Here is a 101,749-nt window from a genome sequence, read left to right on the forward strand (position 1 = left end):
TTGGGCACCTGCATCATGTTTGCACTGCAAGCCTGAAAAAGCAGTGAAAAGCTAGAAAGCCTGCTCTGATTTGCTGACAGTTTGCCTGAAATCCAAAGCCTGTTAGTCTCTGTTAACCACTCTCAGGGCTGAGCTGTCAAACACAGGGTAGCCTTACCTGCTACATCTTGTACCTAATTTTAAAAAAATTGAAAGGATTCCTGTGGCAAAGATGCTGACCCTCAGAAACATTTACTCAAGTAATGTTCTACACAGCAATTCCCTGTGCAAACTTCTGGGATATACTTCATTAAATCTGTAATTCCCCATAATACTCTGGTAAACACTAGTAAAAAATGGTGGTAAACACTAGTTAAAAATATTCAACAAAGATAAGCTGTAGCAAAAGCTTTCCTGCTACACAAGGTTACACTGTTTTGTGACTTCATATTTTCATTTTATAAGCACAGAAGAGACTGTTTTTCCCCAAAATGCACTGTATATAGCTCTTCAAGGAGAAACTCACGAGTCCTAGAGCAGAGATTTTCAAGGACACGTTTCCATCTCTGCCAGCTCCTGCTGCAGCAGCAGTACCTTGGCTGAACAAAGAGGCTTCCACTTGCCTGCTGCACACAGCCTCTTGTGTCAGAGGTTGGAGAGCTGAACACAAACAGCTCCAGGCTGGATCAAGGCTTCTCAGCAGCTGCAGCACAGCTTGAACACTTAGCACAGCCAAAATGGGGGGATGGGAAGGGAAAAGGACAGTAGCATTGCCCTCAACTCAGGGCCAGGAAAACTGATTTGGAGGCAACACGGCAATTCAGGATGATGGGGGAGAACATTTGACACTTCATTTGACCTGCTGCACTCACTGCATCCAGAGATAACACCACCCCAATGTGTGGAAGATCAGACAGCTACAGAAGCTGAGCTGGGTAGCAGCGCCAACCTCTTGGCCCTGGTACAATGGAAGCCATGGGAGAGATAAACTCAAGGCAAGAACAAAAGTGAAGAAATCATGTCTGGTCACTCTGACCACTCTGATGAGAGAAGATGGAACAAGGACATTGCTGGCGCAAAAGAATGTAACAGGGACATGATAACCAAAAAGATTGTGCTACTAAGGGAACAGAGCAAAGGGGTCCCAGTGGAAAATTTTGTGTGGAAGCTAGAGAACTATAAATACTGGTGACTAGTAAAATAAACTGGCTTTGATGCACAGCATAGTCTGTGTCTCTCAATCCCCACACCAATGTACCCTTCTTCCCTCCCAAAAAAACCAAGGAAAACTCTTCCCTGTCACTGTTGTCATCTTATTGCCAAAGTTCCATACGTTCTCTGTGATTTCTCATGTGCAGCTCCTCACAGCACTGACTCCTTCTTCACAAAGCAGCCAATGAAATCCAACTCTATTCACAGCACAGCCAACAAACTCCAACTCTCTTCTCCATCAGCTAACCCACTCTTTTGTAGCACTCATCTTATTAGACACAGCTGTGGCCCATGAAGGGCAGGCCTGTTCCTAATCTTTGGTGATTAGTGCAGCTGCAACTCCTCAGGTGTGAGATTGCCTTCTGCACTGTTCTCTTACATTCTATCCCTCCACACGTCACCTCAATGCCATAGGAGTGGGGCACTCAGCAAAAAGATGGTAGCTGAAAGCTAGTCTCTCCAACTGCTTAAACACTTCCTCACTAAAAGGAGCAAGAACAGCTTTGGTACCTCGATTGGACTGTGCAGAAGCATCAGAAACGCCAACAGGCAGAGGTAACAGGGCTGCACTGCTACTAGAATCCCACTAGGGTGGATGTGGCTGCACTGAACAGGGTAAGAGCACCTGTCCTACTACAGCCTGCAAAGGGACAACTGTCCATAGGAAATAAATTTAGGTCTTCTTTAACTTTCATTGACAAAACAGGCTGCTTTCATACAGGTCACTGTTTCTGTCAGCAGTTATATTTAGAAGTCCAAGCAAATTGTCAACTTAAGTACATAATGAAATTATTATTTTAGATCTAGAACAGCATTCTGATGACAGAATGCTCAGGAACTATTATTTTGTGTAAAACTTTCTAAATTAAAAAAATTTACAACTAAAATCTTACTTCCATAATTTTCTGTAACAGATGAGGAAGCATTGTGATAGCAGAGACATTAAGATCGCCTAAAAATACAGAGGGAGGACTCAAAACAATATTTCAAGCATAATTCAGTAAGAGTAACATTATTGTGATGTAAGATCACACATCATAGAAAATCTCACAGTAAGCTACCCGATAGCTGTGAGACAGACACTTCAGGTGACTGAGGACAAAGCTACTAGTTTATTTGTGGGCAGACTTTCAGTTTAGATCCTGCTAAAGATCTGCTTAAACACATGTAATAACTGAATTAAAGCCTGCTTAAATGAGCTTTTTTGCCCTAATATTGAATGAAAAATTGATAAATATCAACAAAAATTGACTTTATTATTTCAGTATGTCTACTCAGAAAAAAGACTCATCAAACCTGTACATAGATGTGAGATTCTCAGCAACTGCAAAGATATTGGAAGAAAAAATGGAGAAACATCTCCATTTATAAGATTCTCACACAGCCTGAGGAAGCCACAACCTTGAACAGAGGAAAGGATCAGAAGACTTACAATTAATTTTGAAAGCGTGTGCCTGCTGCTAGGTTTTCACTCAGTAAACCATGATCTCACACACTAAGAACAGGAGTGAATGCAGCACCAACTGGAGCTGACACACTTCAGATTCATAAATTCTTCTTTAAGGGATCTAGCCTACAGTCTGGAAACTAACAAAGTCTATTAAACATAAACAACACCAATCCTCCATTATTACAGGAACTTTGCAACATCAGGTGTCTTTAGTATCAAAAGGAATTATTACCTCTCAAACAGAACATTCAAATCAATAAAGACTTCAGAAAGCATACACACAAATTAAATCAGAAACCAAGATTTTCTAATCCAAAACTAAATAGTATGATTTTTCCCCCTTCAGTCAGTTCACATTTGTCTTTTTAAAGATGACTAGCTTGAAGGTGATATGGACTCTGCAGGTGCTTTCTATCCAATTCTGGCAAAAAACAAATCATACCCCAAACTGAGTTAATTTCTCCAGTGTTTTGAATTTTAAGCAGACAGAAGTAACAGTTTTTTAGTTTGCTATTTTAAGCATGTGACATGCTGTATTTTCATTACTTTTTCCAAATGAATACCACAGTAGCTGCTTATTTTTCTAGACAAGTATGAGATAACTGAGATTCAGATTTGAATATCTGAGCTCAAGAAATGAAGCATATTATGGGTGATGATTAAAGGTTTTTTGGTTCTAGCCCAGCCATCATCTATCAACTGTGCAATTCCAGAAAAAAATTCCCCCTCATCATGACAGTTGCTATTAGCAAGGACACCAGGGAGAGCTGGAAACAGAAAGCAATAGAGCAGAGCTAAAATTCCCTAATGCTGTGAGACTGACAGAGAGCCAGGCTACACAGCACAGCTGTATACCACCCCCACATAACTCACATTTCATATCCCTTTCAGGAAGATTTTAACAAGGCCAAAAAAAGCAGCTTGATGGGCAAGTTAAAATCAAGCTGCACAAGGGATCAAACCATTTAACACTTCCAGTGCCCACTAGCAGAGAGACACCAGATGTAACATGGCAACTCTTTCCAAAACAGACATTAGAGGCCAAGCAAGTGCTTTCCACAGCAATATCACTGAGATGAATTACAGACACAAACCAGAATTCCCACATACTGGCAGAGCAGAAACACACAAGTCCACAGGTGAGCCTGTTCTGCCACACAGCCCGGTTTCCACTGCACAAGGCACAGTAGGAAAGCCCAGACAGAAACAGCAAGCCTGCCTATACACTTTCCATAACACTTCCCACTTTTCAAGAAGAGTAAGTCAGAAAGGTATGTGCTAGCAGCATATCTCTAGGTGCCCTTCTTCCCCCTCCTGAGAAGCAGTAAGGAAATGGTGCTACCCAAAGCCACTTTCCCAGCTTCCCAGGTCCAGGTGCAGCAGAACCATAGCCCCAGGAGCCTGCAGGGATGGTGTACTTCCATAGTCACCATCCAGATAGTACTGCTTCCCCAGAGTACAGCAATACCAGCAGAGACTACAGAAAACCCCACAGCCACAAAGGCTTTTGTACACCCAGCCTGCACTAATTTAAAGCCCCTCCTTCATGTAACAAGGCTCACCTGGGTGAAGGCCACCTGGAGGAGAGCCACCTGCTCCTAGGCTCCAGAGGGAAAGAACAGCACTCCTGTTAGTGCTGGGAGGACCCTCCAGGAGGGGCTTTCTGGCAAGACGGGAACAGTTGCTGCTCTTGACCTCTTGTTGTGGGTCAGAGACACATCCTGCCCTGAGTGAGGCAGAGAGTGTTTGCAGGGGAGGAAATGCAGAGAGCTCTGTGGTCTCACATCTGACCCACGGGGCTGTCAGTCAGATCAGCACTGGCTGACTGATATTTTGATTCAGATGTGTATTAAATTGTAGTAATTTGTTTAGAGTGGGGTTTTTGTTGCTAGCAAGAATGAATAAGAGAAAGAGGGTACAAAAGAATAAATCTCAGCTAGTAAGACCCCTGATGTTTCAAGATATGGATTTCCTGGGTCTTCTTCTATCATCCATTTGCTATCTTTCCATCAAGAGAAAAGCTCTGGAACAAGTATAGTATATTATTTTGTTCCAAAATTAATGTTTTTCTTGTCTGTAAATAAAATTAAGCCTGAAGTAGAGTTTTACATTTCACTTATATTTGATAGTTGCTTTTATGTTATGATTTCTGTGTTCTGCTTCAAGAACATTATATGTCCCTAACTTGCTTTTGTATTTCTCAAAAGAATTTAATGCTCAATTTATGAAGCAAGGCATGAAAAGCAAAAGCTTGCCAAACTCAGTGTATGAGTACTAATCAATAAAAACTTATTTGTATTAGAAAAAAAGAGCAGTTGTTCTGCAAGAAGTGCAGGATTTATTATCATGAGTTACTTTTAAAGCAGCTTCCAAAGAAGTTGCAAGGCCTCACACACAGCTGGCTGAATAAGCCTGACCACCAGCTGTCCAAGGACTTTAAAAGGGATAAAAATCAAGCCAGGGTTGCAGCCATTCCACAGCGGTACTCAACCAGAGAGCGCAGAGCAATGGTGACCAGAAGCAAACCGGTCTTAGATTGTGCAAACGAGACACAATTCTCCTTGGAAAGAGAATTCTGCAAGAGCAGTCATGCTGCTAGTTTTCAAAACAAAGTTCCCTTGGCCTCATTAGAGCCTTTCAAACAGACATACCAGGCTCTTGGCTGCCGTTACCCACTAGACCTGCAATTTGCTTTTCAAACTTCAGCAGACTTGTATCAGACTGAGGTAGCAGCAGAAAGAGCAGCAACAGATTGCACAGTCTCTCAAGCTGATTGCACATTCTCTGAAGTCAGTTCAAATCTGGAACAGGGTGGTAAAAGTCCCTCACTTTTTTATCTATACTCAATAAGCAATAAAACAAAATGGAAGGGATAATTCCTCCCTCATTTCCCAACTTCACTTAACATATCCATACTCACTTTCATTCTCTCAGAGGTCTAGTATTTCCCCACTCTCTAGCTCTGTTATGCCTATCTGGGTCTTCCGGGTTCAATTAACTCCTACATGGAATAATTGCCTTCAGCTGATTTTTGGAGGCTGAAGTTGGGAATTAACCCTGCATGTTCATCTGTTCAGCTAACCTGGACCATCCCATGAGTGCCACTGGTAAGGACTTTTAGGGCCTTTATAATGCTGACAAAAGTCCTGTGCACCTTCTTGCTGGAGCTCCATATTCAACCAACTCTTCTCCACAGAGAATATCCCCTTGCCTTCTCCAACAGCAGACTGAGCTGATCTCTTTGGGATACAGCTTTTGACTGGAGTGAGCTCCAATGTTCTGCCTCTATGCGTTATCATTATACTGCAAGAGTTCTATTGCCATTACATTGCAAGGGTCCCATGCTACTAGAGTTTCATACCTCCTTGATGTTTCTTGTAAGCAGCCCCTCTAGGCGCTGACTCTTCCTTGTCCTCGCAGTAGCCAACTGACTCCGGCTCCCACCAACTCACTCTTTTATAACACTCTTATTGGCTACAGCTGTGGCCTGTTAAAATCAGGCCTGCTCCTAATCCTTAATAATTAGCTCAGCTGCAACTCCTTAAGGGGTAAGATTACTTTGTATACAACATTTATTTACTTATATTATATCCCCCTACATCTATGGGCTGTGCACAGTGAGCCGGCACCTCAAAGGACACCACACCAACCGGCTACCACCCTTGCGCTTGCCAGGGGGCTGCCAGGGGTGGGCTGTCTGATACCTCATGTGGCAAGTGCACAGTGCCCAGGCCATGCAGCTCATTGCTGTGGAAATTCTCAATAAATGCATTGAATTTCTTTCCATCCTCTCAACTAGAAAGCATTTTAAAGTCTTTTTTTTTGAAGGCAGTTATCAAGGTCAGTGAAGAGGAACTGGATTCTAAATTATTTGCAAAGCAGAATGACATCTATTGTAAGATTAAAACAAGTAAACAGACAAGCCAACAAGCACACAGGAAGACAGAAAAATAGTGTTCACCCATAACAAAATAATTATAAAATAATGAACATCCAGATTAATTGGCATGTACTTCTTATTATATCTACAGAGCTTACCCCCAGTACTTTTCTACCCCATACTGTATTCTTTTATAATAGAATGTTTTCTAGGAAGCAAACAGACAGAAGTGCATTGCAGAACTTGCATTTCCTTTTCAGCGCTGAAGATTCACTGCCACCTTTTTGCCCTGAAGACATTTTAAACCATGCTTCCCACCCCCCACACCACGTGTCCTTAATTGGTATTTTCTGGATGGAGAATCACCTAAGTCCTGCTGAAAAGCTACCTAGCCTTTCATAAAACATCTGAAATTTCACCAAGATGAAGAGAAGAGGCAATCAATGACAGTGTGTATTGTCTCAGATGTTCAGCAGATGGATAGGAGTCCCAAGACCCAGTCCTGTCAGCAGAGTGCTGATTTGTGCAAAGGGAAAGAGCAATAAAAACAGTAGATGCAATCCAAACCAGACTGTTCTGTCAGGTGAGGGACTTTCATGAGTGGTGGGAAATGTGTCCTCTTGGGCAAAAAATGGAGCTAAATAAAGGATCCCTACATTCCAAGTGAGTGTTTAACCTCTTAACTAAAACCAAGTGTTGCCTCACTGGGGATTTTTTTTAGTATTTGTGTTGCTTTTTTTGCACAATTTCCCTATATCTAAATTTCTAAAGGTATTTGTACTTTTTGAAGCCATTGGGATCCTACGGCTTTCACTCAACATTAGCTGGAGTATTTTGCGGCATCTCTGCATCAAAAGTGTTACTCTGTCTCACATTTTCAGACTTCTTACCAAAGTAATCACAATTTAAATGTCAGTTTACCATCCCTAAGTAAGCTCAGAGAAGATTAGCATACAGTTTTACATAACAGTGAAAGCTGGTTTAGATCCCATCTATCTTGGCTTTGAAAATGAGCTTTAAGTCCAAGTAAGACCATTAGGATCAGAGTACATTACAATTAGAAGGTTGTAAAATGAGGTTAACCACTAGGAGTAAGCAGGAATTTCTGTCCAGTAAAGAAGGACTCTTCAACCCATCGTTCAATCCCAACTGCTATGTAAATCATTGTAATCCAGTCTGAAATCAGTGTCCAGTTAGGATTGGGACTGGTTTTACACATGCTCAAACTTTCCCAGACCTTTCCTAGTATCATAAAGATACAACAAAAGGAAATTATGTTTAGGGATCCTCAAAAGTTTTTAAATTTAATTATTGCCTGAGGATTCTACAAATAGGACTTGAAAGTGCAGGTCAGAAGTACCTTTATCACATGATCTACATTTTCAGTGTCAGACAGAAATACAGCAAGGAAAATGCACTATGTTTTCATGATTTGCTTGATTTCATACAGACCCTAACACACTGCAATCAGAAATATTTTTTTCCTATGTAGACAAGTCTACATCTTGTGCAGATTTCCTCAAATGCTGCAATATATTAGCATAAATCAGATTTGTTAAAGCAATCTTTTTACACTTCAAAAGTTTTCAAACTAGGAATAGAGACTCATGTATGTGCTGGAGGGACTGTTCTGATGTATGAATCACTGCTTCTAGAAATCCATTTAGGTACAGATTCACAATGTCTCAATGATCTTTCTTGAAAAAGAAGATCTACTAATGCAATGAGAAGCTCATGTTCCGCTCCCTTCCTATTGTACCTGATATCCTGTGCCAACCATTTTAAAAACAAAGGAAACCTTTGTTCTTAGTGAGATGCTTCAAGGATTATACTTCTGCCAAGATAATCATTAGCCCTTGTGGTAACCTCCTGCATATAATAGACTCATGAAATGACCTCAGGAGTCACCTGTACAACCTGATCTGGTTTCATTCCTCACATTTAGAAGTGGAAAAATAGAAGTCAAAGCTCACTAGTAAACCAGTCCTGTATGTAAAGATTTGTAGATTTGCGGCTGAACAGGACTGGTCAAACAACCTTCAAATGTTTCAGCAGTTTGTGCCCTTCTATGAAACCAAATCTGGAATTACACTGATAAAAACTTGATGCTAGCAACCAATATGTGCTACATATACCATTTCTAGCCCATAAACCTGCAGGAGAAGACAGTTTCACAGGGACCAGAACTGCTTTGCAGATGGCATAGACCCAATTATAAAATTCCTGGACACATTTTGTTCTGCCTAGTTTAGTTAATTGCTTTGATACACTGAAGCATGAAATCCAGCCCTTTTCCAAATCAGGGCATAACCAGTTTTTCAGAAATTGAGTTTGTGTCATTGCTCCAGAGCTGATTAAAAAGTATTCCACTTAATGCTTTTGTTGAGGGTTTTTGCTTGAGTTTTTTAATAACAGTTAGCTATATGTGCATGTCATTTTGCAATGGTTTCCACAACAATTCTGCAGTGCTTAGTATCAGGATCCATGTTCTTAGGCACCTTGTTCAATTAAGTAGATACACATGGAGTTATTAAGTATCTCTAATTTATTCTTTGATTTTAATATCATAATGATTGCTGATCTGTGTGTTGTGTAATGTGGAAAAATTACATTTGCTGTAGCTATGTTAATAGTTAATTTGCATTATCTCAGCTTTTAAATTGTTCCAAAAAACTAGTATTATCTTAGAATTTTGCTGTTTTCAAAACCCCCAAGTTCTACCTCATATTTAAAACCTGTTGTTTTAAATACTGCTCCTATTGGAAATAATCATAAATATGTTTCTACTGCTTGAGTTTTTGATGGCTTAAATGTTCTAGGAATAATTATGCGTTTATCATTTCTATAGGTCACTAATAATATCCCGTACACAGCTCTGAATCATCATTCAGTTCAGTTAACTGGGGTTTGAGAAATGCTATTTTCTCATGTCAGGATATTCTGACCTGAGTAATTACTGGTACAATTTCCACACTAATATCACAAATCCCATTATGAGCAATAACACAGTTCCTCAATATACTGCTGAAAGAAAAAAATACTATCCATGTTGAGTAGTATATGAGACAGTATTTTCAAACAGTGTCTCAATCGTATTTTCAAACAGTGTCTCAATCACCTGTCTGTTACCACCAGAGAGGCAAAGGCTTACTTGAATAATTATGATTTCCCAGTATCATTAAAACCAGAAAAATGTTGCTTATGACATCCTAAGTAATTTGCAAAACATTATTTAAAGCTTTGCTGGAATTTACCTTGAGACACTACTGTGACATGGTTGACTAGAAGTTTCCTACACAGAGCAATTTAAAGCATTTCTGTGAATGTATTATCTTGCCATATAACATGACCAAGTAGCTAAGTCACATGGCTAAAAACAATCCCAGGCAAACAGCTGCCCCCACTTAGATGTACATCTAATTACTAGACCTCTCAAACAGCACTCTCCAAACAGTTTTAACAGAGACAATTTTCCTCTTTTGTCTCCTGTTCTGCTTGGTTCTGTTTCTGATCAATAGATACAAATTCCACCACAGATCACCAGTGGAGTCAATTAACTGCTTTACATTTGGCCCAGCCTATTCATTGCAGTCATGCCTGCTTCACAAAGTAAGCAAATAGCAATTAAAATTTTCTACTGTTCTTCTTTCTGCTTCTTTCTCTCCAGATGTAATTGACTGGATAAATCCCTGTGAGTCTGCCACCTAAACTCTAACACTCTAACACTGTCTCTAACACTCAGAGACCTAGAATCAGGAGTAAAACATCCACCAAGAAGACCAGTCCCTCCTAGTCTCAAAGCACTGCCTCACAGCAGCTCTCAAATTGCAGAATTTATTTCAAAGAAAATCTCACACCTCTAACAAAGCTTTAGGGGAAAAGGCCCATGTGTCTGCTTTGCAGACAGAGGCTGCAGGGAGCATCTCGGTCTTTGGGAGAACTTGATAAAAGAAGTTGTTTTGCTTGCTAAATAGGAAAACTTGTGAAGCAGGAAAGCTTTCTAGGGGGCCAGTGTTCTCAGGTGGTAGGTACTTCACAGAAAGAAGCCCTTTGGGACCACAGGCAGCACAGCTTCCCACCAACTCCAGCGTACAAGGTTTTCAAGGACAGCAATGATTCATCTCCACATGGGCAATGCAAGTTGTCTGGGGGAATTGGAAGTCTTATAAGAACTGTTTGAAAATGCATAATGACCTGCCTTGTTGTTATAAATTAATACATTTTGAAAGCAGATATGTGGCACATTATTTTCAGACTCTGTTTCTCCTGCAGTCATTTTATTTGTGAAACAGCACCTGTAGGAACAAAACATTGCTATTTATAATTCTGCTCTCTGTCACATAAACAAATCCTCTGCCAAATCCCTAACAATACTGTGTAACAAAACAGAGCAAATAATGCTGCAAATCTAATTTACACTAATACAGGCAGCACTAAATGAGGTTCTGGTCATAGCTGATTTTACTTCTTTGTAATCTGCAGCAAGTCACTTGGTCCTTTGGATTCTTTCCCTCTTCTGTAAAATACAGAATAGGAAGGCTAATGTAAACAAGGCAGAAATTCAGATTAGAAGTACAAGTGGTCTCAGAATTTCGGAACTGAATTGTCTGAAATGCTAATGTTTTGATCCAGCTACAACAGAACAATGCACAGCTCTGTACTGTGATATTCTTGGAACTGCAAGTATCTTGGCTGCATTAGGGATATTTTCTGGTGGTTGCTGAAGTCTAGAAAAGGCTCACTGGGAAATAAAATTTAGCCCTGTAGAAAGTGGTTGGCTTAAAAATTGTTCTCCCAGGACAGAAATGCAGCCAATGACCACAGCATGGATACCTGAGATTCCGAAATGTTCTGGATGGATCCTGGAATAAATCAGCTATTTGGCCAACCTGGACACATCCAGTATGTTAGCTGGATTGAGAGTCTTCTCTTCTAACCAAATCCCACTTTTCACTTGACAAACTAGAAAAGATTTCTCAAAAGTAAAATGTGTCCCAAAAAGTCTAGCAACAACTAGCAGAATCTGGAATTGCTTATTGTCTCATACAAATAACACCAACTGTACAATTTTTTCTGTTTTATAAACTACCCTGAAATGCTTCTGAGAGCAGGCCACATGGTAGCTAATTCCAGAAAATATATAAAGTCTGGAAAAAAATTTGGTCATAAACTGTCTGGTGCAGTCAGGCTGCATCATAGCATGTCCTCTCTCTCAGAGTCTTTGCATCTAATTCTCTGTGTGGAATAAAGAAAATGAAGACAAAAGTTCATATGGAAAGTAACTACTTTTCTAAGGGAAAACACTTCATTTTAGATTGTTTTCTCTGCAAACATTTCTGTTCTGTTACTTGAATGCAAATTCCAGTTGTCTTGTATTACCAATGTTCTTTAACAAAACTGAAGTTGACTGTGACATTTCAAGAAATGTTCATGTAAATTACATCTTCACAAAGAACACAACTTCTCAGCCTAAACTTGAATGATGCCAAATAACCTAGATGAGAAACATGCTGCTGCTGAAAGCAGGGAGATGAAAGCAGTTTATTGTCTGTCATTCATAATGAGGCCAAGGTTAGGAATTAACAGAGCCTTTCTGTGATTTATTCAACTGATAATAAAAAATTGCCTTAATGCAATAGGACCCCAAGTGCTATAAGTGGAACCAATAGCATTGGGCTTCTGTGTTGTAAAAAAATTTAGGGGGAAAAATACATTATGAAGTTTCTGAAAAGCAGCCTCAGCCTGTTTTTTTTTCTGCAAATTTAGCCATGATGCTACTTAATATTTCATCTGAAATCCTTGGCTAAATGGAAATACTTTTATTCTGATTCCTCTGCTACAAAGTATTACCCCAGTTGGTAATTGGCTTTTGGCAGCTTTATTACAGCTTAGCCAATCTTGTAAAAAAGATAAATATAGTACAAAGCTTACAAAGATGGGTGCTATTAAAATCATTAAAAATTGCAATCATAAATAATTGAATATCTGTGTTATGTATTTAACTAAGTGGTCTTTGAATTACTTATGTTACTGGGCTCTAAAGTACTAGAAAATTCCCAACATTTTCTAAGTTAAGCACACATGATGAACTACACATATAAATTCTCACTATTTCTTTTTCTGAGTTGTTGTTTTCTTTGTTTATTTGGTTATTTGGTTTTGTTCTGTCCATTGTACTGGAAATCACTGGTTTCTGAGTCAGTTCCTATTGCATTATCTAAAACAAAGTTTTGCCTCCTTCTAGCCATCACAATTGCAAAATCTTAAAATAAATTGCTAAGAAATTGCCAGTGTGATCTACTTGTCACACTCACTTTCTAATTTCACAATGATCTATAATGACATGGTGCAGTCAGATTACCAAAAAACATTAGGATTGGAACAGGAGATCATTAGAAGCTCTTTATAAAGAAGGCAGCACTTTTACAGAATAACAAAGCAGCAGCTTTTTCTTTCAAAATAGCTAATAAAATTTTCTTCTGAGAAACTGTGATAAATATCTGCAATTTAAGTTTGTGTAATTCTCCCTGATTGACTCTAATGAGTCTCAATTTGTCTTGTAAACTGAATACTTAATTGCTGTGTTCAAAATGACATCAGGTTATTACAGTGTTCAGTACGTCTAAGCCAAAAAGTTATTAACTGGCTGATTTGCAAGCCTAAAGGGACTTCAGCATCTCTATTAGATAATACATTATTTATAATTTAGGGTTATGGAATTATCTCTGTCTGGCTCCCTGTGGCTTATAAAATAAGCTGCCAGTAATTAAAATTTCCACCACTGACCACTAGAGACTTCCAGCAGAATTCAGCTGGAGAAGTAGAAATGTACAGAACACTGCTAAGGAAATTTTAAGAGATGGATGAGAAAAAGCATGTGTTCTTCTTGTGAAATTTGGGGAAATTTAGGCATGAAAAGCAAAAAATCTCATTTTATGAGACTCTGCTTCACCTGGCACCTTGTTCTGCAAGGTCCTCCCTCTCATCATTTTCTTCTAACGTTCTCCAGACACTTGGATATGTGTTGCTGAAGCTCATCCATTTGGGTGAGGAGGAGGAGTTTCAGCACGCAGTGAACTCCTTCCTGTCCAGGTAGGTTATTCCTTCACCTATCAGTTTTTGCGGCAGCTTTCTAAGAGTCCATGTCACTTATCCCAACAGGATAAAATTCATTGCAAAGACAACACCCATTGTGTTTAACATACAGCTCAAAGTGCTGGAGCTGTTTGCAGGAGTCAGCAAGTGAACCAATGGTCCCAGCCACAGGAGAGGAGGTCCCCTGCACTCTCCCCATGGCAGGAACAAACAGGGACAGGGACTTCTTCCTCCCCTCTGGGCATCCAAACCACCAGACTGAGGGCTTTTTTCTACACAGATCTCCTACATGTCTCTCCTTGTGAAGCTGTGAAGAAAACTGGCTAGATTGCCTGAAGTGGGGAGAAGCCCTTGGTTCTCATCTCTGCTACAAAACCTGCTTCAGCAATTTCTCCAGAGGCCTTCTGTAGCAGCAGAAACCTCTTTGGGGTGACTGGAAAAGTGTGACTGTGCCACATGACTAAGCAGTGCTCATTTACACTACCCAGTGCTGTCTGCACTCCTGCCAGGAATGCCATACCTGTTTTATCTCAAAAGGCTTAGGAAGGGCTTCAGCAGAGCAGTAGGACATTCCTCCTTGCCACCCTGGGAAGAAGCTGGATTTAAGACTCAATCCAGCTATTGCATGAGGCATCTCTCTGCAATGCTGCTTATTTCACAGCATGTAAGCAAAAGGAGCTCAGCTGCTTAAACAGGGTTTTGACCACTGTAGGGATCACATGTTCCATTACCTCTAAGAGCCATGATATTTTTAAGCATTTAGACTTCAGTTATTTATCCAGAGCTAGGGAGGATGAAATGGTCCTCTGCAGACAGCAAGTACATGGAAGTCTTATTTAATTTGTGAGACTTAAAATTGTCATCAGATTTCAAGCTGATTTTCACTTGTAGGGGGGATGGTGGCAGAGCTAAGTAAGAAAACATACCCCAATTTCCCTGTTCTCCCATCTGCCCAGACAAATCAGGCTAGTCATGCTATATTTCTGTTTAAGTGATTGTGGCGGCCCCAGACTGTTAACTACTTTAATAAATATCCATTTCCCCCCACCTTTTTAATTCAGTTTTTGAGATATTGTTCTTGGTTAGCTGTGTGACAGCAAGTCTGTTTATCAGCCAGGCTGGCCAAAAACCAGGTGCCAAACACATAACAAATAAAGGATTAAAAGCTATCCATCAATACACCTACCTTCTTTCAGACCTGCAGGGCTCCTTGCAGTCAGAATCCTTTAAAATCATAGAGGAGGAAAAATGGGGAGAGAAAATAGGTGTTTATTTGAGAATATTTTGTCCATGAGATTAAAGAGATTTTTCTCTCATAATATTTGTGCCTTCAGTTACTCTGCAAGATCAAAAGCATGGTCCATTCATCCCTCAAGTCACTGAGGATAATGAAGGAAATCAAAGAGAAAACAAGACAAGGCATTGGAAATAAGAGGCAGTTTCTGTCCCAGAGCTATTTTATTACAGTGGTTATCTTGCAGTAGGCTTCAGAAATGACAAGCTGCTTACTAAACCCCACAGAAATTGCGAGACTAAAATCTCTGAAGGTATCCAGGGGCTGAAGGATAAAAAATAAGTCAGGGCCAGCTGTTACGTATAAAACAACCCCCTCAGTAGGATATGAGTATTCTAAGCCTCAAACATCCTGGACTCTGGGAGAAAACGAAGTGGTTCCCACTTCACACATCAGTCAGCCAGCCTCCTGGCTAATAAATCCTTGACAAATGCATATCCCCGGCATTTAGCAAATATCTGCAAATTAGGGTTTATGAGGAGGGGCAGTCCCTTCACAATGTTCTTTGGAACACAAGCCCACAACAGCTGGCACTGGGAATTGTTAGCACAAGTCAGCTGGGTATGTGCAGCCTTCATAACCTAACCTATGAAATCTTGGGAAGGGAGATGGATCTGTGGAAGGCTGATGGGCTAAAATTCAAGCAGTCAGGTGACATGACAGCTCTTCCAACCTCTGCTAGAAGTACACACAGCTTCTCTATCCTCAGCTGAGCACTTTGGACAGAGAGAAGTCCCTCCAAGGCTGACAGCAGAAAGTTTTATTCAATACTAAGCAGAAGTAAGCGATGTAAGGCAGGTACCTGCTGGGATGCATCATGCTTGTTTACAGAGATTGTAATTGTTACAAGGTAATTGCTGTGCTTTTAATTCTTGCTAATTTTGTTTTGGCTCCTCTCTCCTGATTTGCATGCAGAACACAGGTCTCTAACAGGAACAATTGTGTGAGTTATGGAAAAAACCCTAAGCAAAGAGCCTCTTTTCTGGTAAATCAGCTGTACTCAGAAAAGTAATTCTTGCAAAACACCACTATGGTATTCTCCAGCTTGCTTAAGAATTATATAACATCTTAAAATTCTTATCAAATACAGCCATTTTTACTTCTTTTGTTTTATAAAAGATTACTGACATATCAGTCCTTTAGAGTAAACATTGCAAATGAATGTCAGCACTCTGATTTTCATGCTGAATGAATTGATGTATTGATTTACACCACCAATCTGCGGGCATGGTTGGGTTTGGCTGACCCTGAGGTCTGTTTAATCCTCCTCCAACAGTCTTTGATGTTCCAGTGTACTTTGGGGTAAGGAATAATGAAAATCGCAGCACAAACACAAAATAATCTGCTGATCTCCTACATCACTTTGTATAGAGGATCACTTAGCCTGTATACAAAACCTCTTATTCTTCAAAGCATGAGAAATTTAAATCCTTTCTAAAATTAATTATTTGTATCAACTCTGGGTGATCTATGGCAACTTCGTGGAACAGGAAATATTTACAGGAACAGGAGGCATGCAGTGACCCTTGTGAAGGAAGCTGCCGTATCAGCATGAGTCTGAATTTACAATAAGTACAACATTCCTCATCATTGATTGCTTCATTCCTGGGAAAGCAACTTGCAAAGTCCTGACAATTTCTCTTTGCATCATCAGGCATCAATAACACTGTTAGCAGCACCATTAACCTTCTGTGGCCTTGGCTTAACAGTGCTCAGTGCCAGATCCAGAGCACAGCTGACTGAAGCAGAACCACACCAGAACTGAGATGCCCAAATTTGATTGTGGTCAATATCCCTCCTCCCAGCCTCCCAGCTGTAAATACCTAGCCTGTCCCCCTTGGTGGGACTTGGTTTGCAGTATATTGACAAGCTGCATGGACACTGCAGTCCTGCTCCCACTCCTCCCTCCAGTCAGCAGCAGCTGGGGCAGTAGCACAGCCCAGCCCTCTCCAGCCATCAAGGGTGCAGAGTAGGGACTCAGCCAGAGGCCTGTGCCCCCTCCATTCCAGCCTGCAGAGCAACTGCATCCCTTGGGCAACTGCAACCAGCTGCTGTCCCCACTAAGAACAAGTGTGATGGGGACAGGTCCCCCCTGCTTCTCCCATCTCCTGTTCAGGATGGCAGTGGCAGATCAGCTGTCTGCTGGTAGGGAGAGACAGACGTGCCCTTAAGCACAAGATGTATCTACCTCACAAAACTGAGCACAAGCTGCATTTCCCAATCTCCTATTCCACACCACCATAAACTTGGCTCAAACTGGGCTCCTGTGCAGCTGAGAAAGGCTCAGTGCAGGCCATGAAGAGAGAGAGAAAAAAAACAAGAGAGAAAAGAACCTGCCCATGGCCCAGGAAGAGCGGCTGTCCTTGGAAAAGGGACACACACCCACACACTACCCTACATGCCAAGGGACGCCTAAGCATTTTGCATGAGAGAGCACACAGACTAAGGGTATAAACAAGCTAAGTCCCTTTGTGGAGTTGAATAGTGCTTTAAACCACTGAGACTGCACACAACATCTCTGCTGGAATTTAGTTAATTTATTCAATGATGCAGAAAAGAATACAGAACCCATCATCCCCAGGCTGTGCTGAATTTTCAAGGTTGACAGAATTTATATTGCATGAGGAAGTGAGCGATGCTTTTCAGAACTGAAGTGAATTTTATGGCTCCCAATATATCTTTGTTTACTGCTTTTATTTAAACTGCCTTAATCCAACTCTTGAAATGATACACATTCTGATGGAAAGCAACTGACGAGGCTCACAACTTGCTGTGAGCCCTTGCTAGAAAGAACACAAAGGGCTGGACATGGTCTTTGGTCTGAAGTGGTGATAACATTCATTCATCTGCTCTCCTGGCTGCCCAGATACAGACCTTAAAGCATCCCTTAAATATATCACTTAAAACTTCATGTCTTCGCCCATCTTTCTATAAAAATCAGTAGGCAGCTTTAAAAAGACATTTGTATCTTTCCAGATGGGTTTGCCAAAACACAAGCATGAGTAATTATATACAGTGTTTTAGTGCTACTACTCAGAAGTTCACCGTAAAAAATTTAATTATTTAATCTGTAATAAAAAGTACGTGGGTGCAGGATTTTTAAGGTAAACACTGTACTTCAGGTATGTCCCTTTAAATGGGACTTCAGAGTATGTGAGGTTGTTTAGCCAAGCTTTTACTTTTTCGCAGTCAATTTTTACTCCCTCACTCATTTTGGATTATGTTATTTTCTCCTCAAAGTTTTAAGACTTATCAGCTCCTTCACATTTCTTGCATTTGAAAATGAGGCTGAAAAATGCATGGAATCCATACTAGCTACTCTGCTGCAGAGTTGGTCATTTGTTACTCATGTGCGTATCTGCTGACTCCTTTTGGCAAGAGTCAGCTTTACCTTTGCCTGAGAAACAGGACAGAGGAATTCAAGCAACTGGAGAAAAACAGGCAAACCCAACAATCACTTGTTTGACAGACCATAATAATTTCTTGGCTGTTAAAATAAATATATTAGGTTCAAGACAGCATTCTGGAATGGAAAGGTAACAGAGCATTAAATGAAAGGTGGTAGAGAAATAGGGACAGTCAAAAATGAGAGTAAATGGTTTCTAACCCTCCCCAAATAACAAATTTGTTTCTAATACTGCATTTCATGTTTTCACAGTAACATTATTCTAACAAACAGATGGTTCCTTGAGCCATACTTGTCTTTATTTGAGACACACAGATCAACACAGCACTTTGGGGAAGACATCATCAAAATTTGGTTCCCTTTAGAAACATCCATCTTCGTGGCATGTTACTCATCATCATGGGGTAGAGATGCACTGTTGCCAATATCTGTACTTTTTACTGAAAATCTGGTAGCATTTATTGTTTCATCTATAAAAAGATGTTTCTTGGAACAAAGTGATGACGTGAAAATCTTGTTTTTATATACAAGTGCAGGCACTCACAAGCAGTAATGCTGAATGCTCAAACACAACTAAAAATTAGTAACAACATATTTCTAGGGCCTAACATTCTCCTGTACTAACATCTAAGTTGTAGAATTGGTTGTTCCCCAAGACTGTATAGAGTTACTGTCATGAAAATTATCAAAGAACAGTTAAGGCTACAAATACAATTTCCCTGAGATCTTTTAAGGTAGAAAAGCCCAAACGTGGAGAACATTATTACTTCACTAAGAAGTTAGGTAAAATTTGTCTTTGGTCCACTGTGATCCCTCAGTGAAAAAAAGTTCAACACCTCAGAGGATATGATCTCTGTTCTGCACTTCTGGAGAGCAATCATGCAAGGCAGTGGCTATTACATCTGGGAATAGACCTCCAGACAGGTTTCAAGAGTTCTGTTTACAGTATTTCCCTCCAAGAAACTGTCACCTCATCTCAGAGAGACAATCATCCTTTCAATACAAAGAATTAAGTTCCCTGACTCACTGGTAAAAAACAAAAAGCAGATAAAGTGGCAGACAACTGCATGACAAACTGAGAAGTCACAGTTCTCTTCTGAACATTGATTCAAACCATAAGCAAGCCAAAAAATCCAGACCATGCTGTAGATCAGATGCTGATCTCATAATGTGGACTACTCTTCTTTAATAACAAAATAACTCTCTTTTCTAGCAGAAATCTTCACTATAGGTCCATGATGTGGACAGGGGCTTGTAATATTACATGAGTGTGGGTTCTGTTGCTGTTGAAAAAGTTTTTCAAACTCCTATGGCTTCATTTGTGATCTTGGACCTCTGAAGGATAATAGGTTGGGAGAGTATCATTGCAGACCGACAGCTCCGAAGTTCCAAGCTTCAAGTGAGCCTGCATTGGGTTGGATCCACCCTCCAGTGCTGTGCAGTTCACCAGCTGCAGTTCTTTGGTGAAGCAGAATTCAATCTGGCCAATTGTTTGTGCTTTTTCACCCTAGAAACATGAAGGGTAAAATAAGCCTCATGGAAGGAGAAAATAAATCAATTCTTCATCTACATTGCCCTATCTATACAATACAGTACTGATTTTTTGTGCATTTACCAGATGAAAAATGCAAAGAAAAGTACAAGAGGCATCCACTCTGAACAGCTTATAGTACATACTGTTACTCAGTACCAATCTGGGACTTGTCTAACTAGTAAGCCTTATTGTGAAATGCTGTGACACATTATCCTGGCCTTTACTCATCTGCACAATGATGAGTTCTGGCTGAACTCTGTGAATATTGAAGGGCACGTGTGACCAGAAAGACACTTTTCACCAACTCTTCATAGCAGGACAGGAACTGAGGCAGACAAAATTCTCCATACATGAGAAGAGAAACTAAATTTTATAATAGCTTTTGCACAAAAGTATACAGAAGCAAGCTGACAGAAGGAGCAGAAGCATCATTTTTGGACTACAGAACAGGCCAGGAAGAAAAATGCTGACTATGAATAAAGCAGGCAGGCATGGAGGCCTTTCATGTGGCAAAAAGATTACAGGAAAATCCCCCCCAATGCTCAGGTCTAACAAAATGCGGAAAAAAATGGGTTTGAAACAACTAAGCAGGACAAAAAGATATGTACAAGATAAAAGTAACTGAGGTGAGAGGGTTTTTTGTTTGTTTTGAATTTGTGTTGTTGGGGGGTTGTTTATTTGGGGTTTTTTTTTAAGAAACGTAAGAATGGAGAGTGTGTCTAATCCATTTCAAACATCAAAGTATCTCCATCATGCATTTCAGGCATGGACAAGTCTAGAGCTCTGAAAAAGGCCTATCTTCAAATACCTGATATGTACTTTTTCATTTCTATTACCCAATACCTTCAGCTGTTAAGTACAGGAGACCCAAGCTGTACATTACTTTCATGCAATTGGAACAGTATTCCAAGTGTACTAAAAGCAATGGCAGAACTACAGTGAGCAGAGCTAGAAACTGGCTTTGTGCTAGCTCTGTATTTTCTTTCATGTCAAAAGGTGGGGGAGTATACAACCCACATTCAACTAAAATTCCTTTGTTCCTTAAAGTAACTTATAAACGCGTTAAAAATATTGTAAGCTATAGATTTTTTTCATGTTAAAAAACATGAGTAGAAAAACCTCACAGCATTACTAAAGCAAGAGTTGACAACACACTCCAACAGCAACAGTATCTTAGCAGGCTTCCATAAATTGTTGCCTATGGGCAGTAACTCTGCCAAGAGTTCTGCAGTAAATCACCTTGAACAAGCTGAGATAAGAAGGAACCACTTACAAGAGTGAAAGCTAACCTTGTGGGTTTTGTTTCTTGCTCTATTTTTCTATAAGAGCAGAGTAACCCAGCTGAAAAAAAAGGAAAGAAGGAGCTCTACAACCTACACATGTAATTGTTCAGAACACTATTTTGTTCCTTCAAAGGCACTTTTGGTTCAGATATGGTGACCTACACTTTACAGAACACTGTGTACCACCTTCTCTGCTGCATCATGATGCACAGCACAATTACTGGCAAGGAAAAATAAAAATACATGGAAATTTGAGACATGATTGGTTCAAAAGGAAGGACTACAGTGACCTCTTCAGGTATGGGCTCTCTGGAACAATCTCAGAGACAAGCTTCTGAGCTGCTTTATTTCAGAAGGATTCTGAGACCAGCACCCTCACCAAGGCTGACATTCACTGCCTCCATTCAGCTCACTCTTGTTGGTTTTAGGAATCCGCCATGCAGCAACTAAACTTTAGCAGGCATGGTGGAAAATGCCCAGCTACAGCAATACCTCTGGCAGGGTGGCTACAGCATTCATGCAAGAGATGCAGGTTTAAATCTTTTAAGACAAAGAGACCTTCAAAACCCAAGGCCAAGAATCAAACAATAGCTATATGCAAACAGCAGTATACACAAAGAATACCTAGACCTAAGTTTCACCATACCAGAGATTTTCCACTCTATTTTTGCTATATTTTTGATAGAAAGTGCTCCTTAATAAAAAGTTAGGGTTTTTTTGTTTCGTTTTCTTTTCCATTTTGGGAAGTTAGGGAAGTTTTTACCTCTTCTGGAGGAAGGCATTGGATCTTTGGTGTTACACCATAAAATCTTGTAAGAGCTTCCTTTATAGCAGGCATCTGAAAAATTAAAAAGCTTATAGAGATTAATAGGTCACAAGCACCTCTTCCAACAGCTCCCGCACTGGTTAAGCTCTCAAAAACTTTTATAAAAAGCATAACCTTAAGGAACTATAAAATTTCAAAAGATCATTTGTTCTACAGAAATTATTTGACTCCTACTGAAAAAAAAGTCTATGCACATGATTTAGTTTTATTAAAGACTGCCTCTTACCTTGTAATATGAACTGCTCGGCTTTATCCCAGCTTTCAAGAGACAACTGAAACAAAGATAAAACATTTTTCCATGTTTCCTGTATGCAAACACACCTTCATAACCATTAGGTAAAACAGATCTTAAGAACCTGTCCAGCATTACGGCGATGGGAGCAAGGGCAACTTGTCTTTCATTCTTTGCCAGCCTAGGAAAGGCTGTTTTCTGAAAGGACACTTCCCATCCAACTTGGCAGGGTCAGAAAGAACCCTTCCCCACACCTTAACCTGAGGAACTAGGATAGTTCAGTCTTTAGACACAACTAGGATAAAGGGAGTTTCAGAGTGCTCTGTTCAGTGCCAGGTAGGGCATGCAGTTTAATTGCTTCTTTTCTCCTGCCTTGAGTCATTCCCCTGTGCTCCTGCCACTCCTCACCACTTGTGAGGGTGTTCCAGGCACCCTCATATTCAAACACAGGATGGGATTCCTTTGATGGGAGACACACAGCACACTGGGAGAGGGATACAGCCTGTCAATCAGAATCAATGTTACTGTCAGGACAGAAACTGTTCCTAATAGATACGTTTTTGAAGAGGAAAAGCTGGTTACGTGAGAAATGAAGTAGTGCTCATTTCTCTGTATACCCCTTCCTTTAGGCTCAGTCCTGAGAGGAGTTCACATTTCCTGACAAGCTGACAAGACCTAACCCATGACGAGTCTTTGAGTCCCTACAGCTTCTTCTGTAAGAAGCGGGAACGGTCAGTATGTTGCAGGATTTAATCCATAAATGCTGATAATGCTCAACCCTTCCCTTCCAAGGTCAGTTTTGGCACAAGGAAGATTTTATCCAGCTGACTAAAGGACAAGGAGTTTTTCACTGTCATTTTACACTGGATATAAGGAGACTAATAAAATAGATGATGTTCTGTTAATTCTTACAGAAGGCTGCATGATGTCCTCTTTTTAATAATTTGATTTGTGGAAAGAACTTTTTTAACACTGGCATTTTTTGTCTTTCAAGTAGAAATGATATACAATGAGACCATTTTCAGTCTTTTTTCTCTTCAGTAAAGATAAAATTAATTATACTTATTTTCACAATAGATAATAAGCTTTGAGCAATTAATTTCAACATGCTTCAGTCTCTATTCTTTTGCAGTGTTGCACAAGCTGATACAGAGTCACATCATCGGTCACTGTGCCATCTGTAAATGTTTTAGTCACACCATCACAGCTACTTAGGCAATCGACTTAGACATCATTAATTTTAACATTACATATGACATGCTCAAACCCTGAAAACCCTCTCAGAAAAATCTGCTACAGTTTTAAAAGACATCTTCAAAACCGAGATGGGAGGGAAGAAAGGCTTATTTTCTTTGTGCATAGGCAAAATAAATGAGACTTTGTCAGGGAGATTGCTTGGACAGGATACTGGCAGAGCATAAATAGGATGAGCTGGTTTGGGGTTTCTTTGGGGTGGTTTTCTTGAGTTTTTTAAAGGTATATTTCTTTGTATGAAACTATTTCCTCTCTCAGATACTGTCCCCTCATGGTCAACAAATCTAAGTCAAACATCCTCTCACCCATACCAAGCACTGATCAGGAAAGGACTCTAACTTTCTGGCATTCAACTGCAGCCAGAACACATGCCTACAGCACTTGGACAAGCCACAACAGTCTCCTCAAGACATTGAATCTGGAATGGCCAGTGCGTTGGAACAGTAAGGAGAAATCAGCCCCTAGGACAAAGCAAGGGTGTCACATCAGGGCTGTCACAAAGAACAGCAGAGGACTGCCTGCAGCAACTGAACCCTTCACAACCTCCTCTCTTGCAGTTGTCTCTCAGCCTTTTCCCAGGATGTCCTGCACGATATTGCCCGCAGCTTGTCCTTTTCCCCTGAGCAGAGCACTGTCTTAAAAACAAGTGTTTGGGGCTCAGCATGACCCAGAAGTTTGGGGGGTTTGTCACTTGATTTAGAACTTTACAGGTACCATAGCTTTTGGTATCAAGACACAGCCTGTAAAGCTGCTCAAAAATTTACTGGCTCATGCTGTCTAGAAGGATGTTGCTAAGAATGATACTGGCTTACCTGACTGGAGTGACCAGAGACTGCTTCTCAGGGTAACAACTCTTCTTCTGAACTTCAGTACTAAAAATAATTTATGCTAATTCTCATTTCCTCTCTGCCATCAGATTTTTAGATGTTCATTTGAGGCTAGATCTGAAACCTTTAGGAACTGTTTGAAATAAAAGCTGAGTTCATTTACGTACCCATTGAGATCAACATGCTGGTAGAGTTCTATGGCTTTACCAAAGTATTTTTTCTGAGAATTAAGGACCTCAAGTGTGGCTGCACAAGTGCCATGTTTGTCCCACTCATGTTTCCTATAGGAGAAAAGCAAAATGCAAATTTTAGAACACATTGTTTGTAGATATATGTCCTGTACAAGCTAGCCATTGTACTTAAATCAAGTATCTGAAACGCTACACATGTGGAGTAGGATACTGCATTCAAATTTATCACACATATAAAAAGTAAACCCAAGCAAGTAAACCCAAGCAACTCCCACCACTTCAATTACAGCAACATCTATATACTCATGAAGTAAATACATATAATGCTCTTATGATACAATGCCCTATCAGTGGATTTACACGAAGATGTTTGGCGGTCAGAATGCACAGAATTTGCCTAGAAAATTACTATTTCTAAACTTTTTTTTAAGTTTTAGTGGAACCTTTTGTGTTAAATGCACTTTCAAAGCACTAATTTTTTATCTGAACTCAAAAGATTAAGCCTTATTTTGGGTAAAACAGTGAAATTGCACAAGCTGCTAAGATTTTAGCGGCAACTTTTATGCTGGCCTGTGGCAGAATTTTCATAGGTTTTTCCTGTGAAGTCTCAAGTCTTGCTTCTAATCCACTATCCATCCTCCTAAGAGCAAGGAACAGAGAGCAAAAGAAATTCTTGCAGTGTACAGCAGACAAACTCAAACAGGACAAAAACTGGGAAAAAGACAAACATGTTTTTATCAATTCTAAAGTCCATTGAAAGACTAGGCAGTACAATCTTTAGTGACGCTACCTGTGGATGTCATTTTTTTAAAATTCTTTTCAAGTTTTCACAATCCACTTGTACTATATAGGTATCAGTTCAGCAGATGTACACAAAGATTACCTAATCACAAACTCCTGCCATCAACACAGCATCCTGTGACTTGATGATGCCTTAAGTACATCATCAAAAAGCAGAGAAGGACAACTATTATTCACTTGAAAGCCTACCTTGGAATTGTCCATTCATACTAAAAACTTCAGATTTTTCTTAAGGAATGAAAACACCTTAAAAGAAATTATGTTTGGATCTAGAGAAATAGTGTACTACTTCTGAACAGAAAATTACTACAGCAACTGTGGTGCCAGGAGATTTGAGGCAGGGGAGAAGATGCTTTATTGAAAGATTTTCACCGAACTTCCCAAATTTAGCCTTGTAGAGAGTTCTCATCTTGGCTGTAACATTCAACACAACTGCATGTCAACTGAATTGTTTATTGCCTGGAAGAATCCAGTTTCCATGGGCAGATTTCTCCATAAGGGATTTTAAATTACTAATGAGAAAAGACATCACAGTTTTAAAGTAAACAGAAGCTCTTTTAGAGGTAAATGTAGCAAGAAATATAGTTAGGTTGGATCAGAAGCAGATAATAGTCAGATCCAAAGGGCTACTAAAACAGCAGCAAGCTAGAGGCAAGGCTTTGCATGGATGACAAGGATGACAAATTCAGTTCAGAGAGCATATACATGCATGTCTGTAAAACTAATGGTGATGTACCTGTCTTTTGAAGGCATTCAGTAGTACTTATATTGAAGTGTCCTGCTCTTTCTATAAAGAAGGCAAAAACAGAGGGCCAAAGACCTGTTGGCATTCAAGATGCCTTTTACTGCTACCATGGAACTGCTATTGGAGTGGTTGGGGAAGTCTGCACTGACAGTGCCTGTGAACCATCCTCTGCAGCAAGCCAAGAATGCACCAGGCCCAAGTGTTTTAATCAGTCCTGTGAGCATCCAGAATAGACAGAGAATTTCGTTTCCACAAAATATTTACCAAGACTTGAAGAGTATACTCTTCACAATGTCACACTATTTTGCAGTACAGCCATTTCAAAGGAAAAAAAAAAGACACTGACCACAGCTACAGGTGTTCATCAAGGCCTCCATCCTTCTGCACCTCTTGCACCCATGAGCTTGGTGGTAGCACAGAGCTGCTGTCAGTAACTTCACTGAACAGAGAAGTGGCTACCATGACACAGTGCATTCTATTTCTCTATTTTCTCTTCTATGAGGAAGCCCGAAAGGAAAGCTCTCTCAAGACCAGCAACACAGTGAAACTAGCTAGGGAAAAAGATCTGGAAGCTGCTCTTGCAGCTACCTGTGATATCCCAGGAGTGCTACTGCTACTCAGATTTAATGTGTCAACAGCAGCTGCTTCTTCTCCCTGGGGACAAAGGGAGGAAACATTTTCTCACTAAGTTTCATTTCTCTAAAACTTCTGCTATAGCCGATCTTCAACAGCTGTATTTTATAAGAGAACAGATCTATACTATAAATGAGACTGGCAAGACACACTGCTTCAGTGGCTGCCTGGACACTTCCTCTCATGCATCTGAAGAACTACTCAGATGGATTTTTATAAAATAATATCCAAAATGCTTTTTAGGGCTTTTTTGTACTCACCAGAACTGGGTGCGATTCAGAGATGAATGAAGCACATCAGGCCAGTAATGTCTCATGTCTGACAAAAGATCCTAAAAATACCACAATTAATAAATGCACCTACAGCATTGAAAAGCTATTTCTTATACAATCTACATATATTGATAAATTTTTTACAACTGAAGCCTCATCTTTCAGTGTCCATGACTGAAACATTTATTTGAAGAAAAATAAAAGATCTTTTTCCCCCATATTCTGAAAATGCTGTTGTTGGAAGTAACAGGTACACCTACCTAAATATCTGAACATACTACTACTGACACACTGCCTCAAAGCAAGACTTTCCTTCAACTGTCCCTGCAGAAGTTGTTCAATCATGCAGTGTTCCATATTTGTCAGGCTCAAGTCTCTTATCCCTGTCTATAAAACATAAATGAATTTTGTTGAATTAAATACACTGGGGTTTTTTTTTAAGTAGAAAAAGAACAAAAAAGGACTAATGGCCTAGGAGAAAACACACAGAAAACAGTACTCTGAGCTGTTACTTTCTTTATTTTGATTTTGCAGTAGAAAATGTGAAGGGAGAACACCAACTGACTGAATCTTTTTCTTTTCACAGGTGCTTTTTGCCACTGCAGATCCATCACCTATGTGGTGGTGGACCTCTAGATTTCATTAAGGAGGATGTGGCTGAATGAGCCAAACTCCATGTTCACAAAATCAAGCAGGTACAGATGCTAATTATCACAAGGACAGCAACTTCAAATAGTACCAGAAGCACTAAATGAATTTCTGGAGTCCTTAAAAAACCATACTCCTCAGTAAACATTAGGAGTGATATTATGAACTGCAGATTTTGCATATTGGATGTGCAAAAGTAACTGCACTTAGCTCTGCCTGGTATGTCTGTTTTTGTTTTAAATACCTTTATCTCAGTGACATTGAAATGCCATGTTCTGTTACAGTCTTCAGCTCTGTCAGGCCTAGGGAAGCAAAACAAAATTGAAAAAAGATGTCTCTTAACTCACTACTGGTAAGTAACGTATCATTATCCTGAATTTTAAGTACGCAGGATTATAGCTGGAGATCTTACTTAAAAATGCAAGTAAACCAGAAGAACCTACAGGGGTTTAGACGTAAAATCTACAGTGGTTTAGAAGTAAAACCTTCAAGACATTAATTATGGCCAAAAGATTTCTCATGAAGATTCAAAAGATGGCCAGAAGATTTTGTTGTGATTTCTTTGTTTGGCCCTCTGGTCCCTTTCATTCCATGTAAAAGTCATTTGGGTGTGCCAATGACTTGGAAAGGTCTTGCACATGATGTCACTGGTGTCACTACTGACATGATCTCTCAAATTGCTGCCATATCTGATGTTTCTGCAAGTGTCACCAAGACACTCTCAGGGAATCAATACATAATGATCACTTTTCCAGGAGGCATAGCATAAACTCCTGCACCGATTTCAACCTGTATTTGTCTGGAAAATTTTTGAATTGCTGCCATTGGTATCAATTCCAGTGAGTTGATTCTTCTGAAGCAAATTAGTTTTGCTTTTGCAATATTTGTGGGGAGATAAGATACTTAAAGCCACAAGCAGTCATGAGATATTAACAAATTCTTTTTACTCAGAGAGACAAAAAAGAAGGGAAGCAATAGTTCCCTTTGTGCTTGAGACTATTTCTGATCTTATGAGGAATAAATAAATAAGTAAATAAAATGCTTATGTGGCCAGAGGATTTCAACAAGTCATGAGATACAGAAGTGTATTTCAGTTTCATGTCAAACCATAAGGTTTTCATTTTGTTTCAATCATAACAGACAGATCAAGATCTCCAAAAATAACTCCATAAAAACCAACCAAAAAAAAAAAAGCCACAAAAAAGCCCCACCAAAACACATACTAAAAAAACCCCAAACAAACCCCCACCCAACAAAACCAAATCACTAAACATCCTGGTACAAAATTTGATTTTTTCTTTTTCAGGCAGAAATAAAACCACTCTTTGATCATACCACAATCCATGGATTGTCCAGTACTTTGGTGGGTCATGACAATCATTAGCATTCATCTGTAGGAAACAAAAACACAGAGTATTTGCTGCATGTATCCAGGCAAAAGTAAAACCTCATTCAGTGATGGCCCGACGTTATACTGTGGCATGCCAACTTTTCCTTGCCAAACCAGGAACTGGTGAACTCCAGTTACTTGAAGCTGTCATGGATTATGCCACTTAGGGACCCACTGGCATTAAAATTTTGAAGCAGATCAGTAAAATCTGAACAGACAGGGTAAAAAGAAGATAAAAGGACAGGTTCTGAGGTAACAAAGAGTAGCCTGATCCATGCTAAATGAACAGATCTTTATCTGCATTTACAGTTCTCCAGGTGGCAGCTCTGTATTTTTCTCATAACCACATCTTTTCAAGGAGTGAAGAGCCATTAAAGTGAAAACATTAAAAATAAACTATATTATTGGACAAGCACAAAACCCTCTTTAAGCATTCAGGACTCGTTTTATCATTGTATTGAAAGTGAAAAATACAAAGAAGAGATTAAATATATTGCTTAGTCTAAGTAAAACAGACTTACGCTTTAATGATTTTGACTTGAGGTTCAAGGGAATGGAGAGAAAATGAAAGACTAAATACCTTCCTACAAAAACAGAAAAATAGAGCCTCCAATAAAAACTGTTGATAATACAGGAGAAATAGCCTACACTTTAATTACTGTTTAGAGCAGAGACATATGCCTGAAAAGAACAAACTAAAAAAAATCCATGTCACACATCACAGAATACCATTACTGTATTTTCCCTGATTATTATTCTTAGGAATTACAGCTCTTTCAAGTAAACACTTTTTGCCATTAACGAACAACCTCCCCAGACGTTCTTTTCCCATAATAATAGCTTTCTTTTTTGGTTCTGCATTCTGTTGTAATTATGCCACAATGCCTTTTATGTGATGCCAGAGCAAGAGCAGAGTGTAGAGAGGAGCAGAGACAGGCCTGTAATCTCACTAATTGCCTTCCACATGCCATAGGCCAGTGACAGCAAATCTGCAACTTCTGCAAGACTTTCTTGTTCTGTGTCCATGTCCTTCCTCTCCTCTCTTGCCACCAACAATACAAGCAATTACACCCAGCAAAAGCTTTTTTCCCTGAAAGGAATATTTTGAACAAACACACACTGAAAATGCCTAAACAATATTGCTCTGTTGGGACACAAGCTCTGTGGACCTGGAGAGGTTTGGCTATCTAGCCCAAAGTACAGCAAATTAATAGCCAACAGCTTGCTCAACTGAGGTGGCAACAAAACCAGTGCAATTGTGCTCCTTATTCAGCCTTTAACTGCAGTTCCCAGACATGCTAATGGAACACCTGGAGCATTTCAGATTTGAAATCATGGCACCAACCTTCCTAGCAGTTTCTTCTATCTGTCTCATCGGACTCTTGGTGTTACCCTGTGCCCTGGCAGAATTGGGAGGTCAATGCAACCTACAATACCTTAGTTCACACTCTGCATGCTTTGGCCAGCTTCATTCAATCTCCTTTTTCATTCTAACCTTAGTATCTTTCCAACATTAATTTTAAATCAATATAATAAAAAATGCAAATGCTGGTCTGCAAAGCTGGGTACCCCTGCTTGCTGGTGCAAAACCACTTGTCAGCCTTCCTGTTTATCACAGGCTGCTGGAAGATTAAATTCAATCTCTAGAGATTGACTGACTAGAAACAGAGGTACAAATATTTATTTTCAAGTGAGCACTGGACCCCAGAAAGCCCCGTATACCTAGATTCAATTGAAAAAGAAGCACTGTTTTCTCCTGTTTTAAAGCAATCTGATAATCAAACCAATCCAAATGGACCATACACGACCTACAAAACTGAGCAAAGGGCTGGTGAGGCTGTAGAGCACCCACCATGCTGAGAGGGAACACTTCAGCAGATGGATTAGCCTATTTGTAATAGCAAGTCACTGCCCAAACAGCACGTGCCAGAAGCATGGAAGCTTTTATCATCTCTGAAATGCCAAAAAACGAAATACCATTGGTGTGTCCCAGAAGTGTCACCTGTTGAGCTGCCCAAATTACAAATCCCTTGGTACAGCAGCTGGTAAATGTGAAAGGAGTGATACTGGATCACAAACAGATACACCAAACAAATAAAAAATCAGCTTCTCAGAAGTGAAATATTTACTCCTGTTCTCCCTTCCAACCACCTTACTTCAGTAGGCCATCTCTTTAATTAAGATAAATTGAAAGTTATTTTGTAATGAAACATGCAAAGAAAAACTCTTGCTTTTCAAACTGCAGAGAGAGTTCACCTCTTCAACTTCTACCCCTCAAACGATGTTAAATTACTCCCCTTCCTCCTTTAGTCACTTTAATTCTTTCTGTATTATGTGACTACTTCTATTTTTACCAAAAAAAGAAGGAAAACTAATATTTGTATTCTTCATTTAAGCCTCTGCTATAAAATTATTGCCAAAGCCTGAACTTAGGAAAACTTTTTATCTCATATTGAAAAATAAAAATTTAAAAAAAAATCATCTGTTGCTTAACATTCAAACCTGAATTCAGGCTGTTCTGCTCATTATTCTATTATCCTTTTTTGACTCTTTCCTTTAATGAGGACATATGTGAAGTAAAAGGCAGATGACAGCAGGTACCATTTCTTTATTGTCCTTCCCATTCCTAACAGAGAAGGAACTTACAAACTTGCACTGGATTTTCCACATTTCACACACACACACAAAAACCCAACCACATTAAAAAAATTCATCTTTTTGCAATCTCCAGTATGCAAAAGCTGAAATAATAGTTCTCTTTGTAAGTTCTGGAATAAAAAGTTTTCACAACTCTATAAAAAGGGAGTAGCAAAGTCCCTCTTCTTGGCCTTGAATTGCTCTTAAGTCACACTCACTTGTTACTGAAAAGTGTGGCATGAATTAGCCACAGGCATAATTTTTTAAGGGAACAGGAATTTCATAGTCACTTGAGGTCTGCAAATCTAGCTTAGATATCTTTGCATAAGACAGTCACCTTAGGTCAATTATATGGTAATGGAATTTCTAATCACATTACAAGGAAGAAAATCTCTCTTCCTCCTTTACCCTTTTCACTGTAGTAGTCAGTAATTAGGTCCTGGGGTTATCACTGCTGCCATGATATCACTTTATTTTAATGAGATAGTTTGGAAGATATGATTACAAAACACTTTCCAATTTAATTGCGCCGATCACACTCAGTATTAAAAGCATCAGCTGAACAGTTACTTTTTAAAGCCCAGGAAGAGCTGGGAGAGATGTGCTCTTAAATTTCTGGCATGCTGATCTGTGCCCCCTAAATTTTTGGGCCTTCAAAAGCCTAAGAAACTTTTCAAGCACAAATCTCCAAAACAGGTAGAAGTTAACAAGAAGCTCATCCACATACCTTAAAAACACACTGTGTATGAAAGAGTCTCTAATAAGATTCCTTTACACAGGAGACACAAACTACGAAGTACTGTCAGAAAAAAAAGCATCTCACAGGTTTTTGCCATAAATTATATAATGACTTCTGCTGTTTCTTTCACAGCTTTTTCCTTTCAACATCATGTCAAGAGTTTTAAACTGAATAATAACACTAAAAATATTTACACCCTGAAAAACACCAGTTATCATATATAAATAGACCAAACACACAGAAGAATCTACCTACTTAAAAATACTTAAATTAATTCCTGAAATTAGGAATTTCAGGAATTTAGGAATTCCTCTTATGTAAAACAAGAAAGCTATTATAGGAGTACAGTTGAGATCTTGTTTCTTCATATGACTCAATGATGGGAAACAAAGGAAAAAAGTTACTTAATGTTATTTTAATATCTCTTTTTCTGCACTTCTCTGAATGCCTCTGTCCACTTCTTACTACAAAATATTACAAGAAATCAACAAAGGACAAGGAAGCCTACATTTTCTGATGCTCAATATCTTCAATAATTCACTACAACTTCACTGGAAGATCATGTTAATTATTTGTCAATTTATCAAGTACACTACCCTGGAATTCAGAGGAGCAACCAGCATAAACACACAGTGGGAAAACCGGTTGTTTTTTTTTAATTTCGGGTTGTTTCATTTTTCTTTTTTTATTTTTCCCAATTGTTCTCATCTCATTCATGCAAGCAAGGGTTTGCACTGCTACTGACTCTGAACATTGAATCGTGCTAGGCACTACAAACTCTTCAATATCAACATCTCTGCTTCAAGTCAGTAACAGTGATGCTTAATCAACAGAAAATCAGACACAAATTGCATCAAATCTTTCCTTATTTCCACACAAAAACAGGCAAACAAAAAATAGAGCAGTGGTCTCAGTCTCTGGTCTGAGACACACACATCTGACTTTTTTATTGATATTACCCTCCACATTCATTTGGCTGAACCTGAAGCTATTGTATTATCCACAAGGTTCTTCTACCTTGTGTCAGTAAATCTGATCATATTTTTTACTCAACTGTATGGGGTGAGACCTCTGAGTACTTCCAGTATAGGAAAAGTGTTCTACTTACCAGATAGTAGTAGATACTTAATAGCAACAGGACCCCCTCTTACCTGTGCTTTGACAGATACTTGGAAGGTTGGGTTCATAACCCTCAAATACAGCAAAAAATGCAGAAATACTCAGAGACACCTGCCACAACACCTTTATAGCTCTCTTTCCTGACTGAATCAGTATTTGATGACATCATAGAAATACTGGAGTCATAATTACAAAGCTAAAAACCTTATTGTGCAGCAGATAGTTCAAATACTGAACTGTCATCAGCCAAACAAGGCAGGCAAGTCTTCCTACAGAGTCTGATGAAAGTCTAGGATTAAGTTTATAACTAATAAGATGTCACAAATTCTGTAATAAGCTTAGTGTACAGTACACCCTACACTGACAACTCTATCTGTAACTCACCACAATCTTTCCTGTTATGGCTGCTCTGCATTGCAGGGGAAATAGCAAAAGTTGCATTACGATGAGGAAAAGCCTTTATAAAGGCATAACCAAGATTAAATACTTAATGAGCTTTATTCACTCTGTATTCAACATTTATTATCCGATGCTACCTTTTTTAGGATAAAAGAGAAACACAAAAATCTCACCTTACATACAGTCACTGGCCAATGATGAGCAAAGTACAGCTTTTTCCAGGCATGAGGGTGGATGTCACTGGAGAAAGACAGACAAATTTATTTTTCTTCAAGTATTTTAAAAAGAGGAACACCTTCATGCATACACTCCAAACTAATGATTCAGAGAGAAACAACATATAGGGAAACATGCTAATATCCCCACTGTTAAACAAATTCTCCTTCTGCCACCCTATTTCCATATGCTTTCCATTTCTTAAGTATGCAGAGGAGGGAAAAATCCTCACGAATTTGTTCAAGAAGTGTTGGAAACCTGAATCACATCAGTTCTATAGAGGCCTTTTTGAACAGTTTGGAGCAGACCTATTCTGGTTAAGCAGATGTAAATAAAAAACCTGTTGCATCAGACACTACAGCAGATATATTTAGTTATTAAGCAACCAGACAAAGTAATTAAATAGAACAGCAAATGGAAAAAATTAAACAGAATTGTAAATTATTTTAACTGACAATGTAACATGCAGAACTGTCAAAATAAATTGTTATTCTCTGGAAGCTAACAGCCACTTGTCAGTCATTAGATCTTGCTAGAGGATATATTACCAAAAGAAAAAGGAAAAAAAAAAGAATAAAAGACCAAGCTAATTCTTCTCAATCTGAGGACAGCCTAGGGATGCTTCCATGTTATATCACACATCAGTTTTTTCCTCTAGTTTTTCTACTTTGCAATGGCAACATTTTCTCTTAAGCATTCACATGTATCCGTGGTTTTCTATACAATATAGAAGAACAGCTATGGAACTTACCAGGCATAGCCACAATGAAAATAATTAACACTTTCATAGGGGTCTTTACTGTTGCTGTAGAAACCTCAAGAGACAAATTGCCCTATATTGCAGAGCAATTTATTTCCTTGGTTTTAAAAAGTCCTTACTTAGAAATGATCTTTCATTAGACTTTTCATTTGATCTTTCATCTGTATTTGAAATAGCAGCTGAACTATGCAACGTCAGTCATGCCAATGAGTTCTCCTAGAACACACTTTGTGGCTAAGGACAGGTCAGAAAACTCTACTTATTAAATAGGAAAAGTTAAGCTCAGAACTGGAATCCAAGGAAAGCCATTTTTGATGCGTATGCAGCTGCAGAGATATTCCCCCCTTCTCTGGACCTGAGTTATCATGCTCTGTGCAGCTCAGGAAGGTGTCTCTAGAGCTGACTCTTTGCCAAGATGGCCAAGCCAGAGGCTAAATCCTGGGGATTGAAGAAACATCAGCACAGTGTCTAAGCTACCCACCAACTGCAATGTAGGCACTGAAAAATTCAGCACTGAACTGAGCACCCCTAACCATTCTCTTGCCAAAGCACTAAAAGGAAGCAGAAAAGTTTATTTCCTCAAATAATGCAATAGGAATTTCAGCTTTAACCACAGAAATGTGACTTGGGGTGTGGTTTCTCCCATGGCCCATTGGTATTGAAGCTCAGATTTTGCCAAGGGGCAACAACCATCAAAAGGTGGTGCAGCAATCTGATACAGCCTCAGTTGGGATGTCATATGAAAATTAATTTTATATTGTCAGAACTGAGAAAACAGCAAGGAAAAGATAAATAAAAGAGTAAACAATGCAACAGTTAGCGCAGTTCACGCCACAGAGATTACTCCGTATTTTTTGCTGTGAGTGTCAAAATAATTTAAAGTTTTTGTCATTACCACATCACAACTCTAAATGATGTATTTATAGCAAGATGAGAAAAGTTTAAAGTGCAACAAATGGAATTTAGGTTTCTCCTCCCTCTTTCTTCATGCTGACACATCTAAAGGTTTCCTCAGGCATGATCCTTGCTCCTCCTGTTAATGTAGATGCCTTACTATAAATCACGTAAGGGTAGAATAACACATCAAAAATAGTACATAATAACAAATTTACATTAGAAGTTAAACCCTTCTGATCTGCACTTAAGAGTGAGTTGTCAGATGTTTAATTTAAAACACAACTTACCTTTGAGTAAAAGTATCTGAAGTACACCAACAACATAGTGCCATGAAAAACCAACCCAAAATCCAATAGTGCAGCTTTGCAGGTTTCATTTTGTTATCCAAATAGCTGTAAAAAGGCATAGAAAGAAGAAATCTGTTACCTATCCAACACACTTAAATGTTAAAATGCAAAAGAAACCTACTATGTCAGAAATAGCAGGTAATGGTAACTCTAGATTAGATTTACAACCATGGGTAAATGGGGATGTCTTTCAGGGCTGTGCCTGATTGCCCAGCTTGTATGGTAATTTTCATAAACTAATGCCATCAAGGATGAGATCACTGTTTCCTTTTTTTCTTTACTTGCACATAATTGCCACAGGGCCACCTTCCAATTAACAGAAATATATAAATCTTCTACAGAGCTATACTTTCTGTAATTGAAGATTCTACTTGCAGTCAGCTCAAATGCCCAAAGTGATTCATTAAAGAAACTTTGAACTTAATATTGAATATTCGTGTTGGATTGGCCAAGGCCGATATTAGAAACTCACAGGAAGCCAAGGATGATGTCCAAAGCAGAAATTCTGTCTAAATGCCAGTTGACTACTAAACTAATATTTTTTTAAAATGCTGATAAAACCACATGAAGTTTCTGTTCTTGTTATAAACCTGAGATAGCCTCTATGGAACCATGCATAATTTGCCTAATACTTCATGGACCTTAGAAGTCAGAGGATAAAAAACCAAATCAACCTCCAGAAAGAGAAGGACTTCTACTCGGCTCAGGTCAAAAACCCCAACTGTCTCCCAGATCTGCCAGCCATTTCACAGCATTTCAAATGCTACCTTCTAGAAAGGGATGTACATGCACATATTTACATGCAAGTTATTAAAGCCTCACCAAAACTACTTCCCAACCTTCTCAAAATGACAACCCTACACCACAAGACACTGTGTGTAACCTAGGTGACCTTTCAAAGATCTCTCACTACATGAGTTGTATTCTTTTTTTCTATGGATGTTTTTTTAATTCATTCTTACCACAGTCAAGTAAAGCCTGTTTTGACACCACTGAAGACATGGCTGATTCAGCCATTACACTGAGAAAACTCAGCATAATTCATATTCACAGCTCATTATAAAGAAGAACCCATTTTCCCACAGTTGTTGTGTGGCTCTGGACCCAGTCTGCAGAACTCCACAGTTCTGCAAACACTGTGCCAGAGCTGAAGTACAAAGGAGGGAGCTTCCTCGCTTGCAAAACGTGTGGGGATTTCAAAACTCGTGAGGGGCTTGGGCAACAACTATAATGTTAACCAGCTAAATTTATCATAAGGTCTTGCTAAATTGTAAGGAAGCTAACATCTTTAAGACATTCTTCTATTTCATACATAAATGCCTCTCTAATTTGTAATAGACACATTATCAAGGTACCTGGCCTAACAGAAGATATAATCAGATAAATATTAGCTGCCAACTGTTATCTTCTTGATCTACTTTCTTAAAAACACCAGAAGGAATTTCACTCACCAGGTAAAATAAGAAAAAATGAATAATAATTTTTAGAAGATCATTTGGAGAGTGCTACTTGTATGGAAAAGCAAAAATAATGCAGAACTAATCTTCAGCAAAAGCTAGCCAAAGAAAGACATACATGCTGTATTAAAGAAATTGATATAGTCATACAGTGTATAAAAAAAGTCACAAGTAAGTAAGTAAGTGCTGGATAGCCAATTTCCCCAAGAGTTCTGCACCTCAAGTGATCTCCAGTCTCATCATTTGAACAACAGGAATTAATGATGTGCGATTCTGCCTTATGGACCTGCTTAATGGTTTCATCTTCTATTATTTTGAACTGAAAACCAATCAAGCAAGACAACTTTTCTGCATGAAAAACTATAAAGACAAAATCTGGGGAGATGTAAGAAGTGTAAGATTCATGTAAAATTCTGCCCTACCTACAAAAAGCAGAAAGTACCACTTAAAGGACAGTAATGTCACACATCACTAAAAAAAAGCTGCACTCTACAATGGTGTGGAAGAAACATCTTAAGGAAGTGGATTCTGAAAGAAAAATAACCCAGCAAGTGTTACAGCATTTCTTTTGATGTAAGTTGGTAGGCAGAAAGAAGCTTTTTTTTTCAGTGACTAAGCAGCAAAAAAAGCATAAAGGTAATTGTCTGCTTTCTCACTGGACTCTTATGTTTGACCAAGTAACTACCAGGAACAGAGAGGGCTTAAAAAAAATGCTGCCATCAGAGTAGCAGAAGGTGCAGATTAATTCTACATATTGTTCTGAACCCTGAAACCACAACATTGGGCAACAAAGCAGGTTTGAAAGCCTCCAGTCTGTAACTTAAAATTTTTCCACTGATAAACAATACATAAACTCTCTCTAAGGATTTAGCTCAGAAGACAACCTTGCAGGTACCACAACACTATCAAGACAGACTGAGTGATTTATTCAAGCTACCTTTTATTTGTCTGCGACATTGATGGTGGGGGGTGAAAAGTGCATCAATTTCACCCTAAAGGCATCTGAATGATGCACATTTGAGGAAATACACGCATCCAAATGAAAACTGCATTAACAACTAAGATGCATACAGCACACACATTTTTAATAACAATTGCTTCTGTTCACTAAAAATACACTAGATTACTAATTTCACAAATACAATAAAGAACAGATTTAACAAATCTTACACTAACTTTTCTCTAGTAAGAATCAAGGATTTTGTATTATGAAAGTTAGTTACAAAAAAAGTCAAGACATTCCAAAAGATTTCATAATGTAGAAAACTTAAAAATGAAACCTGCACACATACATAAAATTATTACTTAACACTAGGCTATCACCTCATTTTTATTATGGATAAAATTCCAAAGGGTGAGGACAGCTTTAGGATTACTCTTGGTTTACTGTACCTAGAACAGGAATGCAAAACACGCGTTTCTGTGTATGTTTCTATGTGTGTTTCTATGTGCTAGTAACCCAGTCAGGGCAAGGTCAACTTCACTAACAAAATAGCATTGTTCCATGCTGTTTTCAAAATTACCTGCCCAGGCTTATCAAACGCTAGAGGGAACCTGTAATAAACATTGAGGAAATCCTCCTTTAACACATTCACTATAGTTTGAATTCTAATATACCATCTTGAGGGGAGTGATGATGTAGCACACGCTTCTTTAGGACACTTGCAATTAGTCACCTCTTATTTTACTCCCTTATTTTATTTCTGTTTTGCTTTTAACAATTAGCTTGACTAGCAAATCTCTCATTAATACAAAATCTCCTGCTCTACAGTTTAGTTCAGCATGTAAAATCAGAAGAGAAGATGCTGCGGAAGAGCACTCGAGCATCAGCGGGAGATGCCCATGGTTATGATACAGCATGCACGCAGCTAAATGCTGGCAACAATGCCCAGAGATAAGATTTAGGACAGTTTGCCTGGCATCTAAAGCCACAAAAATGAACACCCAAGGCTTTGGTAGCATCCCTAACAAACCAGCATGCGCTGCATCTGCCACAACGAGTTAGACAAGCCTAGTCACAACACTGTATGCTAGAAGCATTAGCTTAATTCAGTCTTAGATCCGGCAAGTTTTACCTCCACTGCCCACTCCCAGCTAGCCATGCATCTCAAGCCCAAGTACTGGTCCGAGTAACTGCAAAAGGCTCTTCGAAGCCTTTTCAGAGGCAACACTCACGCCCACCGGCACGGCACGATTTCAGCAGCGCCCCTCTCACGCCGTTCAGCGTGATGGGGGCTCTCTCTGAGCGGCGTCGGGGTGACCCGGAGGGAGCAGGGGCAGCGCTCAGCCCGGCCGGCTTCCCGGGAAGCGCCGGGCACGGCGACTCCTCGCCCTCCTCGCACGGCAACCAGCACAGGGCTCTGCTCCAGCACCGATGTCACTGCGGCAGCAGAAAGCCTCAACTCCAGATAAACAACCATTACAGAGGCGTCTGCACAAACTGCAAGCAATGCAAATCTCCCAAGCACCGGAAGCCGCAGGCCTCCAGGCGACAGGAGGATGCCAAAGCCGATATAAAGTGTAAAAAAAAAAACCCAAGAAACAATATTAAGAGTTTTCCCGCCTCTGGGAAATGCTGCCACTTATTTGGCTGACTTTCGATTTGTTACGGATGGAATTTAAAGCACAAGAAGTGAAAGCAAACACAATCTGAGTCCGCGCCAGGCCTGCAAGTCCCACCTTAGCAGTCCGCGCAGCCGAGAGTCCCAGTAGCAGAGAGCACTCTGCCAGGCAGAAAAGCCTACTCAGAAACACCTCGGGCGGGCCGAACCGCAGCTCCCGCATGCCCGGCTGCCAAAGCGGGAGCGCAGCCCCACGGCGGGCAGGGGGCGGGAAGAGGGAGCCGACAGAGGCCGGAGCAGGAACACCCTCAAATCCGACCTCCGCTGCCTCGCGTTCAGACCTCACCAAACCTCAGCACGCACTCCCCCCTTGCCCGCATTACCTTCAGCCCGCTGCCCCGGCGCTGCCCGCAGGAGCTACCCCGGCGCTGCCCGCCCCTCTCCCCGGGCCCGCCAGGCCCCGCCCCGGAGGGCGGAACGGGGCGGCACCGCCGCTCACCTCGGCGCCTTCCCGCGGCCTGCCCCGGCGCTGGCGGCTGCGGGGGGTGCACACACTCGGGGAAAGCGGCCCCGCGGCCTGCCCCGGGCTGGCAGCTGCTGGGGGCGTACACACTTGGGGAAAGCGGCCCCGCGGTATCCCCACTGCCTCCCTGGAGCATCCCCGCGGCCAGCCGGGTACCGCGAGCGCGGGCAAAAAAGGAGCGGCGGGCTGCGGAGGCAATAGTTTATGTTGGCTCGTCCTGCTGTTTTGGTTGGTTCTTCTTTAGCATATTCAAGGATTTAGTTATGTTGGTTTCATACTGAGTATTTGCGCGGCACAGAGGTCTTCGGCAGTGCGGTGGGGACTCTAAATAGGAGTCTACTGACTGATGCAAGCCTAGGAGCTGATGCAGGCGTCTGTGGCGTGCTTCTCCAAATAGAGAAGTTTGAAATGGTAACAACTTGTGTTTGGAAGCAGTAGGAAGTTTGTGAGGAAGGAACCTCAAGGGATGAGTCAGAACTTGGTTCAGTATTTTCTCAGCGGTATGTTAAACTATGAAACATATTCTGACCCTTCTTTCTCTGTTGATGCATGAGTCATAACTACAAAGTGTGATTATTAATTACTATTATGTAGTTCTGAACTACAGAGGGTACGTTACAACCATCCTACATTAATGCACTTAAGAAATATGTGGGCAGATCTGCTTCCACAAGCAAAACAACATTTGTTTTAAACAGATTAATTACAGTCTTTGTAATAAGGTCTTTGTTCAATGTCTCAGTTTTATTAACTGGTAAAAAAAAATTAATTAGGTTTTTGTATTTACATGGTAAGAAGGAGGATGAGGCAAAACTAATCTCTTTGCCTACCTTTCTGTGGAAACGTGAAAATGTGCTAGATGCAATGAGTCATCCATCTGTTTGTGTCTAAGAGGTATCAAAAATTTCAGAAATTTTCTCCAAGAGTTAAAAATAGTGAAGTACTCCAGATCCTTGTAAGCAGTGCAGCTTGTCCTGCTGCTGAGGCCACCAGGGCTCCATGTGGCACTGAAGTCTTTGTCACTGCCCATTAAAGTAGAAGATAAGCACACTGAGTTGTCCTCTTAGACTGATTTTATCTTTGCAGACTAGGGGGGGGAAACACTGGGCTGTACTGCACATACTCTCCAGCCTGCAGGGTCATGTGCTATCATGCTGATCATGTTTGAGGTGCAATGGAGATTTACTCTCTGAGGGTGCCAAATTACTGCTTTGCACTTTGTGAAAACTAAGCTCAATGACAAGTTTCCCATTAGGGTGATTGCAAAAAGAGATCCAAAGCTACTCAGAAATAGTGTAGTCCTTTAATATATTAGGACAAAGAAGCCACATTTTTATGTTACAATATCATAAAATAGTGCCTGTTAATGGATGCTGTTATTAAAAAGAATGTTTTTGTGAAATATGCAAAGATAGACAATGGACAGCTACGTTGGATAACTATCTCCTTAAGACTTTCTATTTAATATTTATCTGTCTACTATGATCTTTTGTTTCTCTGTTATATCTCCTGATCACTGCCTATTAGCACTCATGATGCTATGAAAAAAATGAAGAAATGTCAGAATGTTTGAAAAGTTTCTTTTAAATTTCATGAAAATTATGTTCTCAAAAAATTCTGAAAAAATGTGGTAGTACACAAGATTTCTATATGTTTATATGCTGAAATGTGTGGCCTGAAAAAACTCCAACCCAAATTGAGTTGAAATGCTTCAAAAGAATACATTTTTCCAGCTTTCAGCAGTTTACATTAGGATTTAAAAATCAAGATAGAGACTTCCAAAATTTTTCTCTGTAACACGATGTGTTGTTTTGCTTTGATTATTCCCATTACACAAATAGAAAAAACAAATCTCGCTAGACTTTATTCCTAAAAGTGTAGTAAAGAAACGTTTACAATACTCTGAGCAGATGTACACATTTTGGAATACATGTACTAATTTTAAGTCAATAGATTTAGTCCATGGATTATTTTGAAAGCTTAAATTTGATTTAAATTGTGTTAATAGCCTGTAGCTATTAACAAGATTTCCACAGAGTGGACTTGGGAATTACGTAAATTCAAAATTGAAACATCTCCTTCAAACATGAGACAGTTTGAGGGAACGCATTGCAATAGGAGGCCGGACTGTGCTTTACAGCCTTCAAGCTGAAGGATATTTAGCCATATAATAGTCTGCTGTTTTGCAGAGCTCAAAAAACAGTATCTGTAGAATGGACTCATTCTACAGGTGTTTGAAAGCTGAAAGGCACTGTTTATGAAATGCTAAATGAATACTACAAATTATAAACTATCTTCTAAGTCTATTGATTTGTCTTCCTCTACTCTATCTTTCCTTCATTAATTATTTTATCAAGTGGGTTTTGTCTTTCCATTAAGTTTAGAGATCTACTGAACAAATGAAAATAACTGTAGTACCCGACATTATCCTTCAACATTTACTGTTTGTTTCTGCTATGGTTTTAAAAATTAAATGGAGAGTATTGTTGTCTTAAGTACAGTGTTCTGGGATTACTTTACTTTTTATTTTATAGGAAAGTGAACGACTGCTAATGTTTCCAAACTTACGAACTTCAAAATACAAAACCCTATTCTTTGGGCAGCTATGGGAGCTTCCCATTGATCTCCCTTCCCCCTTTTGGGAAAGGAAACAAAATCTTGCGATTTCAATGGGGATCAATTTTGGCAAGCTTTGGTCCATGTCCCTGCACTTGATGGCATGCCATGCCTTTTGATGGCTTTGTCAAAGATTTTCTCTTTTTTTTTTTTTTTTTTTTTTTAAGTATCCATGCCATGTCTCTCATCTCTTCCCCTTGCTGGGGAATAGAATATAAGAAAATAAAGATGGTGTAGAAAGAAATCTTACCGCTAAGGAGTTGCAGCTAGGCCAAATATCAAAGATTGGGAGCAGGCCTGACTTTAACAGGCCACAGCTGTAACCAATGAGAAGAAGAGTGCTATAAAAGAGTGGGTTGGGAGATTGAGAAGGGAAATGGAGTCAGTTGGCTGCTTTGTAAAGAAGAAAGAGTCAGTGCTCTGAGGAGTTGTCCACAAGAAACACCAAGATATGAAACTTTTGTGATAAGGAGACAACAGCGTGGAACCCCTGCAATAAGATGACAACATCCCCTCCAAGTTGTATTTTCATCCTTGACTTTTTCCCCTGCTTTTGCCTCAGCTTTGAGGTTCGTTTTGGCATGTTTTGGTCCTTTGCACTGGACCTAATGTAATCAGGGTCCATTTTCTTGTAGTCGCTAAATTTACCAATTTTTTTTTTCCTTCAATTGTAATTCCTTTGATGGTAGGTTCATTCCAGAGTGTTTGTAAGTCCTTCCTTTCTGTTTCCAGGATTTCACTGGGGATCAATTTTGGCAAGCTTTGGTCCATGTCCCTGCATTTGATGGCATGCCATGCCTTTTGATGACTTTCACTTTGGCAAAGATTTTTTCTTTTTTTGTTTTTTTCTTTTTTTAAATATCCACGCTGTGTCCCTCATCTCTTCCCCTCCAAGTCGTGTCTTCCTCCTTGACTTTTCCACCCTGCTTTTGCAACAGCTGTGAGGTTCCTTTTGGCACGTTTTGGTCCTTTACACTGCACCTCATTTCCTCCCAGACCATTTTCTTGTAGTCACTCAATCTCCCGATTTTCTAGGTTTTTTTTTGATTTTTTCAATTGCATTTCATTTGATCATATCTCCTTTCCAGAGAGTTTGTAAGCCTTTCTTTTCTGTTTTATAGGGTTTCGTTTCCCTTCCCGAAAGGAAATTTCATTTCCCGAAAGAATCGGCTTTCGGGAAAGGGAAACGAAATCTTGGGAAACACAAAAGAAAGGCTTACGAACACTTTGGAAAGGAGATATGATGAAATGCAATTGAAAAAATAAAGAAAAGAAAATCAGGAAATTTAGTGGTTACAAGAAAATGGCCTGGGAGGAAACGAGGTGCAGTGCAAAGGACCAAAATATGCCAAAACTAACCCCATAGATGCTGGAAATGTAGGGGGAAAAATCTGGGATGGGCGTAGGACTTCAGCAGTGCCTGTCATGTATTCAGCAGATGCAGGGTGGAGGGACATCTGTCCTCACAGGGCTGGCCAAGTCTTTAGAGCATCCCTGAACAGTCAGTGGACATGTTTTAAAAGCATCCTTCCCTGCGTCTTCTGGGTATGTATGTTCTTCTGGCTGTATGTTCTCCTTTGGAGTATTCCTACCTTATGAAATTATTTGTCATATATTGGACTTCTCTTCAAGAAAAAGCATTAGCATGGGGAAGAAAAGCCACATGTAGTTCTGCAGAGAAAGCATTACAATTTACAAAACTTTATTATTTTTGTTTTAAAGAGCAACAAATAACTTGTTTGTTATCAAACGAGGGCTCTAGAAGCCCCCCTTGGTGCTGCTCAGCGTCAGGTGCCCTTGCGGGCAGCAGAGCAGGCGGGTGAGACCTTTCCCGGAGTCCGCTCTGCCGTCAGGAGCTGCTGGATGGAGCGTGGCCCTGTTCCGGGGCCTGTTCACCCTTCAGCCCGGATACAGAGCAGCTGCCGCTGCCAGCTGTCGGAGCTGTCCAAGCGCTTCTTCAACTCTGACCGGTTCGAGGCTGTGACCACTTCCCTGGGGAGCCCTGGGGGGCCTGCTCCAGTGCCCAACCACTCTCTGGATTAAAACATTTTCCTAATATCTAACCTAAACCGCTCGCGACTCAGCTTCATGCCATTCCTTCGTCCTGTCTCCGATCACCACAAAGAAATCGCTGCGTGCCCCTCTGCTTCCCCTCACGAGGAAGTTGTAGATTGTTGAGATCTCCCCTCAGTCTCCCCCAGGCTGAACAGACCAAATGAGCTCAGCCGCTCCTCGTTCGGTTGCTTGGTTTGGAGCGTGGCGGGAGAAAGGGGCACACCGGGCGCGTCTGAAGGGCCGCCTGCGGGCGCGGGCAGCCGCGCAGTTCAGCCGTTACCGCCCCCGGCTTTGAACTTCCCGCCCGCCGCCCGCGCTGCCCGTTCGCCGCCGCAGTTTCCAGGCGGCCGCCAGCGGGCGGCAAAAGCGCCGGGTGGCCGCGGCCTCTCTGCGTCCCCTCCCTGGGCGGTGCCGAGGGCGGCCACTGTCCCGGTCCGCTCCGTTCCCTCGGGTCCGCCCTAGGCTTGTGCCTCCAGCGGCGGCGAATCTGCCGGGCCGGTCCCGCTGCTAGCGCGGTTTGGGCGGTTGTCAGGGAGAAGCAAGATGGCGGCCGCGGCGACGGAGGAGGACACGGAGCTGCGGGACCTGCTGGTGCAGACGCTGGAGAGCAGCGGCGTGCTCAATAAGATTAAGGTGGGCCAAGAAGAGCCCCCCGCCGGCGGGGAGCGTTGGCTGGCGCTGGCGGCGCTTCGCGGCCCTGCGGAGTGTGGGAGGACCGAGGCTTGCCGTGTGTCGTCCCCTCTCACTCCCGCTTGCAGCCGGTGTTCCCGGCTGGACGCTCCCTCGGTGTTGCGGCCTGGTGGTGGCGCCTGCTTTCCCCGTGGTGTTCCCCAGCTGCTCGTGGTGGAGCTGGTGCGAGGGCCCGGGGCCTGACCGTGGCACGGCGCTGCCCCGCGGCAGCGGGAATTCGGGATCCGCCGGGCGGGCAGAGCGAGCGGAGCGCGGGGAGCCCGGCCCCGGCTGTGCGCGTTCGCTCTCCGGTAGCGAGTGGCCGCAAGAGCTCCCTTGCTGCCGCAGACTGGCTGGAAGCGATGGGCAGCAGCGTGGTGCGGGACGGGGTGGGTGAAGTTAATCCCCGCTTCGATAGGGAAAGCCCTTACTGGAAATTTCAAGCGGGGAAATTGTGGGAGTTGTGGGTCGCTATTTAAGCACTTGTTCTTCTTGATGGTGGGTTGCTTCACTTGTGCCTTGAAGGCTTGCTAAGTCTGGAAACTCTCGGGGGATGCTGTCTGCTCACAGGGAACAAATAGTGCTATGTTAAGAAAACATACGGAAGATAGTGGAGTGCACGCTACTACTGAGTCTGTGGTGCAGCCTGAGCTTGTGTCAGAAAGGGTAGGAAAATTGGTTCCGTGGATTCTTGTTCAAATTAAAAGCTTCTAGGAATAATTATTGTGTATAATAGAGAGCAAGTTTCCTTCGAGGCTGGAGGAGAAATGAAGTGTAGCTTTCAGATAAGGGATGATGGTGTTTATCCACAGAGCTGTTTTAAGTCTCCATAGGTAGATGGTCATTGCTGATAGTTCAAGAACAGTTCAGTAAGTGGTTTATGGAAGTGAGAGCATCTTTGTGCATGTACTTTCAAGTTTACTGTATTTTTAACTAGTCATACTTTTCAGCAAAATAATATTCAAAACCACATTGTTCATCCCTTTCAAATGGATGATCCATATTTAAGATCTGTAAGAGAATAAAGATTCTAGCTCAAGCAACTGTGTTCTGAGTAGTGAGGCTTTTCTAATAGATGTCAGATAGGCCTTTTGGGCTACTTGTTAACCACTCACCTACTATTAAACAATGCAAGTATGGTGATAGTAAAATTGTAATTAAAAAAAGCATGGGAAGGCAGTTGGGTCACATTGAACTCGTGAACCATGATTTCTTAATTCCTACCTTTGTGTAGTATGTAAAATTTCATGCTATGGTTGCCAGTCCATTGAGTTTTATGTGAATGAATGTATTGTAGTTCACTATTCTGTAATGCTTAGAGTGTGCGGTATCCAATACTGTGTAAGGTTTTGCTGTTACAGCAAATTAGCATATGACTTAGAAAAATACAAAATGCAGCCTCCTTGCCAGATTATGTCTCTGCTTAATACAAGGTGTTACTGTTTAATAACTGGTATGCTTATGGCTGAGGCTTTTGACTGGAAGAACTCATGGTGATTTTTTTTCTTAGCTGTAAACCTTAATTGGCATGGGAGTTTGATGAGTGTTGTTTGGCAGTGTTAATGACTTAGAGATTTTGTTTTTTGTATTACTTGACAAAACCCTGTTTCTGGAACAATTAAGATTGAACAAGGCTTTTCAAACTGTCATCTTTTAATTGAAATTAGATTATACCATCCATTAAAAAAAGTTGCAGTCATCCTGTTATTAAAATTAGTTAAACTTGATGTTGTTCAATAGTGCTTATCTATTATGTGTCAATATTTTTTTATGTGGTAGGACTGAACATTTACATGTTATCAAAAATGATGCTTGTTTCATACTTTAGAATAAGAACTGACCATTTTTCAAGATGGATGAGGCTAGAAAGCTACAATGAAGTATTTGTGATTTATTGAAGTAGCTACATTAAGGAGAAAAATATGTGGTCAGTGTATAGCTGCATTGGTATGAGGCTTTGGAAGGATTAGAATTCAAGGGGAATTATTTCAGTGGATGGGATGTATCAGGGTGTCACATTTTGTAACATAATGAGAGTAATTTCTGGAAAGAAAGAAACTTATTGTCATAATTTAGTTCTCTAGAGACCATTTAATAATGGCTTGCAGTTGATTAGTTTATTCTTATTTTGAGATTAATTTCTTGGGTGCATTGGTGTTGATGTAAATTATTTAGCTGAAAAAATATACTTATGACATTTTAAAAATTTGTTCATAATTTTTATATCTCTTAAAGTTTGAACACTGAAGTAATTAATAAAGTAATATTGTGAAAACTGGAAGTTGTATAAATGTATTTACTGCTTGCAGTTGAGAATTTCCTGTACTCTCTAAAATGCAATATGTTTGTATATGTATACACACACACATAAATATATGTATATAGTACAGATGTGTACTGTATATAGTTTGTTGATTGCTGGAATTAGTCTGATGGATGAAACAGCTTTCTAGTGAATTCTGTAAACACACAATGTAACTGTAGATATTTGTATTTCGGTGAAAATTATCACTGTTTCTGTGTGATAGTGTACAAATAGGGGTGTTCTGTCTAGAAGAGAATGTGATCTTTCTCCTAGGGAAGCTGTCATCATCTGAGCAAGAGGAGCCATTATGCTTCTTTGTTATTCTCTTTTGTTTTGGTTTATATATTTTAATCTCTTGCTTTGGAATAATTTAAGTTTATATTACCTGAATCTTGCATCTTCTCTGGAACTTACCGTTGCTACAGTTATGTGAGGGGGGTTAGCATCACTGATGTCACATGCTTAGTAAAGCTTTTGGCTAGGTGGTACTGCTAATTTCTTGCTTATTTGCTTGAAAATGTGGACAGCTGAGGTACAAGCAGGTGGTGTGATGCTAGAGAGGATAAAAGTGCCATTTTTTAATATGAGCATGTGCACAGGTCAGTTAAAATTGTGCTGTTTGCTTTTGCATCTTCAGTCCATGTACAGTAATGAACAGTGCTTTTAAATGTCTTAGAATTATTAACTGTCATGATGAGCATGCTGTGCACTGCAGTGTAACTCCTGTTTTCTGCATGTTGTGGTGTGTTGTTTATTTTAGAGCAGTTCATACCAGAAAGTCAAACTAAAATCTATTTCTTTTTAGTTTTATAAGTCAAGTGAAATATAACCATTTTTAATTTCAAATAAACTAACTGAAATTTAACATTTAAATGTCAGTATGGTCCTCATCATATTCTCGGGGAGGAGTCTAAGTATGACTGGTTCCACTCCTTGTCCAGGGCTTTGTTTGTTTATGTCTAGGAGATTATGTGTGCCGAATCACTCCTTTAAGTCACTTAGCCGAGGTTCCAAAGTTTGGCAGGCAGTGGGGGAGAGCATACCCCTGTGCTTAAGGATGAGAACTTTTACAGATTTTGCAGATGGAGATTACAGGGAGCATATTACTGAGTAATGTTGGTAGAGATGTTCCTGGTTATGGTTTGACACCAGCCTTGGATTTGTGATGTGTGTAGACTGGGAGAGGTAGTTTATTCTGGTGCACACAGAGGTTCAGCCTGGGTTGATCACCAGCAGTTAAACAGCTCAGTGTTCTGCCATGTCTCTTTCCAGAGCAATGCATTTGCTCTCTATCTACCAAGGTGTATGGCAGTTGTTTTGGAGTTAGGAAGTGGAGATACTGAAAGTTCTGCAGAAAGGTGCCCATGTGCCGCTAAATTTTACAAATGCAAGAGGTTATTTATGCTTGGGCATATACGGGGCTGTTCCACAACGCTGGAACAGATGGTGGTTACACATTCCTGTGCTTTGGCTGGAAGGTCTTTGAGAAATCTTATACATTGCTTTAATCATTTCACTTCCCTAAACCACACATTTAGCCACACCATCCTCTGATGCACATCTTGTGAGTGCAAGCTTGCAGGAGATTTTGCATCTTCAGCTGGCCCATTGCAGATGTCTGAAGTGTCTCCTGTATTGGCACTTGCTGAACTTGCCTATCCCTTTTTTCTTAGGGAACATGCAACCCTGCCTGTATGGCTTCAAAAATTGTGTTCAGCTTGATGAAGTGGGTTGAGAAGAGTGGTAGCATATGCGTTTGACAGGCTGAAATTTATATTATGGTTTCTGCTAATGAGTCTTGGATGAAAAAAGAAACCCAGGACTTCCTCTGGAAAAGCTACAAAACTCTAGGAGTTTGTAGAAATGTTGAGAGATGAACAAAGCAGACAGCAATGCTCTGTTAGCTAGCAGACAATGTCATACTCAACTGTGCTAAGCAGGTAAGGTACCAAGCAGTTTATGAAGTTAAATTTCCCACTTTTTTACGTAGTATTCCACAGCATTTGGAGATCAGTGTTGGGAAACCATTGCTCATTCATACGAAATTTTGTCCCAGCAATAGAAAATATGGATAAAGCTTGATAGGAAAAAATTATTTTGATGAGGTCTCTTTGGAAGGTGTTGGGATATTGGGATTGAAGGTGAATTGTGTAGCTGTACAAAGGAGACACAATGCAAGGAGCAAGCCATATCCAGAGTTTTTGCATATTATAAGAAATCATCTTGGTCACTGATGTGCCTATGTGCTTTGAGGTGTAGGAATGTGTTTGAAGTTGAAGTATTTTTCTGCTGGAAAATATTGTCTCAGGTTTTGTCTTAGGAAAATCAGATCTCTTGTTTAAGTCCTGGACAAATCTATTCTATCACAATCAAAGACAAATACTACAGAAACAAAACAGAAACCAAACCCAAAAATCCCCAAAAAACCAGAAATTCCATGGACTTGCTAAGTATTATACGTATTGGAGTCTGCAAGTGGGAGGTAGTTACAGATTACAGGTAATCATTCAGTCCTGGGTGGCCTCTGTCTTATCCTTTCACTTTTCATCCAGTGTCTGCTATGTACAATGCTGTGGATGGCTTTACAAGCATACTGCTAAATCAGACCAATAACCTTTTTAATGTAGGTGCTTGTTGTCTTCCTATTAAAAGCATATTTCCAAATTAGATAGGCATTTTTTGACATGCCACCTAAAAAGTGTGTTTGGGGAACTCTTGAGATAGTAAAAACTGTTATCCACTTTTCCAGGGAGCTGCAGATTGAGGGAGCTTCTTTTCATGGACAGTCCTTAGGGCGCATGCAAAAGGGTCTTTATTTTGAATAGGGTAAATTTACCCAGGTTCTAAAGAGGGATACTGTAGATCAGTGCAGAAAACATGCTTTTTTTCATGGACTTCGATTTCTGATTTATAGTACAGTAACAATCAGTAAAAACCAGTGTTGTCTGATGAGCTGTAAATGCCTGGGAGTAAAAGGGGAAATTTAATTTTGTTTCAAAACACTGATCCGTACATTTCTCTAACACAAATACGAATACAGACAGTATTTGTCATATACAATGATAGCTTTACTTGTTTTAGCAAAGTTCAGTGAAACCAAATTGTTGTTTCATTGACACGAGCTCTTGCCTGATAAAACTTCTTAGGGATAGAAGAGAATGGGTGTCTTTCACAGTATGAGAAAGAAGTCTGTGGGCTTGATGGATGTAGAAGTGATAGACACTTACTCATCAACATAATGTTGGCATAATCTTGTTTTATTGAAGACTTGAATATGGGTGGGGAATTAAAATACCAAGCTTTGGTCTGCTTTACTACTAGATGGTGTATAAAATTCTTCAGAGTGTATTTAGATTGTGTTTGGATTGTGTTGAATACTGCTAGCAGAATGCGGCAGTGTGGAATGGTGAAATGATGAAAATGATGAGAGTAGATTGTAAAATGTATGGGACACGGATTGGGCTGGTGCCAAAGGGTACTAGGGCAAAAAGAAATGCAATCTGTTCATACCAATTAAAAACAAAAGAAGTGTGAGAACACTGTAAGTGGATTAATCTGTGTAGTTATAAACTTCGTATCTGCTGGTGGGAGCAAATTGCTGTGGCCGTACCTGATGATGGTGATCTCAGTCTCTGGTGTTCAGATTCTCTATGACTGGCCTCAGGTCCTGAAAAGCCTATATGACATTGTCCATCCTACTGGTGTAGTATGAGTCACCTTGTAGTAGGGTGATTATTCCTTTGGCCTCAGCTTTGTTATTGTTGCTTTTTACTTTCTTCTGCATGAAGTTGAGCATTACTGCTTTAACATCACACAAATTCTAGTGTGTGGTTCTTTGTCTAAATTTATTGAGATGATATTTTGAGAGTATTGTGCTATGATCTGACCAGCAGCCACCACAAAGGATGAAGGTCAGTGTGTTGTAGTAGTAGTGTAAACTTTCCTTGTGGGGATAGTATGTAAGTAATTAAAAGCCAGTGGATTGGACCTAGACGAGTGGAGCAGGCAAACAATCCCAGTTAAGCCAAAAAAAAAGTGACAGTTTGATATTGTTCCAGAATCTTAAAACAGGTCAGACTTTGGATTAGCTGATGTACTGGCAACTATTTTCAAACAACTTAATTCTCCAGACCGTTAGGGGGGTTTACCCCTACCCACATGCATTGACTGCTCTGTTTTATTTTGAACAGTTGTAATAGCCAGTCAGGAATGCTTTGTTATTTTTATTATCCTATTATGTAAATATATTTGGTTTCTGTGGCCTAAGTGACAAAGAAAGCCATGCTTTCAGGTTTATCTTAGTGAGGTAAGACTAAATAAACAAGTTATTAGCTGTTGGTTGCAAAGGTAAATGAAAACTGATTTTGTAAGAGTAATATTTAAGTTAATGGGGTGTGTAAGGGGTCTCACTGATTGACAACTGTACCCCAACACCTGAAAAAAAGGTAAGAATAATAAATTAATTAATTACATATAAGAGGATTTTCTGATTGAAAATCCCAGCAACTGAAAAAATGTGATTGCCGTGTCAGTATGACCATTGCATATTGTTAGTGTTTTACTCTTCTTTTGGTGGGAAATCCTTTTAGCTTTTTAGCATTATTTTTTTGTCTTTCAATAAGGTGTCCAATGAGGAGTTTCCTTAAAAAAGAAATGTTTGTTTTTCCCATGAGAGGTGTTTGAGTTTGGATTTTTTTTGGGTGGGTTGGTTTTTTGTTTGGTGGGGTTTGTGGATTTTTGCTTTGGGTTTTTTATGGGTGGGCATTTCCTTTTGGTTTTATTTTTTTGGTGGGAGGGACCAGTTACTTCACGTTTAGTTATCTCTTGTAATATGTATGAGAAAGTCCAGACATTCTTTGTAGTGGTGTAATTCTTAGTTATGGAAAGAAATCTTTCTTTTAAATTCTGATATTTTTTCTTGCTGTGGTGAAAACTTTAATATGCTGTCTTTTCTAGTTTATTACTGCAGTGTTATCTACTGACTTACTTCAAAATGTCAAGACTAAGAGTTGATTAAAGTGGCCAACTAATTCATCAAATGTATGCTGTCCATTTGACATGTTCATTCAAAGTAGAAGAATTGTAGTGCTTAACAAAAAAATTTAAAAAGTAGGCAAGGCTTAAGCTTCAATATTCAAAGTAGTCCTCAGAAGAATTCTGATTCTTTATTATAATACATTTAGAATCAGGTAGGTAAACCATTACTACCAGGAGTATTTGAATGACTGTGATCATGTTCTTTTGCTTGAGAAATTCTGGGGTTTTGAGTGTAATCTGACAAGAAATCATAGCAATTTGTATATCTTAATGTTTAGTTTTTAACAGGTTATTGTGGCCTATTTGTTCATATTTCCTGAGAGAATTGTAAATGAAGAGTAGGTGTTTTGGAGCTGCTGAAAGAGATGGATGTTTAACTGTCAAAGAAACTAATAGAAGATAATTTAGGTACTTTGGAATCTTTTTATGTACAAAGAAATAATTTAGGAAGTCTTGTATCAAATTATGCTGCCCCCTGCCTTGTTCTCAGAGTGGAAACTATTATTTCTCCGCCTCAAGTAACATTGCCTGTAATCTTAAGTGTTTTAATTGCACTGATATAGATTACAGTCCATGCCAAGTTGCTTGAGGAGAAACAAATAGCTGTAAAGCTACTTGCTAGTTCTTTGCATCCTATTTGCTTAGGAAAAAAGTGCATGTAGAAATGTTTGTTTTGTTTTTTGTTTGGCAGGCAGAGTTACGAGCAGCTGTGTTTTTGGCATTAGAAGAGCAAGAGAAAGTAGAGGTAAGAGAACCTGAAAAAACAAATCAGAAAGAAAAAACATCCTTTGTGTAGAATTAAATATAATAGCTTTAATACTTTCTATTTGTAAAATATAACAAGATAAAAAGACGTATTTCTGCATTAGATGTATAAAGAACTCAAAACAGGACTGTCAGGGTGTTTCCTGATGTTTAAAAACAGGAATTGTTAAATAGCCTTTTGAAATTATAATTTTAAGTCTCTGTCTCTGCTGAGTTTATATGGCTTCTGTCCAGTTGACCAGAATAGCTAAATGTTTTCTCTATCAAATACATATTTTAAAAAAATATATTTACTTGACTGATCAAGATTTTATCAAATCAGAATAATTTCTTTTGAAATGGAAAATATTTTACTGGGGTGTCTTGACAAGTGTATTTCAAAAGCAGTTTAGTCCAGTAAAATGCCAAGTATGCTAATGCTTATGATATTTCCCATAAGGATGTTGTAGGCTTGCTTCAGGATAATTTGCTTTAATACTTAAGGATGAATTCTTAATAAAGAGATGGACTATTTACTGACATCTCTGCAATACATTAATATTAAGGGAATGAGATACTGAAACATGGTTGCATAAGAGTACTGCTGTGGTATACAGATACCAGTTTTGTGACCTCTCCTACTGCTGACTTTGCTTCATTTCCTCTGTCTTTCCAAATTCTAGAATTGGGAGTAGAGAGTGCTGTATGTCCAGCCTCTCTGCTTCAAAAGGAGAGGAATGTTCTATTCCTCTACTGGTTACATGGTTGAGCTCTTTCTGAAAAACATGTTTACTGAAACAGACAATATTGGATGGGAAGGTTTTGGTTAGTAAGGATGGGAAGTATTTATTCTATGATATGAGATTCCATATTCCAGAAATTTAACATAAGATAGCTGAAGATGATGTGGTGGAATAGTTCAGGATATTATAGAGCACCCAGAGAACAACCTCCCACACTAACTGGAGAGTAATAGCAATAGTTCAAGTAAGGTGAAGAGAGATTTGCTACAGTAAATTTCAGCTCACCATTTCTCAAAAAGCTCAAAAGTATAATGATATTTTAAATTTACACTGCTGATACTGGTGACATATTAATACTCACCACAAATCTGAATTCTCAAATATTAAGCAAGATTTCCTTTTATCAGGTAGCACTTTTCTTGTGCTAGCAAGAAATGTGTTAGCATTTGCAACTGTAGTGATAAATACCTATAACTGATCCTTTTCTTACCCAGGATACCCATTCCATCTTAGGAATGGCATTTAGAATTAGTTTTGAAAAATCCCAGAATGATTTTGACAAACCCAGACATAGCATATTGATTTATTTCTGTTTAAAAATTGAAGAGGGCAAATCTAACAAGGGAGAAAAAACCATTTTTCATAATATCTTTGAAGGTGTTTTAATTAATAGATGATTAGTATTGATTTGTGTTCTAATAATTAGCATTGTCCACACTTCGTCTGGAAGATTTGTAAATTTCCAGTTTTTAAAAGGCTGGACTGAATTGCCTTAAACTTTGCACTGTATTAGAGGAGGAATATGGGAAGTTACCTGCTTAGCTTACCTCTTCAGTCTTTATTAGATAAATAAAAATCAGTATGATATTAAGAATTTTGGTGAAATTACTTTAACTCCAAGACAATTTTAATTTGCCTCAATAAATTTATTGCTACATAACTTTAACTTGTAGTTATAGAATACATACAAAGGTAGATTTTTAAGAAGTGAATTGCATGGGCAGGGCATCACTGTGCAGCAGAGTACAGCCAAACATTATTTTGCTGTGGTTTTCAGTTTCTTGCTGGCATGTAGATGACGTTAATTGCTGTTTGGTTTTTGCTTTTTGACAGAACAAAGCACCTCTGGTAAATGAAAGCTTGAAAAGTTTTTTAGGTACAAAGGATGGTAAGTTCTATGTTTAGTATATACTTCTGATAATAAAAACGGGAGACAAAGGATTAAATCTTTGACTCTTATTAATAGTGCAGTCTCTGTTACATTAAGTACGCTTTTGTTCCTTTCAGATGTCCTAATTGCTACTTGTTCAGAATAGAATTAAATCTACAATTTTTAAAGTTAATATTGCTGAAGTTATATTTTTAATTAAGGTGATTAAGGCATTGAAGTTAATATTTCACAGTGCCTTATGATTGTGCTAACTCAGAGACATTCTAGACTAATAGAAACAGTAACCAGTGAAAACTAAGAGTAGAAGTGCAGGAGGAAATGCACATATGTGACAAATGTCAAAATTATGTTTTTAAAACAGCTGAATAGTTTTTAAAAATGCTGCAAATGAATTTTGTAACCAGTCTGTAAAGCTCTTGCAGTATTACTGGCTTAAACTATTTTTATATGATGGCCAATTCAAAATTAGGGAGTTGGTATACAAACTTGTTATGAGGTGGTAGTTTGCTGAATGTCCAAACTATGTCCATACTGAAGCCATATGTGCTGGTGTTAAATCTTTGAAATAAGATTTGTTTCTGTCTGGTGTATTTTAACTCTTCTTATTTTCTTTTTAGGTCGCTTGGTAGCAGGTCTTGTTGCAGAATTTCTACGTTTTTTCAATCTTGATTTTACTTTAGCTGTTTTTCAGCCTGAATCAAGCACGGTAAGTGTTGATTTGTTTGTTTGTTTGTATGCAATGCTCACTATGGCAAATTTATTTAAAGCACTTATTTGTTTTTATTAAAAATGTGGTTTTTATGTTTTGTCTGTAATAGGTGCTTTAGTGTCATGAAAATACATTTTTCAGGAAAGTGGACTAATGTGAATATTTCTCTTTATCAAAATCAGTGCTAGATAGTAATTTGATTTTGAGCTAACGAGCTGATAATTTTTGTGGAATCATATAGTGGTATATGAATACTTCATATCCCTGCAACATTTTTTGCCACTAACTTTACTATGTCATAATATTAAATTAGTATCATTACATGAAAACTAAAATAATGTCAGTCATCTGCTCTGAAAGAAATTTCAGTGACACAAAGGACTTTGTGCAGATATACTTCACAAAAAGTGGTTGAATAGAATAGTTCGGTTGGGAGGGACCTACAGTGATTATGTGGCCTAACGAATTGCTTTAAGGCTTTAGTACTGAATTAGAGAGTTTTCATCATCTTTGTCTCTTTTTATGATATAAAGGTTTTAATAATAATTTTGGGTTTGAAGCAGTTTCATTTCACTGCAGAATTTCTCATTATATCTGAATTACTTTTTTTTTCTTGAAGTTGGTTTAACTAGTTAATATATTAAAATGTAATTTTTTCAAATCAGTCAGTTAGTTGACTTCTGTTTCTCAGAAATTAATGTTTCTTTTTAGGGGCTTATTCAAAGAAAATCCCACACAACTTTGTTCTTTGCCAAATATCCTTAGCCAAATTAGTTGCTAAGTTATTACTAGAACACATCTGTACAAAGATTCATGTTCATGCTACCAAATAGGAGCAAATAAAAAGAGCCACACTTTGTGTTGTGTTGCCACTCACTCTTGGGGAGCAGTGCTTCATTTGCATTGTAAAGGAATATTGTGCTCTTTGAAACACCCCCTTCTGTTTTCCAGTAAGCAGGTCCATTTCACTTATTGCAGAGCATAAAGGAAATTTGGCCAAAGTTAATTGAGCTGGCCAAGACTGCTGTGTAGGTTGCTGAGAGATTTGACTTTGTCTGTCTCTACTAGCCTCTGCCTCTGAGCAGTTGCTTGTGCTGTCTGTTTATCCAGGGTGCTTGGCAAGTGGTGGCTCACATCAGTATTTGCTAGACCTTTGTTCTGATAGGAAGTGTCTCTATATGGTCATAAGAGATCAAGATGAACCAGTGCCCTTTGCAGTGTTGCCATCTGGGGCTGTGCTAACCAACCTGGGTTTGCTGTAGCGTGCTGCTTCTCCTATAGTGTGAAGTTCAGTTTGAAAAAGTGTTGTTGGGGTTTTTTGGTGGGGTTTTTGGATGATACCAAATTGATTTCATCCCTTTTTCTGTCCAAACCCATGTATTTTTTATTGTGAAACAGGGTCTGAAAGGTGTTGACCTGTGCAAGTGTAGTTCTGTATGCAGAGGAATGGTGGCTCCCCATCATCCATGAATTTGCTGGGACCACTGGCTGGGTGTCCTTGGGTCTGCTTTTAAATGTGATAGGCTGAAGCAATTTGGCCATATAAATTCTTAAATTCCAAAGCATGCTAATGATGTCTTCTTGCATATTTAAAATAACTTTGCATGTTCTGTGACAAGTTGAGGTACAGATCAGAAGTAAATTATGCAATAGATGGTATCTAAAAGAGGTGGAGATGTGGCACTTAGGGGCATGGTATAGTGGTGGACTTGGTGATCTTAAGGGTCTTTTCCAGCCTGAGTGATTCTATGATTTTATTGCTTTAGTCTACCAGCAACAAGACAACATAAACAATCACTGTTTAGTTCAGGTAGAGCTGCGTTAAATAAGACTTTTCTGTATTACAAAATTTATCTTTTGTTTTCTGACAGTTATTTCGATGTTGTGGTTCTTTTTTCTTCTGTTGTCCCCGCAGCTAAATGGCCTTGATGGTCGAGAAAACTTAGCTCGAGATTTGGGAATTATGGAAGCAGAAGGTACTGTGGGTGGCCCCCTGTTGTTGGAGGTTGTTAGGAAGTGTCAGCAGAAAAAGACTTCAGGTGGTGGAGAAGTAAGTAATACTAAATTGAAATTTCTTTCTTTATAGTTGTTTACTCTTTTTTTTTAATGATGAAAAAGAAACTGAAATTATGAACACTTGGCTATTGCACTATTACACTGTTTCAGATCTTTCACTATTTTTATATTATGCCTTCAACTTAATCAGAGAGACAAGAGATAAACTTTATGACCATTACTTTTAATACTACCCTAGGGCTCTTTATTAATATTCTACTACAACATAGTAGCACAGGGTGAATCTAGATAAATGACACAAAACACTGTGCCACTTATTTCTCATTTTGGTGTGGTTTGATAACACTTTTATCTATACCTGTTTTCCTTGGCATACTTCTAATTTTAATATGACCTGAAAAGCCTTGAATGAATTTTGTCAAAAGCTTTTAAGCTCTACTGAAAACTTATGTACTTAAAATTAAATATATCAAAGTATTGTACTATTTGAAGGCAATGATGGTAGTATTTGAATGGAACAGATAATAAATATGTTGATTAAGTGAATTAAACCCAGCCAATAGCATTTGATTGTGACTTGAAAGAAAGTTGTCTACACCCAGTATGTATTCAGTGTCCCAAAGAAAGCTTAAATTCAGGGGTTGTTGTCATAGACTTCTTAACATAGCAATTTTCTGTCACCTGAAAGTGGGATTTCCTTGTGTTTGATTAGTCTGGGAATGCCCCAGGATAGCCAAGACCCTTGTGCCTGCCAGTCTGTCTGTGTCCTGCTATGGGGACTCCATTGAGCAGTCCATTGTATTGGAGGGTGCTTAAATGACTTGCTGAGGTACATATGCCAGCAGTTGTATTGGAGTCAAATCCCATAGTGCAATTTAGAAGGGAGCACCCCTCCTGGATCTCCTCACTCTGTGATTTCTATACTGTATGTGACTATAACTTCCCAGTTTTCTCTAGTACTACCCTCAAGTGTCTTCCTAGAGTCAAGGTTTGCATACTGTCCAAGTGAGCGTGGTAGCCTTGTTTCTTGTTGGATGCAATTATCATAGGATCAGAGAATCATTGAGATTGAAAGAGACCATTAAAAGATCATCCAGTTCAAGTATCAGCATTGCACCATCACTGTAACCCCTGGCACCCAGTACCAGATCCAGATGCCTCTTGAACACTTCCAAGGATGGTGACTCCACCACCTCTCTGGGTAACCTGTTCCAGTGCCTGACCACTGTAACTGTGAAACATATTTTCTAGCATATAATCTGAATCCCCCCGTCTCATCTTCAGGCCATTTCTTCTAGATCTGTCACTGAAGGCACGGTAGAGGAGTCTGGTCCCCACCTCACTACATCCCCCCTGAGCCTCCTCTTGTTTAGACCAGCTGCCTCAACTTCCTTTTAGGACATGCTTTCTAGATCCTTCATGAGTCTTATTGCCCTTCTCTGGACATGTTCCAGCATCTCAATATCTTTTCTAATGGGAGGGACCCAAAACTGAATGCATAGAGATGCAACCTCACCAGTTCCAGTTATTACAAAATTAAATATAAGTTTTAGTAAGTGCTTATTTGAAACTTCTTAGGTGACTCCAGTTCTAAGTGACAGCCAGTGCCCCACATCAAAATCATCTGATGGACAGTCAAGTGCACACTCTATACCAAATAAGGTAAGATTATATATAATAAAAAGCTTTGTAACATATGTGAGATGAGTAGAAGAGAGAACGCCTATGAAACTGCAGATATGACAGCATATGACTCCGATGAAACTGCAACATTCAGTTAAATGATCTTCAGTTTGAATATATATTCAAACTGAATATATATTTGCGTTTGAATATATATTCCACTCAGCAAAACTTTCAACTATTATTCCGAGCAAAGATGAACTGTTGTGCTTATACTTTCCTGGCATGACATAGTACAGGCCCCAGAACAGAAAAGTAGCTGTAGCTTCCCTTTTACTGTAGCCAGGCTATCATCAAGCTCTTAATTTTCAAAAACAATTCTGTTCCTCTGGATAAGAAATGAAAATATTTTTATTACTACCACTTGTGGATTTAAGTACTTTTTCCTGCCCTAGAAAAACTGAAGTACTGCCAGTGATTGAATTGATTATGTGACTGAGATAAAATAGCCTTGGTATGAAAAAGACCTACCAAGGTAATTTTAACTTTCATGGTCTTTAGCTTGAAAATTTGGCTTCAGCCTTCTGAATGACTGATAAAAAATACTTCAGACAGTACAACCTGCATACATATTGGCTATCTGGATTAAATAATACTTTTTGTTTTATTTCAAAACTGTGCTGCTCTTTGTTTGTAGAAAGGAAGCTAATGTAATGAATCTTTTACTGGCTTAATTTTAATAGGTCTAGGAGAAAATAAAAATAGCAGTACTACTCCTTGCTAGGTAATAATGTAAAAACATTTTTCTTTCTCAGCACCTTGATTATTTAGGTAAATTAGAATATTGTTGTTTGGGCCACAAAGCCATGCTGTTACACTTGAGTTGTATGACTTCATGTGAAAGGTTGCACGTGGAATTGTCCTTACATTCCAGACTATAGGACTGACCCATGAGCATGAGAAGAAGACTGAAAATTGCGTACTTTTAAAGTCTCGCTTTTGTCATTTTTGGTTTTAGTATTTGAGAGAATGTGTCAGTAACTCCAGTTTTGTTATGCTAATTACTTTAAAACCTAATACTATATTGCAGAGATTACCATTTAATACAGAATTTAGAGTAATTTCATGGGTTTAAATTGATATTTTTGAAGACAGTGGCTATAACTAAGAACCTATGTTTGTAAAGGTGTTGCAAAATAACATGAATAAAGCATAAGAATCAGTCTGTCTGTAATTTCTTTATTAGATAACCAAGATATTTTAAAATTGCTTTTATAATAAAAGTGATGTAGATAGCAGAGGAATGCACAGGATGGAACAAAAGATTTTAATGGCAGCAGCACTAAAGGAGACTTTGTAAAGTGATTAAAGAACGTTTTTCTGGTTCTTGATGATACTAATGAATTTCCTCATACTTTTCAGGAATTTGAGGTAATATTTTAAGTGATGCTTGGTGTCTGTTATGTGTTGTGCATTTATATATACACTACAGTATTACATGACATGAATACTCACTCCTGTATTTATCTCACAAGGCTGCTGAAAACACTCAGAGTGATACAAGTGTCTCATCTGGGGAAGCAAGCAAAAAAAGTATTCATTTTTTGCCTAGTGAAACAAAACTAGATCCTCAACTAGAAAACAAAGATTTGAATACCAAAGAAAAAAGTGATCCAATTGTGGATGAAGATGATGTAGAGGGAGATTCTTTCTTTGATGACCCTGTACCCAAACCAGAAAGAACTTTCAGCTGGTAGGTAAAGTGGTTGTTCTTCTTAATACATAGTTTATTTTTTCCTCTGTATGCTTGCAGACCTTTGAGAGCTATTAGTTATTTGATTATTTATTTTATAAGTGTTCAGATCTGGAACATTTTGTTTCCAAAATATTCACATCTCAGATTTTGTTCTATTCCATGATTCAATTCTATTCTATGCACAGTATCCTCTGGGATCTCTTGGAGGTAGTGTGAGTGGAAAAACCTGTATTACTTTAAGGTGCATCAGTTAGGGTTTCTAATGTCCCTAGCCTGTTTCTTTGGTGGAATGAACATGTGTGATGCACAGACTTCAGTGTTTCTTCTTGCAACAGAGCTGCAGTGGTGATCTGTACTAAAGGAAGTGGACAGTGACAGGGACAGTGCATTAAATATTGGTACAGCTTTGTAAGGAATACAAAAAACACTCTAAACAGGCTCCACAGACTGTAATAACAAGGCAAGTTTCCTTGCAGCAGAGGATTTTCTCTTTGCATTGCAACACTTTTTGTGTTTTCAGTGAAGTGTTGTTACTTCTGCGTGTGCCAATTTTGCAGATGCATGCGAAGAACGTTTTTTGTCATTCATCTGTGGAGTCTAATGACTGAAAAATGCCATTTGAAACAAGAACTGGTGACTGAACTATACAGAACCTTTGTTATAAAACTGAAAAATTTATCTTTGTGTTATCATGTTGAATTATCTTGAAGCTTAGCTTGGATACCACTGTATTGAGCAATGCTGCAGGATCATTTCATGGTGTTCTTTTACTGTGCTTCAGTAATCAGAGAATTGCTTCAGCTTAGCAGACATTAGGAATAGGTTGCAGGATCATTTGTAAGTTGGTTTGCCAGTTGACTTTTCCCCTGCTATGCTGATAGTGGGCAGAGCAGCGTAACCTTTTCTGTATTACTGCTATAGTAGATGCTTAGTCTTAGAAGAGGATCCTTCTGGTAGAGCACAAAGTAATCATGCCAGGTAAACCAGGTTTCTCTCTAGTAAATTAGTGGACTCTTTGTGAAAGATTATTTATAATACGGTTTTTGTTGGATGTTTTTTGTTGGAGCAGACTTTTTTTTTCCTCAAAGAGCAGTGATTGTATTCTGGAAAATATTGTGTGTTAGAACTAACCCTACTATAGTATTTATTTTCTAATTGTTAATATTAAGATTAAAACTGCATCTGAATGCATTTACTCCTCCTTACTTGAGAGCTTGTTTAGCTAGCCTTTAACCAAAGTAACCATTGTAGGAGGTAGTCTAAATGGTAAGTTTGGTAAATTAAAAAGTCTGTAAAAACTTTTGCATAATAATAACAATATTTACTAATTTCTTATTTTTGAGCATTTTCATATGACAGCAAGGGAAATTTTCTTTGAAACTGGGTAAACTAGATTTCTTTTAAAAGACAATCAAAAAAACAGACTAATTATTTAGTAAAGTAAGGATTTTTTTCCTAGTAGAGAAACTCCCTATAGAAAAAATTGCTTCCAGATTACGTCTGTCTGTAGTAGAGTCAGAGTCCACAAGTATTATTTTGTAGCACATAATGTTACTGTGATGCAGCTATTCTAGTAACATCCCATAATAAGGTGTGCCAAATATGTTACCAGCAAATGAGCTAGAATTTGTAGCTGAGCTGTATGTGCTGAATTGCTCATTTTTACCTTCCTGACAGCTCTTCTAGAGGGCAAAAAACCCCCCATATTCTTCACGTGGAATCCCCTTTGTGGTACTTTGTGCTGGCGTGCTGGAGTCCCAAGGGGTAAATAAGTAGGACAGCTGCCAGCATTGCTTTCTTTGCAAAAAGGTAATTTCCTTATGGAAATCTTGCCTGTTCATTTAAGATGGGTTCAGAGCAAGCAGTTGCTAATGACAGTGTGAGGCATGATCCAGGCACTCATCATTTCTAGGTCTCTGACCCATTGTTCAAAATTTTGAAGGACTTTAACGTGTGATGTTACACATGATATTTTGGTGATCTAGATAAAATGAATGATTTAATTACGCCCATTATTAATAGGAATGGAATCAAAATAGCAAAAAGTTCTGGCAATACTGAATGTGAAAATCTTGGTCTCTTTTAATTTGTGTTTATTCATCCTTTATTTGCAAGTTCAAATCCTTTTGAACTAGGTAGTACCAAATGAATGTTAACATGTGGTGAGGTCTATCTTCCTATAACCAAGAGGTTTTCATTCTGTGAGCTAACTGCTCTTAGAATTAATAGCTTCTTCAGATGTAATCTCTTTAAGATGTAAAACAAACTGAAGAACTGATTTATGTCTGAATCTTTTTTCTTTTGGCTGCATTTACATGTGGGGATGATGACAGGCCCCTAGACATAAATAGTGATGCTGATGAAGGTGCTCTGTCTGTGGGAGAAGACAGACGGAAGTCTTTGCATGGGTGAGAAAGTGGCTTCCTCAGTCAGTGTTGTGGTTGACACTTGTGCCAGTGAACTGCCTACTGCTTTTAAGGTTGCAGAGTGAATAGGCCTTTTTCCTTGCTCTTTTTTGCTGTAGTATTGCTGTTTTAGTTTTATGACAATTTAATAACAGAAAAGAAAGTAATGATGCATATTTTACAGCTCTTATTGGGAGTGGAGTGCTTATTTATTTGGTTTTTACAGGAAAACTGAGGCTAAAGCAGGAGGTCTAGCATCCCTTTCTGATGCACCAGCTCTAAAAAGTGGGTTAAGCTCCCTGACTGGTGCACCTTTGCTCAAGGAGACTGATAGTAAGTTTTCATATTTTTTGTGTTTTGATGATTGTAGTATTTCTGTAATGGAAGAATGATAGAGTATGTGGCCCCCTTCTGGTTGTAATGTGCTTTTCAGTAGTGCTTTCTTAGTGAGTGATGGCTTACTGGTTTGGATATGTTGTGGTACCATTGGGGCATTTTATGCTTTGGAACATGAAATACTTACCTACATCCCTTTTTTTGTCTGTATATAAAGGAGTATATAATTCTACTGCTCAGTTTTAAAGTGAAATTGGCTTATTCCTTTGTATTATCTTAAATTATCTGTAACAGTTCTTTGGAGGTGTTTGCTTTCATGTTGTAAATCCTGAGTAGTGGGAGATTATTCCTATTTACTCCTCAAGTTTTTAAACTTTATCAGAGTTCAGCTGTGAAAAAATAATATTGCCATACTATACTATAAAAGTACACGAGGTTGATATAAAAGAACAGATGTTCTTTATAAATTGTTATAAATTGTTAGTTTGTATGTGTAAGTGGGATCTTACTGATGAGTGACAAGTCCAATTTCTGATATAAGTGCTTTTGTTTACAGATCTGGATAGAAACTCTGTTTTAAAAGACCTGCGGTTGGTGAATGCAAAGCTGGGATCACTAGAATTAGGCAAGTAACTGCTAAACATAAGGAAGCTCTGATATTTTTGGTTGGCCATAACTGATAAATTCTGGCCCAGCTTCTTAAAGGAATCTGAGAAACTCAAATACACATATTGAACTAAAATCTTCAGTTTTTACTTATATTATTCTATTTAACATAGATTGTAAAGCTTAATATACTTAAAAGCAAGGTGTGATCTAAAGAAATCCAGAAAAGTGAAAACTGGTGTCATGTGGGTTAATATTTTACACATGGAGCAAAAATTTGATTCATTTTGTGCATGCATTTACTAATACCAAGTGATGAATTTTGTTGTTGAGATTTCTACGAAAAGAGCAGGTTTATATTTTTGGTAAAAGGTAGCCTGGTAAGTATTATTGCTTTTCAGTGGCCCTCCACACTTTTGAAAGTTGCCTTTCTTTTGGTGCAATATGAAGAAGGTGTGATGGAAGAATTCTCTCAAAATAGAGCTGTCAAGTATTCAGGTTTTGTATTCAGCAATGCAACTAACTTCCTGAAATTGTATGTTCAGTTTTGAAACAGTTTATGTTAATAATACTGAGATTAAATGGTGGCAAACATAAACCCGTCTTCCTAATCAGTGTAAGTAATTTAGTCTGCTCCCACTTTTGCTGGTCATCAAATCATGTATTTTGGTGCAGGAATAGATTGAGGGGGTTTGTGTTTCCTGAAGAGAAAACTTGTTTGATTAATAGCTTTTAAATCTTATTTAGGAAATGGAGATGATGATGAATATGCTGATGACTTCAACAGGTAAGAGAAGGATCGTACTTCAGTAGGGTAGTACTTTATGCAGTATAAGCATATCACTAGCATATATGAATTATTTCATAATATGACAGACAGTCAATATCACTGGGTATTTCTGAACTCCTTTAAACTTCAGTTTGATATTTTAATATATTTAGTTACCAGCTAAAAAAACAACCAAACTATGTATCTTTTTATAGATAATGAGTTTCTTAAAAACCTACTGCTAACTTCAGCATGATACTATGTTGGGTTTTTTATGGAAGAGGTTTGGTGTTTTTCCTGAATCATGCACTTAATAATGTTTTAGCAATTAATGCAGTTAGTCAATAATTATGTTGTATGCTGAGATATTCAATTGTAAAATAAGGTATCATGAGTAGTCAGTAACAAATATTTAATAACCTCATGCTTATGATGTGAAGGTATTGGTGTTGTAAATTGCATGATCGAAGCCTAAATATTTCTTAGTATTTATTATGGCTTTGTTTAGGTAGAAAGCCTTTAGTTGTTATGAAGTTTTAAGTAACTTCACATCGGACTTGCTAGGAAGTGCAATTCCAGTCAAATGCCAGGTATAAAGTAATGTCATACCTGGATGTTTAATAAGGAAGTCTTATTTCTGTACTTATGGTTTGCTTTCTCTTTAGTACGAGTCATCGCTCAGAAAAAAGTGACATCAGTATTGGTGAAGAAATAGATGAACTTTCTGTGGGAACAGAAGAGTCAAATGCCAGTGATAAAGTATGATTATTTTTGAATTGTTGGTTTTTATATTCTTCTGATCTTCTCTTGACTTTGTTTCCAACCTTGTATGTTGTGAAGTAACATGCTGTTATCCTTAGTTCCTAGGTTGTATGTTAAGGTCCATTATTAGTTGCATTCTGGTTTTTACACCTAGTATCCTTGCTAAGTTAGATGATTGATTGACAAAATCCCAACAAAACAAAAACCCTGCAACAGTTGTTCATTAGTACAACTCACTGTGCCTTTCTAGGTGTGTAAAATGTATTTGAAGCTGGTTCAGTGCCCAACATACAAAGGTTTACCCCAGCATCTCCAGATCTGTCTGAGTACCTCCTAAAGGATTGTGTAATCTCACTGAGAGAGCTTGAGGCTAAAAGATATATGAAAGCATATGAAGGAATACATTACATAATACTTAGTGGTTTTGTCATTTCTGAGTTTGCAATTTTATTTATTTTCTAGCTCGAAAGCATCACACAAGACCTTACCATTTCTCAGTTAAGCGACGTTGCAGATTATCTAGAAGACGTGGCATAGAATTGGACAGCAAAAATCTTTCATTGTGCTGGACTAGAAGACTGCTGTGGACTATTAATTTCAGACAATCACCTTTTGCTGGAATGTCCACTCCCTGTTTGTGCCTTGTGTTTCAAAAATACTGTAGGTGAAGAAGGTTTTTAAATATTCTGAACAAGAACTAAATGAAATAATGTGTTCCCATTTGAGTCTGATATCAGAATTACTTTCTTCATTTGATTCAGCCAAACCTTTCACAGAAGGAGGTGGATTTTCCAAGCAGAATGTCCATTGCTGGCAGTGGACATAATAAAAACCAACTGGTAAGAGAACATCGAGAAAGAGGCATGTGGCTTTATAGTGAACTTGCACTGTTATTTTAACAGTCAGATTTTTTTTTAAAGATAACCAAAGCAAGAACCTTCAAAGGTAGTGGTTCGACTCACACTTCTTTTAACATAACCTTGTCAAGTCAGCATCTAGTCCTTATTTCTGGTAACTCTAGCCACAATACCTGATTACTCCAGACTTACTTGAAACTGCTCTTTTACAGACTCCTCTGAAAGTTGGACTTTACCTTTTTTAAAGGCATATTAAATGGAGAGTAACTAAACTCTTAAAACTAAATTTAGCTATATTTAGGAGCTAAATTTAGCACTAGTCTTAACCCAGAAGATTCTTGTTTAAATATGTTTGTCAGACCGTTGATGTTAAGACCTAAGCTGTTTTTATATATGATAATTTCATCCCTGTTATCTGTAAATCATGAAAAGTAATTTTGTAAGGATTCACAAATCAGTAACTAAATCTTATGGGGTAAGTTTTTAACAGTATGTAACACTTAGTGGAGCTTTTATTTTTGAGGGGTCTTCATTTGCTGTAAGATCACTTTCATTCTTGAAAATATTTTAAATAAAAATGAGCGCCAAAAAGTGAAACTACTAAACTTCTGCTTTTCAGATTCTGACTGCTGTACAAAGTTCAATGCAAATATTTAAAAATACCATACTGAAGACATTATGGACACTTAAGTTCTAGCTAAGAGCAAATTCTTGTATTGTCATGATGCTCTTGCAGAACAGGGTCAGTCCTGGCAAGGTTGACAGTTCTTCAATGATACTGTTGCAAGTGGCACTGCTATAATGTGTAGGTCATGGACATTTGTAATATTGAAACAAGACTTCAAAATGTGCACTTTCTGAACATTCTGAACACATCTGGAAAATAGACATGTAAGTGAATATAAATAATTTTATTTTTAACTTAGTTGTCTTTTTTTGAAGATTTGTAATTTTCTTTTTCAGGAACACTGTTGGCCTGTCATCAGTATAACCACAGTGGAAGTAGCATGCTAAACTAAAGCCATTGGTTAAGCATATAAAGCTGCTACTAGCACTAGAACTGACTTAAATGTTTTTTTGCACTGGGCCAGCAGGCCTGGAGCAGTGCTAGGAAGTTAGGCTTGTACATTACATAAATGATTTGAGAGGAGACAGCAAAAGTGTGCCTTTTATTTATGTGCACCCCAAAAATAGCCAGCAAAAAAGCATCAGAGTATTTAGTCATGGTGTTGACTTTTAACTTTGTGCCATATTGTAGCAGCTGAACACAGAGGAGAATTTTTTTCACCCCAGGAAGTCAATGTGCCATAACTTCAGATAGGAACAATGCTGTAACATATGATATAGCCTGTGTAAAAAATTCATTTAAGGTTAGGGGAACCTGTGCCTCAAGATAATGTATATGGAAAAGTTTGGATTAGACTTTTTTCCTTTCTTTTTTTCCTTTCTTTTTTCTTAAGAAGAATATCAGCATGTCTGAAGGAAATAAAATTTCACATGAACAGTTGCTTTTGGCATTCATTTTTAAGGTGTATGGAATAATGCAGAGGCAGTGTTGTTTGCTTTCTTACATGCCTTGGGAAAACATGATGTTCCATTACCTGTTAGCTGTAGGATATGTGGCAATTTATCATACCCAAAGAAACCAAAACTTTATTAAAATACTTCTAATTGCATTTGAAGATGTGGCCTTTTCATTAACTAATTAGATATTTTAAGTGTTAACATGACTTGTGTTGACAGCCAAGTATTGTTCTCTTACCTTGGGAGTTAATTGGAGACCTTGCACTTTGGCTGTAATTGAAGGAAATACCAAAAAGTGGTACGTTTCCATGCTGTTCCTCCTGTGAACTTTTACTGAATTGTATATAATAATTCAAATTGTAAAATAAAGCTGTCGTGCTGGCTAAATCGTGTTTTGAGACTTGTTGAACCAGAAATCTTAACATTTAGATAAATTAAGGAAGCTCTATGGGATTTGAGGGGTTTTTTATGAAAAATGCTTTTTTTATAGTCCAGTCTGCAATTGAGAATCCTTTTTAAGCCCAAAGGATCTTGCAATTCCTGATAATCAATCTGGTTAAGACTTGACAGAATTACATTAGTGGTATCAGGCCAAGTTGTCAGGTGGTTTATGATTCAACAAAGGAAAGAAACCCAACCATCTTGATTGGGAAAAATTTGTCTTGTTTACCATTGTTAGACATATTTAAACATAAGTGACAAGTTAAGCTCTCTTGAATGCTTGTTTCACTGTATATTTCAAACCATGTTGTTTAGTATTTCACACAGGCTTCTCCCAGAAGGACCAATGTAGTTGAGTACCCCACCTCAGATGTTAGAATTGACAACTAGAGCCCTGTCATAAAAAGATGGGAACACTTCTGTGAGCAGAGAAACAAGTGTTGGAGAGGGACACTGATGACTGCTCTGAGAAGTTCTGTATCAACTAGATCTGGTTAGAAATACTCTTTTTTGTTAAATGCTCTCTGTAATTTTTTTAACAAATTCTGTGGTTTTTCAGAAGTAAAACCTAGACTATGACTGACAGTTTCATAGCATTAACATGGCTCTTGTAATAAGAATGGATTATAAAAATGATACCTGTCTTTTTTTTTTTTAGTGAAATTGCTGCATTCCACCTCTTTTTAAGTGGGAAACCACAACCCATCTCATCAAATATTTCCTTGTAAGTGACTTCCCCAGATATAATAAAAATGCTATCAGCTTTAGACTGTTTTGATAACATATAGACACTACACCAGGCTCTTGAGACAACTGAAACACCTGATAGGGTGATGCCGGTAAAGATGGGGTTTACTACTTAGTTTTCATTTTAGTATAGTCATTTTAACTGATGAAATACTATCAATAAAGACCAGCCTTCTCCTCAGGGAAAAAATTTATCCATGGGTAGAACTTTGTGCCACCACAGACGCATGTCTTTTGGCAGGCCCTTTTGTTTGATGTTTTCCTTGTAAGGCAGAGCCAAAAGAAATTGGACTGAATTGCAAGAGGTGCAGTTTTGGTAGATTGGTAAGTGATCTCATTCATACTGAAGCTAAATCCTCTAAGGCTAGGTGCCAAAATCTCCCAGAGCATTTCTGTAGCCAAATTGTGGACAGGTAGGCTGGATAAAAAGGAGCTTTGCAGAAAAGGGCCTTGGGGGCAACTGTGAAGAGTGAAAGCCTAGAAGTGTGGATCAGTGTGCAGGCTGAGGGAAGTGGTTACTTCCCCTTCCTTGTGAGACCAGTACCTGGAATGTTGTGCTCAGCTTGGCTCCCCCAGTGTGAGAGTTCTACCCATGGATTCAGGTTTTTTTCCTGTTCTTGCCGCAAAATGATACAGGAGCTTAGAGGATGGTGGTGGGGCTGGGGTGTGTGATCCATGAAGAGCTGAGACTGTTCTGCCTGTAGAAGAGAAGGTAAGGACGGGTGGCTAAACTGAACTTCCATGCTTACATGGTGCTGCGTTCTGTGGGTTTCTGGGCTTATATGAATCCAATCCAGCCAGCACGAATCCAAGCCCAGCACGGAACCAGCATAGGTGAAGGACAAAAGACAAGGAGCGCTCTTCCTCCACGTGGGTGTAGGTATCCGTTTATTAGCTTGAGACAGGACATCAGGTGGTGCAGCCACCCAGGTAAAGAAAGAGACTCCAGACAGCCTGCTATGGGGTTTTGTCCAGGGGAGAGGGGGCGGGGAAAGAGGACCGTGGCCAATGGGATGCCAATGGGGAGGGACCACCTGTGGGACAGCCACCGAACCAGGTATGGGAGGGAACACCCAGATGCAATGCAACAACATGGACCATATGGAAAAGAGACCTGTACTCTTCCTACAGGTTCCCAATAAAAGGACAGCAGTCTGCAGTGAGAGAAATTCCGGTTGCATGCATGAAATAAAATCTAAAGAATCACCATGAAAATGGTCCAGGACTTACAGCAGATACCCAGAGAGGTTGTGAAGTCTCCATCACTGGAAATTTTCAAAACTCAAATGGACAGACTCAGAGCTACCTGATCTAGCTTTGAAATCAGTTCTGCTTTGAGTAGCAGGCTCGACCTGCACCAAGCCCTTTCACCTTAGATTATTCCGTAATTCTAGAGAAACAGACTTCTGTGTGGAAAACTGGGTTTTATGGGGATAGACAGACCATCTGGCTGCCTCTGTGCATGCGCACCACACTGTAGGTAGAAATAGTTTTGCTGCAGTTTATCAGTGCAGGTGTTTATGTTCATGCTAACTGTCCCACAGAGGAAGGCCAACATTTGCAAATACAGTAATTTAACATTGACTTTACTGTAAGGATTTAAATCTTATGTCCTTGATGAAATCTCTTAGGAAACGTGGACTTGGAGCATAATCAAATAGTGTGCTGTGTGAATAACTGCAGCTGATCCTTACACTTGGACCTAAGTTTAAAAAACAAAGCATAAAGTTTCTAGAAGTTTTCAGTTTGTTTTTCAGTTTCTTAACAACTTTTAAGTGTTTTGTTTCAATTGCTCTGTGCTATAGGGAAACCACAACATACACAAAGTAGTAAAATCAGGTCATTTGCCCCGTTCCCCTGTAGAAATGTCACATGCACTTTCTAGCAAGAAACTGCTTCAGCTTTTTTTTTTTCTCTGAAGTGGAAAAGTTTTCACCTTGTGCAGACAACATGGTCTGTTTTGGTTGACAGGTATTCTTCAGGCCAAGCTGCAAGGGGAACTATTGGGAAAAGGCTGGCATGTGGCAGAGCAGTGTTTCCGGATGCATTTTGGCTTAGGTGATTGTGGCAGACTTGCTTTTGAGCTGATGTTCCCATCATGTTTCAGACATGTAATTCTGGTTTGTGTTAGGTTATGTGATTAAAAGCTCAGCTCCACAAATAGAAAGCAGACCAGAGGAAAGAGGTAACTTGTGCAGGTGCATCTGCCACTGCTGTGGGCTGCTGTGATGCAGCAGCTCCTCTCCTGAAGTGTGGGGCTGTGGGGCTCAGCACGCTGGAGCCACCCACATCAGCAAGCCCTCAGAACCCGCAGTGGCAGTAAGCCTCCTGCGTGGGGAGTGCTGTCTGTGAAGAGAGATGACAGTTGGGCTGCACTGGTGACTGTTGAGTTTGGGATTAAGGCTCAGCTCTTGTGAGCACAGAGGAGCAAGGGCAATGGGAAGCCCAATACTGAACTGGAGCTCTTGAAGCTGAAACCCCTTTGCCCTTTCTCTTTCCTGGGCCATCTCAGGCAAGCCCTTGGGTCACCTCATGGGCTTAGTGACTTACAGAGACATGGGCTGATGGGATGTTGGAGAAGACTCTTTGGGGGGGGTGGGGGGGGTGCATAAATCCTGTTCTGGGATATTTAGAGCCAGAACCCAAAGGGTAGAAGGGGAGGGGGGGGAGGGGGTCATGGTGGTTTGGAGGAACAAGCATGGGAAGAGAGAGAAGGGGGCAGTTGTGGGCAAACAGGCTGCTGCTCAGCAGTGTCTCTGGCTGTGCCTACCCCTCACGGCGCTGTCTGCTCTCCCTGACAATTCTTTCCAGTTCTTTCTAAACATTAATAAAATGCTTAAAACTGTCTAAGTAAGGCTAAGTAAACTAAGGCTAAATTAGGGATGAATTTAAGCAAAATCTAGAAGCATTAATTTCCTTGAAAGCAATGTGATACTTGGCTACCTAGAAACGTTAGACAGAGATTGGGGTTTGCAAAATTATTCTGGCAGTCTTTATAAGAAAAACACCTTTATGGTGTTAAGTACCTGACATCCTGGCTGATATTTTCTTCATCTCCTTTGAACTGCAGAGTAAGAGGTCTGTGCTCTGTTCATTAAAATGAAACTGATGAAATTGAAAGATAAGCAGTTCAAAGCATTCCAAGCAAGCCAAGGTGGAATTACAAAATGTAGGTTCTGGGTTTCAGAGACTAAAGCAGTCCTGGAAGTGAGAATTACGTACACCTAAATTTTATAATTTAGCACATATTTGTGGGAGAAATGTGAAATTTAAAGTAATTCTTATGGAATAAATTGTAGATTTAAGTAATAGGCTCTGTTATTAAAATGCAACACACACATACACCAGTTATTGTTAAATGTAGCAGTGCAAACCTGGTGTTTGTCAGTTGCATCCACTCAGTAGACTAATGTTAATTAAGACCTACTGAAATTTGAAATTAGCACCTTAGAAACTATTGACTGTACAAGAAGGTTTGAATTTTGAGCGGGTTTTGGCAGTGCAGGTCCCTTTAGGGTGTGGTCACAGATGTCAGGAGGTGCTGATGACCTCAGAAAAAAAGAGGACAAATTCTCATGGTCTTCTTCCATGAAAGAGAAAATTAATGAATACTTTTGTGAGTTTCTGGTTTCAATGAATGTGTGCTTATTTGATGGCACTTGATTTGAAGGAGTTGGAAGTACCAGTCAAACAAGTGCATTGGGGCTATAGGTCTCATCCAGCCTGGGAAGAGAGATTAGGACACACTAATGTGATGTTAATGCATAGGAGCTCTTCTGCACTGATCCCTTGCATGCATGCTTTTGCACCAAATATCAAAATGTATTAAGATGAACTGTGGAAAAATGCAAAGGGACCCAGAGAGGCACAAAAATATATGCAGAAATCAGTGCCAAGTACCACTTTGAAAGAACCTGAGTCAATCCAGTTTGTATAAAGAAAATTAAATCAAGCACATGCACATGAATTGAGACTAACCCAAACAACAATGAAGCTGAGAAGGCAATGGGTGGTAGCAGAGAGCAAGTTATGTAAAATTGTTTGACCCAGTAAGAGTGCTGGGAACCACAAAAGAGCTGTGGCTTGGTGCAGGAAATTCCCTTTGCACTGACAGGGGATGACTGAGGCCATGCTCCCTTCCCTGGGGCATGTGGATGTGTTCTTGTTGGTGAAGTAGATACCAAGCTGGGCAGTTTAGAGCAGGGAGAAGCAGGTGCAAGGATTGTGTTAAAATTTTTTAAAATCTGAAGAAATAACTACATCACATTGGAGATTAACTGTGAGGAGCACTCTGACCAAAAACCAGGAGCAAAACCTCCTGGTTTTGAACCAAGAGGTCATAATCCCATTTGTAAACAAAAATTCAGAAGGTGGAACTTAGTTTTGGCTGTGTCCTGGTGTTGTAGGGAATGAGCTAGAAAATTGGGAGAAGCTTGGGAGATGCATGGCTGTAGCAGCTCATATAGGCTACATGATCTCACAGCTCTGCCCCACTGGTTTTTGTCACAGAAATACCTCATAATGCTACAGCTCTAGCAGTACAAGCCATGTAGAGAGCCTGTGAAATGCATGATTTTTTGGGGCAGTGACTCCTGTCCCGTGTCGATGGCGGGAGCAGAGCTGCAGAGGTTCTCTTTCTGTGGCACAGCGCGTTCCCCACCATGGCCCCACCCTGCCTGGGGCTCCGGTTGAGTGCGACTCACAGACGTGCCCGAGGGAGGAGACTCTTCATCTCTTTCTATGTCTTCCTCTGCTGAAGAACAGCACTTAAGGTCTGGTTCAGGCTTGGAGCCATGTGGAAGCTAGAAAGCATGTGGGTCAGAGAGCAGTGCAGCTCATTCAAGATTCAGTCTGGACCCAGCATTGGCCATTCCCATTCCTTCAGACTTTGAAGCAAAGGATTGGGTCTGTGCAGTACAGCTACAGACCTGAAAGCAAAATGGGGTCACAAATGTAGGCCAATTGCCCATGCATCACAGAACAGGAAATCTTGCAGAACAGCCTTTTTCTTTTGCTCGTCTCGCAATGTAGTTAGAATTTTTAAAAAATTTATGCATCCTGACTCATGCTGTTCATCATGGGAAGCAAACTGAACACTGTCCAGTTGTGTGGTCTTTGACAATAAATAGCATCTATACATTCTCTTGTCACTACTGTGTTTTTACACAGGTTACCTGCCTTTTTTTTTTCTATGTGGTAGAATCAAATTCTGCTAATGAATAATTCTATATTTACTTGATCATCTCATCCTTGAGGCATTAGGGAGGGAAATTGAAACAAACTTTCAACAGGAAAGAACATAAAAGAGATCATTCAAATCAATCAAACCTAATTGCTTGGAGTTTATTTTTTCCCTCCTTTGTTCCAACAGTATAGGAGAGCAGAAGTTGTGCTGTGACAAGCTAATCACATAGCTAAAGACAGATTTCTTTCTTGAGAATGGTTGCCTCTTTCCTCTCCTGGTTTTTGTTCTTAACCTAGGGGTTTAATCTAAAACCACAGCAGTCTCTTGTTAGCTACCAGTCTGGGGCACACAGTTACTTGGAATGATTGTTAGTGAATGGTGTGCTTTATTTTTAGTAAATATGATATTTAATAGAATTTAAGGCTCCATCTCAAGATGTCGCAGTGCAGAAAAGTCTCAGGGGTGTGGAATTTGCCAACACTTTGGGGAGAAGAGAAATTTTGCTGCTTTGCCACAGGTATTGCCGACCAGTACAAGGTGCTGAGAGGATGGCCCCCACTGACCGTTTGTCTGGGAAGGGGCAGTGTTTTCTCTGTGTACAAGGTTGCACTGGGAAGTGGAATTTAATATTGTTATGTTAAACCTACTGAAGTGAATGAATGCAGGGACACTGATGTGTCCTATGGACTAGTTTTAACCTCTACCTGCAGAAAACTGCAAATATAGATAAAACTACACAAGCACAAATTAGATCTAGTCGCAGGCACAGAAAGGAGGGGGATGAAGGACAGTTGAGGATTCTCTGCTGTATATTTGGGGTTGGAGCAGGCAGGGGTGAGGCAGTGTGGGACAAGTACTGAAGTCCTGGTGGAGCATGGTGAGGCTCTCTAGTGCAGAACATCCCTCACTTCCAGATTTGCACAGTGGTGTTAGCAGGAAGTTGAGATATTCTTCCTTCCCAGTAGTTTGATGGTTTGTGAAAAGGCAGAAACCTCTGATCTCAGAAAAGCCCTCTGCTTTGATTAGTCGTGAAGCCCGTCAAAGTGGGAACTGTGCCACTCTAAGCACAGCACAGGTAACCACAAGATGGTTACTTAAAAAATCCTGTGACTGATTTGGGTCTGAGGAGATGGCAATGCAGTTGCTCAGAACAATACAAAACCTACACCGGTGTTGATCTGAGCTGTTAGGGCAAGTCAGAGGGGAGAAAGAGACCAGAGGCCCTCGATGAGAGTATAGACATTTCGACATAGTTCTGCATGTGGGTAGGGGGCCTCACTAAATATATTTGCTGGTCTTCCAGGGACCTGGAAGAAAACTCTTGGATTGCCTTCAAATCAAGCAGAATTGGGTTTCCCCTTAGGAATACTGTGTAGCTCCTGAAGAATTCAACAACAGAAATTGCACTTTTGGTGGTACATTAAAGCTGCTGTGTACGAGAAGAGATTCTGGAACCGGCAGACTGAGCGGCTGAACTTTCAGGAGGGGCTGTGAGGCAGAATTGGGCATGCCAGAACTGTACTTAAGTGTCCTTGTGCAGGGGCTGTGCTTCAATCTGAGGTTCAGAGCATTGGAGTGGTAGAGGGGAGTTAAGCAAGACCCAAACATATTTGGGATCAAGGTCTGGGCTCCTGTTGGCTTTTGCCTGATCCTGGAAAGAGTTGGTTTCCTAAACATAGGGAAAATTCCTCACTTAAAAACCCCAAACAACAAACCAACATAACACAGCATAAAGCAACAAAGAAAGAGAATGAACACTTTTCTGTTATTTTGCCAAACTAAGACAGAAATGAGGAGAGAAAGGCAGGTGCCAGAGCCCAGGAGAAAGTGTCTGTGGCAGCTGACATGTTGGCCCATATGCCATTTAAAACCAGACTGGAAAACACCTTTGAGATTATCCGTGCATTTAGAAGTAGGCAGAGACCTAGACAGCTCACTAGTGTGAAGCCTTTCCTGGCTCAGGAGGGGCTGAAGAGTCAGTTCTGCCGTGTTAAGTGCAGTGCAGTGGTTAGCTGTGGGTGTGTTGACCCTGTGCCTTCATACTAATATTGAGAAGTCAAGGAATAGATCACACAAACCTCATACAACCAACACAGCTTTGAGGAGCCTTTTTGGATTCCAATTTTGTGTATTTGACACTAAGGTTGTCTGGCAAATGCTTCTTGTGGTGTGTGCCGTGAGAGTCAAGACACTTAGTCCTGGCACTCTGGATTAAAGAGGGAGCAGGTATGCTTGAGACAAAAGGACAAAAGGTGCAGAGAAGCAGCACCTCTGCCCCCACAGCTGACAGCAGGTAGAAGGAAATGACTAGCTGGGCCAGGTATCACTTTGGCATTTCAGGTAAAAATGGCTCAGGTTAGAGGTGTTTTGGAAGAAACTGAGCTTAGAAATAGCAAAAGGCGTATTATGTCTGTGAAGTAATGAAAGAAAAAGAATGCTGTCCCAAATATTGCCAGCTGAGTTGTGATCCTCACTCCAAACACAGACTGGTGAGGTCAGTTGAACATGCACAGAAAGAATATTTTGGGGGCAAGAGAAAGAAACACATCTGTCAGATGGTCATCTTTGTAGGAGGAAGCAGATAGAGCCAGGAGTTTGTGTAGGACCACAGAGAACAGCAATGGGGAGCAGCAGCAGATCCTGGTGAGGGTGTCCCAGTAAGCATTTAGGTGGTGCTTTCTGGAACAGGCACTAAAGCTTCAGAGTAGTGAGAGCCCACTGGGGATGAGTGATAGACCAGTGCAAATTTAGATGTCTGTCAAGCCTAGCCAACAAACTGAGAGGAAGATGAAGTGAAGCAGGACGTGGTTAATACTAGTTCACTTTTCAAAATCTCAGCAGTGGAGGCAACAAAAACATCCTGGGGAGAAAGGACCGTGGGTTGCCAGCTTTCTCCAGTGTGTCCTCACAAACACACATACATTTCCCCCTCAGTAAAGAACACATTTGTGCCACACACCACAATCACATAATTCTAAAATCATGGAATAGTTTTGTTTGGAAGAGGCCTTCAAAGGTCATCTAGTCCAATCCTCCTGCAACAAGCAGGGACAATACCATGAAGAGATGAGCAAGGTGCCTGGGCAGTCATCAAAAATAATCTAACTTGGAGAAAGATGAATAGATCCTTTGGGGGCTGTACTGTTTCTGCCACCTGAACCGGCATAGCTTTGCACTGGGTAAGGAAGGTACACTGAGGGACCTGTTAAGAAGTTTTACTGCAGATGAAGAAATTTCCTTGAAAAGGCTAAGAACCATAAACAAGTTTCTGGTTTTCCAGGTTATATTTGGTTTATGTGGCAATGTTTTGGCGGAGGTGGAGGCGGGTTGGCAAACCCAATGCCAGACACTCCAAGACAGATGCATTGCTGGTCCAGGCCAAGTCTATCAGCAATGGTGGCAGAGCCTCTGGATAACATGTTTAAGAAGGGGGGGTGGAGGAATCCTTCACAAGAGCAATGGCAGATAGAGAAGAGTAAGAACATATGAGAGAATATAACAGCTCTAGAGATGCCCAGGTGAAGCAATCAGTGAGTGATCTCTCCCTGCCCTTACTCATGAGCCTTTCATTATATTTTCACTCCCAAGTCCATTTGAGGAGGGGAGTGATAGGAATGCTTTGATGGGCACCTGGCATCCAGCCAGGGTCAACCCACCAACCAGCACTGAAGTTCAAATCAGTGCCAGAATGCCTACAGAATTGATCTGTCCCTTTGTGCTCCTGGTGTCATGAGGACACTTATACCTGAGTAGCTGGGCTAACTGTTCTTCACTCTCCAGGCTGTTGCCCAATAGTATAATTTCAGTAGATTTAGCAGTGCTGCTTGATTCTCTAACATACCTGTCCCAGAGCATTAGCAAGTTCCTGTCTTTGTGCAGGCTAGATTATATTTAAGGAAAAAACCCATCATCCCACCGGAATGGATGTAAGCATATGCTTGCATTCTCTGTGTAGCCCAAAATTAATCAGCTGCAGTTGCCAATTTGTTGTTCCTAGGAGGAAACATTCAGTAGTGTGCCTCCCATTACTTCTTTAGTTTCTTTTTTTTTTACTTTTTTTTTTAACCACGTATGAAATCAAAGTGGAAAAATCAATGTTATTAAAGCCCTAACCACCAGTGATTTCATGCATACCTAGAGATCAAATGATAGCAGCTGCTCACTCTTAGAAGGGAAGTGAAAGGTTATCTCTCTGCTGCAGTATGAATTCAGACAGATATGTCAGCTGAGCACAGCAGAGGATCCTGTGTCAGCAAGTATTTTCCCTGTCATCTGGCACAACACAGCTCTGTGCATTTCCTTTCCCTCCTAATCCACACAGGAATAAGTAGTTATGCTCAATGTTCTAAAGGGATCATGGTGCAACTCTTCTGCTGTGAAAGTTAAGTGCCTGAAACATTTAAAACTTGTTAAAAGCAAAATTATTTAGACATGTTTGATTGTCTCACTGATTAGCATCTGACCATAGAGAGGATGTGTGATCAGGACACAACTTCCCTTCTATACAGGCCTGCACAAGTGGCATCTCAGTGGTGACTGTATGGGAGCAGTAATTCCTCCTGTCCAGAAGACCTGGAAGGAGATTTTCCTCCTTGCAGAGCAATCTCTTGTGGCAGTTTCTCTCTGGGTAGCCTCAGGTCATTGGTGTGGTTAGTGGTATAGATGTAAAATGAGGGAGTCACTGTCTCATTGAAGTGGCCAGCCAGCACCTCCAATTTATCTTTGCAATCAGCAAAATCACAGCTCACATGCTGAAAGGCACATGCTGTAACTTGGTCCACGCAGAAGGAAAGAAATCGTCTCTGGTCTGTATCCAGCCAACTCAGAGACCGCATATTGTGCAGACAGAAATTCAAATTTCATTCTTCCATTTCATCATCTGTGGCTTTAAGTGGGAGCTGGGATCACAGATGCCTTAAAACTTCCACATTGCACATCCAGTTGCAGCATTAGGTATATAAACAACTTTTAAACCATCTTTAGCTCTTACTCAGGCCATGACACCCAGTGCTGGAGAGATGGCATTGGGACATTCCATGGTGTGGGTCTCTTGCATAAAGGAGTCATATGAAGAAAGTACAAGTCTAAAAAGAAACCAGGTCACTGAATTCAACATATTCAGGTTAAAATAAAAATGCCTGGGAGTACAGAGTGATGACAGGCTCTGAGAAACTACTTTGGTAGTTATTTCAATGAGACATGAAACAGAGAGTGAATGACTGAGTGAAGCAATAAAGAAATGTTACCACAATGGGTATGATCTGACTACAGGATCAAAAACACAGGAATTATGTCAGCAACTGCATACTTAGCTCTGCTTGTATCTTTGTCTCATGTGTTCAACACTTCTGACATGGAAATTCAGTTGTCCTCTACTGTAGAACCCAAGTTCTACCAGTAAACACTGGTAGAACTTTGTAAACAATTCAGCAGAATTTTCTTTCAGTAGACCATTGACTTTAGAAAGCAGTTATTTGGAAATATTTTGCAATATTTTTGTCTTCTTTGAGTTGATATACTTAATTTTAAAAAAATTTACATCCGCTTTAGCAAGTATATGATCTTAAGCCCTTAAACAAGGGACTGTGATTTACATTACACATTCTTTCTTGGGATTTCAGGAAGAAATGTATTTTCTGGTCTATAAAATAATTTCTTTTGGGTTGAAAAGGTAAAGAAGTGAAATTACAAATGCCTGGCATCTTCACTCAGTAGGCCCTTGGCAGGACAAGGATTGTGTTATTGTGTTCATCACTGTTAGGGTTCATTACTTCTGGCATAACCTGGGGAGATGCTTTTACCAGAAATGGTTCTTAAACATTTTTAAGATAAGCAGTCAAAAGGGAATAGTGAGAAACAGACCAAATACAGCATAATTGAGAAAAAGCTTTTTCTTAAAATAAAAACCCCATGATTTCAGTAAGCCAGATTTTTCCTTCAGAATGCCTTTAGCTACCCCAGAAGCATTCTGATGAAAAATTGATGGGTGTTAATTGGAAAAAGCTGGTCCTGTGTCTTATGATTTCTATTCCTTTTCCTGTCTAAACCTCTGTGAGATCTTAGACCATGGAATGACATTACTCACTGCCTACTTTCTCTGTCCAAAGCTAGGAAACCTAGCCTGACTGATAAGCTGAGACTACAAAAGATGATAAAAACATAAACAAGCATATAATAACTCAGCTGTGCATCTTGGTGCATTTTATAAACTAGCATTTTTAATTTTAAACTGAAAATTTATAATTTACATCCTTGGTTTATCAACATTTTCCCCAATAGAATAAAATCTGTTTAAGCGGCTTCTCTGAAGTCAGTGATTATCAACAGAAGGATGCACTTACTGCTCTTCATGCTTCTTTCTGGAACTCAGGCCCGCTATGAGCTCAGCTGGTTCTAAGTGATGCTGCAGTGAAGCAGAGGAGTGCTCTGAGTATGACTATGCTCCTCCTTCAGAAATTCCATGTTTAGTCTGACAAGAAATAACATCTGAGTCTTTACCACGACCAGCAAACTGTTTCTCATCAGGTTTATTTTTCATCCTCACTTCATTTTCAAGATAAATATTGAGTGCATTGGTGGAAGAAAAGTGATGGGTTGTGATACCTGCCAAACACAGTCACACCTTGGGCTGGAGGCGAGCCCTAAGCGCTGACTGTGCAGGCTCCTTCCCAAGTGCCCTGTTTACAATGTCACCCATTTAATCCCTGAGCCACACCTGCTCCAGTGGGGAAAAAAAACCCTGTAGAAGGCCTTTAGGAGGGCTCTGTCTTCCCTGACTGGCTTGACAGAGGTGACCAAGTGATAAAAACATTGATGGATGCTGGTCAGTGTGAGATGGATATCAGTCACTGGCACCTCATAACGTGAGAGGAGGGCTGCATCTGGCAAGGGGACAATGGAAGCAGATGGGAGTGAGGTAAAAGGGGAACAAAAATGATCAAAGGGGAAGGAAGTGAGAGAAATTACAAAATGTAATGCTGAAGAGAAATTATAAAGACAACAAGGGATGGGAATAAGAGAAATCTAGAAAAGTTGAACAAAGAAAGAGGAAGAAATAGGGAGAACAAAAAACTAAATACAGAAATACCAAAACCAGCAAAAATGTTTGACAAGATGTGAAAATCTTATATGCAAACAAAAGAAGGAAATTTTGATAGAATTAATGATGAAGAAATATATATTGACAATGTAGGATGGTCATGATGAGAAAATTAAATAGGTAACACAAACAACTTGAAGGTAAATACATAGTTTACATTTTATAGTCCAAAAGAATAATGAAGAGACTAGAACTTCAGCCGATAGCTGTTTTTTAATTAGGTTAGACTGATCTAAATTTAACTAAAGGAACATGAAATCAGGTTGGAAGAGCATAGGTGTGCATGCTGCCTTTCTTTTAGGATTAAAAAAGATGACATACTGTGTCATTTCAGAAAAACCGTGTGGATTCTGGAACAACTCAGACAATGGCTTAGCTTTCCCTATCTTTAAATATTTTCTTTCCTTAATTACTGGTGGCAGAAAACTAACATGTGGTGAGATTTGAAAAACCACAATTACCATATTAGGTAAGCGAGAGCAGATTTCCTTTCAGAATCTAACATATGAATCAAAAATAGCTAACACACAGATTGACAAGTAGTTGTGTTGAAAAGAACAAACTCTTTCCACTTGCTACAGTGTGAAGGTGAAGCACACTGTGGACTAGGCTGGCTGATTGAAAGAAACTGTGTTGAAAAGGTAAGGTGGACTACGTACCTTGTGGTAAATTTGGAATTCACCAAACAGTGAATTCTTCACCTTCTGAAAGATTGTTATTTGTGCTGGATATTGAAATCATTTCAGACTAAAAGCACAAGATACATTTAAATTAGAAAGCGCCTGATTATGAACAAGGTGAGCAATAGTATTTGTAAAGCATTGGCCTCTGATTTATTTTTAATTAAGCATTAAAACTCTGATGTATATTTTGATGACTCTCATACCATGACAATATGTTGATAATATTCAGTTTTTTCACAGGCTAATCTTGGTATTCCAAAGGTAAGTTGTTGTCTGAGAGAGATGTTGGAAGCTGTTACTAGAAGAGCTTGTCTGAATATGTATTACAATCATGATGGACTTGGGGATTTGGAGTCGCAGATGGTTTTGTAATGGAGAGGGATTTTCTACTTCTGTTACTCATTATCTGCTGGTCAAATGACTGCCATGTGTTACATTTGTCTTTGTGCAATGAAGACAATGCAGAAAGATTGCACAAATCCATCTCTTCACTCCCCATGTTATGAGAAAGAAACACTGGAAATGCTTCAATGAAATATCCCACAATGACATGTCAGCAAACTACATTACCAAGTGTTCCTCCTCTGAATTTGCTGCTTTTAACAGGGTTTGAGCCCTTGTTTCAAACTGTCAGGGACTGTGAACAGGAATCTGTGGTTTTCTTCAGATCGTGTTTACAGAAATTGAGTTCTCTATAAACAGGATCGAGGCTGCTACATGTAGCTATGTTGCTACAAAGAGTACATGCACCTCAGTTTATCAGGAGTAAATATACTGTGCCTTGCAGCACTTGAGGGACAGGAGATTTCAAAATGAAGCTTGTGGTTTTTTTCTAAGAAAGTCCAGAAAGTACCTTCCAAGCCTCATCTCAAATTAATTAGAAGATTTCCATTATTACAATTTGACATGCAAATAACAAGTTAGCAAACCAGCACAAAAATGCAGTTAAAAGAAAAGTCAAAGCCCCTTTCAGGAAAGGTTCAAAGGATGTCTTGAAAACCTGTGAAGTTTTAATGATGGAAATTGTTATGAACTATAAAATTATAACTAAAGAGTGAAAAGTACTTCTTTATTGTGATTAAGGATGAAAAATTCACAAGGACTTCTGTCTTCACCACTTGTCTCTGCACTGAAACTCCCACATCTTCTTTCCTTCATGTTACTGGACTTTATAAAACCATTTTCAAGGACTTAACTCTGTTAATCATGTGATTTAATCATAACCTACTCCAGATCTGTGATGACAGGGAGTCATTTAGTCCAAACAGCGATAAGGAGGCCGAATTAATCTTATAGTGACCCTGCTGAAGTTATTTGAATCACAGATAGGTTTTACACTCTTTTGCTTTGTATGCATCAAACAGTGAAGATTGCTGTTCAGTAATAATAATCAAAACATGCTTTCACCACATATGCATGCACATTTCAGCAAAACAGGACTGTCATTTCAGGGTTTCAGGTATCTCTGTGTTGCTCCATGTACACATGTATTTGGTAATAGCTGAAGTCTTGGATCCTGTGAAAATGAGTGACTGAGAAAATGACTTGTGCCTGCTTAGATGATTGTGAGCCATTACAACATGGTGCTTTAAATGTACTACTTCTCTTTTTGACACCAGACAGCATTTTTGTTCCATTCACTGGGTGTGGTCAGTGGAAAGAAGCACCAAACTGAAGCTGCTAGGGAGCCACTGCTCCTGTGATATGCTCTGTTTAGGAAAAAGTGAGTAAGCAGAACATCTGTCATCCTGCATTTCTTTAGGTCCAGTGTTCTATTAATTTAATCATATCTTAGAATCTTACAAGACTGTCTAGATTCATGCCATTTTACCTTTTTTTTTTTTTCTCCTTCCTGCTAATGCAAACATCTCAGTTGTGTTCAAACCCACGTCTAGAAAAGAAACATTTCTAGGTTTTAAAATTCAGGAATCATGAAATTAAATTAAAATTTGTTCCAACTAATTTTAGTAACAGACTTGAACAGCATGAAAATGAACAGTAAATGCTTGTGCCAAACAGGCAAATGCAGCCATATTTTACTTATCTACCTGCATTTGCATATTTTTGGTTCGCAGATCTGGACAAACATTTGGGTTGTGTGCACCTTGACATGTAACAGATTTTTTTTTTCTTCTAAAACAGCTGCTAATCAATTTGGTAATTATTACTTGTCTCATTTCACAGTTTTACTCTAAGCAGTCTTGTTGATTTAAATGATTGATCTTGAAACTACTCATCTGCATGATATTAAGTGCACCCTTTGCAAAACCAGGTCATCATTCAGGACATTTCTGAGCACAATGACAATTAACATCCTGCTTATTATGATTCTGATTCTAGCTTGATCACTTTAAAAATAATATCATTATATAGGTAGGCTAGTAAGTAAATTAATAACATATTCGCCTCCAGTTTGAATTTTTTCAGCACAGCAACATTTTCCTTTACATAAAAAAACAGGTTATTGCTGTTGCTTGTGAGGAGGAAGTGATGGTTATTTCAATTTATCTCTGTACCTTTAACTAATGCTGTTATTTTTTTCTAAATTGGAGTGTGCTCTTGTTGAGGCTGATGGTAAATGTGCTTGAGGCAGTCAAAAGAATCACACATCTTCTTTCACCTGGCCGTTAGACGATTCTCAAATTGGGTAAGTACTAAAATAAAACAGGTAATCTGAAATCTGTGTATATATCTGGCAAATGTATTAAACTGAAGATATAAGTGGGGTTCTACTTACAAGGATGGACTACTCTTAAAAGTACTTAATGACTGAATTTTTTTCTTCATAGAATTCTTTTTTCCCAGGTCGGTCTTTATTCATTGTGTTTTGTTTGTATAATTCAAATAGTATATTTGCTCTTAAGATTGTGATTTAGTCTTATGTTTGAATACTTGCACACTACTTTCATAGCGAAAAGAAATGTGATGATGTGGATAAAGTGGAAACATACTAAGCTCAAAAATTCAAGGCTTATATATTTAATATTCAGAACATAGATGTTTTTGAGGTGCACATGCACAGACATGTGCTACCCATATGTATTACATAACCAATATTAGGACACACCATCTTATATATAAATATATGAAAATTTATGTTTGTATTTACCTAATACATTAATGTTAAATGAAGATGTAAATATGCAGACTATAAATTATAAAGGTGCCTACTGGAACACTGTTAGAAAGATTTAAATTGAAAAGGGTATTTTGTTTATAAGAGCTATGATTCAACTTCCTCAGCAGCCAGTGCATCTTTTAACAACTTCTGCGAATGCTGTTTCAAATTCAGAAAAGGAAGTCAGCTCAAGAGATTTAAATCAGGTCTAAATCTAATCTCTACAATTCTGATTTCAGTTTGAGTCCTTTGCTACAACTCTCATACTAACCATCCTCAGGAAGCTTCTGCTGGACAGTAGAAGTAATTTTGTGAATAAATATGTGGCTGCTGGTGCCTTTTTGAATTCCTGTAGGATCAGGAGAACATGCATCTGTCTTATGATGAGTAGTTGTTGTTCCCCACACAATCTCTGCTGAGCTCTTCTGTGAACTAAGGAGCCTTTTCTAAGTAATCATCTAAAGAGAGGTCCCTTCTTAGCCCTCCTTGCAGGCTGTGAGAAATACCCAAGGCTCCCTTTCTTCTAAATGCCTTCACTCAGTCACCTTCCTTCTGTCTGTTGTGCTTATGTTTCAGGGTGTCTTTGCCCAAGTGGAATGAAGAGTGACTTTTAGATAGAAGATATGTTGTCAGACTCTCTTTGTATATTTTAACCATGTTGGTCTTAAAAAGACATGAATGGCACACACTTAGAATGATATTTTTCTTGCAACAATAAAATAACAGTTTCTAAAATAATAACCTAGACAGGTAGCCCTTTAATTCTGTCCATCTGAAGAATTTCTGTAGCTGCCAAGTACAAAGGGTAACATACACACCAAGCAAGGTCATGAGTGTCTGGATGAGATCAGAAAGTGTAAAGCAGTGGACAGTGACTAAAATTGTGCAAAGATGGGCTAGGGGACCACAGCCCCTGGTTAATTGCATAATGTGCCTGCTGGCCCTATGCATCTCTGCACTTCTGACAGACACCTTTAAGTTGTTTGACATTTTCTTCAGAAGGTGCTCAAGTACTTTCAGGCTGTCATATTCCTGCAGCTTCTAAAAATCAGTTTTGAAAAGCCAGCAGACAAAGCTGGAGAGATAGTTAAAGATTTGTTTAAAGGGCAGAAAATCCAGATAAACTGTGATGCCTTAGCTATATCATATAGTTTAGGTCTTTACCCAGCTGCAGCCCTCTGTCATGAGCCAGCATCCCCACATGAGTCACCCTCATTATGCTTTTGGAGAGCGGTCTGTCCTTTCCCTCCCCCAATTTCCCCATTGTATCTGGACTTCATCTGCCCCACTTTTACAAATTCTCTCTCTCTCTCATTTTCAACATTAGGTAATTCCCAAATAAGGTTTTGGTTTTGTAGACTTAAAGCTGACCCATGTGCACTTCCCAATTGGTAACATGACTAGCAAAAAAGCACAAAAACTCTAGATAAAACTGCCCTTCACAGCCTTGACAATATGGGACCTCATGTTATCCTGTTCCTGAAATTACTGCTTAAACACTGCTTTGCTGGTAGGTGCAGTTCTCAGACAGCAGCTAGTGGAAAGAAGGGAAGGGCTGAACTCTTGCAAGAGGAGTCTGAGGAATGAAATCTTCTGCCCATGAGCTCCTGTGTGAGGTGGAAAAAGTTATTTAAGCCCAGCTTCCCACATGTGGTCACCAATGGCATGTTCCCCATTTTATTTTTCTGTGACTTTAGACTCTGTGATTGGATTTGCAGAAGTCTGATCCTAGATGCAAACAGTCAATGAATTTAATCCTTTACCTAGCTGAAGTCCTTCATAATTTTAAGTACTCTTAGAAGTGATGTTGAGGGGGATACCTGTCTCAAACTGAACATCTTAAGCGATACTTAACTCTAATGACTCAGATTCTCCCTTTTAAACAAAGATGGTAATACTTCTTCACCACAGGGCATTGTGCAAATTAAGTAAGCCCCATCTGTAAGACAGGTATTACAGCGATAAAAACACCAATTTTTTTTTCATAGTATGCTGTCTGAACTGCACACTGAACATTGCACAGTAAATCTGTGCACTGAGCAAAGACAAAATACGAGTGCTCGGTCTGTTCATACATTGTGTACTATCCTTTGCACTATAAGAAGATATTATTCTTTTGCTCTTCTATAACTTCATTAGTGTAATAAAAAAGGACAAATAATATGTTGAAAGTGCTGAGACACTGATAAAGGGTCAGAGTGGGGGAAAAGGGTAAATTATTGCATTAGTGTTATGACACATACTAAGGGAGTGCTGTTTATATTTTCCATATTTCCCTCAATACATGGATTGTTCTTGTCATACAGAAGTTCTCAAAGTAAAATTTAATTTATTCTAATTTCTTGTGTGGAAATTTAATGTGAAGTAGTGGTCGCATATTCTCATATATCATTTATCAGCCTATGAAAAAACATTCAATATTTAAGTCTGTGCTCTCAATAATACTGATAAAAACCATTCTCTTTCTACAACCGCACATTTTGTAGTGATGCGTGATTTGTTAACATGCTCCAATGATGAGATTCTGTTTTGAGTAGGTTTTACTCACAATTTTGTTTTTCCACTCATTCAGACTTCTTGTGCTGGTTTTCTGATCCAATCTATTTTCTTTTCAGAAATACTTGGGAAAATATTTTGAGGTCCTTCTAAACATATTTTTCTGAGAAGTGTACTGCCAAAATGAATTTTGTAAGTACCTAATTGATAAACTCTGTTAGTATATCAATAAAACAATGACTCTATAAGACCCAGTTCCTTGAGGCTGCAGATCCAAACACTGTAATTTCAGGAGTGAAAATCTGAAAAGATGTTTCTGTTAGCAGAGTTCACTGTCAAAGCACACTGTTTTCATTGGATTTTCACTACAGGTGTGGTATTTGTGGTGTAGTTAAATGTCAGGCTAGCTATCATAGATTGTCTCTCTAGCTGGTAGAGAGAAGTAATCATTTTTGGGATTGATTTAGTCAGGCTACATTAGTATGAAATGCATAGCATGCTAGAAAGGCCTGTTTGCCTTGTGTGATGGTAAAGGAAGACTAGACCCCTAATTTGAATTCATAATTTTACACTGTAGAGTCTTCTGTGACAGCAGACTTGTCCTTTCTGCACAATGTATTTAAATATTAAAGCTTTTGGGATATCCAGAAGGATTATTCCCACATTTGTATTTTAAGTATGATTTTATGAAGTTTCCTAGATAGTTCTTACAAGCCTCGTCTGTAGTGTTAAATGCATTTGTAATCGGAATGTGTGGCCAGTTATTTATAATGTTTCTACCATAAAGATAAACATCTGTGTGTTAACTGGTGTTCTCCTTTTCTACAGACAGACCTTCGTACCACCGATTACCCCTATTATTCAGACTATGCTTCTCTGATCACATCACCTTGTTCTAAGCTGGAAGTCAGGAACTTCACAAAAGCATTTCTGCCAATTGCATACTCATTGATTTGTATCATTGGCCTCTTTGGTAACATCTTTGTAGTGATGACCTTTGCTTTCTATGAAAGAGCCAAGTCCATGACGGATGTGTACCTCTTCAACATGGCCATAGCAGACATACTGTTTGTTCTTACTCTTCCCCTGTGGGCAGTGAATTACGCTGCTGATGAATGGCTTTTTGGTAATTTCATTTGCAAAATGACTAGAGGTATCTATGCAATCAACTTCAGCTGTGGCATGCTGCTTTTGGCCTTTATCAGCATGGACCGGTACATTGCTATCGTACAGGCAACAAAGTCCTTTAAACTCAGGGCAAGGACTCTCGCACATAGTAAACTCATTTGTTTGGCTGTGTGGATATCATCAATTTTAATCTCTAGTCCCTCTTTTCTGTACAATGAAAGTTACAGCTTCTCCATGAATGAAACCAAAGAGATTTGTGATCACAGATCTGCCCGAATGTATGAAAGCACAATGCTGAAATCACTGCTGCTATGGCTACAAGTTGCATTTGGATTTTTTATACCTTTCATATTCATGCTTTTTTGCTACACCTTCATTGTCAAATCCTTACAACAAGCTCAGAATTCCAAAAGAAACAAAGCAATTCGTGTGATTGTATTAATTGTAACTGTTTTCCTAGCTTGCCAGGTACCTTATAACATCGTTCTTCTCATAACAGCTGTCAACATGGGCAAGATTGACAAATCTTGTGACAATGACAAGATAATGGCTTATGCAAAATACACCACTGAAGCCATAGCATTTTTACACTGCTGTGTGAACCCTGTGCTCTATGCGTTTATTGGAGTGAAGTTCAGAAGTTATTTTGTGAAGCTAATGAAGGACATCTGGTGCAAGAGACACAAGAAAGACAATAAACGTAGTTCAAGGACAAACTCTGATACTTATCATTCAAGACAGACTAGTGAAATTCTGACTGACAATGGATCATCTTTTACTATATAATACAATTTGAACATTAGGACTGAAGGACTCTTCTCACCAAGGAACCCAAACCAATGTCACTGTGCATGTGACAGCAAGTCATCTGAGCTTCTCTGTGCCTCTAAATGAGATCCAATGATCTACACCTCCTTTCAGGAAATTAATTTAGATAAAGGAGTAATACTCTCCTGTGTAAAACTAAAGACTTATTTACTTCTCTTAATGCTCTTCTAAACTACATCCTCTTGAAATTATAAAGAAAGTGAAATTTGAAGAGGAACCCTCGTCATCATGTAAGGAAAAATTGCATCTCATCTGTCCCACAACATTGAAATATCCCCAAAATAATAAGTAAATGAATAAGGTTATGTCTAGGCTCTTTCTTACATTTATGTTGTTTCTGTTAATTACTTCTACCTGGAAATCCTAGTAAAGTGTAGCTCTCCACTGTGCTTATATTGCAGACAGGTCACATTGTGACAATACTAACCCAAAGAGATAGCATTTGAGCAAAGCATGACAAGGAATGCAAACTGCAAAATGAGAAAAACCAGGCTCAGGACTGCTGACATAGCTGGGTGCTTGGTCTTGTAAATCTTTGACCAATGCTATTCCGAACAGAGAGTGAAGCTTTGCTAGAGTTTCCTCTCATTGTTTGGCACAGGATTCAGATGCTGGAATCCAACAAAGCCAATAACCTGATGAATATCTCTTTGTGAAAAGTTGCCTCTTTCTAGCTGAAATTCCCACTCTACTTTTTAAAAGGCAGCTAACTGGATAAAACTGCAATTATTTCAATACAATTTGTTGGGATGTGATTGGTGACAAAATATGAAGCATTTCTTTGTATTTAGGTACCACTAGCAAAGATTCCTTTGGAGTGCATTTACCAGCTCAAATATGCATATATACAGTTTCAGAAATTAGTTAGAAGTTATTGTCTAAAAAAAGAGCAGAATCTGATGTAATTCAGCCAAAATTTTTACTGAGGTGGTATTTGACTCACTATAAATATAGGAATATTTATAATAAACACAATTTGTTTTACCCAGCCTTGAATCTTCAGCAAATCCTCAGTGGATCTTCTGCTTATTGAGTGAGCTTTACCACTGTTGCAGTCACTGTGGGACAGTGAAGTAGACAGAAGCAGGAGCTGAAGATCCCTTGAGGGAATCATTAATAGGGCACATGATACTAGTACTGCCTTGGCTGGTACAATCCATCCTTGTTTCCACTCCAGTGTCAGGTTTTTAAATATCAGTACCAGATATGATAAATATTGCATATATTTATCATAACTGAATAGCAATTTTGCAAGAATATGATAGAAAATTATGTAAATACAGATGCATGCATTTGCTGTACATAGCAATGATGATTTTCTGGAAGAGAAGTCAGCAAATAAAAGTTGTAACTGAAAAGGAAAAAAATCCCCTCATATCTGAGTTCTGTGCTACATGTGTTGCCATGAAACATTCTTTTACCCGGTGCAAAACCTGTCACATCTGAACAGTCTGTCCATCGTGGACTCCCTGAAGGAGTGTGCCCCAGGGTGGGAAGTTCAGAGCTGAAGCAGCTGCAGCAGCCCTTGGGCAGAGCCTCCCAAAGCTCCAAAGTGTATCCCCCACCTCCTGCCACCTCACTGCCATGCCTGAATCGGCCTTCAGCCACTGAACAACCTAAATGCTGCCTCAGTGGGGTTCAGGGGCCAGACAGCAGCCAAGGGACAGTCACTGACTGGGCGCTGTCCCACTGTAGCCCCACATTTCTCTTCACAGAGAAAAGCAAGGCATGATTCTTCCCAAGAATATTTCTGGGTTTCACATTCTCTGAACATCAGAGAAAGAAAACACAATTCTTATAATTTGCTGTGCCTGTGTTGTGCCAAAGTGGAATGCAACATGGATATTGTTTACCCAAATTCATGGTGTTTTGTTTCCTTGGCCTATCAGGGCCAAGAGTGTGTGTGTTGGGACTGTCGGCTGATAGTCATGAGATTGAGTGCAGTGTGTGCAGTTGTGTGTAGGGTTGAGTGCTTGGCAGGTTCAGTTTTAGATGTATAGAATAATATAGTATAATAAAGTAATTATTAGCCTTCTGATAGCAATGGAGTCCTCCTCATCACTCCTTCTTTGTTGGGCCCCTCACAGAGCAGCTATAGTCCCACCAGTGGTGACTTGCTGATGGACCTGGGAGACGACAGGGAAAGTGTGCCATAGCCTTCCTGAAGTGGTTAGGGGAAAGAGCATCCTCCCTCAGGGGGGAGGGCAGAGAAAGAGAACAATGTAGGGTCTTGCTTTGGAGAAGCAGGAAGATCTGGGCCTTCCCCAGAGAGTGGGGTCCGCCTGGGGCCTTGCAGGTCACCAGCCTCTCATAACTGTGAGGGACCCAGGCAAGCTGGAAATGGTGGTGTGGGACAGCTGCCTCGGGCAGAAGCAGCACAGCTTTTGGATTGTATGAGGGTAAAATGTTCACTGGAAATGATACTGAAGTTTAGAAAATGTACGCAGCTACTTCCCAGTGCATATGGGAGAGAAGTCCTGCTGAGTGAAGAGGAGCATGGTACACATGTGGGACTAAAACAGCACTTGGAGCACAAATATTGCTGGTGTCAAATCCTTGCCAAAAGTGCTGCTTGAGGTGCAGCCAAAACCTTGATTGCCATGAATGAGTGCTCTGTCCCTGGAAAGATGGGGGTAGAGGACAGGGTGGATTCCTGTGATGGTTTAACATGTCTGGCTGCCAAGCATCCACCTCTCTATCACTCCCCTCCTCAGCTGGATAGGGGAGACAAAATGTAAAGAAAGGCTCATAAGTTCATATAGGAGCAGGGAGAGATCACTCACTGATTGCTATCATGGTACTTCAAGTTCACGGGACTTAATACCAGTCAAAATCAAAGTAAGATAATGAAAAATATAACAGATCTTAAAAATACCTTCCCCCCCACCCATCTTCCTCCCCAGACATAACTTTTTTCCTGATTCTTTACCTCCCTCCCCACAGCTAGCAGGGACATGGGAATGGGGATTACAGGCAGTTCATCACATGTTTCTGCCACTGATTCCTCCTCAGGAAGAGGAGTCCTTCCCCTGCCCTAGCCTGGAGTCCCTCACACAGAAGACAGTCTTCCATGAATTCCTTCAGCATGAGTTCTTTCCACGGGCTGCAGTTCTTCACAAACTGCTTCAGTGTGGGTCCTTTTCTAAGGCTTGCAGTTCTTCAAGAAAAGGCTGCTCCAGCATGGGTTCCCTGTGAGGTCACAAGTCCTGCCAGGAAACAAGGTTGTATGGACTCCTATCTTCACGGGGACAGAGGCCCTGCCAGGAGCCTGTTCCAGCATGGGCTTCCCACAGAGTCACAAAGTCACAACTTTTTTTCAAGCATCCACGCCCCTCTCATGTGGGGCTCCCCGAGGGTCTGCAGGTGGATCTCTGAGCCCCTGTGGAACTCTAAAGGCTTCAGGGAGACAGCCTGCCTCACCATGGTCTTCATCATGAGCTGCAAATATATCTCTTCTCTGGCGCCTGGAGCACCTTCCCCCCTTCCTTCTTTGCTGGCCTTGGTGTCTGCAGTGTTGGTTCTCTCGCATATTCTCACTTCTGTCTTCTCTGTCTGCAATTACTTCTGTACCAATAACTTTTCTTTTCCTATTTAGCGTCACCAGCACTGCTGGTGGCTCAGCCTTGGCCAGAAGTGGGTCCATCTTGGAGGAGCTGGCTGACATTGGCTTGGTTGGATGTGGGAAAAGTTTCTAGCAGCTTCTCAAAGTAGCCACCCTTAAAGCTCTCCCACTACCAAAACCGGACCACACAAACTCAATACATCTCCCAAGAGGTTGCTGTGCAGAGAGAGCTACTGCTGCAGCCTTTTTATACATGCTTTGAGGGTAACTACAGGATGGAAGGGTGGGTAGGTAGAAATTTAATTTAAATGTAACACTTTCTTGACATTTATTGTGAAATCTACCGTAAGGTAAAAGAGAAAGACAGGTTCAGAGAAAAAGCAGTGGAAGAGAAGGATTACTCTGCTCAATGTTCAGGAGATGGCCATAGTGGCAGGCTGGCCAGTGGATGTGGCTGCTGGGCTCTCAGATATTCCATCATGCCTTTGGTGGCCATGTCAGCAGAACCAGCTCATGAGCTGAGGTTGATATTGTAGTTCAGGGCATGAAAAGAGCACAGATTTAGAGGAGCCTGGAAACTTGATGTTCCCTTTAAGGCTTATAGAGCAACATTTCAAAGATTACAATGCATACTGCATTTTATTATGATTTTCTCCTTGCTGTTTTAGCTGTGTATGACAAACATATGGTAAGATTTTCTTTTTCATTGCAGGTACTCCATCTGGGATTTTTGGAAAGATAAGACTTGGTTTTGCACAGGTTCTTGTTTCCCACCACATCTAAAGAGAGAAGGACATATGCAGAGTTGCATCATGTTTTGCACAGAGAAGATGAGGCTGATAAGCTTTGAGAAGCCGATTCATATCTTCCTCCATCTGGGGACTGGGGCTGGGTTGTGGTATTGGCTGGACCTACAAGGTCTCTCTTGTTGGCAGGTTCCATTCTGCTTTAGGTGGCCCTGCTTGATGCTTCCTCTTCTAGCAGTTTAGAAGGACATAGGTCATCAGTGCACACTGCTAAATAAAGTCAGTGCAGACAGTCTAAAGCTAAATCTGTTTTCTGATATCTATGATCATGAAAATGAACCTGATTTATTATTCTTCTCCCCACAATAAATGACAACTTTCTTCACAGGGTGAAATCTAAATTTCATGTGGTGTCTCTTCTATTTATATATTGCATTTCTTAGAAGAGTGATTACTCTAAATTGGTGAGACTGCAAGAGAGTCAAAGTGGACAGCTAAGTTCAGAGCAATCTGTGCCTTGCTTCCAGCAAGGAAAGGCAAAGGAAAGAAAATTAAAATTATACACCAAGGTAGACAGCATCTGGTGATGATTAATGGAAACTGAAGGGAAACTTGAAAAAACAGTCTAGAGAAGAACATCTTGCTATGGAGGGTTATTAATGATGGTTAAGTACATAACAGATATAACACTGCTTTGGATCTTTGTAGGGCAATCTTGTTATTTATAATTGTGGAAATTCTGGGGAAATTTTCTTGCTACAGAGTAGCAAGAGATGGTATTTGAAGCTTTAAAAATTTGGACAAAATTGAAAAAAAAGTTTCAGATTAAGTGAAAATGATAATTTCAAATCTTCAAAACAGTTTGTCTCATGAAGCATCTAAAATATTTTGACATTTCTGGTTAATTTTCAGATACCATGACAAATGCCAAGGAAATGATTTCACAAAACCACTGAAAGTGGTTCCTAACCTACATTTTACGCTGCTGTCAAGTAATCAGGGTAATTCCCTCCAACCGCCTCCTATGGCAGGGGGTACCAATCCTTTGTTACTCCTTGTGAGTTAAGGCTCATAGCCTCCTTGAAAAATCTGTGCAAAGTACAGCTAAAAAAAGGTGAAAATTTCACCATCAAATTCTCCTACACCAGTAGATCTTATTTCTCTTCTGCATGTCCTTCAGGCTGAAGAGAAAATTAAATTACAGCTCCTCTAGTGTGGGTGAATGACACAAGACATGGTGGCAATGATGTTGTTCTGAGTAGTGTTGTTCTCTTCACCACTTGGAGCATAGCTCAGTTCCTTTTATGATGAGTTCCTTAAAATGTCTTCATTTTTAGTTGAATGAACTCCTTTGTCTAACATGAGTCAAAAAGCATCTAAGTTTTACTTACTCTAGAAAACAAAATGCAGTCATTAAAAAGGTATTTTGAAGGTAAAAATTGTTATACACCAAGTTAGGGCCACTTTCCCTACAAACTAAAAACTCCATTGCCTGTGCTAATTTCTAGCTGATATTCATAGCTAGAAATTCTTTGAATTGATGATATTATGTAACCCAACTGTAATTACTGATGCACCTTTCATATTTCTAATGAAATCTTCATCTTTCATTTACATTTACTCCCTTTTTGTTAGAAATATATATTGAATTATTATAAATTATATTATAATTTTGGCCTATATATATTAGGCTTAGCTAAACAAGTCAATTTAATATTCTTCTACCAAAAGTCTTTGAAGCTCTTATTTCATTTTACTGTAGCTTTATCATTCCCAGATATTTATTAAAGTCAAGACAAATTGATGTAATAACATGTATAATATGTATTTAATGTATTTTGTTTGCAACAACTGGATTTAATTTATGAATTTGTGATTCACTGAGGATTAGGGGAAGTAGAGAACAACAGCTTATTCCACAAGAAGTAGTGGCTGAACACTGAAATGAAAGATTTTTTCAAAATAGAAAATAAGTGATCTGGATTTATGGCAACCACAGACAGCTGTGATGCTTCAGGAAAAACATGCTAGTATTATTTCTGAAGTATTTGTGCTTAGTCCTATCTAGTGGTTAGGAATGATAAAATAAAAAGTGATCTAATTGTCAGAAAATTGGTCATTTTTTCATTTGTTTGTTTCTTATCCTGGATTAGATAATCCAGATACTGTTTTTATTGTGATTTGTGGTCCCATTTCTGAAAAACTTTTACAAAAATATGGAGTCATTAAATTAGTTACTACTGGAACTCTAATTGCTGTTCTTGATTTTCTTTGCTCATCTTATTGCTATTCAGATTTAAATGTATTAATTTCTTGTAGGTATCAAAATAAGTTTTCCTTCTAGTCCATGTAATTTATTTTTTTTATTGCTAGATCAAGAATGTTTTATAAAAACAATTTCTTGGTACTGTATTCAGTTACAGAAATACAAAATGGAAAAACTAATGCTAAGATACAGATAATATACAGTTGGGAAGAATGCATGAATTATGAGTATTTATGGTTGATAGTTTGATTTCTAAGAGAAACTTATTTATGAAAGGTAAAATCATCTTATTAATGAATTTCAGGTGAATTATAACGTATTTTAACAATCTTTCTCATAAGATTATAATAGAAAACTGTAATAGCTTCATATTTTTTTTCTGATTCGGATTCAAACTGGATTCAGCTCATAACAACAGTGGTAAAAATAGTACTCTGTTCAGAAGCTTTTTGCAGTCTATGGTATTTTCAGGCCAGTGGATATATATGTTGGGTTAAATTCAAAAACAACTTATACGAAAGAACAATATCAGCAGACATACTAATATTGAAAGCAGAGATCGAAGAACCTGATGTACTTTTTACATTGGAGTTAATTTGACATGAGCACAGTGCTTGTTATTGAAAGTATTGTGTGCTCTGGGATTTTCATAAAACCAGGGGCTTTTTAACAGACTTGTCAATTCAGGAAACACTTTCTACTTTGTTTTCATTAACCTCTCGTTCTTGTCTTAGGCTGCATGAGGCAGCATTCATTAAAAATAATTTCTAATTGCTGTTGTTCTCTCTAAACAATTTTCATCCCTCTCAAGTTTTCTATAAATATCTGTTGATTTGTAATTTGGCTTTAAAACATATTACTGAAGAAAGACATGGAAATCATGGTTTTAAGATGGGTTTATGGCTTGAATGAGAGGATTTAATTCCGGTTCACTTTTTCTGTTCTTTATTTTCATAAAGGCACATATTGTTTTTTGTAGTAATGATACAACCCTGCAAAAACTCATTAAGCTTATCTAGATAAACGTAAGCATTGTGTGAAAAGTATGCTAGAGTGAGGTTCTAAAATATCTTTACTTAATTAAGAACCAAGGATCCAGCTGTCAAAGTAGTACCACTCATGGAAATCCATCTTGCAAAGGAAATAGGGGTTAGTGGTAAGAGGCAGAAAGTCAGTTTTGTTGCTGTGAGCTGTACCCACATTATTACTGTTGTTGTCTGCTACAGCCAGAGTAGGTGCACAGGCAAAGCATTCGTCTTGGAAACTTCACTCAAGGTAAGGTTCACTCAAGATGGAAAAGTGGATGTCATGGTATGAAACAACTGAGTCAATTGTGTGGTATCACCTAGTTCAGAAAGAGAAAAGTGCTCCAATTTAAAAACTGTCTGCAAATCTTTGTTGCTGTCTTCTTGACACAAGTGTGGATGCTTGGATTGCAATGTATTTGGAAACCATTTGGGCTTTTTAGCCCCAAACTGATCACAGACTCAGGATTCATTTTGTGTTTAGTAGGCATTAGGATATACAGAAGTAACAATGTTCCTTGAGTACAAACTTTTGAAATTTCACATGTAATGTCATAACTTGTTGTGAGACACTGCTACTTTCTTAAGAATCCCTGCAGATTTATTCAGAGAGCACACATTTCTTTTAGGCCTAAAATTATTTTCATTGCTTCATTTTTAAAAATCATCTGTGGGCTTCGATTTAAGTTTATTTGCACACTCAGTCTGGTGCAAGGTTTCCCTCTGGTGGTTACAACATGCACAAAGTGTCTGAAAGTGTAATGTCATATCTGTACTACCTTAGAGTTTTGTCATTTTACACCAAAAGAATGCACATGTATGCCAGACTTTAAATAGAGGCTATTGCTTTGTAGAGGTAATCAAAGTTTCTTTACTGCTTGAATGAAGAGAATAATATCACAGAGCACAATGTAGTCACATGTTTTACTTTTTCCCCAGGTCAGATCTTTTTCATTGTGGGCTGGAGTTGTCTTTGTGTAACAGAGAATCTGAACTCAGTTATAACAGCACACGTTACCAGTTAGTTCAGCCTTCTCTATCAGATGTGAGAGTGTTGTCCAGTAAGCAGAAATATTTTTTTTTCCTCATAGCAGATAGTAGTATCTCCAGAGAATTAAATCTCTGCCCCTTTTTCTCTTTACCTGTAAATTTCTGTTCTTCTAAGACACAGCAACATTTAACAAAAGGGACAAAACATTGCAAGTCCATTTCAGGCTCATTTGCTGGCAGCTCTTTGGTGAATTCCTCTTCTGTTTAGGATTAATCGATAGAAATTAACAATAGGGGAGGAAGTTTGAAATCCATTCTCAAGCTGCTTTTAATTACTATTCTCTTTTGGGGTTAAATGATTACAGAGTCATAGAGTGGGTAAGGATGGAAGGGACCACAGTGGGTCAGGTGGTCCAGGCTCCCTGCTTATACTCAGTTAACAGTGCCTCCTTGTTTTGTCTTAGGGAGTTACTGGTTTTGCTGCACTGGCCAATAGGTAAATTGATCCTTGTTCCACCCAGAAAATTCCACATAAACTTTATTGCCAGGGATTAAGCAGAACCATTGGACAGAATTGCACTCACCTTGTGGCAGTCCACTGCAGAGGCAAGTGTCTCTATACATAGAGCTTTCTCTCCAGATTTATTTGTACATGGTGCTGATGGCTTCTTCACAAAGTCTGTGTAACCAAGCAGTATATTTGTGTGTATATTTACATATGTATTTATATATTATGTATATATTTCTAGACTTGTGTAGTGCTTCCTAATTTGTGAACTTCCAGGTCTCATTTTTATCTGGCTATTATCTTCCTTAAATTTCTTTGTCAGAGGGCCTAAGCATCCTGCTCTTTCATATTTATTGGCTTGGCTGGTTATGGTGTTGTGAGGTCCCCAAGACGAGGTGAGAGATGAGAATTTGACTCCATGTTCTCAGAAGGCTGATTTATTATTTTATGATGTTATGTTATGTTATGTTATATGTTATGTTATGTTATGTTGTGTTGTATTGTATCCTATCATATCATATTATATTATATTATAAGAAATGATATGCTAAAACTATACTAAAGAAAGAGAAAGGATGCATCAGAAGGCTAAACAAGAGTGATAAAGAAAGCTCGTGACTAACTCCTCAGAGTCTGACACAGCTGATGGTGATTGGTCATTAATTAAAAACAATTCACGTGTTTGGATAAACACTCTCCAGACCATATTTCAGAGCAGCAAAACATGGAGAAGCTGAAGCTTCTCATCTTCCCAGGAGAAGAAATCCCGGCGAAGTGATTTTTCAGAAAATATCACGGTGACAGCAAGTCACTTCAGGATCACTTCCTCTGCTACACAGCCCCTGAGTAACTGTGCAGCAGGGTAGATTTCATGTGGTTTGTGACTGAGTTTTACTCCCATTATATAATCACTCATTATATTTTCTTCTTGAATATGAGTGTATTTGAATACCAGGGAGTTGCTAACATCTCACCATGTAAGTCTCATGGATACTAATGATGTGGCAGCTCAGCTGCTCCATTCTGGGACAAAAAGTTGGCATCAGAAGCTTGGATAGGAAATGGGCAGTGAGAGAAATGTAGTGTGTATATCCAACAGGTGACCATAAGAAAAATGTAGGGTGGTTTTTCATTTCCAGAGAGAACTTTACCAGGACATGCTGACTGATCTTCTTTAGTTTCACGTAATTTGGGACATTTTCAGAATGTTGATCATATTTAACAGGTTAAACCATCCTACAATTAATGGAGGCATGGTGTAAAAATGAGGAAAAAAGAAGTTCCAAACCAAACTGATTTGGAAGTTTGCCACTGTCACAATAACTCTGCTATGGTGAAACTTGAATGGGCAGCATCCAAGGCAACAAAATCTCTCCATGGGAACTTTGTTTACAGAAGCCAAGATAAATTACATGTAATTCAAGCACCCAGGAGTATTCTAAATGGTAGACAGTAAATGAGCCGTGCTTAAATGAGAGTAGCTCATGTCAACTGAATTATTACACTGCATTGTGGATGCTGTTACTAAGTTGTTAGTAGTGTACATTCAAAACTAGTAAACAAATCACAGTAGCAAGTACTAATTCAGGAAGAGCAAGCCCTCAAGCTGTGCTGTTG

The 101,749-nt window shown here is 39.2% G+C and overlaps 3 protein-coding genes across 5 annotated transcripts; 2 read left to right on the forward strand and 1 right to left on the reverse strand.

The window, feature by feature from the left end:
• Positions 1-17,430: 17,430 nt before the first annotated feature.
• Positions 17,431-40,521, reverse strand: RNASET2 (ribonuclease T2). 2 transcript variants are annotated; one of them, XM_030946313.1, is made up of 10 exons: positions 40,468-40,521; positions 36,007-36,111; positions 34,020-34,086; positions 28,898-28,953; positions 27,807-27,864; positions 26,903-26,973; positions 24,440-24,553; positions 22,186-22,231; positions 21,897-21,971; positions 17,431-19,823 (listed from the first exon to the last, which is right to left on the reverse strand). In XM_030946313.1, the coding sequence occupies exons 2-10, from the start codon at positions 36,093-36,095 to the stop codon at positions 19,632-19,634; spliced, it is 768 nt and encodes a 255-aa protein (XP_030802173.1). In that variant the 5' UTR covers positions 36,096-36,111; positions 40,468-40,521; the 3' UTR covers positions 17,431-19,631. The 2 variants fall into 2 exon arrangements, with proteins under 2 accessions (XP_030802173.1, XP_030802174.1); XM_030946314.1 differs by lacking the exon at positions 40,468-40,521 and adding an exon at positions 40,203-40,424.
• A 5,105-nt stretch (positions 40,522-45,626) lies between these two features.
• FGFR1OP (FGFR1 oncogene partner) lies at positions 45,627-69,687 on the forward strand. 2 transcript variants are annotated; one of them, XM_030945894.1, is made up of 12 exons: positions 45,627-45,911; positions 53,981-54,034; positions 55,890-55,944; positions 56,565-56,653; positions 58,572-58,706; positions 60,251-60,334; positions 61,831-62,048; positions 64,683-64,789; positions 65,349-65,417; positions 66,146-66,185; positions 66,833-66,926; positions 67,392-69,687. In XM_030945894.1, the coding sequence occupies exons 1-12, from the start codon at positions 45,822-45,824 to the stop codon at positions 67,464-67,466; spliced, it is 1,110 nt and encodes a 369-aa protein (XP_030801754.1). In that variant the 5' UTR covers positions 45,627-45,821; the 3' UTR covers positions 67,467-69,687. The 2 variants fall into 2 exon arrangements, with proteins under 2 accessions (XP_030801754.1, XP_030801755.1); XM_030945895.1 differs by lacking the exon at positions 45,627-45,911 and adding an exon at positions 46,281-46,336.
• Positions 69,688-89,262: 19,575 nt separating this feature from the next.
• Positions 89,263-90,993, forward strand: CCR6 (C-C motif chemokine receptor 6). The gene is made up of 2 exons (XM_030946242.1): positions 89,263-89,271; positions 89,908-90,993. The coding sequence occupies exons 1-2, from the start codon at positions 89,263-89,265 to the stop codon at positions 90,991-90,993; spliced, it is 1,095 nt and encodes a 364-aa protein (XP_030802102.1).
• Positions 90,994-101,749: the final 10,756 nt, after the last annotated feature.

The sequence above is a fragment of the Camarhynchus parvulus genome, chromosome 3 (assembly GCF_901933205.1).
Source record: "Camarhynchus parvulus chromosome 3, STF_HiC, whole genome shotgun sequence".
Lineage (NCBI taxonomy): Eukaryota > Metazoa > Chordata > Aves > Passeriformes > Thraupidae > Camarhynchus > Camarhynchus parvulus.

Bases quoted from the DNA above. Each gene is read 5' to 3' on its own strand.
- RNASET2 (XM_030946313.1), bottom strand. From the start codon at position 36,095: ATGAAACCTGCAAAGCTGCACTATTGGATTTTGGGTTGGTTTTTCATG. The intron at 28,954-34,019 runs GTGAGATTTTTG...TGTTTCCTACAG, and splicing joins GGCCAGTGACTGTATGTAAG to ATGAATGCTAATGATTGTCA. The intron at 24,554-26,902 runs GTGAGTACAAAA...TTTCTCCTATAG, and splicing joins CTGAATCGCACCCAGTTCTG to GAAACATGAGTGGGACAAAC.
- FGFR1OP (XM_030945894.1), top strand. From the start codon at position 45,822: ATGGCGGCCGCGGCGACGGAGGAGGACACGGAGCTGCGGGACCTGCTG. The intron at 64,790-65,348 runs GTAAGTTTTCAT...TTTTGTTTACAG, and splicing joins TTTGCTCAAGGAGACTGATA to ATCTGGATAGAAACTCTGTT. The intron at 66,927-67,391 runs GTATGATTATTT...TTTATTTTCTAG, and splicing joins AGTCAAATGCCAGTGATAAA to CTCGAAAGCATCACACAAGA.